The sequence below is a fragment of the Thalassophryne amazonica genome, chromosome 4 (genome assembly GCF_902500255.1).
Source record: "Thalassophryne amazonica chromosome 4, fThaAma1.1, whole genome shotgun sequence".
Classification (NCBI taxonomy): Eukaryota; Metazoa; Chordata; class Actinopteri; order Batrachoidiformes; family Batrachoididae; genus Thalassophryne; species Thalassophryne amazonica.
Genome location: NC_047106.1, coordinates 67,911,449 through 68,055,627, shown reverse-complemented (window position 1 = coordinate 68,055,627; position 144,179 = coordinate 67,911,449). Strand labels below are relative to the sequence as shown.

The window sequence follows — 144,179 nt, the reverse complement described above, 5'->3', positions numbered from 1 at the left end:
CAGCGTGGAAGCCGTACAGGAGGGCGTCTGGAAACACCAAAAGATCAACAAGCTCTAATATGGAAATTAGAGTTGGCCAGGTTACCTTGAGATGCTGCAGACAGCTCAGATTTCATTCTGAGATTTTGGCAAAGTCAAGGTCATGGATTGCTCATGGAGAGTCATGTGGTCAGATGAGACCAGAATAGAGCTTTTTGGAATCAACTCCACTTACCATGTTTAGAGGATGAGAACAACCCCAAGAAAACCATCCCAACCATGAAGCATGGGGGTGGAAACATCATACTCTGGGGGTGCTCTTCTGCAAAGGGGACAGGACGACTGCACCGTATTGAAGGGAGGATGGATGGGGTCGTGTATTGCGAGATTTTGGCAAACAACCTCCTTCCCTCAGTAAGAGCATTGAAGATGGGTCATGGCTGGGTCTTCCAGCATGACAATGACCCCAAACACACAGCCAGGGCAACTAAGGAGGGGCTCCATAAGAAGCATTTCAAGGTCCTGGAGTGGCCTGGTCAGTCTCCAGACCTGAACTCAATAGAAAATCTTTGGAGGGAGCTGAAACTCCAAACCTGAAAGATCTGGAGAAGATCTGTATGGAGGAGTGGACCAAAATCGCTGCTGCAGTGTGTGAAAACCTGGTGAAAAACTACAGGAAACGTTTGACCTCTGTAATTGCAAACAAAGGTTACTGTACCAAATATTAACATTGATTTTCACAGGTGTTCAAATACTTATTTGCAGTAGTAACATACAAATAAATTATTTAAAAAATCATACATTGTGATTTCCGGATTTTTTTTTTTTAGATTATGTCTCTCACAGTGGACACGCACCTAAGATGAAAATTTCAAACCCCTCCATGATTTCTAAGTGGGAGAACTTGCAAAACTGCAGGGTGTTCAAATACTTATTTTTCTCACTGTACATACATATATACATACTACATACACATATGCTGCAATAGTTACAGTGTGATTTGAACCTCCTACAAAAGAGCAGACTGTCGAGTGAACCCATGTTTTCCACTGCTGAGTGAGCAGATTTGTAAATTTTAACAACAGATCCTGAGTTTAGGCCCAACTGAGCATTCCAGGAGTGTGTTTGTGTAATTATCCACACCAAGCAGGCTGTGGCTTTTACTCATTTTTGCAGGATTACTCACATTTAATTATAACTTTCTTTAACGCTGTGAGGTGGCTGATGGTCCAAATGCAATTTAGTTCAGATCTGCACACGGTGCCAAATCTGGTGGATTATTGGACCTTTGCTGATGTGAAAACTCAGATGAGTGCTGCTTTATGTTTGTTAAGGAAAAAAATTGGCAGTGTTCCCAAAATTTGAACCCAAAATAATTAGAAGCACTCATGCAAGTAATTTTAGGTTTCTCCTATTCGCTTCTCATTTACCGCAGCTTTATGTCCGAAGCTTGACGTCAGTCGGTCAGCGGCAAGAAGTTCTGCTCAACAGCAAACTCGGGATGATCTGTCCATGATGAAGCAGTTTGAGATGTGCAGAAGTGTTAAATATCTTAACTGCATCAGAGGCGTGTGTGCACACAAAGAAGCAGCGAGCAGCAAGATCTTGACAAAGTGGACAAATGTTTGTTTAGCCAGGTTAACCCCCCACCTCCTCCTTCCATGTCTGCAGAAAGGCTGTTATTCACATAAGCTACATTTATATCTGACATCAGCAAGGCCTGGACCTGCTGCAGCGTCACAGGTCCAGAGGCAACGTCTGAAAACTGCAGCCTCCTCCGCTGCTATTGGTTGAATGACAGACATGCAGAGAATTACACAACTGAACTTAAACCAAGGAAACAAAATGTCAGCCTGTAAGTCGGGGTTGGCAGCTTTGAGCAGGACAGGGATTAATGCAAAGACTGCACAGGAATTTATTAGGTGGAAATAATTCCTGTAATGACTGCATTTTTAAAATCATGTGCCATGTTTATGAGTACACGTAAGGAACTGCAATGCACACAGTGAATGAGCATTACTGTAACATATCTCAGTTATAGAGACAGAGAGACTCACTCTGCTAAGAGGTCTGGGCTACAAGCCATTTGAGCAAAAGGGAAGCAGAAGGATTTAAACAAACAAATGGCCTGTGCTGTTGAACCCAAGGCTCCTGAACTCACCATAATGAACTGCTTATAATGTAGGCAAGTATCAGCATTTTTTTTTTTTTTTTTTGGGGGGGGGTCCTTGTGGATATTTGACAGAATTGGTGGTAAATGTGCATATTAAAATAAATACAAAATGCATCAGATGGCTGCTGTATACGCTGTGAGATTGGGTTGACTCTACACACCATAATAACATAAGATAAACTTTATTGATCACAGAGGAGAAATTCACATTTTACGTCAGCTCTTAAAAAACACACAAGATGGGTGCAAGTAGAGGAAAATGTTCATCAAACAGCGTGTGCAAGGATAAGCAATGATAATAATACTTGTAACAGTACTAAACATAAGAAAATTAGGTAGAAATAGAATATGTATATATATATATATATATATATATATATATATATATTCACACACATACACACATACATGCATACAGTAGTGTTCAGAATAATAGTAGTGCTGTGTGACTAAAAAGATCAATCCAGGTTTTGACTATATGTCTTATTGTTACATGGGAAACAAGGTACCAGCAGATTCAGTAGATTCTCACAAATCCAACAAGACCAAGCATTCATGATATGCACACTCTTAAGGCTATGAAATTGGGCTATTATTAAAAAAAAGTAGAAAAGGGGTGTTGTGGCATTCAGTCAGTGAGCTCGTCAATTTTGTGGAACAAACAGGTGTCTCAGGTGTCCCCTATTTAAGGATGAAGCCAGCACCTGTTGAACTTGCTTTTCTCTTTGAAAGCCTGAGGAAAATGGGACGTTTAAGACATTGTTCAGAAGAACAGCGTAGTTTGATTAAAAAGTTGATTGGGGAGGGGAAAACGTATACACAGGTGCAAAAAATTATAGGCTGTTCATCTACAATGATCTCCAATGCTTTAAAATGGACAAAAAAAACAGAGACGCATGGAAGAAAATGGAAAACAACTATCAAAATGGATAAAAGAATAACCAGAATGGCAAACCCATCGATCCGCTCCAGGATGATCAAAGACAGTCTGGAGTTACCTGTAAGTGCTGTGACAGTTAGAAGACGCCTGTGTGAAGCTAATTTATTTAAAAGAATCCCCCGCAAAGTCCCTCTGTTAAATAAAAGACATGTGCAGAAGAGGTTACAATTTGCCAAAGAACAAATCAACTGGCCTAAAAAGAAATGGAGGAATATTTTGTGATGAGAGTAAAATTGTTATTTTTGGGTCCAAGGGCCGCAGACAGTTTGTGAGACGACCCCCAAACTCTGAATTCAAGCCACAGTTCACAGTGAAGACAGTGAAGCATGGTGGTGCAAGCATCATGATATGGGCATGTTTCTCCTACTATGGTGTTGGGCCTATATATCGCATACCAGGTATCATGGATCAGTTTGGATATGTCAGAATAATTGAAGAAGTCATGTTGCCTTATGCTGAAGAGGACATGCCCTTGAAATGGGTGTTTCAACAAGACAAATACTAAATACTAGTTTAGTGATTCACAGGATTGCTAAAAAAAAAAGCAGTTTTTCAAAAAATAGTTTTGAGTTTGTAGCGTCAACAGCAGATGTTACTATTATTGTGAACACCCCCTCTTCTACTTTTTTTTTTACTAATAGCCAAATTTCATAGCCTTAAGAGTGTGCATATTATGAATGCTTGCTCTTGTTGGATTTGTGAGAATCTACTGAATCTACTGGTACCTTGTTTCCCATGTAACAATAAGAAATATACTCAAAACCTGGATTAATCTTTTTAGTCACATAGCACTTGTTGGGAAAGTGTAGTGACACGGACCCACAACAGGGGGCGCAAATGAACGGTCAATAGATGAGCCAAAATATAACAATTTAATGTTGTGAATGTGCACAACGAACATACAGACAATCTCAGAATATCATAACAGTCAGTACACAAAGGTGACGTGTGGGCAGGCTCGAGGATAGAAGACGTCTGTCCCAAGAAGAGCCGGAACCACACGATTTCCGCCGCCCCAGAACCTGGTGAATACTGGAGCCGCCAAGTCCCGAATTCCCAGGTGATCACCGTCCCCGACTGTCGGATCTGGTACTGCTGGCGAAGAATAAATACAGTCAAGTGTGGGTGTGTGTACACCCAGTAACAACAACGGTGGGAATGCCACCTCCACCTCTCACTCAGAATGCTGAGGTATTTACAGTGATCCCTCAGAGGAAAAGAGTGCCGTCCTGCACTCACTCAGCCTCCACAAGAAGAGGGACCAGTACTCCTGCAAACACTCACAATATACAGCTTATTAGAAACACAAATGGCTGAGGATATTACCTCCAATGAAGTATGATATCTCGGCAACGAGGTGGAGATGACGTCTGGTCTTTATGGAGTGAGATGATGTTGAGTAGATGGGCGACAGCTGTCACCCCCGGCTGTGTCCATGGCGGCAGCGCCCTCTCGTGCCTGAAGCCCGCACTTCAGGCAGGGCGCCCTCTGGTGGTGGGCCAGCAGTACCTCCTCTTCTGGCGGCCCACACAACAGCACTACTATTATTCTGAACACTACTGTATATATATATATATATATATATATATATATATATATATATATATATATATATATATAGAGAGAGAGAGAGAGAGAGAGAGAGAGAGAGAGAGAGAGAGAGAGAGAGAGAGAGAGACATACACGCATACACATATGCATATATATACTCAACAAAAATATAAACGCAACACTTTTGGTTTTGCTCCCATTTTGTATGAGATGAACTCAAAGATCTAAAACTTTTTCCACATACACAATATCACCATTTCCCTCAAATATTGTTCACAAACCAGTCTAAATCTGTGATAGTGAGTACTTCTCCTTTGCTGAGATAATCCATCCCACCTCACAGGTGTGCCATATCAAGATGTTGATTAGACACCATGATTAGTGCACAGGTGTGCCTTAGACTGCCCACAATAAAAGGCCACTCTGAAAGGTGCAGTTTTGTTTTATTGGGGGGGGGGATACCAGTCAGTATCTGGTGTGACCACCATTTGCCTCATGCAGTGCAACACATCTCCTTCGCATCATCCGTGAAGAGAACACCTCTCCAACGTGCCAAACGCCAGCAAATGTGAGCATTTGCTCACTCAAGTCGGTTACGACGACGAACTGGAGTCAGGTTGAGACCCCGATGAGGACGACGAGCATGCAGATGAGCTTCCCTGAGACGGTTTCTGACAGTTTGTGCAGAAATTCTTTGGTTATGCAAACCAATTGTTCCAGCAGCTGTCCGAGTGGCTGGTCTCAGACGATCTTGGAGGTGAACATGCTGGATGTGGAGGTCCTGGGCTGGTGTGGTTACACATGGTCTGCGGTTGTGAGGCTGGTTGGATGTACTGCCAAATTCTCTGAAACGACTTTGGAGACGGCTTATGGTAGAGACATGAACATTCAATACACGAGCAACAGCTCTGGTTGACATTCCTGCTGTCAGCATGCCAATTGCACGCTCCCTCAAATCTTGCGACATCTGTGGCATTGTGCTGTGTGATAAAACTGCACCTTTCAGAGTGGCCTTTTATTGTAGGCAGTCTAAGGCACACCTGTGCACTAATCATGGTGTCTAATCAGCATCTTGGTATGGCACACCTGTGAGGTGGGATGGATTATCTCAGCAAAGGAGAAGTGCTCACTATCACAGATTTAGACTGGTTTGTGAACAATATTTGAGGGAAATGATGATATTGTGTATGTGGAAAAAGATTTAGATCTTTGAGTTCATCTCATACAAAATGGGAGCAAAACCAAAAGTGTTGCATTTATATTTTTGTTGAGTTTAGATGTGATAAGATGACACTAGTGCAGGGATTTGTAAACGAGTTGTTATTGCACATGATTTGTGGACATATTATTCCATGTGGTTATTTCACAGTGTTATTGTACAGTCTGACAGGGACAGGGAGGAACGACCTGCGGTATCGTTCCTTCTTGCACTGAGGGTGCCTCAGTCTGTCATTGAATGAGCTGGTCAGCTCCACTACAGTCCGGTGCAGAGGGTGAGAGGAGTTGTTCATGATGGATTTGAACTTGGTTAATACCCTCCTCTCAGCCACCTCCTCCAGAGACTCCAGAGGACAGCCCAGGACAGAGCTGGACTTCCTGACCAGCTTATTCAGTCTCTTTCTCTCACGCTCTGTGCTGCCCAGGGCCCAACAGACAACAGCATAGAGGAGAGCTGAGGCTACAACAGAGTCGTAGAAGGTCTTAAGCAGAGGCCTGCTCACTCCAAAGGATCTCAGTCTCCTCAGGAGGCGGAGGCGACTCTGACCTTTTTTGTACAGGGCGTCAGTGTTGTGAGTCCAGTCCAGTTTACTGTTGAGGTGAACACCCAGGTATTTGAAACTGTCCACAGTCTCTATGTCCTCCCCCTGGATGTTCACCGGTGGATGAGGTGGTGGTTTCCTCCTGAAGTCGATCACCATCTCCTTAGTCTTACTGGTGTTGAGACACAAGTGGTTGCGCTCACACCAGTCCACGAAGTCTGTGATGACCGCCCGGTACTCCAGCTCGTTCCCCTCAGAGACGTGACCCACAATGACGGAGTCATCAGAGAACTTCTGGAGGTGGCAGCTGTCTGTGTTGTAGGTGAAGTCCGAGGTGTAGAAGGTGAAGAGGAAAGGCGAGAGCACAGTGCCCTAGGGGGCCCCGGTGCTGCACTACCATCTCAGACTGCCACGCAGCCGCACATACTGCGGGCGGTCAGTGAGGTCGTCGATGGTCCAGGCGGCGAGATGTCCATCCACACCTGCATCCTCCAGCTTCCCCCGCAGCAGCGCCGGTCTGATGGTGTTGAAAGTCGCAGGTCCACATATTGACAAGCAAACCCCTTCACATGCACCTACGGACATTTTAAAGTTTCCAACCCACCTAACCTGCATGTCTTTGGATGTGGGAGGAAGCTGGAGCACCCGGAGAGAACCTACACAAACATGGAGAGAATATGCAAACTCCACACAGAAAGGCCACAGTGGGAATTGATCCCATGACCTTCTTGCTGTGAGGCAAAAGTGCTAACCACTAAGCCACCATGCTGCCCCCAATTCAAAACATGGAAAAAAATTTTGAAATTTTTATCACTTTCCAGAAAGTGAAGAAAAATTTATATTATGCTATACCTGAATTTTTCTCTGCAAACTCAAACGCTTGTTGTATAAACTGAAAAATGCTTGGAAGATTTAGCTTTCCGGATTTAGTTGCATAACCACTGCTTCTGAGAATTGCTTCACATCATGTGTTGCATGGAGTCAACCAACTTCACCTGTGGCACCTGTGAACAGGTATTCCAGCCCAGGATGATTGGACTACAACATAGTCTAATTATCCTGGGCTGTAGTCACTAAATTCCTATTGTGGAATGTAGTGACTCTATTCCATTTCTGCATTTCTTGGTTTTGTCTCAAAAACAGCATTTTTAATGTCACCCCACAGGTTTTCTGCAGGATTAAGGTTCCGGGATTGGGCTGGAAAATCAATAACTTTAATCTTGTTGGTCTGGAACCAAAGTGCTGCTCGATTGCTGGTGTATTTGGGGTCACTGCCTTGTTGAAATTTCAAGGGCATTTCCTCTTCGGCATAAGGCAACATGACCTCTTCAAATATTTTGATGTATTCAGACTGATCCATGATGCTTGTTCCACCATGCTTCATTGTCTTCACAGTGGACTGTGGCTTGAATTTAATTTTTGGCGGGCGTCTGACAAACTGTCTGCCGTCTTGAGATCCTAAAAGAACAAGCTTGCTTTCATCAGTCCACAAAATGTTTTTCTTTAGGTCAGTCAATGTGTTGTTTGGCAAACTAATATTTATATGTCATGGACATGAACGAGCGAAGTTCTTCACCATCTCACCGTGCCATTTAAGTCCTTCAGACTTAATGTTTCAGGGGAGCATTAGCATGGCTAAAAACTTTCAGCGTCTGGTGGGAGAGCCTCTGTTGTAATGGGGGGGGGGGGGTCTGTAATTAGGGCTGTAATTACAGCCCTCTTAACCCCCTGCCACGTTGAGCATGTTTTTTTATGTAGATGTAAATCAATATCCAAATTTTTCAGCTAGTTGACAGAAGGTCTGCACAATATGGCCAAATTATCATATCTCAATATTGTCATACCAATATGATATGACTATGATCTGACACAAAGTGCAGCAACAGTGAAAATTAAACATTCTTTAAAAAAAAAAACAGTAATAATAGCACACTCATTTTGCACTCATCATAATGTTAGGATACTGTGCCCTCCAAAAGTATTGGAACACTTCGAATTTCACACATTTTAATTTGTTTATGCCATTTCAAATACAATAAATACAAAAAATATAAAGAATAAAAAATTCTAAAATTATCTTCCTCAAACTCAAACTGAAAGCAAATCTCTAAAACTTAATAAAACCTGTAAATAATAATCAGTTTTATTGCCAGTTTTCTTCAGACAAGTCAGGGGATGGAAACATGAACACATTTCCAAGTCACTGAATATGTGTTGGACTGTATTTACATCAATTATGAAGAAAAACAAAAGTTTCTTTGACCACAACATCAAATCTAGGCTTGCATCTCAGATGTACTTTCTGTCAAATTGTAGCTGAACTTTCGGGTCTTCTTTTTAAGAAAATCCTCCTCTACACCACTTGGTCAGGAAATTGGAATTTATATTTTAATTCATTTATATGAAGTTGTAGAGATTTGCTTTCATTTGTGTTTAAGGAAGATAACTTTAGAAAAAAAATTGCATTTGAAATGGAATAAACAAATTAAAATGTGTTAAATACCAAGTGTTCCAATACTTTTGAAGGCAACTGAGAAACACTGAGGAGCAGCATCTTACATCTCATATATAGTGCAGCAGCTAAGAGAATATTTAGAGTGGAATCCTGCAAATGGTGATAGAAGCATCAAATTCAGCACAAATAATCTATAGACATTAACTCTTTTGAAAAAACTGATTGGCCACTTGAATTTTCAATAGGCAGCCAAGTAGGGGTCAATTGAAGAATTACACAGGGGTCTAAATTAAAAGATGCTCCAATCATATAGAAAATGACACATTATTTGCCTGATCACAAAGATTCCAAAAACGTATAGTTTGGACTGTCTATGACTGAATGTTATGGAGTTATGAGGTAAAAGATTTCAAAATGCAGGTCTTTCAACCAGATGTGTGGTGCTGTGACATGCCAATCATCTGTGTCCAATCAGATTTCAGGGGAGTCCAGTGCAACCCTGGCCTCCGCTCTAGCTACACCCATGCCAGGAATTGTTCAACATGTGACATTTCCTGTTTCACTGTTGACTCAAAATTTGGCACTTCCTGTTTGGGCCACAGTGTACCATGAGTGAGCTTCGCGCTTCTGCGCAGCGCTTCACTCATATAAATAAATGATGTTCTCTAGATATGTGTCTGATGAAGAAAGATGACTTTTGTGCTTTATGTGTTGCTATATTGTAAATGTAAATTGTTTGGTAGCATTCGGATTGTGTCCTTTAAGTTGAAGTGGTTAAAGTGATTGAAAAATGGAGTAGGAATAAATAAGTTTTACTTCTCCCCACTCCTTTTCGGACTAGATTAAACTGGATGTATAATCCAGAAATATAAATTGTCACAGTATTGAGCTGTATATTGTTTGAATGCTGTAGGCTTATGGCAGATTGTATTTTTAAGTTGTGTGCATATTATGTTATCTTTTCTTCACTTTTTCTGTGGTCCAAATAAACCATTCATTCATTCATTCACTTCTGAAAATGTTTTTCTCATGTACACTTAACTTAAACAGACAAACAGCCCTTGACATATCCTTTAAAATAATATTTCAGACTCTATTTCAAACAATGACCACAAGCCCCCAATTTTGGGTTCTCGCTCCTGGACTCACAGCCGACAGGTTTTCTAAAAAGGTTTCAACTGAGATCCCAGTAGGACTGTTACTGTCCAGAGACCAACAGCTCAGAGGTGTGAGGAAACAATGAACTTTTTCTGTCAGAGGTGAAAGTCACCTTCTCTTTCCTCTTTTGTTAATTCGTGCACTTCATGTGAAAATGGATTTTCGATATAACAAAAAAGAGGGCATGCTTGGAATTAGGGTTCCAGATCATGTATTTTCTGCCATGGAATGATGTTTGCCGTGTTATAGCTTTCATGCTACAACATGTGTACTGCCACTGTGGAAATGTGCTGTCAGAAAAACATCAACGGTTCACATTTTCTAACCGCTAATGTATAAACGCAGTATAAATCACTTTCCCACTGACCGTGTGCACATGGTCAGTGGCCATGGGCGTGTCCCACATCAAGCAGACCAGCTCAGTGAGTGTGTCTGAGGAAGATGGTGTCCAGATATGGACTTCTGTGACATATGTCACAAAACGGTAAAACAAGCTGTGTCAGGGATGCATTTGTTGAAGAACTGGAGATGATGAGGATGTTTAGTATGAACCCCAACTTGATATAACTATAAAAGGCCAATGTGAACCACTTAAAGCTACACTGCGTAGAATTTAATGTCATCTGCTGTTACAGATTGTTCATGGTAAATGAACTGTATTCATATCGTGCTTTTCCATCTATATCAGAAGCTCCTTCACACACTCACACTGATGTCAGGGTGCTGTCATACAAGGCGCTTACTACACACTGGGAGCCACTTGGGGATTAACGACCTTGCCCAAGGGCCCTTGTGATTTTCCAGCCAACGGGGTTTGAACCGACCTCTGGTCTCAAATCGACTGTTTAATCATGAGACCAATAAGCCGCCACTCTTGATGTTTTCACTTCTTTGGTGACAGGGATTCATGCTCCTTTGCCTTCTCTTGTGGTAACCAATATGTATGCAGATACGAATGCCTCATTCTAAACTTATGAAAACACATTATTTCATGGTTGCAGGTAATTTATACACTAATGAACAGATGTTATGAATGCTATATCCCATTTATGCTAATAAACACGCTTAAATCCTACACACTGCAGTGTTAACAAAATAACATTAACCTCCCCAGAGGCTCATAGAACTTAACATAATTAAGTTTTGCTCTAAAGATCACTGAAAATGTTCCTGCTGAACGTGTTTCAGTTCACCTTACAGCCTGTTTGTCGACACATGGAACACCTGATCTCTTCTGTTTTGGCTCTCACTGGATTGCTCACACTTAAACAGAGAAGACTCAGGACAGTTTATGCGGCGGACACCCTCTCATGTCCTCTGTCCGCCTGGCACTGCCGGCTCTGACACACGGGGCCGCGGCTTTGCTTGAAAACAAAGTGCAGCAGTGGCTCCGGTTACGTGGCATGATCGATGCTCTGCAGGGTGTCGCGTTGCTCAGAGGGGGTTGAGAATCGACGCATGGCTGATTGCTATCATAATCACACTTCCCCCCTGTTATCGCTTACCTCCTGAATAAAACATCTGCCTTCCTGCCACTGGATCACTCACCCACCCAAATCTGGAGGGAAAGAGACTTTTGGAAATATCTTTCAGATGAGTGAAGTAACATGAGAAAAGTGCATTGTGATATCCAGCAACTCAGGTCCCCAAAGTTGTTTTTACCTCAGCGTTTTCGAAATAGACCTATTTAACAGCACTTCGTCTCATAAAAGCTTATGAGGTTTTGTTTCAGGGCTTCCCACATGGTCACCAGGCCCATCCTGAAGATGATGGAATAATTCTAGTGTTGCAAGAGCTTTTCCATTATTTTAAACTCAGAAACATTCCTTTCCTTTCCTTTGTGAATCACTCAGGTCGCTGATCACTGTAAAGCCACAAGGTTTACCAACCAACACCATACACCTCACACAACACCACCGACAGCAGCATAGAGGAATCTAAAAACGATCAAAAACTAGTATAATTACACAATGAAGGCATCCTTGGGCCAATGCTGAACAATCCTGGAAATGCTGAACTGGGATTATCAACATTATTTTATGTTATTACAGTGGCTTCACAAACATCATCTCTACTGCTTAATTGTACCAGATGTGGATCCTTATCTGGATTGCATGAAATGACTGACTAGCAAATTCAGTGTCTTCATTCTTCAGAAATTGGACTAAATGTGGAAAAATGTAAATCATAGGAAAATACATTACAAAAGACAGGCTCCTTTCCCTGGGCAGATCATTCGTCATGTTAAAAGATGCTCCTTGCAATAGATAGGTACCCTGCCTTTTGCCCAATGACCACTGGGATAGGCTCCAGCTCCTCTGTGACCCTTAAATGGAATAAGCAAGTTCAGAAAATTGATGGATGGGTGTTAAAAGGTGCCAACATGCTTCACATTAGGAGGCTCACTGGTGCTCACCTGTAGCTGTTTCCGAGGTGAATATGCTGTATTTTTTTTTTTTTACAAAGTTACTTATTGAAATTTTGCAGATCCACTATAGTTGACTCAACAACTCCATTAATCCTATGCATACCCTGGAATTTGCATCCAACATTTGGCATAAAGATCATGTGAAAAATTTTTGAAGTAAACATGTTTCCAGACAGAAAAACAAACACATACGTACAAAGACTGGAAACAGCACAATGCTTATGGTAGCGGTAATGAAACAAAATTACACGTCAACATTGGAGTCAACAACACAAGCAAACCCCCACAAAACCAGTTTTAAGCAAACATTACTCGACTTGCTGATCTGTGCGGAGCTGCATGTTAACCTCCCCCTTACCTCCAATACTTCGCTATTATCAATCTGAGCACCCGTGTTACCTTATCCTTACCCCTGCAAATCTTAGCATGATCACTGGTGTTAGCATATTCTCATAAGCCCGACTCCCTGCATTAACCCTTTACTGTGTTCTGCTGCTGGTCTAATCTTAAAACATGTTAAATAACTACATTCAAGAGAATGTAGGAGGTGGTAGAGCTGTGAGCTTAACATCTACATTGTGTATATTGTCTCCTTTGCTCCACTCTTGGGATGTGAACTTACAGGCTCCAGCACGGGAGTCGGGCACTCTAAGCAAGAGGCTAAAACCCATGGGCCCATGCTAAGGTTACAGATATGAAAATGGACGCTTGAGGTTCTGGTGATGTCATCGTTCCGAATGGCAGCCTAAGTTAAGAGCTCCCTCCGAAAACATAATAAATACTCCGCAAATAGCTCAATTTGAAGCATTTCTACCATAAATAAAACGAGCTTAAGTCGGAGTAACGATGGGGAAAAAGGACACAAAACAGAAGTCATTAAACAAAGGACGGGCAAATGAAGAAAGCCTGGCGACGCAACATGCGGATGGGGCTGAAGCTAATGCTAGCATGGTCCAGGAGGCAAGTTTAGCTACGGTGCTACAAGAAATACGGGACTTTCGGGCAGAAACAAACCAACAACTGAATGATATCAGGTCAGAGCTGACTACAACAAATAATAAAATACTTGAAGCAGAAGCTAGAATTAGCAAGGCTGAAGATCGGGTTCAGAATATAGAGCAAGTGTTGTGAAAATGATCAAAGTTATGAACCAACAAGAAAGTAAGCTACTGGACCAGGAAGCAAGATCGCGACGGGAGAATTTGAGGATTTATAATGTTCCGGAAGGTGCAGAGGGAACGTCAATGATTACTTTTATTGAGAAACTTCTTCATGACTCTCTGGGCATCCCCCAAGGCACAAACCTCGACACTGAGAGAGCACATCGAGCCCTAGCTTGGAACACGTCCGGAAATTTACAGGATAAACCAAGATTGATAGTGATTAAATTCTCACACTATACAACTAAAGAGGAAGTTCTGCGCAAAGCATGGGCTTTGAAAAAGGTCTTTCTGGATGGGAGACAAATATACTTTGATCAAGATTACCCCGCGGCTATATTAAAAGAACGCCGAGACTACGCTGAAGCTAAACGAGTGCTGAAACAACAGAATATCAGGTTTCAGACGCCATACCCTGCCAAACTCCGTGTATTCTATGAAGATGGGCCCCGGCTTTATGAAACAGCAAAGGAAGCAACTACAGACATGAACACCAGAGGGCTGTCAGTCACCCTGATAACCCCCAAAGAGAGCTTGGCGGAGCAGCTCTCCAAATCAGCGTGGAAAGTGGTGGGAACGAAGCGGGGGATGGCAGATGAACGGGAGAAAGGCATCAGAAAAAACTTCAGGTCTACAGACGACAAAGCCCCTCTAACCCAGAAGAGGCATGAGATTAACATGCACAGTTTTTAGGAAGGATAAGAAAAACATTTTATTGTGTCCTAATTCCAAATTTATGAGTAAAGACAATTAAGAGGGAGAAATTGTTTGTCGGATAGAGAACCAAGCCATAGGGGCCCTCCACTCATTCCAGAGAGAGGCTTTCCCCTACATTTTGACACTTTTCCACCATGTTACAGGGTCCTTGGTTACAAGAGACCCCAACCTTGGAATCACTCTGTTTTTGTTTTTGTTGTTAATAAGTTCTGTTATATTGTTGTTCAGTCGGGGTGTTGACCTAAGTTACTTTTTACCACTGCTGTTAGATTTGAGTAAGACAAATATTTTATATGGCTAACGTTAAGGTAAAAGTTATTTCTTTTAATGTAAACGGTTTAACAAATCCAATCAAGCGTAGTAGAATACTGACTAAAATGAAAAAAGAAAGAGCTCATATCGTGTATCTTCAAGAGACCCATTTAAACAAAAGTGAACATGAGAAGTTAAGACGAATGGGGTTCACAGAACTTTTTTTCTCCTCATATAAATCAGGACATAGAAGAGGAGTTGCTATCCTCATTTCAAATAGACTTAACTTTGAGAAAACAGAAGTGATAAAGGACAAGGATGGAAGATACATATTGGTACGGCGGAGTATAGATGGGAATTTAGTTACTCTGATGAATATATATATGTACCCCCAGGAAGTGATTTTAGTTTTTTCCAGAAAATTATTAATTTAATGGTTACTGAAACCAGAGGTTTATTAATAAGTGGAGGAGATTTAAATATATGTTTAAAACCAGAATTAGATAGAATTCGGACTCTAATACTCTACATAAAAAAGTTAATATGCTTTTTAATGAGGTCGGGTTGATTGGTATATGGAGAAAATTTATTCCCTACAAGAAGAGACTATACCCATTACTCTCCACCCCACCACCTCTACACAAAGATAGATTATTTCATAACTTTCGGGAAAGACAAGGATAAGATTCAGACATGTGAAATTGGGACAATAGATGTAAGTGACCATGCCCCTGTATATTTGTTGGTTGATCTAAATCTGCAACCCAAAATAACCACTTGGAAATTAAATTCAAGTCTACTAAAAGATGATAACATTAAGGAACAAATAAAAAAGGAACTCCAAGAGTTCTTAGAGATTAACGACAATGGGGAGGTATCTCCTCCTATACTCTGGGACACAATGAAGGCCGTGCTTAGAGGTAAGGTTATAGCAATAGCATCTTATAAAAAGAAAAAATGTATCCAAAAAAATGGAGAACTTACAAAAAAGGTTGAAGCAACTGGAAAATGAACATAAATTTAAATACTCACAAAAATTTTTGGAAGAAATTAAAAAAATTAGGGAACAGGTTAATGAATTGGAAACACAAGAAATAAAGAGAAAATTAATGTTTTTGAAACAAACGTATTATGAAAGTGGGTCAAAATCTATAAAATCTTAGCATGGAAACTTAAAAAGAAAATAGCTGAAAATACAATAACTAAAATTAGACACCCTCAAACGGGACAGATAAAAAATAAGTTACAGGAAATTCACGATGCCTTTGAGGAGTTCTATAAGAAATTATACGTCCCAGGAGGAAATGAAAATGAAATCGACATTTTTCTTGATTCACTGAATTTACCAGCTCTAAGCGCGGCCCAGAGCGAAAAGATGATAGCGGAAATCACTGAAACTGAACTTAAAAAAGCTATTAGCAGACTAAAAATAAATAAATCACCAGGTTCAGATGGATATACAGCGGAATGGTACAAAGAATTTAAAAGTGAACTGATTCCTATAATGCTAGTTACATTTAATTGGGTCCTTAAAAAAGCACAAACCCCACCTACTTGGAAAGAAGCAATAATATCTGCTATACCAAAAGAGGGTAAAGATAAAACTGACTGTGGTTCATTTAGACCTATATCTGTTTTGAATTTAGACTATAAGCTCTTCACCTGTATTATGGCCAGACGCTTGGAAGAATTTTTACCCATGTTAATACATAATGACCAAACAGGCTTTATTAGGCAACGTCAGACCCAAGATAATATTCGTAGAACTCTTCACATTATAAATCATATACAAAAAAATAAAACTAATGCAGTACTTATGAGTGTGGATGCTGAAAAGGCATTCGATGCCGTTAACTGGGATTTTCTTTACAAAATATTAATTAAATTTGGCTTCCATGATGTAATCATTGGGTCTATAAAAGCAATATACCACAAACCTACTGCGAGAATAAAGGTTAATGGAAGCTTATCAAATAGATTTATATTACAACGCGGAATGAGACAGGGCTGTGCATGGTCCCCTTTATTGTTCTCCCTATATCTGGAACCGCTAGCGCAGTCAATAAGACAAAATGGGGATATCAAGGGAATTACTATTAAAGGCCGAGAACATAAACTAGCCTGTTACGCAGATGATATATTGATATATTTAGATCAGCCAACAGACTCTTTATCAAAATTGATGCAGTTATTTGAACAGTATGGTAGACTTTCAGGATATAAGGTCAACATGACTAAAACTCAAGTACTAACATATAATTACAACCCCCCAAATGAAGTATTAATCAAGTATCCAATGATATGGCAAGCCAGATCACTCAAATATTTAGGTATTGACATACCGAAAGACTACACAAAACTCTTTGACTATAATTATATACCCTTAAGTAAAAGAATAATTGAGGATATAAATAGATGGAAATTAATACCTTACTTTTCTTTAAGTTCTAGAATTGACTCCATAAAAATGAATATCTTGCCTAGACTTCTCTATTTATTCCAGACATTACCAATAGAGATTGAACAAAGCAAATTTATAGAATGGGATAAAATGATATCAAGGTATATATGGCAAGGCAAAAAACCTAGAGTGTGTTTTAAAACTTTACAACTGGCCAAGGAAACGGGGGGGGGGGGGGGGGGCTACCATCTCTGAGGGAATATTATCAGGCAGCTCAGATTAAAGCAGTGATAAACTGGTGTGACAATTCATATACAGCACAGTGGAAGGACATTGAGGAAAGTATATTTCCTTTTCCAATACAATCTATTTTGGCTGATAATAATATTCAAAAATATATAGATGAGGCTAATAACCCATGGGTAGAATGTACTCTTAAGGTTTGGAAAACTGCGGTGATGGAATTTAAATTGGATAAAGACATTGTGGGTTTTAAGTGGTACGCCTACGATTCTGACTTTCATCCAAACAAAAATGATTCACGTTTTAAGTCATGGACATCAAAAGGACTAACAGTAATATTCAAATTCTTTAAGAATGATATTTTTGTTGAATTTGAAACACTACAAAAAGAGTATTCTCTGGAAAAGCAAGATTTCTATCGATACTTACAGTTAAGACACTATGTGGATACTAAAGTTAAGAATAAACCTGTAACTAATGTGAATTTTGTGGAAATGCTCAAGAAAGCATATAATGGTAATATTGGTAAGGGGATTATCTCACAGTTACACAAATGTTTAGTAAATGCTAAAACACATTCTACATTGTATGTGAAAGCTTTATGGGAAAAAGAGGGAGGTATATATATAACAGAGGAGGAATGGGCATCGATCTGGAAAGCACAATGGAAATGTACAAATTCACTAAGATGGAAAGAGTTTGGATGGAAGGTATTTTATTAATCCATGTCAGAAAACGCATTATGATGGGACCCCTCCGGACTGTTGGAGAAAATTTGGAAACCAGCGTGCAAACCATTTTCACATTATGTGGGATTGTCCTCTCATTAAACAATATTGGATGGACGTACATGTAGCTCTACGAGACATCTTTAATTATCCCCTTCCATTTGATTTCAAAACGGTTTACTTTGGATGTCTACCACATTTACAAGACTGGAAAAAAATGGACAAACGCTTGTTTATTATTTTATTAGCGGCTGATAAGAAGGCAGTGACTAAAAACTGTCTGTCGCAGAAGAAACCAACTTTGTCAACCTGGATGGATGTGACACTGGACATTTACAGACTGGAAAGACTAACAGCTGTAGTAAACCAAAAACTGGATTTGTTTGTTTCTTTTTGGGAAAAATGGGTTCAATATATAACCATTCAGAGGCCCAACATAGGGCTTTAATATATGACATGTAGATAACAGCTATTTTATTTAATGGTCACCCCCGACAGTTCTGTGTTCTATTTTTATTTTTATTTTAATTTATATTATTGTTTTTTTTTTGTTTGTTTGTTTTGCTCTTCACTGATGTGAAAGTTTAAAATATGTATTCACATGCTTGTAACCTCACATACTGTGTGTGTGTTTGTAATGCATCATGAGTGATGTTTTGTTAAAAAGCAAGAAATAAAGAATAAAAAAAAAAGAAAAAGAAAATGGACGCTCACCAAGCTCCTCAGGGTCACTATCACCACCCAAGGAGTTGTATATTTAATTTTGAAAAAAGCATTTAGTTATACTTACAGCTTTATTAACACAAAACTGTTAATGATAAACTATGCAGTCACTGAAGTGTGCATTGATAAACATAAATATTAAGGAAAACAGATCAATAATTTTAATCTTTAAAGTGAGGACATTTTACTTTAAGAGGAAATAAAAATAACAATACTTGTTTGCCTTCTACAGTTTGCCTTGTGCCCATTGCCACTAACGCTGTCAAGCCAGGGGTTCGACTCTTCCCACTCACATCTGTACATTTACAAACATTTTTTGCTTCTTTGGATGTGGTGGAGTTTCCTTGCTGTAGTACTCAACGGGAGGTACAGAGATGACATTGGCAGCCCTTAATATTTCCTGTGTTTTATTTTGTTCATTATACAGTTTTGATGAGTGTGTGAGTGAGATTTATGAAAATACGGAACAATTTACAATTAATACGGGAAACAACAATTAATTGTCAAATAAAGGACAATTCTGTATTTTAAGGGACAGGTGGCAACCCTAGCCCTTGCGTCTGTAGCCAGAGTGTTTTTGGCATTGGGGAGTAAGGTTTACTAACTACCATATGCACAGCAACTCCTGCTGGTCTCCATCACATTAGGAACCCTGCCAACCTTATGGATGGGTTGAAAAAAATGGCCATCATGCTCTCAAAAGTGTCTGTGCACACTTATTTTTCAAACTCTCTTAAGATGAGTAAACTGGAAAATTTATTCTAATTCTATTCAGTATTTTATGTTGTAACTTATCTTTGTCTGGGTGGAAATGTGAACAAGCAAACATGCATATGAAGGAAAACCATTCCAAAGTTGTAATTCCACACTTCTCAGCTTTCCTGGGAAAGCCTGTGCCAGGGTATGAGAAAGGAGACTTAGACCGTACCTCAGATTTAAGAGGGGCAGTGCAAGTTCAGTCCTGGTTGTGGAACTGTGGACCAGCTCTTTATCCTGACAAGGATATTCAAAGGGCCTTGGAAATATGACCAACCAGTCTACATGTGCTTTGTGGACTTGAAAAAGGCATACAACCAGCTCCCTGGAGGTGTCCTGTGATGGGTGCTGCAGGAGGATGGAGTACCCGAACCGGTGCAATGCACTATTCGGTCTCTGCTGACAAAAGTAGGAGCTGGATTTCTCTGCATCACATCAAACTTATTCCCAGTGGGTGTTGGACTCTGCCAGAATTATCCCTTGTCACCAATCATGTCCATGAAGCTCATGGACAGGATTGTAAGGCACAGTCTGGAACTGGAGAGTGTCCACTTCGGTGACCTTGGAATTGCATCTCTGTTTTTTTTGTTTTATGTGGTTTTGTTGGCTTCATCAGACAGTGACCTCCCATGAAACTAGGATGAGAATCAGCACCTCCAAATCTGAGACCATGAACCTCTGTTTGGAAAGGGTAGATTGTCCCCTCTGGGTCAGGGAAGAGTTACTCCCCCAACTGGAAGAGTTTAAGTATCTCAAGGTCTTGTTCACGAGTGGGATTGTAAATCAGACAGATTGGGGCTATGTCTCATGGTTTATAGATACTGGACCAGACCATCATGGTGAAGGAAGAGCTGAGCCAAAATGCAAGACTCAATTTATGTTCCTATCCTCAACAATGGTCATGGACCTGAAGTAATGACTGAAGAATAACGTCACAGATACAAGCAGCAGAAATGAGATTCCTCCTTTGGGCATCAAAGTTTACACTCAGGGACCGGGTGGGAAGTTCAAATATCCATGAGCAACCTGGAGTAGAGCCGTTGCTTCTTCGCATCAAAGAAGCCAGCTGAGGTGGTTTGGACATCTGGTTGTCGCCTTCTTCCCTCAGAAAGTGTTAACAGACTTGGCTGAGGATAGGAACGTATGGGATATGGAAATGGGACTTGGTCTATTGTCACCGCGACATGGATTCAGGCAAACTGCAGAAAATGAATGAATCTGGAGCAAGTGAAGCACTGTAACTGCCGCTCTATCATATACAGTAAGTGTGCAAACCAAATTTTTGTTTTTATTCTTCAATCCAAATTAGTGGTCTATACTGGTTCACAGTATTATCAAAGCACAGTACAAGATGTCCGGTATGCATACAGGCATTCCCACTCCTATATTTTACATATATCAGAGCTAGAAATAGAACCCCTGGCAATAATTATGGACTCACCAGCCTCGGAGGATGCTCATTCAGTTGTTTAATTTTGTAGAAAAAAAGCAGATCACAGACATGACACAAAACTAAAGTCATTTCAAATGGCAACTTTCTGGGTTTAAGAAACACTATAAGAAATCAAGAAAAAAAATTGTGGCAGTCAGTAATGGTTACTTTTTTAGACCAAGCAGAGGGAAAAAAATATGGACTCACTCAATTCTGAGGAATAAATTATGGAATCACCCTGTAAATTTTCATCCCCAAAACTAACACCTGCATCAAATCAGATCTGCTCGTTAGTCTGCATCTAAAAAGGAGTGAACACACCTTGGAGAGCTGTTGTACCAAGTGGACTGACATGAATCATGGCTCCAACACGAGAGATGTCAATTGAAACAAAGGAGAGGATTATCAAACTCTTAAGAGAAGGTAAATCATCATGCAATGTTGCAAAAGATGTTGGTTGTTCACAGTCAGCTGTGTCTAAACTCTGGACCAAATACAAACAACATGGGAAGGTTGTTAAAGGCAAACATACTGGTAGACCAAGGAAGACATCAAAGCGTCAAGACAGAAAACGTAAAGCAATATGTCTCAAAAATCGAAAATGCACAACAAAACAAATGAGGAACGAATGGAAGGAAACTGGAGTCAACGTCTGTGACCGAACTGTAAGAAACCGCCTAAAGGAAATGGGATTTACATACAGAAAAGCTAAACAAAAGCCATCATTAACACCTAAACAGAAAAAACAAGGTTACAATGGGCTAAAGAAAAGCAATCGTGGACTGTGGATGACTGGATGAAAGTCATATTCAGTGATGAATCTCGAATCTGCATTGGGCAAGGTGATGATGCTGGAACTTTTGTTTGGTGCCGTTCCAATGAGATTTATAAAGATGACTGCCTGAAGAGAACATGTAAATTTCCACAGTCATTGATGATATGGGGCTGCATGTCAGGTAAAGGCACTGGGGAGATGGCTGTCATTACATCATCAATAAATGCACAAGTTTACGTTGATATTTTGGACACTTTTTTTATCCCATCAATTGAAAGGATGTTTGGGGATGATGAAATCATTTTTCAAGATGATAATGCATCTTGCCATAGAGCAAAAACTGTGAAAACATTCGTTGCAAAAACACACATAGGGTTAATGTCATGGCCTGCAAATAGTCTGGATCTTAATCCAATTGAAAATCTTTGGTGGAAGTTGAAGAAAATGGTCCATGACAAGGCTCCAACCTGCAAAGCTGATCTGGCAACAGCAATCAGAGAACATTGGAGCCAGATTGATGAAGAGTACTGTTTGTCACTCATTAAGTCCATGCCTCAGAGACTGCAAGCTGTTATAAAAGCCAGAGGTGGTGCAACAAAATACTAGTGATGTGTTGGAGCGTTCTTTTGTTTTTCATGATTCCATCATTTTTTCCTCAGAATTGAGTGATTCCATATTTTTTTCCCTCTGCTTGGTCTAAAAAAGTAACTGTTACTGACTGCCACAATTTTTTTTTTCCTGATTTCTTATAGTTTTTCTTAAAGCCAGAACGTTGCCATTTGAAATGACTTTAGTTTTGTGTCATGTCTGTGATCTGCTTTTTTTCTACAAAATTAAACAACTGAATGAACATCCTCCGAGGCCGGTGATTCCATAATTATTGCCAGGGGTTGTAGCAAGCACTTAGTCCACTATTTTGTGCAGTAACTTTGAGCACTTTAACGCAGTTCACACCGGCTACCTGTCTGTCACAGTATGGTGGCAACACAACAAACAAGAACAGCACACCCCCGGTGAGTTTTAGAACCATATTTAATCTTTGTTTTTATTTCAGTATCTGAGAGTGTCATCTGGCTGTATTAGTGCAGAGCCCACAGCAGCTAAAACAGCAACAGCACACCTGTGGCGAGTAAAAATAAAGTACTGTAATGGTGTGCCCCCCACCAAAAAAAAAAAAAAAAAAAAAAAAAAAAAATGCAGTCTCTGAGGATGTCATGAGATAAAAAACAGGTAAAACGTTACCTGTCAATAATGTAGCACTTCCTCTATAGATAGGAGTTCCCCATTCTTCCCCCTCAGACTGTGATGGGTAAACCAGGGGTGCAGCCAGACAGACTGGAATTCCCCCCACCAGTAAAGGTCAACTTTTGACTTTTTTTTTTTTTTTGCATATACTACCACTACTACTATTACTACTACTAATGATGTTTTTTGAACAACTTAAATGTTTATCAATATCACTATGTGCTTATGTTTTTGACAGCTCTGCATTAAAAGGGATTGATGAACCATAGCAATATAGGTTTTGATTTCGTTTGACATCTAGGAATGTCAACCAGAGCTGTTGCTCGTGTATTGAATGTTCATGTCTCTACCATAAGCCGTCTCCAAAGGCGTTTCAGAGAATTTGGCAGTACATCCAACCAGCCTCATAACCGCAGACCACGTGTAACCACACCAGCCCAGGACCTCCACATCCAGCATGTTCACCTCCAAGATCGTCTGAGACCAGCCACTCAGACAGCTGCTGAAACAATCAGTTTGCATAACCAAAGAATTTCTGCACAAACTGTCAGAAACCATCTGAGTGTAATTATGTTTGTGTGTAATTGTTTGTAGTTGTATTGTTGCCTTTGTTTGTATATTTTGTTATGTATGTACTGTTGTATGTGTGACACAGAAATGTGTGATTGTTTCTTTGAAAATTGTGAAAGGGAGTGAGGTTTTGTGAGAAATTTGGCTTTAGTGTAGTTCCACATTTTGCCAGCAGGGGGACAGCCTCCTGGTGAGACAGCTCAGTGTGTTCAAAAGCCCCCGTCTTCAGAACGGCAGAAGCGAGGGAAGGAGACACACTTTCTCTGCTTGTCTCATTATTTTCCTGTTATTTACCGGTTAGTATGTGTCACTAAGCACACCTTTTGTAGTTAAATTAAAGCAGCATCCTAACGTGCTATACCAGGAAGTGTATTTTGTTTACTTAAGAGTCCGTGAAATACTTTTGGTTGTGATGCTAATTAGTGTTGGCTTAGCTCATGTGAGTAGTGGAAGATACTAAAAGTCCACCATAGATAGTTCTTAAACTCCCTTTATCTATTGGTTAACTGTAAAAGGCTCCTGTACATCCCTTACAACAGTCAGAAGTTGTGAGAAGCTGTTATTCACATGTGTGTTTATACCGGTTAAAAAAGTAGAAATGCTAACTCCGCTAGCTAAGCCGTTTTTCCATTGGTTTCCTCTTTAATTAAGCTAACAATGCTAAGCGAGGATTAGCATCCTCTTTGCCAGGTTAACTGGAAGTCTGTAAAGGGCTTACATGCAGCAAATAAGAGCATTTAAGTTTGCCCAGAAATGCATATATTTTATTGAGCCTGTGTCATGGAAAAAGAAGACAGTTTTGGACCGCATTGGTATGCATTTTTATTTGTTTTCAAATTAATTTACATATGTTTTGGCAAGTGGATAATTTTGTATTTTTTTAAGGCAAACGTTACAAACCGTGAACACGTAGCTGGAATACAGTTTATTGTATAAAGAAAATACATTTGATTGTATAAAGAAAATAAAGAACGGCAGAAGCGAGGGAAGGAGACACACTTTCTCTACTTGTCTCATTATTTTCCTGTTATTTACAGGACAATTAATCTGGCAACAGTCCTCTCGAATGGGGCCTGTTACAGATTCTTGGTGGCCCGTACGGGGATTGGCTGTTCATATTTATTAAGGGCTGATCCCAAAAATCCTGCGATATCTGCGATGAGGAGGAATTGTCGGCACAATGTCTGATGGGAGACGGTGAGCTGGTGGCAGGAGACGGTGAGCCGGTGGCATGATCCAGGGGAGTTGTGACCCACTACGAGCAAACGGGTGGCTGAGAGGGACCAGTGTTCGGAGGACTGGAGAATCATTGCCATGGCGGACGGTGAACGGAAGAGCCTGGTGTGGGACATCAGGAAAGGCCTGTTTTCTCTCTCTGCGAGCAATCTTCTCCAGGTAGCAGTTGACAATGGCCCCATCACGGGCAAAGATTCAGCAGAGCTGTAGAGTGACGACGCCGAGGGGTGTTTCGAGTACATCAACGCCTATATGTGCAGTAAGGAGCTTCTAGAGGCTGAGGACAGTGGGATGGGAAAATTATTGTACCTGAAGGATGTTGTTGATGGCTTTGTGAAGGCCCAAAATAGCGTTACAATAACTACTGATGCTGGTGACAGTACAGACAGCGCCACAGTGATTGCACCATCACCTGGTGCAGCCAGTGTAAACCGGACTGCCCCAGATAACCCGCAGTTAGTTACTTTGACAACGGGTGATGTTACCTTGGACCACGATGGTGTTTTACCAGACGATGTACGAAAAATGATCTGAGTATGAAGAATTAGGAAGGAGGTTACGCGCCTATGCAAGCATTCCTACCTCACGAGTAAATACACAGCCCAGGTTAACACAACTTACTCATGTTGAGCAGCGCCCTCAGCCAGACGCTGTTATACAGCCCAAACCTGAACAAGTAGTGACCCTGATAGAACCTTCCCTACATTCAGCGTCATGAGTTTAAAAGTTCATGGGGGCCAAATTGGAGATCAGTCATCGGACATCACCTATAACAGCGTGTGCAGGCAGATTGAGGAGGGGATAAAAGACACTTTTACTGATTCTGAGATTGTGAGAGGTGTGTTGAGAATCATAAAACCAGGAATTTTCAAAGACATGTTAGTAAATAAGGAAGACATGACTGTAGTTGAGTTGAAGGGGTTCCTCCAGTCACACTTAGGGGAGAGAAATAGCACAGAACTATTTCAAGAGCTAATGTGCGCAAAGCAGAATGAGCATGAAACACCCCAACAATTTCTCTATCGTGCCATTGGTCTGAAGCAATGACTCTTTTTTGGTTTGAAACAGTCAGGCAATGGAATCAAATATAGCCCAGACACAGTACAGGATGTGTTCTTGCACACAGTGTATCAGGGAATTGGACACAAACACAATGACATTCGCAGAGAACTGAAGCCCCTACTCTCAGACCGTACAGTTACTGATGAAACAATTCTGAAGCATGTCATGAGAGTAATGAATGATGAGAATGAGCGACAGCGTAGGCTAGGGTCAGCTCATCGCCCAAAGTATACTACCGCACGTGGTGCACAAGTTGAAGGAAGTAAAGACTGTAAAGCAGCCAAACATGGGGAGATGTTTGAACAGAAAGCTAAGACAGATACAGTACAGCAGCTTTCAGAGAAAATAGATGTTCTCACTAAGTTAGTCGCCTCATTAACAGACACAGTACAAAAGGGACACGCATGCCACTGTCCCGCTGACAGACCCAAAGTAATGACAAAAGAGAAAATTTATGGTTGCCCAAAGTGTGTGCAGGACGGTGTAAGAGACTGCAAACACTGCTTTTTTTGTGGTGAGCAAGGCCACAGAGCTATAGGTTGTCAAAAACATCCGAAACAGCAGGGAAATGAGAACCGGTTGCTGTCGGGGGACAAGCAGTAACCGATGCCCTTTCCAAGTCCCACCAAGCAGAGGCGCAAGCTATATTAAGCAGTGGCCGCACCACTAGTGAGACTAACAGGCTGGGGACAGCCTATGAAACGAGTAATGGCAACAAAAGATGCGGACATGAGAAAACTGCTGTCAACTTGGTGCGTAATGTCACACCAACTACCAACGATCCTCTCACTAAACTGATAGGCAGGAAAGCTTTAGCTAAGTGTATCCTCAATGGCCTTTCCGTAAATGCTCTTGTGGACACTGGCGCTCAAGTCAGCATGATAGGCAGGTCCTGGAAAGATGAGTATCTACCTGACCTAAACATTCACCCCCTGTCTGAACTTGATGAGCTCATGGGAGACAAAGAGAAGTTAGAAGTGTTTGCAGTTAATGGGGAGCTTATTTCCTTCGATGGTTGGGTAGTCATAACTGTAAACTTACCAGGAAACGAGGACCCAAACTTATCGATTAATGCACCTTTCCTTGTGAGTTCTGCACCTCTGGAAATGCCTCTCATAGGGTTTAACGTCATTGAAGTAGTGATACAAGGAAAGCCAGAAAGACTGGCGCCCACTTTAATTCAACTGTTGAGTGGAGCCATGTCCATCTCTAGTGACACAGCAGATAACATTGTACACTTTGTCCAGACCAAGCAGACTGTTTCAGCTCAGGGACGTTTGAGGATAGGTCAGAAGGACAAAATTATCCCTGCAGGCAGTGTAACTTGGGTAAAGTGTAGGGTACCTCCCCAGCTGGACCCCTCTGACCCATTGGTGTTGTTGAGCCTGAGGAAGGGTGTGTACAGCTACAACAGCTTGATGTGGGTGAGGGATTACTTGAAATTCAAGCAGGTAAAGTTCCTCTGGTAGCTGTCCCCTTAGGTAACCATACAAAGCATGACATTACCTTGCCTCAAAGATCTGCCATCGGTAGCATTCAGCCAATCAAAAAGATTGTCAAGACTGATATACCTACTGACAGAGACATTAAGGTTCAGAGTGCCAGCACCCCCTCAGTTGCCCCAAATTGTTCTTCACAGTGGTACCCACCAGTTGATGTGAGTCACCTTAAGGAAGACCAACAAGAGATTGTGGAAAAAAAAGCTGTTTGAGGAGTCATCCGCTTTTGCAAGAGATGCTAATGATATTGGTTGCGTTCCAACTTTGCAGATGTCACTGAATCTCAAAGATGACATCCCAGTGCAGAAAGCCTACTCCTCTGTACCAAAACCATTAGTTGCAGAGGTGAAGGAGTACATCCAAGATCTTTTAGCTAAAGGTTGGATCATCAAGTCGAAGTCTCCTTATGCAGCCCCTGTTGTATGTGTCCGCAAAAAGGATGGCTCGCTACGCCTTTGTATTGATTATAGATTACTGAACCAGAAAACCATCCCTGACAGGCACCCATTGCCCCGGATCCAAGATCTGACCGATATGCTGGGAGGGCATACATGGTTCAGTGTCCTTGATCAAGGAAAAGCGTACCATCAAGGGTTCATGGCGGCTGTATGAGTGGGTGAGAATACCTTTTGGTCTCTCAAATGCATCTGCAGCCTTCCAACGGAGCATAGAAGAGATATTGAGCTCGCTCAGAGATGATTGCTGTATCCCCTATTTGGATGACATTCTTTGCTATGCGAAGACGTTCGAGGAACATGTTGAGGGTGTTCGCAAAGTCCTGAGAGCACTCCAACAGCATGGGGTAAAGTTGAGACCTGAAAAATGCGAGTTGTTTCAAAGACAAGTGAGGTATGTGGGTCGCCTTGTCTCTGCAGAGGGTGTGCACATTGACCCAAGTGACATAGAGGCAGTACAATCCCTCAAGGTCAAAACACCCCAGACTGTTGGTGATGTGCGGCGGTTGTTAGGCTTCCTCAGCTACTACCGCAGCTACGTACAAGACTTTGCACGCATTGCAAAGCCAGTGTATGAGCTTCTCCAAGTCAAACCAGGCATGTTACCAGTCCAGACAAACAAAGCAAAACCAAAGGGCCCTCAGTTGCCCTCCAAAACCCTTGTCGAGTGGACCAGTGAACACCAGGGGGCGGTGAACCAACTCATTGACATGCTCACGAAACCCCCAGTCCTCGCATACCCAGACTTTAACTTACCGTTTGTGTTACACACAGACGCCTCTGAGCGTGGCATTGGCGCTGTACTCTATCAGAAACAAGAGGGTAAGCTTAGAGTCATAGGGTATGGTTCCAGAACACTGACCCCAGCTGAGAAAAACTATCGTTTGCACAGCGGGAAATTAGAGTTTTTGGCATTGAAATGGGCTGTGTGTGAGAAGTTTAGAGATTATCTCTATTACGCTCCACACTTTACCATCTGTACTGATAACAATCCCCTCACTTACGTCATGAGCACTGCCAAGCTCAGTGCTGTGGGGCATCGTTGGGTTGGGGAGTTATCTGATTTCCGGTTCGATGTGAAATACAGACCTGGCAAGGCCAATGTAGATGCCGACACCCTGTCTCGTATGCCTCTTGATATCAACCGGTATGTGGCAGAGTGCACTGAAGAGCTGTCACGAGAGATCGTGGAAGCTACTTGGAATGGGACTAAAGCAGCTCGGGAAAAGGATGTGGCTTGGGTCGCTGCCCTCATTCTTGCCACAGCTACCGACCGAGATCCCCCGGCGCCCCTTCCGACCATCAGCAGGGGAGAATTGGTCAAGGCCCAAAGGGAGGATCAAGCAGTGGGTGAGATCCTTAAGCTAAAGCAGACAAATGCAGTAATGACCAGTGACATAAGGTGAACAGTTGGTAGAGCGGCGAGAAGACTTCTCCATGAGTGGAGTAAATTGCATATTGATACTGGGCTATTGTACACAGGCAGGTGAAAGACAACAACTTGTTCTACCAGGCAGATACAAACCCACAGTATTAAAGCACCTCCATGATGATATGGGGCATATTGGCACTGATAAAGTACTGTCTCTGGCTAGGGAGAGGTTTTATTGGCCATATATGAAGCAAGAAATTGAAGAGTATGTCACCAGGAGATGTCCCTGCATAAAACATAAAAAACCCACCGAGCATGTCCGTGCCCCGATGGGTACTATCACCTCAAACTCACCCTTGGACCTGATATGTATAGATTATCTTCACCTCGAGCCCAGCCGGAGTGGATATGAATACATTTTGGTCATCGTGGATCATTTCACAAGATTCGCTCAGGCATATCCAACCAAAAACAAATCTGGCAGGACAGCAGCTGAATGCATCTTTGGTGAATTCATTCAGCGCTTTGGTTACCCTGGCAGATTACATCACGACCAAGGTCGTGAGTTTGAGAACGACCTTTTCAGGACGTTGCGGGAAAAATCTGGCGTTGGGCACTCGAGAACCACACCATATCATCCCCAAGGCAATCCTGCCGAGAGGTTCAACAGGACCCTCTTGCAGATGCTTAGGACACTCTGTGAAAAAGAGAAGGAACGCTGGAAAGACCATCTCCAAGAAACTGTGCATGCCTATAATTGTACGCATCATGAGTCAACAGGGTACTCCCCCTACTTTCTGCTTTATGGGCACCCCCCCTCGCCTTCCTATAGACTTATTGTTTGGTCTGATTGGTGAGAAAACCAAAGTGTCACACAGCCACTATGCAGAAAAATGGGCAGAAAGAATGACAGAGGCGTACAAAATAGCAAGTGAAAACAGTAAACGATCAAGCGCACGGGGAAAATCCTATTATGACCAGAAACTCCGAGGTGTAGTGTTACATCCTGGGGATAGGGTCCTTGTGAGGAATTTCAGTGAACGGGGTGGTCCAGGGAAACTCAGGTCTTATTGGGAGAGGAGCATCTATGTAGTCAAGGAGCAGGTAGCAGACAACCCTGTGTATGTAGTTTATCGTGAGACAGGGGACAGACAAAAGACAAGAGTCCTCCACCGTAACTTGCTACTGCTTGTCAATGACCTGCCAGTTGAAGCTCCACCCCCAAAACCTGAACTCGCACCAAAGAGACAATCTAAACAAACCAGCAATCGTGACAGAAACAAAAGACACCAAAGTGAAACAAGTGATTCTGATTCTGAAGGGAGCACTGTAGGATATTGGTTGAGGGTCCCTACAACAGGAGGAGAGCCCATGCGTGCAAGTCCATGCTGTGAGGCATCAACCTCAGGACAAATGAATCTGGCCCCTAAACAAGTGAGCAGCCAGATCGGAGCACCAATAAGAGGAGAAGGGTGTGAAGAACAGGACCAAACATTTGCTCAGCTGGTAACTCGGTTGTCATCTGACTTAAATCTACCTGAAACCAGCAGTGAGGATGACAAAAGCCTAGATCCTAGGGAAGAAAGGGTTTCATGCACTCATGAAGCAGACACATCAAGCGAGGTTAGAAGGTCACTCAGAGACAGGAAGCCAAGACAGATGTTCACATATCCAAGATTAGGTGAGCCATCATTTCAGCCACAGCACACAGTAGCTACACTCGCCTCACCCTCCATATGTGCATGTATGGCTGCTCATTACATTCCACCACAAGCAAGCTTTGTGCCGTACATCCCATACACACACGCCTTACACATACACCACACCCCTGTTGTATTAAGTGTTCTTTCATGTATAGAAGCCTCTGTAAGAAGTTGGAGTTGCAAATGTCAGGAGCCATTTTATCTTGTCTGGGAGCGTGTGACACACAGAAATGTGTGATCACATTTTTGGATTGTTTCTTCGAAAATTGTGAAAGGGAGTGAGGTTTTGTGAGAAATTTGGCTTTAGTGTAGTTCCACATTTTGCCAGCAGGGGGACAGCCTCCTGGTGAGACAGCTCAGTGTGTTCAAAAGCCCCCGTCTTCAGAACGGCAGAAGCGAGGGAAGGAGACACACTTTCTCTGCTTGTCTCATTATTTTCCTGTTATTTACCGGTTAGTATGTGTCACTAAGCACACCTTTTGTAGTTAAATTAAAGCAGCATCCTAACGTGCTATACCAGGAAGTGTATTTTGTTTGCTTAAGAGTCCGTGAAATACTTTTGGTTGTGATGCTAATTAGTGTTAGCTTAGCTCATGTGAGTAGTGGAAGACACTAAAAGTCCACCATAGATGGTTCTTAAACTCCCTTTATCTATTGGTTAACTGTAAAAGGCTCCTGTACATCCCTTACAACAGTCCGAAGTTGTGAGAAGCTGTTATTCACATGTTGTGTGTTTATACCGGTTAAAAAAGTAGAATGCTAACTCCGCTAGCTAAGCCGTTTTTCCATTGGTTTCCTCTTTAAGCTAACATAATGCTAAGCGAGGATTAGCATCCTCTTTGCCAGGTTAACTGGAAGTCTATAAAGGGCTTACATGCAGCAAATAAGAGCATTTAAGTTTGTCTAGAAATGCATATATTTTATTGAGCCTGTGTCATGGAAAAAGAAGACAGGACTGTTTTATTTATAGTTTTGGACAGCATTGGTATGCATTTTTATTTGTTTTCAAATTAATTTGCATATGTTTTGGCAAGTGGATAATTTTGTATTTTTTTTTAAGGCAAACGTTACAAACAGTGAACACGTAGCTGGAATACAGTTTATTGTATAAAGAAAATACATTTGATTGTATAAAGAAAATAAAGAACGGCAGAAGCGAGGGAAGGAGACACACTTTCTCTACTTGTCTCATTATTTTCCTGTTATTTACAGGACAATCTGGCAACAGTCCTCTAGAACGGGGCCTGTTACACGTCTTGCCCATTGGATGTCTTGTTATTATTAAGGACCCCCTTGAAAATTAGATAAATCTCAAGGGGTTTATCCTTTCAAGCTAAATAAATAAATAAAATAGGTATGTTTACTTAATTTTATCCTTTCAAGTTAAATAAATAAATAAAATAGGTATGTTTATTTAATTTAACTTAATTCCTAAATAACTAAATTCAGACATGAATATCTTAGTTTTTTAAAGCAATGTCTAAGCTTTTGCAGAACTGGGTCTGTATGGGGTTCTAGCTTTATCATCAGGTCAGTTAAGGTTAGGGAAGCCATGAATATGTATTTTATGCTTTTTTTTGCAAAGAGTGCAGCCACCCTTCAAGAGAGACAAGTGCACTTTAGGCTAGTGTAGACCTGGGTAAAGGGATGACTCCAGCAAATTTTATACAATCCACTAAGTTCCATTCTCTTTATTTTAATTGTTGGTTGGGTTCTTAAAACATATGCTTGAAAATGTTGAACTGTGTGTGTACAATGTACAACACTGACAAGACTTTCATCGCTGTGAACCTGCTGGAGCCTGAGATCGATGAGCATGTCAGAGCCCTGGGGACAATTTGGCCCTGCATTTCTCAACATTTGTGACAAAAATAAATAAAGGATACTGCACAACTGACACTTTTAACCTGACAATACACAAAGTGTGTACTATAAAAAAGGCAAAAAAAGAAAAATGGAGTAAACAATTACATGTACTTAACAAAAAAAAAAGCAAACAAAAGGGCTAAACAAAGTCAAATGAATATCCCAAAATGGATCCCCCCTTCCAAAAGACTACAGTAAAAATGTGCATAACACTGAACTAAAACAGAAGAAAAATGTACAAAAAAGGACTAAAAGAAATGTGCAGACAAAAAAGGGACTAAACAATCAAACAAAAATATGTGCATACAAAAGGGATAAAGTAAAATGAGTATCCCCCCCCCCCCCCCCCCCCCAAAAAAAGAAAAATGTGCATAACAAAAGTGGACCAAAACAAAATAAGGCATATGAAAAACATGGCAGTGGTGGGGGAGAATCTGAGGACTCTTGAAGCAACCTGGAAACTGCAGGGCACTAAGTACCTGTTTGGATTACTCAGGCACCCATGCAAAAGCTTGGTAGTTTTTCCTGCTCCTGTAACATGACCCGCCTTAAAAACTCTGAGCAGAAGTCAAAGTTAGCCTGAAACTGGAAACAAATATCAATTTAGTGAGAAAAGTCCTAGAAGGAAACCTTGAGTTTTAAACTCTCTGGCCAGACTGATTGAGCCGCCTTCCAAGCTGGCAGGCTTCAGCTGAGGGTCCGAGATGCCCACAGACTCACCACAGCATCATCGGGTTCTACATGTTAACAACAGCCCCATGTTTAAAAAAAGTCCAGCCAGGCACAAAATAAATTATCATTACAGGGTAGCAGATCTGGTCAAGAGCCAGTGCCACAGAGAAGGTACGACTAGGTGTTAATATGACAATGAACAAAGTGGTCAGGAGGGGCCCGAGCAGCAGAGGAACAGGAGAGGGAGAGAGAGAGAGTGTGAAGTGACAGTCAGCACATCTGCTCTCATCAATAATGCAGGAAGCCTTTAAACGGCAGTTTGTTGCATATTGAGCGATGCTGACTGAAATCAAATCTGACACCCAAGATCCCGTCAGGGGAGGGGGGAGGAGGAGAGGGGCTCATAAGAATCCCTTGGTGGTGGTGGTGGGAGATTAAAATGAACATTTCACTGAGGCATTTCTTCTCCACACAGCATGTGATGTGCTGTGCACGAGGTGAAGAGAGAAAAATCACTGGTAAAGTCTACAAAGAATTATTTAATGATTTATCAGATGCTCTGTACTGAGTGACATGTCAAGGCTGAGTGAGGTGATAATTTTTTAATAACCATACCCATTGTTTGGCATGGTAAATCTTTTTTTAAAGTTCTGGTACATGATTCCTTTGTTGTCTTATTTCATTTTACTGAAGCTTTTCTTTTCAACCGCATTATGTTTAGTTTTATTTCTTTGAACATCATTCTGCGTAAGATTAATAAACATAATTTTAGGGCACGCACTCAAAAAAGACTGAATCATTACTGCATACGAGACAGATCTCATCTGTCCTCAGTACGTGCAAAGTCGCCATATTGGCTCTGGGGCCCATTGGTGGATTACGTAGCATGATGTGGATGAATCTCCCTGGACTGAACACTGGTCCATCACAGGTTACTTCTCCAAACATGGCTTGTTCTCATTTGCAGCTAGATGGACCGAGGCCATGTAAATCCAAATGTTACTACATTGGACTTAGGCCATGGGTTAAAGTAATAAATTCTCATCTGACTGAAATTTTTTCCTGGCAAAAATCAATGCCAGCAATTCCCTAAAATGTGGCGCAGTGGGGGCACACACTTTTTTCCTCAATAAATACAATAAACACATTATACAGCATACAAATCTATTCTAAATAGCCTCTAAGGAGAGACAGACAAAGCATAGAAAGAATACAAAACTTGAACATAAAGGTACGTAAAAGGGTGGTGAGGTTGGGGTGCAGTCTTGATTCTGGGGGTGCTCCCCCAGAATTTTTTTTAAATGAGCAAGTCAAATTTTGTATATTCTGGTGAATTTTAATGAGTATGAAGCCCACTGAAACAAAAGTCACTTCAATCTGTGAAGTAAAAACACAGTATTGATTATGGGGGGTCTGGGGGTGCTCCCCCAAAATTTTTTTAAAGTCAAATTTTGTATATTCTAGTGAATTTTAATGGGTATTAAGTCCTCCGAAACAGAAAACTCACTTCAAACTGTCAAGTAAAAATTCTTTGTCTTCTGTAGTATTTTGATCAGTTCTAATCTGGTGAATGCACCAAATAGGTGCTGTGTCGCTGACTGTGCAGTCAATAAAATACAAAATTAGAGCCTAAAGCAACTGATGTTGTTCTGCTGTGCACAAAGTAACACTGTCACCAGTTTTGAAAACGCATGCGCACTGAGAAACTCAAAACCGGCTTATTCACATTTAATCTGTAAAATGCTCTCAATCGTAAAACAAACTTGGGCTGCAACTAACGATTATTTTAGTAATCGATTAATCTTTTTTTGTTGTTTTTTTACTTACATGTGAGTTTTGCCATTATTTCTTTGAGTTATTATTAAAGGCCTTTATCACGCAACATCGTTTGAGCTTGTAATAAACTTGTTATATTCTTGTCAAAAACATACCTTGAATGTTTTGTTTTATTTTGCACATACATACATCACACACACACCAGAGATTTCCATCAGGTTTTACCCGATTATGAGCATTTTTAGATGCCTACAGCAACTATCTCAACAACATATTACAGCAAGAGTCCACAAAAGTATTTTAAAGGCCTGACTAAAGTGTAATATGTGATCTTTAATAAGATATTTTCATGAAAAAAGACAAATGTGCAGTTTACTGCATTTTATTTTTTTCTTGTGTAAAAACACAGATTTGGTATGACAAACAAATTGTCATTAAACAAACAGTTGCATATAATTCTCGTTTTACATTGCTTAGTCCACATTTCATTTTACCTTTTATTAGTTGTGCATATACTCTGAATAATTTACCGTTAAATTTCATTATCTTTTATTTGGCTAAAAATTACTCACACCACAGAAAGCACCTTTTTGGAGTTGCACTCAAATCTTGTAACGCAAATTACAATGACAATAAAGGCAATTCTGATTATTATTAATATATATAAATAAAAATAAATAAATTACAATTCGTAATACATTTGACTTTTACAAACACTAAGCTATTAATTATTTATTATACAGAAAACATGCAAACTGCTGAGATGCGAACAGCTTAATGCTAACTTTAATATTGAAAACGCCATAGACATGCTAAAGCGTTAGCATCGGCCCCGTTTTTAAGTTATAAAATACATCTATCAACTGTTTTAGAAGACCATAACAGGTCGGTTTAATATAAAAAAAAAGGTAAATATTACTCACAGACATATGCTCTTTAGGGTTTTCGCGGGGGAAAATTAAGATAAAGCGACAAGCCATCGAAGCTGAGTCAGATCATTGCTTCAAAGCAAAGCCACACCCCGCTCTACTTGGGGAGTGTCTGCCAATGTTCCCACAAAGACAGGGAGAAGAAAGACCATGGCTCATGGCAAGCAGTAAACAGAGCAGAGAGGAAGGAAACAGTCCCTTCCTCCGCAGTCCACGCTGACATTGCTGCTGCTTTGATTTGCGCAGAACGGGATGTTGCTTTGACAGTGAGAGGATCATATTTCAGCCCCAAAACACGCATGACACCACGTGCGCACGCGTATGTGGGGTTAAATTTTCCAAATGACGGAAATCCGTTGTGGTGACCGAGAACTTTAACCCATTATTTAGGCCTTTTTCCACAAATTACCCTTGATCTCATACATGGGACCTCTGGCAACGTTGACAAGTCAAATTTGATTAAACAGATCGTGCCATCAAATACCTAAATTATTTTTGCAACACATTTGTGTTTGAGAGGAACTTTCACCAGAACACACCATTATTGTATCCAACTATCCTGAAGTCACAGCAAAAGACCAAAGCAAAAGTAAATACCATCACACAACTTGAATCTATTCATCCTTTTTATTACTAAACTGAAAAAGATTTCTTGGGACAAAGCAAGCATCCAGACATCTATAGACCTGTTCCACTAGTACAGTAATCCAACAAGAAGTAAAACAACCAGGTTTCCAATAATCATAGTTCACTGCCCCAGAAAAACAAAGCAAGCAGTTCATTTTCCTGTGATCAAAGGATTTCTGAGCACAACGATGACTGAATCTCCTCTGAGGAACATCTTAGAAATGTATCGATCCTTATTCACTGGCTTAGACTTCTTCTTTCCCTTCCCACTCTTGGGAACTTCGGTCCACATCTCCTTGACATTCTCCAACACCATGTTACAATGCCTGAAACGACAGTGAAGCACCACCAGATGTCACTCGGGGAAAAACGACAGGTCATTTTTTAAAATTAATTTATCAATGTGGAGAGCATAGTGTTTGTCAACTTCAGGTAGCAAACAAGAACTAACAGCCACGTCACATTGATACCAGTTACACTGTGAAATAACACAATGATATGAACAAGAGCCTCAGTCTTTAAAAAAAAAAAAAAAAAAAAAAAATCCATATTGGAACTTATTTATCCCCACTGTGATGACAAACAGGCAGTTTGACACATAAAACCAAAACTGAAATGTATAATCCTGTTCAGAATCACTAGCATCCCTGAATTATAAAGTACAGAATTTAAAATATGGTAAGAAATAAATACAAATGAACCAATTTTGTATAACCATAATATTTAATAAAATGATCAAAATTACCAAATAGCACCAGAAACACCAAATATTTACAGTAAATTAAAAATAAAATAAATTCTGCTTACATTGTACCACCGGGGGCACAGCTCCATGGTGGAGTAACACACAAGGATTTTAATGTGGGAAAACAAACTCTCCCAAGTGCCTTTTGGCAACCCTGAGCTGAAATCTGACATCTTTTAAAGTAAATCCTTCTCTGTGCCACCCCACCATGAAGCTGGTTGTACAACTATTGATTGCATGATGCAGTTTCTGTTATCACAGCTACAAAAAGAAAAGTGGCTGTAAAAGTGATGATTTACTGTAAACTCAACAGGCATCAAATGTGTTGTATGTGTACACATCGTTTTATTTCACAATGTGAAATTATTTTCCATATTTTATCAAATATTCTGATTACACAAAACGAGTTAATTTGCTTTTATTAATGTAGTTTTAAAAATGTACCAAATTCAAGGGTATAAATAATTCTGATCAGAATTCTATTACCAAAAAATAAAAGGAAAAATGAATTAAGGCTTAAGTCTCTGGATGGGGGAACCCCTGATAATTTTCATGATTTTCTTTTATAAATCAATGGTTGTCGGGATCAGAAATTTCAGTTGAATGAATCATATAGCAGACGAACACACTGATATTTGAAAAGTGAAATGAAGTTTCTAGTATTTACAGAAAGTGTGCAATAATTATCTATCCATCCATCCATCTTCTTCCACTTCATCCGAGGTCGGGTCGTGGGGGCAGGAACTCAAACAAAGCCGCCCAGACCTCCCGATCCACACACACCTCCCCCAGTGGAGCCCAGAGGTGTTCCCAAGCCAGCTGCGAGACATAGTCCCTCCAGCGTGTCCTGGGTCTTCCCCGGGGCCTCCTCCCGATGGTACGTGCCCGGAACACCTCTCCAGCGAGGCATCCAGGGGGCATCCGACAAAGATGCCCGTGCCACCTCAGCTGGCTCCTTTCGACGTGGAGGAGCAGCAGCTTGACCCCGAGCTCCTGACCCTATCTCTAAGGGAGCGCCCAGCCACCCTGCAGAGGAAACCCACGTCGGCCGCTTGTACTCGTGATCTTGTTCTTTCGGTCATGAGCCAAATCTCATGACCATAGGTGAGGGTCGGAACATAGATCAATTGGTAAATCGAGAGCTTTGCCCCCCCTCAGCTCTCTCTTCACCACGACGGTCCAATACAGCGACCGCATCACTGCAGATTCTGCACCGATCCGTCTGTCGATCTCACACTCCATCCGCCCCTCTCTCCTGAACAAGACCTTGATAGTCCTCCACTTGAGGCAAGGACACTCCAAACGACCTGAAGATAGCAAAGCACCTTTGTCCGGTCGAGAACCATGGCCTCGGATTTGGAGGTGCTGATTTTCATCCCGGACGCTTCACTCTCAGCTGCAAATCGCTCCAGTGCACGCTGAAGGTCCTGATTTGACAAAGCCAACAGAACCACATTGTCCGCAAACAGCAGATACAAGATTCTGTGGTTCCCAAACCGGCCCTCTCTCCACCCTGACTGCGCCTAGAAATTCTGTCCATCAAGGTAATTAACAGAACCGGTGATAAAGGGCAGCCCTGGCGGAGGCCAACGTGCCCTGGAAACAGGCTTGACTTACTACTGGCAATGTGAACCAAGCTCCTGCTGTAGTCATACAGGGACCGGATAGCCCTTAAAGGACCCCGGACTCCCGGAGCACCCCCCACAGGGCGCCTCAAGAGACACGGTCGAACGCCTTCTCCAGATCCACAAAACACATGTGGACTGATTGGGCGAACTCCCATGAACCCTCAAGCACCCGATGGAGGGTGTAGAGCTGGTCCAGTGTGCTGAGACCAGGACGAAAACCACACTGCTCTTCCTGAATCCGAGGTTCGACTATCGGTCGAATTCTCCTCTCCAGTACTCTGGAATAGACCTTACCGGGGAGGCTAAAAAGTGTGACCCCCTGTAGTTGCAACACACCCTCCGGTCCCCCTTCTTAAACAGAGGGACCACCACCATCGGGGACAGTGCCTCTGCCAATCCAGAGGCACTGTCCCCGACCGCCACGTGATGTTGCAGAGGCGTGTCACCCAAGACAGTCCCACAACATCCAGAGACTTAAGGTACCCCGGACAGATTTCATCCACCCCAGGAGCCTTGCCACCGAGGAGCTTTCTGACCACCTTGGTGACTTCGGCCTGGGTAATGGATGAGTCCGCCTCTGAGTCCCCAGTTTCTGCTTCCTCTTCGGAAGACGTGACGATGGGATCCTCCAAGAACTCCTTCCACCGCCCGACAACATCTCCAGTCAGGGTCAACAGCTCCCCACCCGCACTGTAGACAGTGTTGGTGGAGAGCTGCTTCCGCCTCCGGAGGCGTCGGATGGTTTGCCAGAATTTCTATGAGGCCGACCGATAGTCCTCCTCCATGGCCTCCCCGAACTCCTCCCAGACCTGAGTTTTTGCCTCTGCGACTGCACAGGCTGCAGCACACTTGGCCTGCTAGTACCTGTCAGCTGCCTCCGTAGTCCCACCTGCCAACAAAGACAAGTAGGACTCCTTCTTCAGCTTCAGAAGGAGTGCAATTATTTAAACAAAAATTAGGTAGGTGCACACATTTGGGCACATTGTCATTTTATTGATGTGAATATATTTAGCACTAATTATTGGAACACAAAATTGGTTTGTAAGCTCATTGACCCTTGACCTCCTTACACAGGTGAATCCAATCATGAGAAAGGGTATTTAAGGGGGCATTTGCAAATGTTTCCCCCTCTTTGCATCTCTTCTAATGAGTGGCAACACAGGAGCCTCTAAACACCTCTCAAATGACCTGAAAACAAAGATTGTTCAACATCATGGTTTAGGGGAAGGATACAAAAAGCTACCTCAGAGATTTCAGCATCAGTTTCCACTGTAAGGAACATAGTGAGGAAACGGAAGACTGCAGGCACAGTACTAGTTAAGGCCTGAAGTGGCAGGCCAAGAAAAATCTCAGATAAACTGAAGCGAAGGATGGTGACAACAGTCATAGTCAACCCACAGACCTGCAACATGATCTTGCTGCAGATAGTGTCTCTGTGCATCATTCAGCTATACAGTGTACTTTGCACAATGAGATGCTGTAATGCAGAGGAAGACTTTTCTGCGTACATCCATAAAACAGAGTCCCTTGAGGTATGCTAAAGCACATTTGGACAAGCCAGCTTCATTTTGGAATAAGGTGCTGTGGACTGATAAAACTAAATGAGTTATTTGGACATAACAAGGGGTGGTATGTATGGCTGAAAAAGAACACAGTATTCCAAGAAAAACACTTGCTACCTATAGTAAAATCTGGAGGTGGTTCCATCATGCAGAAACTTGTTAAAATTGAGGGCCACATGCATTCCAGTCAATATCAGCAGATTCTTGAGAACAATGTTCATGAATCAGTGACAAAGTTGAAGTTGCGTCGGGCTGGATCTTTCAACAAGACAACGATCCTAAACAATGCTCAAAATCTACTGAGGCATTCATGCAGAGGAACAAGTACAATGTTCTGGAATGACCATCTCAGTCCCCAGACCTGAATATTATTGAAAATCTGGAGGGGGGGTTTTAAGCAGGCTGTCCATGCTCCAAAACCAACAAACCTGAGATGTTGTGTTTAGAAGATTGGTCCAAAATACCTTCAACCAGAATCCAGACTCTCATTGGAAGCTATAGGAAGTATTTAGAAGCTGTTATTTCTGCAAAAGGAGGCTCTACTAAATATTGATGTATTTTTTTTCTGGTGGGGTGCCCAAATTTATGCACCTGCCTAATTTTGTTTAAAGAATTATTGCACTTTCTTGAATTACCATGATGTTCAATATACATTTTTATAATGCACTCAAACCTGTCAAAAGCCTTGACTCTCCCGAGCAGCTTCTTGTTGTTGCGGCAGTTTATGAGGACCTGTGTGTTGTTCTTCACTGACTGAGTGAGCACAGACAGGGGCCCAGTGTTGAACTCCTCCTCCTCACGTTTCTGGAGCTCTTCAGGGGTCATCTCTGACTTGGGCTTTGTTAACAAACTCCTGAAACGTTTCACACCAGTAAAATGTTAATATCAGAATGTGGGCTGTCACAAGAAACTACGCCATCATTTCACCACTCCTTTGTTCAGTGTTTATCTTAAAGGAGACCTGCATTGAAAAAAATGCAGTCAGATTTTTTTGAACAAAAAATGACTTACATTTACACATAAGATCCTTCTGAATGTAGTAAAGTAAATCTGCAAGCCCAGATCGGTCATTCAACGGAGAAATCTTCATTTGAAAACGACAAATTTACAGCTAACATTTAGCCCTCCGCAAATTGTCCCTCTCATCATGGACGCTGCCGAGACGTCACGGACAAGACCCTCTCCCAGCATGCATTGTGCCAATTGTAATTAGTGGATTTATGTCACTTTGCATCGCTTACCTTTTTGTCTTATACAAAAGGATAGATGTTTTTTTAAAACTTCATATTGTCGTGCGGTACGTTTGGTGAGTATACATTTATTTTTATTTTTGCCTGAAAATTATTTTGGGGGACTTTTTCATACGCCTGTTTGATTGAGTGGTGTTGCAATGAAAATCTGTCTTTCGCCTCCGGTACCATCGCGGGATATGGAGGCGAGACCCGCAAAGAATCCCAGTCATTAAAAATATATAAACCTCTCTCAGTGTCCATGGAGCTCTGGGGCTCCGATTGCCGAGACGTGCGGTGCTGTGGATTTTGCCGCAAGAAGTCTGTCCTTGCAGCAACAGGTGTACCGGCCGCTTTGCATTAAAACAGTGAGCGTAATCGCAGGACTTGTGCCAAGTGTGCTGCAGCTCCATTCAGTAGACAGAGAGGTGATGCCGGTGTTGTGCGCTGACTCTGGCACAACACCGGCTGCAAAGCAGACACGGGCGGTGTAAGTGGCCCGCGTCGGCGGTTAACGAGCTCGTTAACGAGCCCGCAGACTTAATAATCGCAGCGGAGGCAGAGAGCGGGAGAGGAAGAATGGCGCCCGCTGTCGATGTCGTTGCTGATCTGAGCACACAGATCTGTATCTCACATTCATTGCAGCTTACTTTTGGATGGGCGGGAGCGCATCGTCTTGTCCCTGACGTCATGGAAATGATATGGCTGTACAAACTGTTTTCACAGAGGGCTAAATTTTAGCTACAAATTTGTCATTTTTAAACGAAGATTTCTCTGCTGAATTACAAATTTGGGCTTACAGATTTACTTTACTGCATTCACAAGGGTCTTATAAATACATAGCTATTTCTTTCTGAAATCTGACCACATTTATTTCAATGCAGGTCTACTTTAAAGATGCCGTCTGAAAGCAGAGGTGGTGGAAAAGCGGTTAGTGTGCTTGTTTCCAGAGTGAAAGATTTCTAGTTCAAGACCACCCCCACCCACTCTTCTTATAATATGGAGTAGCGGCAAGATGGGCATCAGGTGTAAAACTTGCGTCAAATCAACATGCAGAAAAAAGGGAGAAACCAAAGGAACTTATTATCGTAAAGTTGTCATCCTATGTATATAAACTTGGGTAACAGTACATATTATAACAGCACTTAGGTTTATTTGCCTTACTCAGTGATGAAAGTGAGCTATGGGAAAAAAAAAACCAAAAAAAAAAAAAAACTGAAATTGTTGGCAAGGGCCAAAGGCTGGCAGGGGTCTCTCAGATCTTTTTACACAACTTGTATTGTGCTACCAGCCTTTAATAAAAAAAAAAAAAAAAAAAAAAAAAAAAAAAAAAAAAAAAAAACATACATTGCAGTTCAGAAAAGTACACAGTAAATGACAATTCAAAGAACTCACTTATAATAATTCTCAGTATCAATTCAAATAGATCAATTAGAGTATTTCTGATGTATTAAAGCATCAATTTGTTCAACCTTCACTCGCTTCTCAGTTTTCGTAGTTTTGCCAGAAACTTCGGAGCCATTGATCTTTTTCAAATTCTTGGCCACCTTAAAATCCCTGTGTTTTTACTTCAAAATGATTGTGATTACTGTACATTTTTAAGTTAAAAACAAAAAACAAAAAAACTTTTCTTACATTAGAAAACTTGTAATTAAAATAGTTTTAATAACAATAAAAAAGATTCTTTAGAAATATTTTATGTTCACGTGTAAATTAAAACAATTTATCTGTTGTTGAGAATTTCTTTATTAACATAATGGGCATTCATTTTTAGACAAAAACAGCATGAAATATGTACATTAAATAAAAAGAGATATGAAACTGCACTGTGCTATTCTCTTTGATTATTTGATAGTTAACCCCCCCCAAAAAAGTTATTTAATGTTGAGACTTCTTGCAGTTATGGCCAACAATTAAAAAGCTGTGTAGCTTTATGTGGTAAAAATAAAAATAGGTCAAACAATTTACAAATACACGTTCACTTCCTGCAGCTAAAAGGCTAATGTTAGCTGATGAACTTCATCAGAACACCAACATCACGGATTATTTTCAATTACTCATTTACCTCTGACAATTTTTTTGTCCGTTGATCAAACTCATTCATCTTGTGGTTTTGACTCGCATCAGAGTTAAACTCTTGTCTAAATGCTAACAGCTGGAAGCTTCGCCCGTTAGGTTCACTTAATGCATCATTACTGGAAGAAATATGCAGCTTCTAACTTTTAATCTCCACAACAAAGTAAACCGTTAGGAGAATCACTGCGCAGAACAAAGTAAAGTGGCTTGCAAACCAACACGGCGCATTACTGCCACCAACTGTTTGGGCGTGGAACTGAATGAATGGATTCTGATGTGTTACCCAAAATAACCCGGAAACGTTCACCATGTGAGTAAAAACCCAGATTTCCGGTCATTTCCAGAAAACTTTCATCACTGCTTACTAAAGCGTGTAAATTAACCTTTATGCTTAGAATTGCCCAACACTTCCCATATGCAGCTCAGAATTTTCATTGTCATTTACAACCTTTTTACTAGAACCGCAAAACAATCACTTTTATTTAATTGAGATTTGTTTTTGCTGATTATATTTAGTTTGTAACAATCCCAGAAACTGTGAAACTACCATTATAATGTCAGTGGAAAATTAAGCTGTTTTGGTTCAAAGGCTACTCTGAACCCGAATATTAAAAAAATGAAAACAAAACAACCGAGACGCTCTTCCATTTTTAAAGCTGAGAATTTTAACATTTTTACCTGATAAATGATTTACCTGAATGATCCAATCAATACATAAATACATTCATTTTGGACAAACTGAATAACAAGTCACTACAGCACTACTGGGACCTGAGATGTGACAAAGAAGAAAGTTTGTGTGCGTGCGTGCGGGTGTCAGAAAGAATACAAAAGGTGTTTATGTGAGCTTTTTTTTTGGGTTGAGATTCTGTAGCCGCTGCTTTCTGTAGCCGCCAATCAATTCCTGTTGAGGTTTCAAATCCCGCAAGATCTCAGAGAGGTGGCTTTCACTGTGAGATATGTATATTATAAACGGTTTCACAACTACGAAGAACTGCCCTCCGAAGCCATAATCACTTCATTTTTGTTTTTTTGGCAACTCAATAAAATTTGTTTTGGTCACGGCAACACTACTCCAAATTCTGGTAGTATTGTAGATTTATTTCAAAATCTAGTGACTTAATTTACCTGCTTTCATTTACACATTACTGTTTGGCTTCTTTTTTTTTTTTTTTTTTAACTATTCTCCAACTCCAAAACAGTCAAATTTCATCCTTCTTTTCCCAGCTTTAAAAATGAAAACAATACATTTCAGCAAATAAATATTGTACATACAAGACAGCCAACATTTTGAACTGACGTTGTAAAGATATAATTTTGTTTGACAAGTGTAATTTATATCCACAAGGTTTTATATTCAGCTGTTCCTATATAAAGATTTTCCCAGCCTCCTTGTCAGTATTTCAGCTGCTTTTCTTGAGTTTGGCTTTGCGGTTGTGTTAACTGCCGACCAACAGCTTGCCATTAAAATTGGCCATCACTTATCAAAATAACATAACTTCTCAATGCCAGGGATCCTCAAAGTCTGGAGACTAGTCACAGCGCAGCAAACGAGGTAAAAGCTGGCTGAGGCTGAGTCAGGTTTGACAACAGCCGCGGAGGATTGTAGATATCCCTCCGCTCAGGGCTTTGCAGCAGCAGAGGAGGTGAGGAGACCCGCTGCCGCTCGGAGAGAAAGGAGACTAGAGCTGAGTTGCCAGACACCAGAAAAGTCTCAAGTGACGCCAGTAAAAGTAGCTAGATTTGTCACTAGTCGCTTTTGAGAAAATAAGTCAAAAGGGTATGGAATGTTGCCAGATTTAGCGAGAAAGTCGATAAGTTGGCGACACTCGTCACAAAGCAAATCATTACGGAATTGCTCTAAATGACTGAATCGGTGGTAATCACAGTACATGTAAACCCGCACAGCAAACGTATCACTTTATGGCACGTTCATGTAAATAGTGGTCTGCAATGCCATCTTTGCTGGTCGGCAATTAGCACGACCCGGCCTGTGGCTGTTCAGCTAACAACGTCTTTGTTTTATGCTCCGTGGTAATAGCTTGGGGTGAAAATATTTATAAAATATACACAAGCATATTACATTAAAACCGCGAAATGAATATTAGTAACATATCTGAATTATTTCTGTCCACCCATATCGCCATTTTGACAAAGCGTAGTCTCTTAGCATGTAGCTTACCGCCAACATACGAGTAAGAATATTTAATATAGCTGTACTATAGCTACCACAGCATGAATTAAAATAAATAACAGTAAAAGTCGATTCTAAAAGGTTCTAAAACGAGCCCGCTCTGGTGCCCGCCAGTGCTATGCTAGCTAGCCATCTGCCTAAATTGCTATGCATGTTAGCACTGTAACTAAGCGCCTGTATATTATTACTCACGTTTACAGTTCACATATTGTAAAGTACACATCAACCCACAGAAAAAGATCACTGAAGATACTTACATGGCTTCAGGTTCGGGGAAAAGATTATTTCAAATGCTTTTGTCGGAGCGTTCGTTTACGCTACGATTCACCAAGCTCACGTGGATCACAACGATTTCCGGGTCAACACATACGTGCGCGCTTCAAAATAAATAACGACCGGGTCAACAGAAAATCTGAGCGATTTCAAAACTCCATTTACGCTGTATTTAATCGCTTTTCTGTCTCTCAAGCTGCCCCGCTCATCACGCTCTCTATGCTTATGAAGCAAGAACACAAATAGTTAAAATTACTTATGGTAAAACAATCATAAATAAACATTTCGAATGAATACTGATAACACGTAATTCAACTTTTTTTTTAATGTATCCCATACAAGAGCACTGATCACTTCAAGATTCATATATTATTATCCGTTTGTTGCCTTTGTGAAATCATACATTGTTGGGCTGTGAACCCAAAAATATTTAAGGTTTTATTCTTCTGAAAATGTACGTTATTTTCTTTAACTTTATCTGTCATTTTTTTTAACGGGGGAAACTTCCAATTTGCTCCTTTACTGACATACTGATGAAGCCAAAAACAACACATTTATTCAGGGGTGTATAAATGTCTTGCACAGTAATTTGTTTATATACACAGTATATATAAGAACTTTTATTTAAAGTTATATTTGATTTTGTGTCAGTAAATTTGTATAATGTATATTATATATTAACTGCATTTTTACAGAGCCTGCTCTGGTTATGTGTATATAAATTTACATTATATTTTGCATATTTCCCCTCACATTATAGTGGATGATGCTAATTAAGAATTTCCTGACACTACAAAAGCCTATACATTTGTAAATGATTTGCTTGAGATATATATATATATATATATATATATATATATATATATATATATATATATATATATATATATAATATATATATATATATATATATATATATATATATATATATATATATTCGTTCACTGTTGCTTTTCCAGGTCCAGGTTGCAGTGGCAGCAGATTAAGCAGCTCATCCCACACTTCCCTGTTCTGTGCCAAGTCCTGTAACTCTCCCTAGGGGTTCCCCAGGCATTCCCAAACCATCTGGCCACTTTATTAGGTACACCCGTTCAACTGCTTGTTAATACAAATAGCTAATCAGCCAGTCACATGGCAGCAACGCAATACATTTAGGCATCTACATGTGGTGAAGCCGACTTGCTGAAGTTCAAACTGTTCATCAAAGTGGAGAATAAAGGGGATTTAAGTGACTTTGAACATGGCATGGTTGTTGGTGCCAGACCGGCTGGCCTGAATATTTCAAAAAATGCTGATTGACTGGGATTTTCACACACAGCCATCTCCAGGGTTTACAGAGAATGGCCCTAAAATGAGAACATATCCAGTGAGTGGCAGTTGTGTGGACAAAAATGCCTTGTTGATGTCAGAGGAGAATAGGCAGACTGGTTGAATGGGTGACTGCATAATGCTGTCATATCAGTATGGACCAACATCTCAGAGGACTGTTTCCAAGACCTTGTTGAATCTATGCCACAAAGAAGTAAGGCAGTTCTGAAGATAAAAGGGGCCCTGTACTGGAAAGGTGTACCTAATAAAGTGGCCGATGAGTGTAGATAGATAGATGATATAGTACACCAATATCCATTTTATCCATAAAATGCTAAGATTTATCTATAAACCAAACATAGTTGTACCTATAATTCTCACCTGTGCTTTTATTAATGTAATGTATTATACAACCCCAGTTCCAATGAAATTGGGACATTGTGTAAAATGTAAATATAAACAGAATACAATGATTTGCAAATCCTCTTCAACCTGTATTCAATTGAATACACCACAAAGACACGATATTTAATGTTCAAACAGATAAACTTTATTGTTTTGTGCAAATATTTGCTTATTTTGAAATGGATGCCTGCAACACGTTTCAAAAAAGTTGGGATGGGGCAACAAAAGACTGGAAAAGTTGATGAATACTTAAAGAACACCTGTTTGGAACATTCCACAGGTGAACAGGTTAATTGGAAACAGGTGAGTGTCATGACTGGGTATAAAAGGAGCATCCCCAAAAGGCTCGGCCCTTCACAAGCAAAGATGAGGCGAGGATCACCACTTTGTGAACAACCGCGTGAAAAAAATAGTCCAACAGTTTGAGAACAATTTGTCTCAACGTCCAATTGCAAGGAATTTAGGGATTCCATCATCTACAGTCCATAATATAATCAGAAGATTCAGAGAATCTGGAGAACTTTCTACACATAAGCGGCAAGGCTGAAAACCAACAATGAATGCCCGTGACCTTCGATCCCTCAGGCGGCACTGCATTAAAAACCGACATCATTGTGTAAAGGATCTTACCGCGTGGGCTCAGGAACACTTCAGAAAACCATTGTCAGTTAACACAGTTTGTCGCTACATCTACAAGTGCAAGTTAAAACTCTACCACGCAAAGCGAAAGCCATACATCAACAACATCCAGAAACGCCGCCGCCTTCTCTGGGCCTGAGCTCATTTGAAATGGACAGAAGCAAAGTGGAAAGGTGTGCTGTGGTCTGATGAGTCCACATTTCAAATTGTTTTTGGAAATCATGGACATCGTGTCCTCCGGACAAAAGAGGAAAAAGATCATCCATATTGTTACCAGCGCAAAGTTCAAAAGCTAGCATCTGTGATGTTATGGGGGTGTGTTAGTGTCCATGGCATGAGCAACTTACACATCTGTGATGGCACCATCAATGCTGAAAAGTACATCCAGGTTTTGGAGCAACACATGCTGCCATCCAAGCAACGTCTTTTTCAGGGACGTCCCTGCTTATTTCAGCAAGACAATGCCAAGCCACATTCTGCACGTTACAACAGCGTGGCTTCATAGTAAAAGAGTGCAGGTACTAGACTGGCCTGCCTGTAGTCCAGACCTGTCACTCACTGAAAATGTGTGGCGCATTATGAAGCACAAAATACGACTGTTAAACAACTGAAGTCATACATCAAGCAAGAATGGGAAAGAATTCCACCTAAAAAGCTTTAACAATTAGTGTCCTCAGTTCCCAAATGCTTATTGAGTGTTGTTAGAACGAAAGGTGATGGTAAACATACCAATGTCCCAGCTTTTTTGAAACGTGTTACAGGCATCCATTTCAAAATGAGCAAATATTTGTACAAAAACAATAAAATTTATCAGTTTGAACATTAAATATCTTGTCTTTGTAGTGTATTCAATTGAATATACGTAGGTTGAAGAGGATTTGGAAATCATTGTATTCTGTTTTTATTTACATTTCACATAACGTCCCAACTTCATTGGAATTGGGGTTGTATAGTAAAGATGTTGCTATTGGTAGTAGCAGTCGGCACAACACTAGCTGTTTTGAATAAGCACAGGGGGAACAAGGAAGACAAAAACCTAACTGATACCACAGACCCAAACAGATAAGTCTTTGTTTTGTTCTTTAACACAACAAGGTGTGTGTGTGTGTGTGTGTTACATTACCTGCACAGCAGACATTGAGAGATTGGCTTTCTGGCAAGAGACATAAAGACGCCAGCGGGTGCACAACCCACCCACCTTATTTCAAAGGACACAGATCTACCTGTGGAAGTCACTTGTTTCAGATAATAGCAGCCTGTGTGCCGTTGACATCGGTGAGTGTGTGGGATTGATTTTCAGAGATTTAGTATGTCTTTATGGAACACAGGTAAATCAGTCAAAAGACTTCCATCTTTAGGTCAGCAGCAGTGTGTCTGTAAAAAGAGCTCGGTGTGTTGGTCCTGACACTGTGTTACATGGGATAGGAGCAGCTTAATGTCAAAACACACAAACAGTGAGATTATCGTACAACAACTACAAATACTTTCCAGTAACCCGGCAAGGTTACTTAATTTGTTTTACTCATCATATTTTCATATTTTCTGATACTGTAATGCTGATTTAACAGATCTTATTCATCATATTTATAATAATAATGAGAATAATACTGCAAAGGCAATTTAACTGATTTTAATCATCATATTTGGAAAAAAATACTGAAAAGGTGAGATCTTGATATCATTAAAATTTTTAAATAACACTGTAAAGTTAAAATTTACAGTGTTATACTGATTTTACTCATATTATCTTAAAAAAGAAAATAAAACACATGAAAGTTTTGTGAACCCTAGAACATATGAATGAGAAACATAACTAAATTAGTACCTGTTGGATAGAACACAAACTAAGACCATGTTCTTCTCATTTTCAGGAATACTGATTTTGTGGTTTCAGTATTTGAGCTGCAGTCATTTAAATTTGACTATTGCATTAAAACAATTTAGGATTTTAAGAACATACTAATTTGTTGTTTTTGAATACACATTTAACACACTTAAGTTCTGATTTACTTGAATTTAAACTAACACAAATAATGTATTAAGCAAATTATAATGTACTTCTATATTATATCCACAAAGCAAAACAATAAGTCAGTTTGAACTGCATTAAACAGCTGATTAACAGATACATTGAAGTGCAATAGTAGTGTGTATGTACTGTTATGTAGGATTGCTTTTTCATTATGATGTTGTCATATGTATGTATAGATCGAAATGTGACTATATGAACCTGTGCAGGTTGCACTTATTTATGGACAGAAAAAGTTTTATCATTTTAACTGCACCAAGCACACTTTAATGACCTCTGCTAAGGAGGTCAACCATCCCTGGTTCTCAAGACCAGGCACCTAAGTGGCTCTACTCTACTCTTTTCTACTCTTCTATTTTACTCTTCCTTTTAGATATTTAAATATACCTTAGTATACTAGCATAGTTCCACCTTAGAATTGGAATATAATATATAAGATATACCTTACAGAATTTTCATGTTTTCATTATGGTGCGTCAGTTTGTTTATTCATCTGTCAGAAGGACTTACACAGGCTGATTTTCAGGAAGCTTGGTGAAGGGAAGTATTTTTGCACATTCAGCCAATCACCACTGTGCTACCCTACAGTAACTTTTGCTCCGAGTCTGTTTTGGTGAAGCTCCAGCCTGCATTTTGTTACCATATGTGCCTGTACATTGTGTTAATGACAATAAAATAGAACTGAATCATAAGAAATTTCATTAAATATTAGAGTGGAGCCAAATCAAGTAAGTGTGTTTTTTAAACTTTCATTAACATTGTGAGATAGGGATTTTTTTTTAAAGCATTTTCATTATGTTCTCAGAAAATATTACACATATCTTTATGAAAAATTCTGGCATATTCACAGTGATGAATGTGTAGGGTTTGTACAAACATTTCTTTGAGTCCCCTTATAGTTTTATGTGCATTTTAGTTGCAAAATACTAATCAAAACTAGAAAGACATTTCATAGAAACCATATTAATTTCAGCACATGATCAGACAGTGATCAAGTTCATCTGTGTGCAGCTATCTACAGGACATCAGCAGTGAATTGTTGAAAAAGAGAGATAATGACATCTACTATAAACAGAATAAAGTAATTTATAATCAATGAAGAATTTTTTTAAATTGCTGTCACGCCTTCTTTCTTCTGCCTAAGGTATTTGCAAACCTGTTGAGTCATGTCATCCTGCACTATAAGCCTAATTACATGACATTAAAGAAAAAACAAATGATCTTCTTATCTATCGACAGGCTGTTTGCCAGCATTGTTGAAGTTACCTGATCCTGCTTTGCAAAGGTGACAGACTGAGTACTTTTTTTTCCCTTCGTTTTGGTTTGTGAATAAAAGACTTGTGTTTGAAGCAGGCAGTAGTCCAAGTATTTTCCATATTCCACGTGATCATATTTATTTTTTAAATGAATGTAAACCTCTGATGGTGAAGGAGAGCTCAATGTGGCAAAACAGGAGACACACTAATAAGTGCAACAAGACTAAAAATGTTTCATCTGATTTCAAAAACACGATTATTTATTTGCAAATTAAAATGATTATTCGGAGAAAAAATAAAAAATTGGCATCTTGTCTGTGATTTCATAATTCAGTTTATAGAGGGGCATGTTTGTCCTATGTGGCCTCAATTCTCCAGAGTGAAAAATTTAATATCACAACCAAATGAGGACAATCACTTAGTATAGGCTTTAATTAAATAAAATTATTAAAAAAACATAAATAAAATACATTATTCATGCTTTTAATGCGTATGGTCTAATTAAAATAGGAATGCAATATTTTCATTTGCAAAATTAATGTAATGTTAAAAAGTGCCGCAAAAGACTTTAATTAAAATTAAAAAAAAAATTAAATATTCGTGAAATAAAAAATAAAATAAAATCTTTTAGATTTATCTGCCCTGTGCGCCGATCCGCTCTGTTTCAATTAAACCACAACTTCAGTATCTTTTAAATGTGTTTTTAAGGTGTTTGTCATCCCGACAGATAAAATGAGTCACTTGAGGCAATGCGAGTTTATTCATTAATTTTTGCTAAATATTTTATTCTGGGACATTTTACAATAGCACAGTTTCAGATGATATGCGTAAAACGTGCTCATGCGCGCAAACATCCAGGACAGGCCTATACTGACATACAAGTGCATAAAAGTATTAGAAACGATAAAAGCAAAGAAAGCCACAAAGCAGTCTCCAGTCAGAAGATGCAGATACATTCATTACATTTTAACGTTATTAGACATTTGATGCTGATTATAGTATGTTAATCCAAATACAGTACGCAGATAAGCACATTTTTGAAAAGATGTCACATGGTAAGTTGTTCACACGCCGATTTGTTTACATGAACTGACCTTGTTTTTACGCGTCAATCATGCTTTTATGTTAATTTGACACCAGGTTTGTAACTATAGAGCAAAACCAATGCCTTTCCATCGACAAAACAGAAACTACAAGACACTTTTAATTTGCAGAAGTGTTTTTTTTTTAAGAGATTTACTATTTGAACACAGCCTCTTGTTAGAGGAGGATCAGAGGTGGTTTAACTTCTAAGCATTGTAAATCTTATAATTTAAATTATTTTTCCACGTGCCAAGAAGAAGTGGGGCTTGACGTGACTTGAGGACAATTTGGAAAGTCACTACAGCATCCTCCGAGGTCCGAGTGCCCGCTCTTGGATACAAAATGTCCCAGAGACGTCTTGGACCTTGCGCACTCCTCCTGGCACGGGCTGTACGTGGCGGCACACGGTATTTGATGTGCGTAAAAGTAACTGGCTTGTCCAGATATCATCTTGAAAGAGCACGGATCTGACAGCGGTAGCGTGCACGCAGGAATGGACGCGGAGAAAGCGGCGCCGACGTGGTGGCGACGGGATTGCGCGCAGCTAACTCCAAAGTAGGACATCTCCTGGTGTGTCTGCACGAACCGGTCGGCATCAGCGGCACTTGTTGCGCTCAGTCGGGACCGCTGGGAGACAACAGACGTGGAGTGGTTGGAAAAACGGGATGGAGCGCTTATGTAAGATCCCGCGCCGAGCTGGGCGCGCACCGGCGTTTGGAGAGGCAGAAACGGCGGAACCGGCCAGTAAAACGAACCCGCTGCGGCTAAGGTGACGCTGGCCGCGGATCCGGAGGACATAAGGCGAGTTCCTCCTCTTTTCAGTGTAAGTTTGCTCCTGGAGCCGGCAGGGGTTCTGCGCCGGAGTTTCCCTGACGTGTTCCCGATGAAGACGTCCTCGCTGCAGGGGTCCAGCATCCAGTAGTTCCCTTTACCCGGGTCATCGTAGTGGCGCGGTACTTTGACGAAACACTTATTGAGGCTGAGGTTGTGCCGGATGGAGTTTTGCCAGCCCTGTCGGTTCTGTCGGTAGTACGGAAAGTTGTTCATGATAAACTCATAGATGCCGTTGAGCGTGAGCCGTCGGTCCGGGCTTTGGCGGATCGCCATCATGATGAGCGCGTTGTAACTGAAAGGAGGCTTCTCGGGTTTGACACTTCCCTCTCCTCCACCGCTTTTCTTTAATTCTCCCTTGCCCGCTCCTCCTTCCTTCACCGGTATACTTTCTTTTTTCGGGTTGTCGCAGTTTGTGTCACTCTCTTGATGAGATGCGTCCGGCTGCGCCTGCGACGCGGCACCAGACGTGTCGTTCACCATCTCCTCTCGTCTCCACAGCAAGCTGCTGATGCTGAATGAGGACTTGTGGAAAAGTCCGTCTGAAGTTTTGAAATCTGTCATCGTTAAGGTTCGAATCACTTGTAAAATCTTCAAAAGGTGTCCCGCGATCAGAGGACAGCGTGACTGAAGCCACAGAGCGAAGACGCGCTGCTCCAAAGTGCCGAGGAGCCAATTACGCACAACGTGGACACAGTTACGCACGATCACCAGCGCCGGGCGCGTCACCCGGGTAGTTATTCCAAGTACATCTCATTTTAAAAATGTTTGAAATATGACTGGAATTCTATTCCATAAAATAACGGCATTGGATTTTAAAACAAACCCCCAAATCAGCCAAAACAATTCAGCAAATACACGCATCATTCATACCACGAGACACCTTTTAAAGACCGGATAAAGGAGAGCAAAACAAAACGACTTAAACCTGTCACGTGTGTAAATTTGTTAACGCATAACTGCAAAATTTCCATTAAAAGAATGGACACAGAAGACAGATTAAAAGAATAAAATAAATAACACATCTAAAACCAAAAAGATTACAGACAACAATCATGTCACTTTCAATCAGAAGTTCTCAGTTTTCTATTTATTGCCACGAGCCTCTGGCCTACACTTTGTGTGGGCCCCTAAATCCACAAAAAACAAAATGTAGGCAAATAGCACCAGATTTAAGGGGATCCAGACATTTTCAAACTGAGAATATATTAAGATGTTTTTGGAGGGGTCATCTATTTCACTTGCAACAAAAAATTATTCAATACAATGCAAACACCTTCATAATGCAGATGAGGGCCTGTGTACGAGGCCCTCATCTGCATTGGACTTGGACTTGTAATGTCTTAGTGGACAACAGCACCAGGGTGACCTGCATTCCAGGGTGGTGATAAGGGGCTAACTATATCAGTCATTTTTAAATAAAGTTTATTTAGATCTCATACAATGAGCACTAAGTTGTGTGGGCATTCTAAAATTTTGCAGATTAGGCTAGTGAACATTTTGTGGGTGATTTACAAAGATTGTTTTGACAGTGTTGGCTGTCAGTTACAGTCATGACCTGGTGACACGTCTTACCTTACTTATAACCTCGTAACAGTAAAAGATATCCTCTGAAAATGTTACTTATTCAACACTTACCAAATCACAAATGAATGTGCCTTGAAAACAGTTTGTTTGCTATTTGATGGGAGGTGTGCGGTACCCCCCCAGGGGCGTACAGATGAAAAATCTAGACTCAACTTTTTTTAAACTGAGGACCACAATAGAAACAAATTTTGTACTTTTTGTGTTATCCTTGAAGATTTACATGTACTTGTGTAATGTGTTGTGTTTTTACATTTTGCATTCATGTTATATTTCCAAATAAGTCAAAGATGTTTTTGATTTTATTTAAGTTACCCTGTTGTGAATAGACTCACTATCCATTCCTTGTTTCTGTGTACTATGGCAAGCTTGGATTTTCTGAAGAAATATTTATTATTATTATTACTAAACTGTCAGTTTAAGGTGATGATCTTGGAGATGGTTTTCACAGCACGGGTGCTGAGACTGGTGTTAAATTTAATTTATTCAGCTCACATTCCCATAGCTGGAGTGAAGTATCAAAAAAAGAAAATCATATAGATTTTGTATACGTTTATGTATATAGGTTGAACTGTTTCAGCTGCCATGTGTGGCACTGGACAGACACGCAGATTGCAGGGACCCCCCTGTGTAGGCAAAAAGGGTGAATGATAAAGTGATAAAGACATGATGAATGTCACATTTAATTCTTAAGGCAGTGAATGTTGAATTCCCCTTTGTTATAAATTGGACACATTATATTTATGTTTAATCACAGTGTTATATGTGTTAAGGAAGATTATTCCATGAAAATAAAGAAACACATACCTCAAACAGCTCATGGGAAATGACTGAATCAAATGATTCCCACAACATGATTAGCACACTGCTTTCTCTCACTGCGGTATTGTATCACTTCCTGTTCCGGAGCACAGCGGTGTTTTGCTGTATCTGTTAGCTGTTTAATCTGCGTAGTTAGATTGATCTAGATAACTAGATAACGATTTGTTTCACAGTGTAATCTTCAGGTGCCTTAACTAAAGCACTCCCTCTGCTGAATCACCTCTAAATTATTTACACATTATTCACTTTGTGTGTTTTTAGGAATTCGCTAGCTTAGCACAGCTACTAGCTCTTAGCCGGTTTAGCATGGCGGCTTCTCCTGTCTCTCCCGCACTTTTCTGATCTGGGTGTGAAATGTTTAGTTATTCCTCGGCCTCCTTTAGCAGTAATGGTACTTGTAATAAGTGTAGCTTATTCGTAGCTTTGGAGGCCAGGCTGGGCGAATTGGAGACTCGGCTCCGCACCTTGGAAAATCCTACAGCTAGCCAGGCCCCTGGAGTTGGTGCGGACCAAGGTAGCTTAGCCGCCGTTAGCTGTCCCCCAGCAGATCCTGAGCAGCCGGGAAAGCAGGCCGGCTGGGTGACTGTGAGGAGGAAGCGTAGTCCTAAACAGAAGCCCCGTGTACACCACCAAGCTGTTCACATCTCTAACCGTTTTTCCCCACTCGGACGACACACCCGCCGAGGATCAAACTCTGGTTACTGGCGACTCTGTTTTGAGAAATGTGAAGTTAGCGACACCAGCAACCATAGTCAAATGTCTTCCGGGGGCCAGAGCAGGCAACACTGAAGGAAATTTGAAACTGCTGGCTAAGGCTAAGCGTAAATTTGATAAGATTGTAATTCACGTCGGCAGTAATGACACCCGGTTACGCCAATTGGAGGTCACTAAAATTAAGATTGAATCGGTGTGTAACTTTGCAAAAACAATGTGAAAGGTGAAACAAAGCAACCTTTACACAAAAGGCTATACCAGCACCGCAGAGAGGATGCCAGTGGACCTCAGTCTGCGGTTCATCTCCACCTTAAAGATACTAACCACACGTTTGAGGACAAGGAAGTTAAAATATTAGCCAGAGAGAAGAAATGGTTTGAGAGAGGGGTCAAGGAGGCATTCTTTGTGAAACGTTTGAAACCCAGCCTTAACCGGGGAGGGGGTCTGAGACACACTTTATCCCCTGTTTACAATGGGGTACTCAGGTCAAAGCAGTTTCAGTCTTTTATTCATGGTAATGAGTCATTCATGTCATCAAGGGAGCCATCACAAAGGCATCCATCCCATCATTAGAGGGAAAGCTGTCCTGTCATTAGGTGTGCTAACTAGAGCACAATAGTTGCTAATTAGAGCTATTGTTTAGTCACTAGCCTATAGCAGTCTGCCTCTCAGTAGGAGGGGTCTGGTTAGGTTTAAAACTCCAGCTTTTGTTGGCTTCTGTTTTATTCTTCTCTACAAGAGTCAGACAGAAGTCAGACTTCCAGAGCAAGAATTTTAGCTGAGGAAGCTTCTGCGATTTGAAGCGAAACATCCTCACGTCAAGCAACCCAGTCCAGTCGAAGATTCAACCTTCTCTACTATGGAAACCACCTAGACAACTGAAAGCCTACACAGAGACTTAGTGCTTAGCTCAGATAAGATAATTATAGTGGGCAATTTTAACATCCACCTAGATGCTGAGAATGACAGCCTCAACACTGCATTTAATCTATTATTAGACTCAATTGGCTTCGCTCAAAATGTAAATGAGTCCACTCACCACTTTAACCATACTTTAGATCTTGTTCTGACTTATGGTATGGAAATTGAAGACTTAACAGTATTCCCTGAATACCCCCTTCTGTCTGATCATTTCTTAATAACATTTACATTTACTCTGAAGGACTACCCAGCAGTGGGGAATAAGTTTCATTACACTAGAAGTCTTTCAGAAAGCGCTGTAACTAGGTTTAAGGATATGATTCCTTCTTTATGTTCTCTAATGCCATATACCAACACAGTGCAGAGTAGCTACCTAAACTCTGTAAGTGAGATAGAGTATCTCGTCAATAGTTTTACATCCTCATTGAAGACAACTTTGGATGCTGCAGGTCCTCTGAAAAAGAGAGCTTTAAATCAGACATACCTGACTCCGTGGTATAACTCACAAACTCGCAGCTTAAAGCAGATAACCCATAAGTTGGAGAGGAAATGGCGTCTCACTAATTTAGAAGATCTTCACTTAGCCTGGAAAAAGAGTCTGTTGCTCTATAAAAAAGCCCTTCGTAAAGCTAGGACATCTTACTATTCATCACTAATTGAAGAAAATAAGAAGAGTCAGAGCTCTATTGAGCCGAGTATTCCTTTAACTAGTAATGACTTCATGACTTTCTTTGCTAATAAAATTTTAACTATTAGAGAAAAAATTACTCATAACCATCCCAAAGACATATCGTTATCTTTGGCTGCTTTCAGTAATGCTGGTATTTGGTTAGACTCTTTCTCTCAGATTGTTCTGTCTGAGTTATTTTCATTAGTTACTTCCTCCAAACCATCAACATGTCTATTAGACCCCATTCCTACCAGGCTGCTCAAGGAAGCCCTACCATTAATTAATGCTTCGATCTTAAATATGATCAATCTATCTTTATTAGTTGGCTATGTGCCACAGGCTTTTAAGATGGCAGTAATTAAACCATTACTTAAAAAGCCATCACTTGACCCAGCTATCTTAGCTAATTATAGGCCAATCTCCAACCTTCCTTTTCTCTCAAAAATTCTTGAAAGGGTAGTTGTAAAACAGCTAACTGATCATCTGCAGAGGAATGGTCTATTTGAAGAGTTTCAGTCAGGTTTTAGAATTCATCATAGTACAGAAACAGCATTAGTGAAGGTTACAAATGATCTTCTTATGCCCTCAGACAGTGGACTCATCTCTGTCCTTGTCCTGTTAGACCTCAGTGCTGCTTTTGATACTGTTGACCATAAAATTTTATTACAGAGATTAGAGCATGCCATAGGTATTAAAGGCACTGCGCTGCGGTGGTTTGAATCATATTTATCTAATAGATTACAATTTGTTCATGTAAATGGGGAGTCTTCTTCACAGACTAAGGTTAATTATGGAGTTCCACAAGGTTCTGTGCTAGGACCAATTTTATTCACTTTATACATGCTTCCTTTAGGCAGTATTATTAGAAAGCATTGCTTAAATTTTCATTGTTACACAGATGATACCCAGCTTTATCTATCCATGAAGCCAGAGGACACACACCAATTAGTTAAACTGCAGGAATGTCTTACAGACATAAAGACATGGATGACGTCTAATTTCCTGCTTTTAAACTCAGATAAAACTGAAGTTATTGTACTTGGCCCCACAAATCTTAGAAACATGGTGTCTAACCAGATCCTTACTCTGGATGGCATTACCCTGACCTCCAGTAATACTGTGAGAAATCTTGGAGTCATTTTTGATCAGGATATGTCCTTCAATGCGCATATTAAGCAATTATGTAGGACGGCTTTTTTGCATTTGCGCAATATCTCTAAAATTAGAAAGGTCTTGTCTCAGAGTGATGCTGAAAAACTAATTCATGCATTTATTTCCTTTAGGCTGGACTATTGTAATTCATTATTATCAGGTTGTCCTAAAAGTTCCCTGAAAAGCCTTCAGTTAATTCAAAATGCTGCAGCTAGAGTACTGACAGGGACAGAAGGAGAGAGCATATTTCACCCATATTGGCCTCTCTTCATTGGCTTCCTGTTAATTCTACAATAGAATTTAAAATTCTTCTTCTTACTTATAAGGTTTTGAATAATCAGGTCCCATCTTATCTTAGGGACCTCATAGTACCATACGAGGTCTGTCAATAAAGCAACGGTCCTTTTTATTTTTTTCAAAAACTATATGGATTTCATTCATATGGTTTTACATCAGACATGCTTGAACCCTCGTGCGCATGCGTGAGTTTTTCCACGCCTGTCGGTGATGTCATTGGCCTGTGAGCACTCCTTGTGGGAGGAGTCGTCCAGCCCCTCGTCGGAATTCCTTTGTCTGAGAAGTTGCTGAGAGACTGGCGCTTTGTTTGATCAAAATTTTTTCTAAACCTGTGAGACACATCGAAGTGGACACGGTTTGAAAAATTAAGCTGGTTTTCAGTGAAAATTTTAACGGCTGATGAGAGATTTTGAGGTGATACTGTCGCTTTAAGGACTTCCCACGGTGCGAGACGTCGCTCAGCGCTCTCAGCCGCCGTCGTCAGCCTGTTCAAGCTGAAAACCTCCACATTTCAGGCTCTATTGATCCAGGACGTCGTGAGAGAACAGAGAAGTTTCAGAAGAAGTCGGTTTCAGCATTTTATCCGGATATTCCACTGTTAAAGGAGATTTTTTTAATGAAAGACGTGCGGACGGATCCGTGCGGACGGATCCGCGCGTCGGGACGCAGCCGACGCGGTGCGGCGGCACAGGAAAAACACCTCCGTGTTGATAACCATTTGTGTTTTGTGTTGTAAATCCAGACGGCTTTTGATGGCTTTCAGTGGAGTGAGTATATGAGAAATTGTTTAACAGCAGGACATGTTCCAACTTGTCCTTAAGGCTTTCAACAGAGGTGTTTTTCCTGTGGCGGAGCGTCGCGTGCCGACGCGCGGACCCGTCCGCACGTCTTTCATTAAAAAAATCTCCTTTAACAGTGGAATATCCGGATAAAATGCTGAAACCGACTTCTTCTGAAACTTCTCTGTTCTCTCACGACGTCCTGGATCAATAGAGCCTGAAATGTGGAGGTTTTCAGCTTGAACAGGCTGACGACGGCGGCTGAGAGCGCTGAGCGACGTCTCGCACCGTGGGAAGTCCTTAAAGCGACAGAATCACCTCAAAATCTCTCATCAGCCGTTAAAATTTTCAATGAAAACCAGCTTAATTTTTCAAACCGTGTCCACTTCGATGTGTCTCACATGTTTAGAAAAAATTTTGATCAAACAACGCGCCAGTCTCTCAGCAACTTCTCAGACAAAGGAATTCCGACGAGGGGCTGGACGACTCCTCCCACAAGGAGTGCTCACAGGCGAATGACGTCACAGACAGGCGTGGAAAAACTCACGCATGCACACGAGGGTTCAAGCATGTCTGACGTAAAAACATATGAATGAAATCCATATAGTTTTTGAAAAAAATAAAAAGGACCGTTACTTTATTGACAGCCCTCATATCACCCCAATAGAGCGCTTCGCTCTCAGACTGCAGGCTTACTTGTAATTCCTAGGGTTTTTAAGAGTAGAATGGGAGGCAGAGCCTTCAGCTTTCAGGCTCCTCTCCTGTGGAACCAGCTCCCAATTCAGATCAGGGAGACAGACACCCTCTCTACTTTTAAGATTAGGCTTAAAACTTTCCTTTTTGCTAAAGCTTATAGTTAGGGCTGGATCAGGTGACCCTGAACCATCCTTCAGTTACGCTGCTATCGACTTAGACTGCTGGGGGTTTCCCATGATGCACTGAGTGTTTCTTTCTCTTTTTGCTCTGTATGCACCACTCTGCATTTAATCATTAGTGATTGATCTCTGGTCTCTTCCACAGCATGTCTTTTTCCTGATTCTCTCCCCTCAGCCCCAACCAGTCCCAGCAGAAGACTGCCCCTCCCTGAGCCTGGTTCTGCTGGAGGTTTCTTCCTGTTAAAAGGGAGTTTTTCCTTTCCACTGTCGCCAAGTGCTTGCTCACAGGGGGTCGTTTTGACCGTTGGGGTTTTTCTGTATTTATTGTATGGCTTTTGCCTTACAATATAAAGTGCCTTGGGGCAACTGTTTGTTGTGATTTGGCGCTATGTAAATAAAATTGATTTGATTTGATTCAATTGTGCAAAATCCAGATGCAATTATTAGCTGCTTTAATTTCTTTTGGGCTCGTTTTATCACATTGTGTGTGCTAAATTTAATGATTGACCTGTTCTGATCCCAGTATTTTGCACAATTGATTACAAACACCTCAGATTACATATTCATGAGGCAAATATATTAAATGGACAATTGTATCAGTCCTACAGAACCAACAGAGATGATTGAACAAATTAAATCCATTTTCCTAAGTCAAGTCCTGGGATGCGCAAAAGTCAAATGAGAAATGGCTCCTGACTCAAACTCCCCAGAGAGAGTGAAATCAGGTGTGAGTGAGCATGTCCTGCCACTCTACATGTACAAATCAAAGGATATTTGTAAATCAACCTTTGTGCATTTACAAGTATTAATGAGACAAATTTAACTCCATAAGTGTCACCCACTGAACAGAAACCATATCATCATTTACAACTGGTCCTATAGCGTAACATTTGTGTGTCTGTAATCTGAAATTCAAAATCCTTTGGAAAAGCCTCGAAATGTGTGATGTAAAGTTATGTTGCTCATGAGTGAAATGTTGCTTGCATACTTTATGATACGTTTCATGTTTATTGTATTTATTGACCAAGTCATGATGACGACCACAAAACCTTTTGAATGATTTGAGGAGATGGTTTGTGGAATAGTCTTGTTAAGCTAATTTATTCACTAGCCAAGATCCTCTTTGAATATTTTTTTTGTGATCAGTTTTTTTATTGAAAAATGTACAATATACATATACATGCCCCCCCCCCCCCCCCCACACACACACACACACTTTTTTCCCCCCACAGTGACTGCAAATAGGAACAAAGTCATCTGTGCATTTGCAGAGAAGTAACAATATTAGAACCACTATACCCCTCACCCCCTCCCTGAGGTGACTGCCTGTGAACCCCCCCAGGATCTCTTCCCCCAATAAAAATATAACAGAAAACTCAACAGACCAGGCAACAGACCACTCCATCAGGACAGTTTAAGGGCCTCCAGTGTAGTTCTGGGCTTTCTCAGAATCATCTTTACCCCACGAGGCAAGGTCTTGCATGAAGCCCCAGACCGGGGAAGATTGATAGTCATCTTTTGTTTCTTCAATTTTCTAATAATTACATTAACACTTGTTGTCTTCTACCAAGCTGCTTGCCTGTTGTCCTGTAGCCCATCCCAGCCTTGTGCAGGTCTACAATTTTGTCCCTGGTGTCCTTTGACAGCTCTTTGGTCTTAGCCATGGTGGATAGATTGGAGTGTGATTGACTGAGTGTGTGGACAGGTGTCTTTTATACAGGTAACAAGTTCAAACAGGTGCAATTAATACAGGTAAAGAGTGCAGAATAAGAAGGCTTCTTAAAGAAAAATTAACAGGTCTGTGAGTGCCAGAATTCTTTCCGATTGGTAGATGATCATGTACTTATTTCATGCAATAAAATGCAAATTAATTATTTTAAAAACATACAGTGTGTTTATCTAGCAGCCGATCTGCTCTGTGTCAGCCTGATCCCATCAGATCTCAGAAGCTAAGCAGTGCAGGACCTGGTTAGTACTTGGATGGGGGACCTCTTTGGAACACCAGCGGCTGCGTGTGTTTCTCCTGGTAAAACGGGAGTTGCATCAGGAAGGGCATCCAGCGTAAAACTTGTGCCAACTACCAATGCGGATCTGATTGTACCCGCTGTGGTGACCCCGAACACAAAACGGGAGCATCCGAATGGACAACAACAACGACAATGTGTTTATCTGATTTTTTTTTTTTCAGATTCTGTCTTTACCAGTTAAACATTACAGACCTCTTCATTCTTTGTAGGTGGGAAAATGTGCAAAATGACAGTGGATCGAATACTTATTTGCATCACTGTAGCCTTGTGGACAGCTTAAACTCAGCGCTCATGAGCACATTGGACATGATCGCTCCACCTACACTAAAAGCATGCCCCCCCACCAAAAAAAAACATACGCTGCTTGGCTCAATGATCATTTGCATGACCTCAAGCATAAGTCTAGAGGTCTAGAGTGAAAATGGCCTAGCTCAAAACTAGAAGTGCTCCCCCTTGCGTGATGCGATGTTATTCTAGACTATAAGCATGCACTATAGAGGCTACAAAAATGGGCCTGCTACTCTGATTTGATCAACAATAAACAAGTATAATTCAAAGTTCTTGTTCAACATGGTGGGATCACTTATTCAAGGACAACCGCCTGTAAGTTGCTCTCCATTTACTGCTCAAGATTTCTTAGATTACTTCGAAAAAAAAAACATAGATGACATTAGGTCTAATATATCCCAGCATGCCATAGTCCAGGGGTGGGCAATTAATTTTTACAAGGGGCCACATAGGGAACCTGAATTATGTCCCAGGGCCACACCATCGATAACTCAGCTGTCTCCCATTACAAATTTGACAAAAAATTACCTATTTAATAGCTGTTATAGGTCATTTTTATTATTGTAATAATATGTAAATATTTAAATATACCAAAATAAACCTCTCTAATGATTTGCAACACACAAGCTTGACATTTTTAATATATGTAATAATAATCACAGACCTCATGAGGGCCGGACAGAGACATGCAAAGGGCCGCATGTGGCCCCCGGGCCGCGGTTTGCCCAGGTCTGCCGTAGTCCCATCACTGCACCCTGTTACTGATGTGGGTGCCCTCGCTGACACCTCACATAGATTTACTGAATTTGATATTATCTCACAGGGTGCGCTGATGAAACTTGTAATTTTTGCTAAATGCACGTCTTTTTGACCCTATACCAATGAAACTGTTTAAGGACCTGTGGCTTACACTTGGGCCTACTGTTTTTGGAAATTATTCACCTGTCACTAACCTCAGGATCTGTTTTTAAATGCTTTAAATCCACATGGAGTAAACCAATACTTAAAAAAAATCGAGCCATGACCCTGGTCTCCTGAAAAATTATAGGACGATATTATTACCTATCATTTTGTTCTAAAATCCTTGAAACAGTACCACCTTACTGAGAGTAACCTCTTTCAGCCACAGCAGTCTGCATTTAGAACACACCATTCCACAGAGACAGCTCTTATGTATTTGGACAACACTATGGTTCTGCTACTGTTAGATCTTAGCACTGTCTTTGATATGGTGGATCATACTCGATAGGTTGGAGATCACTTGCTGTGAATGTCCTTGTACGGTTGACATTTTGCCTAATCAGCCGCTCACACTGTGTCCTGTACAATAATGTCACCTCAAACCTTGTTCTGATTAAATTTGGGGTTCCACAGGGATCTATCTTAGGCCCCCTGCTTTTCTTCCTTTATATAGCACCCCTTGGGCATATACTGTGACATTATGGGATTACTTTTCACTGCTATGCTGATGATACTCAGTTGTACATGCTGATAACTCCTGGTAATCTCATACACATCCAGACTTAAAAGAATTGCCTTACTTCAGTGAAAAGCTGGATGTCTAGGAATTTTTTACTTTTAAATTTAGAGAAGGCTGAAATGTTGGTCCTTGGTCCACAGAAACACCGACATCAGTTTGACCAGCTAACGCTTAACTTAGACTTGTGCATCATACATCACTCTGACAAAGTGAGGAACCTTGGGCTGATTTTTAATCCCATGTTGTATTTTTGACCTACACTTCAGAGAACTCACAAGGACTGCTTTCTTCCACTTTCGTAACATAGCAAAGATTCGTCCCATCTTGTCTATGGTGGATGCAAAGACTCTGATCCATGCATTTGTCTCTTCTAGACTGGACTATTGCAATGTTCTATTCTCTGGTTAACCACAGTCCAGCATTAAGGGTCTCCAATTGGTTCAAAATGCTGTTGTGAGAATTTTGACTAGAAGCAGAAGGTTTGACCACATTACACCCATTTTGGCCTCCCTTCATTGGCTTCCTGTCTCTGAGGTCTGATTTTAAGGTTCTGTTATTAACTTATGAAATTATTAGTGCCTCCCTATCTAGCTGATCTAATTACACCCTATGTACTGGCCAGTGCTCTGTGTTCTGGGTGCAGGACTACTTTGTGTTCCTAGGTTAAAAAAATTAGTGGGCCACAGAGCCTTCACTTATCATGCACCTGCCTCGTGGAATGATCTCCATGTAGAGATAAAACAGTCAGATTCCACAGAGACATTCAAGTGCAGACTAAAGACACATCTATACTCTTGCACGTATGGCTAGCATACCGGTATAGTATGGAAGTATGCTTCCTCTCCTTTTAAGAACCAGCAAAAATCTATTTAAGCATAAAAATTCAAAAAGAAAAAAATAATACAGCACCTTCAACTGCACCACAGACTAAAACAGTTAAATGTGGTCTATTAAACATTAGGTTTCTCTCTTCTAAGTCCCTGTTAGTAAATGATATAATAATTGATCAACATATTGATTTATTCTGCCTTACAGAAACCTGGTTACAGCAGGATGAATATGTTAGTTTAAATGAGTCACCCCCGAGTCACACTAACTGTCAGAATGCTCGTAGCACGGGCCGAGGCGGAGGATTAGCAGCAATCTTCCATTCCAGCTTATTAATTAATCAAAAACCCAGACAGAGCTTTAATTCATTTGAAAGCTTGACTCTTAGTCTTGTCCATCCAAATTGGAAGTCCCAAAAACCAGTTTTATTTGTTATTATCTATCGTCCACCTGGTCGTTACTGTGAGTTTCTCTGTGAATTTTCAGACCTTTTGTCTGACTTAGTGCTTAGCTCAGATAAGATAATTATAGTGGGCGATTTTAACATCCACACAGATGCTGAGAATGACAGCCTCAACACTGCATTTAATCTATTATTAGACTCAATTGGCTTTGCTCAAAATGTAAATGAGTCCACCCACCACTTTAATCATATCTTAGATGTTGTTCTGACTTATGGTATGGAAATTGAAGACTTAACAGTATTCCCTGAAAACTCCCTTCTGTCTGATCATTTCTTAATAACATTTACATTTACTCTGATGGACTACCCAGCAGTGGGGAATAAGTTTCATTACACTAGAAGTCTTTCAGAAAGCGCTGTAACTAGGTTTAAGGATATGATTCCTTCTTTATGTTCTCTAATGCCATATACCAACACAGTGCAGAGTAGCTACCTAAACTCTGTAAGTGAGATAGAGTATCTCGTCAATAGTTTTACATCCTCATTGAAGACAACTTTGGATGCTGCAGGTCCTCTGAAAAAGAGAGCTTTAAATCAGACGTGCCTGACTCCGTGGTATAACTCACAAACTCGCAGCTTAAAGCAGATAACCCATAAGTTGGAGAGGAAATGGCGTCTCACTAATTTAGAAGATCTTCACTTAGCCTGGAAAAAGAGTCTGTTGCTCTATAAAAAGCCCTCCGTAAAGCTAGGACATCTTACTACTCATCACTAATTGAAGAAAATAAGAACAACCCCAGGTTTCTTTTCAGCACTGTAGCCAGGCTGACAAAGAGTCAGAGCTCTATTGAGCCGAGTATTCCTTTAACTTTAACTAGTAATGACTTCATGACTTTCTTTGCTAATAAAATTTTAACTATTAGAGAAAAAATTACTCATAACCATCCCAAAGACGTATCGTTATCTTTGGCTGCTTTCAGTGATGCCGGTATTTGGTTAGACTCTTTCTCTCAGATTGTTCTGTCTGAGTTATTTTCATTAGTTACTTCATCCAAACCATCAACATGTCTATTAGACCCCATTCCTACCAGGCTGCGCAAGGAAGCCCTACCATTATTTAATGCTTCGATCTTAAATATGATCAATCTATCTTTATTAGTTGGCTATGTACCACAGGCTTTTAAGGTGGCAGTAATTAAACCATTACTTAAAAAGCCATCACTTGACCCAGCTAGCTTAGCTAATTATAGGCCAATCTCCAACCTTCCTTTTCTCTCAAAAATTCTTGAAAGGGTAGTTGTAAAACAGCTAACTGATCATCTGCAGAGGAATGGTCTATTTGAAGAGTTTCAGTCAGGTTTTAGAATTCATCATAGTACAGAAACAGCATTAGTGAAGGTTACAAATGATCTTCTTATGGCCTCAGACAGTGGACTCATCTCTGTGCTTGTTCTGTTAGAGCTCAGTGCTGCTTTTGATACTGTTGACCATAAAATTTTATTACAGAGATTAGAGCATGCCATAGGTATTAAAGGCACTGCGCTGCGGTGGTTTGAATCATATTTATCTAATAGATTACAATTTGTTCATGTAAATGGGGAATCTTCTTCACAGACTAAGGTTAATTATGGAGTTCCACAAGGTTCTGTGCTAGGACCAATTTTATTCACTTTATATATGCTTCCCTTAGGCAGTATTATTAGACGGCATTGCTTAAATTTTCATTGTTACGCAGATGATACCCAGCTTTATCTATCCATGAAGCCAGAGGACACACACCAATTAGGTAAACTGCAGGAATGTCTTTCAGACATAAAGACATGGATGACCTCTAATTTCCTGCTTTTAAACTCAGATAAAACTGAAGTTATTGTACTTGGCCCCACAAATCTTAGAAACATGGTGTCTAACCAGATCCTTACTCTGGATGGCATTACCCTGACCTCTAGTAATACTGTGAGAAATCTTGGAGTCATTTTTGATCAGGATATGTCATTCAAAGCGCATATTAAACAAATATGTAGGACTGCTTTTTTGCATTTATGCAATATCTCTAAAATTAGAAAGGTCTTGTCTCAGAGTGATGCTGAAAAACTAATTCATGCATTTATTTCCTCTAGGCTGGACTATTGTAATTCATTATTATCAGGTTGTCCTAAAAGTTCCCTGAAAAGCCTTCAGTTAATTCAAAATGCTGCAGCTAGAGTACTAACGGGGACTAGAAGGAGAGAGCATATCTCACCCATATTGGCCTCTCTTCATTGGCTTCCTGTTAATTCTAGAATAGAATTTAAAATTCTTCTTCTTACTTATAAGGTTTTGAATAATCAGGTCCCATCTTATCTTAGGGACCTCATAGTACCATATCACCCCAATAGAGCGCTTCGCTCTCAGACTGCAGGCTTACTTGTAGTTCCTAGGGTTTGTAAGAGTAGAATGGGAGGCAGAGCCTTCAGCTTTCAGGCTCCTCTCCTGTGGAACCAGCTCCCAATTCAGATCAGGGAGACAGACACCCTCTCTACTTTTAAGATTAGGCTTAAAACTTTCCTTTTTGCTAAAGCTTATAGTTAGGGCTGGATCAGGTGACCCTGAACCATCCCTTAGTTATGCTGCTATAGACTTAGACTGCTGGGGGGTTCCCATGATGCACTGAGTGTTTCTTTCTCTTTTTGCTCTGTATGCACCACTCTGCATTTAATCATTAGTGATTGATCTCTGCTCCCCTCCACAGCATGTCTTTTTCCTGGTTCTCTCCCTCAGCCCCAACCAGTCCCAGCAGAAGACTGCTCCTCCCTGAGCCTGGTTCTGCTGGAGGTTTCTTCCTGTTAAAAGGGAGTTTTTCCTTCCCACTGTCGCCAAGTGCTTGCTCACAGGGGGTCGTTTTGACCGTTGGGGTTTTTACGTAATTATTGTATGGCCTTGCCTTACAATATAAAGCGCCTTGGGGCAACTGTTTGTTGTGATTTGGCGCTATATAAATAAAATTGATTGATTGATTGATTGAATTTATATTATTAGCAACAGAACAGGTCTCTGCCTCACTACATCTAAATTCTTGGTCTGTTAGTGAAGCACGGGGCTAGCTGCTGGCGATCACCTTGGCAATCTCTTTGCTTCACTTTTGATTTACTGCTGGTGAATTAATGCCTTATGTGCAGTTATTTCCTGCCGACTCATTCTGCTCTTTTTTTCTCTGTCTGAGGCAGTGACAACACCAATGACTACTCTTGGCCCTGCATCCCAGGGTGCCAGACTGACCTCGGTACACCACGCCTGTTGCACCACTGACTGGAAGTCCTGCCCTGCAGCCTACCAATGCTGGACATGGATGCCTATGTATTAGAGGCTCAAGATGGACTTTATTTTCAATTAAGGACTCTGTTGTTGTTGCTCTTCTGTTTGTAAAGAAACTCTTGTAAAATCTGTAAAAACCTTGTATCTGTTAGAGTGGCCTAATTAGTGGGTCACCCCTCTGGGTCTGGTCTGCTTGAGGTTTCTTCCTCATCATCACCAGAGGGAGTTTTTCCTTACCACTTTTGCCTGTGTGCTTGCTCAGGGGGTTCGGTAAGGTTAGACCTTACTCATGTGAAGCACCTTGAGGCAACTTTATTGTGATGTGGACCCAAGTCTAACTTTCGGAGTTTCTTTTTCCTTACACCCCAACCAGAGCCTTAAGGTCTTCTGACCAACTGTTACTCGAGGTGCCTAAAACCAGATAAAAGATGAGAGGTGACGGAGCCTTTTCAGCGGCTGCGCCCAGGCTCTGGAATAGTCTCCCCTTTAATATTAGACCATCCCTGTCCCTAGAGACTTTTAAAGCCTCTTTAAAAACCTATTTCTTTTCTCTGGCATTTCCTAAATGAGTGATTGTATCTCTGTTTCACCTTAGTATTCCTTCTGTTTTTTTTTCTGTTGCTTAATACTGACAAATTTTACCTTATTTGTAGCCTTTCAGTAGCATGGCCCAAGCAGAGGGTCACCCCTTTGAGTCTGGTCTACTTGAGGTTTCTTCCTCAATATCTTTGGAGGGAGTTTTTCCTTACCACTGTTGCCTGTGTGCTTGCTCTGGGGGTTGGTAAGGTTAGACTTTACTTATGCGTTTCACCTGAGGCAGTGTTATGATTTGGCGCCATGTAAATAAAATAAAATAAAATAATTTCCTACTATTTTTTAATCTTTATTTTACTTTGTCTTTCTTTCTTTTTTTTTTTTTGTTTTTTTTTTTGCCTGTTGTAATTTTATTGTTAGTTTTAATTCATTTATTTATGATTCGGGGTAACTTGGTGCCCATTTTTACAACTTTGGACATTAAAAAACATTTTGATTAAACAAAATTGCTTTGTCTGCATTTATTTCTGATGATATTAAAATGTGTACATAAAATATAGGAGTACCAACAATTTTATCCATGTGTGTATGTGGATTCTCGCTCCACAGTGTTCTTGGGCCAGAAATAGGTTTTTTTTTTTAGCTTGTAAATTACATTTTTGGATGAAGTTATGGAGGTCTTGGTGAACCCCATCCTGACCAGGTCTGCATAGTCACAGGTACACCGAAATCAAAAGTCTCTAACTGCTTTATTATATGGTAAACAAGAAAATTGGGATTTTGTCAAACATACTAAAACTGAAAAATCAATCTCAAGTTTCAACTCTTTATTATTACTGTCATACTGCACCAACTGACATCCCATCGATCGACTGGAGATGCCTGTTAAGTCCGTGACGAAGAGTCATCAGGCTTGTTTTCTTATAAAGTTTGCCATTCGCCTGTCTAGCTTCCACGTAAAATCGACCAAGTACTCCGTCAAGCATCCGTGTGTCATAAGTTTCAAAGCTGGGCGCACGTCCCTTTTCAGTGACGTACTTGCGAAATAGGTTGGCTGCTGACTGTATTTCTGCGGGTGTTCTTCGCATCTTTTTCGTGTAAAATTCATTTTAAGTCAGTGTTGCTAACAGACGCAAACCTGTCTTCTGCCATCTTGTCAACAAACTGACACCCAAAGTAGGCGTTGTGTCACCTTATCTGATTGGTTGTTATCGATAGAAGGCGTCACCCGATTAGCTAGCACTACGCTGTATGTGCGGTATACTTGTTTTGCACACGCGGTCTACTCAGCTCCTCCAGCGGTCAACTCTTCATGTGGTACAGCTCAGAAAGTGGCGAATGGGCCAATCAGAATTTGGCAAAATCCCATACCATATAATAATGGACCAGAGGTGTAAAACTCCGGCTTCAGAAAGTAAAAGTCCAGCCACATATTTGTTCCATCTTCCTAATCAGCTGATTGTAATTCGTTCAGCTCTTCAGGCAGGTGGATGAGCTAATTATTGAGATCACCTGTTTTAGGTGCACAGGTAGAAGCAACACATGGGAGGGTTTTTACTTTCTGAAGCTGGAGTTTTAGACCTCTGCTTTGAACTGTCTGTGACTGAATGTTATGGATTTATGTGGTAAAAGCAGCGCAAATGGTGACAAAGGTCAATTTCAGTTTGTACAGGGTGAAAAGTTAAAGTTGCTCCAGTTTTGCTAAAAAGTGATGCTAGCTATTGGTTGAGCTAATAGGGTTCTAAAAAGGAATAGTCTGCACCACTTTTTTATGTATACAACCCCTGGCAAAAATTATGGAATCACCGGCCTCGGAGGATGTTCATTCAGTTGTTTAATTTTGTAGAAAAAAGCAGATCACAGACATGACACAAAACTAAAGTCATTTCAAATGGCAACTTTCTGGCTTTAATAAACACTATAAGAAATCAGGAAAACAAATTGTGGCAGTCAGTAACGGTTACTTTTTTAGACCAAGCAGAGGGGAAAAAATATGGAATCACTCAATTCTGAGGAAAAATTTATGGAATCATGAAAAACAAAAGAACGCTCCAACACATCACTAGTATTTTGTTGCACCACCTCTGGCTTTTATAACAGCTTGCAGTCTCTGAGGCATGGACTTAATGAGTGACAAACAGTACTCTTCATCAATCTGGCTCCAACTTTCTCTGATTGCTGTTGCCAGATCAGCTTTGCAGGTTGGAGCCTTGTCATGGACCATTTTCTTCAACTTCCACCAAAGATTTTCAATTGGATTAAGAGCCGGACTATTTGCAGGCCATGACATTGACCCTATGTGTCTTTTTGCAAGGAATGTTTTCACAGTTTTTGCTCTATGGCAAGATGCATTATCATCTTGAAAAATGATTTCATCATCCCCAAACATCCTTTCAATTGATGGGATAAGAAAAGTGTCCAAAATATCAGCGTAAACTTGTGCATTTATTGATGATGTAATGACAGCCATCTCCCCAGTGCCTTTACCTGACATGCAGCCCCATATCATCAATGACTGTGGAAATTTACATGTTTTCTTCAGGCAGTCATCTTTATAAATCTCATTGGAACTGCACCAAACAAAAGTTCCAGCATCATCACCTTGCCCAATGCAGATTCGAGATTCATCACTGAATATGACTTTCATCCAGTCATCCACAGTCCACGATTGCTTTTCCTTAGCGCATTGTAACCTTGTTTTTTCTGTTTAGGTGTTAATGATGGCTTTCGTTTAGCTTTTCTGTATGTAAATCCTATTTCCTTTAGGCGGTTTCTTACAGTTCGGTCACAGACGTTGACTCCAGTTTCCTCCCATTCGTTCCTCATTTGTTTTGTTGTGCATTTTCGATTTTTGAGACATATTGCTTTAAGTTTTCTGTCTTGACGCTTTGATGTCTTCCTTGGTCTACCAGTATGTTTGCCTTTAACAACCTTCCCATGTTTGTATTTGGTCCAGAGTTTAGACACAGCTGACTGTGAACAACCAACATCTTTTGCAACATTGCGTGATGATTTACCCTCTTTTAAGAGTTTGATAATCCTCTCCTTTGTTTCAATTGACATCTCTCGTGTTGGAGCCATGATTCATGTCAGTCCACTTGGTGCAACAGCTCTCCAATGTGTGATCACTCCTTTTTAGATGCAAACTAACGAGCAGATCTGATTTGATGCAGGTGTTAGTTCTGGGGATGAAAATTTACAGGGTGATTCCATAATTTATTCCTCAGAATTGAGTGAGTCCATATTTTTTTTTCCCTCTGCTTGGTCTAAAAAAGTAACCGTTACTGACTGCCACAATTTTTTTTTCCTTGATTTCTTATAGTGTTTCTTAAAGCCAGAAAGTTGCCATTTGAAATGACTTTAGTTTTGTGTCATGTCTGTGATCTGCTTTTTTTCTACAAAATTAACTGAATGAACATCCTCCGAGGCAGGTGATTCTTATTGCCAGGGGTTGTAGTTAACATGTTAGGGGGACCATACATAACCCAGTCTCACGGCAGTTCGTGGCGGCATTATACGAAAAGTGCATTAATCTATGGGTTTGTAACAGGGGCACAAAAATGGGCCGCTTTTCGTGACGGGGCGGGGGAGGTGGGGTCTGGGGGAGTTATGGTTAGGGGAGGGTAGACACTTACGCTAACCCTCCAAAACAGTTGTTTGTGGGGGTTATAATAAACATGATATATGAAAAATACTTCTGAGTCACACAAAACCACAGATATGAAAGATACAGGCTTAACAATTCTGGGCTGTCAACTATTGAGTCATAACATTTCATTTATGGATTTACCGCCTGGAGAAATTAAAATGAGTAATCAAGAGAAACGCAAATTAAAGCAACAACACTTAAGAACATTTTAGAGCAGTGCATCTCAATTATTTTCTGTTAAGCCCCCCAGGAAGAAGAAAACATTTTGCACTCTCTGCTGTGACTATAAATAGTATAATTTGTCCATAAAATTGTTATAAGTACACCTCTGCATAACACTGTATCCTTATTAACATTAAAGAAAACAAAAACAAAGAAATTTAAATAAACATACAACAAAGAATAACTTTATTAACATTGTTTTTCAGCCTGTAACAGAAATGTTTTTAAAGTGCATCACTTTGCTTGAAATAAAAAAATTGAATCATTAAAGTGTAAACATTTTTGACCGATTGCCATTTGATACTGAAAAACAAAAATAAAATCAATAAATAATAATAAATTGAAATTGATCAGAACACTAACTCACGAGGACAATATATATATATATAAAACACTTTAACAGACAAAACAAAATGAATAAAACACTTTGTGCTGATGTTTGATTTTTTTATGATTATTGTTTGTGATTTTTTTAAGTTTTTATTTTTGCAGCACTTGCGTGATCCAGCATGACAGAGACCATGTCTACTGCCACGCTGCTCAGAGTGCCACTCTTGTTGGAGCAACAGCACACGGAATGTGTCTCTTCCCAGATAGATTCTTGTTCTGATTTTAACACAAAGTTAACACCCAAGTCTTTCATCACCAACTGTAAATGGTAATCAAACCATTCCAATCTTATCTTTCTGAACTCTTCCACATCAAACTCCATCGTGTCAAAGCTCATAAACTTTTAAGTTTCTTAATATTTATTATGGCCACTCTTAAAACTTCAGTTCTCTTCATAACTTCAAAGAAGTTCGGTCAAAACGAGAGCGTCCACTTTTAGCTTGTCGTAAACTAAGCTAGTGGCACTTGTGAGAGTGTGGTCTACTGCTGCTCAACTCCTGTGCTAAGGTGCTATGATGCTAAGTACACCTCTGCATAACACTGTATCCTTATTAACATTAAAGAAAACAAAAACAAAGAAATTTAAATAAACATACAACAAAGAATAACTTTATTAACATTGTTTTTCAGCCTGTAACAGAAATGTTTTTAAAGTGCATCACTTTGCTTGAAATAAAAAAATTGAATCATTAAAGTGTAAACATTTTGACCGATTGCCATTTGATACTGAAAAACAAAAATAAAATCAATAAATAATAATAAATTGAAATTGATCAGAACACTAACTCACGAGGACAATATATATATATATAAAACACTTTAACAGACAAAACAAAATGAATAAAACACTTTGTGCTGATGTTTGATTTTTTTATGATTATTGTTTGTGATTTTTTTAAGTTTTTATTTTTGCAGCACTTGCGTGATCCAGCATGACAGAGACCATGTCTACTGCCACGCTGCTCAGAGTGCCACTCTTGTTGGAGCAACAGCACACGGAATGTGTCTCTTCCCAGATAGATTCTTGTTCTGATTTTAACACAAAGTTAACACCCAAGTCTTTCATCACCAACTGTAAATGGTAATCAAACCATTCCAATCTTATCTTTCTGAACTCTTCCACATCAAACTCCATCGTGTCAAAGCTCATAAACTTTTAAGTTTCTTAATATTTATTATGGCCACTCTTAAAACTTCAGTTCTCTTCATAACTTCAAAGAAGTTCGGTCAAAACGAGAGCGTCCACTTTTAGCTTGTCGTAAACTAAGCTAGTGGCACTTGTGAGAGTGTGGTCTACTGCTGCTCAACTCCTGTGCTAAGGTGCTATGATGCTAACGGTGCTCACTGGTTTACTGAAACAGCATTCACAAAGCGGGATTATTGCTGCTAATATTCGGCACGTTTATGATGAAAAAACTCAAGCAGCTTATCTATGTGATTGGGGTGTAATGTCTTTAAGTGACGCCTTAACTTATTTGGCTTCATGCTGTCCGCTGCCAACATTTTAAGACACACCGATTGTAAGAGTGTTCCATGATGCATAAAACAAAATGGCTGACACACATCCAAAATGTCCTTGTATTTTGCAAAACTATCAGATCCTTTTACGGCTGTCTAATTGATAAAACCATCTGATCTTTTTATATATGTTTAATTGACAAAACCAAAGTATTCATGTCCATTTGGAAAAAGAATCAACATGATGGAACACTCTGTTTTTATTGCGTGAAACTACACTACATACATAAACACACACTATAAGATTTTTACATAACAACCATGAACACACCGCGAAGACACCGCCCATACTGATTCAAGCCAAGTTCAGGACCACTCATATGGGGGTGGCCTAGGCTGATTATAAAAGTTAGAGAACAAAGAAAGTCTGGGTTCTTTGTTCCTGGTGTTTTCATGCGGCCAGGTCAAGATCCCAGTGCTGAGATAACTCTGTACCGGTGCAACAATTCTTTTCAATACAACATCTAAACTTTGAAGTCTGTTTCCTGTCCAATTCCTTTTGGAGGTCTCACCGTGACAAAAGAACCTAACACCGATCTTTCCTCGTCTCCCACCGTAGTCACAGTGACACCAAACGCTTCATCATATTTAATCGTCTTAGCTTTCGAGTGCGAAAAAAACTTAAATAAAGCTGCATTCCATTATACTACATGCTGACAATGAGAGCGCCACTGCCACCTACTGTAGTGGATGTACAATTACACTAATCAGAACAATTACACCCCCCCCCCCCCCGCATCACACCGCCCCCCCCACCCCCCCAAGGGGAGCACACCCCACTATTTGAGAAGGACTGTTTTAGAGCTGCAGTAATTTACTTTCAAATGCATTGCAGCTGTCAACTGTCTTGTGGAACAGGACCATAGAGATGTACATCTCCATGAACAGAACCTATCTCAGGAAACAACAGAAAGTTATTCAGTAGTCCATGATTGGCTTTCCCAGAAAGCTGATGGAGGTCAGTGTGCATGGGACCAGAATCTTGCGAGAGCAAATCCATTAAATCTGCAGTGTGTCTCATGTTCTTTCTTCACCTTATAGTTGGTAGTAAAGCATAAAGTTTTTCTCCAGGACATTCTGTTTTTCCCACATCTCTGTGTCCTAGCAGTTCAAACTCTGGGTGTAAAAAGGCCTGGGAAACTCCAAACAGCAGCAATTGTCTGACTGCCAATATCGCCTCAGCAGCTGGTGTGTCATCTGGAATCAAACCACAGTCATTGTACAGTAATATTATGAAAACAGAGAACAGATTTTCTTTTTTTTTTCAAAAATTGACATTTACTAGTAGTCCATGCATTTGTGTTTTTTTGTTTTAGAGTGGATTACTACTTGACAACAGGCTGCCCTAATAATTACCTAAAATTCTGCAGCTGATTCAAAATGCAGTTGCTGACAGAAAGGAAATCACTTCTCCTCTAGAACACCTAGAATATCATTTAAGATCCTACATCTTGGACATGATCTGTTTTTCTGCATTAAAAACATTTCTGTGTGTAGTAAGTGTACTTACTGTTAAAATTGCCCATGAAGGCAACACCCAAGGAGTCGTCATTGTGACCTTTGGTATGTGCTCCAACCACACCCCAGCCTCGACCTTCATACACTGTACCGTCTCCTCCAACAAGAAAACTGCAACAACACACAAGTGTGCTGAAATCTGGCTCAATGTGACAAACATAAAAAACACAACTTTGCACCACAAAGTAAATACGAGCAGCAGTGAAGGCAACAGTATGACTCACTTATATCCAATGTCATCAAAGCCTCTTTCATTCATGTGCAGCGTCTGTATTTTGGCAAGCTGGTCCACACAGTTTCTTCGGTCATTACAGTTTGTGAATGCAGTGTGGTGCATGATGACTCTGCAGGAAGGACATTTCAAAAGGACCCTGCTTCGAGGTTCCACCGCTCCCCAAAGCTGCCGGGAAACTACAGTCACTGAAAAGCATGTTACACACAATTAAACAATGGCATATAGACGTGAACTAAACAAGCAGCAAGTCAGTTTCAAATTAAAAGTGCAAAAAGTCAAATGCCTCGGTTTCATACCTCTGTGATCCATCACAGCCTGTAGGTCTGAAGACTATGAGCTGTTTCAGCTGCTGGGTAAAGAATTTATCAGAGAACCTGTGTACTTCCGGAGGTGTGCGCAGATACATTTAATTCAAATCACCACAACAGTTAATCTACAGATAGTCATGCTGGGCAACAGTTGTCAAACATGTTTGGAAAATACGCTTCCAAAAGAGGAAGTTAAAGTGGCACCGTCAACATTCCACATGGTGTCACATTCTCTCTCACAGACAACTTTGAAATTATGTAAGAGGTCATGGGAGTTTTACAGCAAGTCTGGACTTACACGTTTTGCAAGATCAAGTGCACTAAGTGCAATATAATTAGAGAGAAACAGAGTGTACAGAAATGACCGTTATACCCTGATGTTTATGTATCATCATGAGAATGACTGTCACAGTAATTTGGGGATTTTAATGATTTCTTTGAACTGTTCTTTTGTAAAGGTGGAATGATTGTACAGCATACATCATTAATGACTCCAAAAAAACAAGAACTGGGTGCCCAAGTTGGAAATTATTTGGGATATTCTCTAATCCACAGAGTCAAAATTATAAACACAGGCTCAATCACATACTGTACATAATATCTGACTGAATGTCCCTTAGCAAGACAATTCAACCAGATACTTTTGGTAGCAACCAGAAAGCTTCTGGCATAAATCTTGCTGGATGTTTCACCACTCTTCTTGGCAGAATTGGTACAGTGCAAATTAAATTTGTTGTTGTAGCACGACTGGAGAGAGACCCACAGGTGGCTTGCACCAGTGGTTCGTAGGAGCAGTTACTAAGGAAGATGTATAGCTAAAGAATAAATCAGACCACAGGCTGAAAGAATATTGAACTGCCAGCAACTTTATATTTGAAAAGAAAAAGAAGAAAAACATATACAGTACTTACAATTAGCTAGTAACCATTTGCTGGCTCCAACCAAGATGTTCCTGAGTGCAGCTCACCGCTGCATAGATCGTTCAGAGGATTGGGTTCATCCTACTTTAGTTTAAATCTAGGTTTCTTTTATCAATTTATCAAGGGTTTCAAATAGTCTAAGTGTTTTTTTTATCTGGAGTAATTTAAGTAAACTTAGTCCACTGTTAGTTCTCAGTTTAGTCAAAGTCAACTTTATAGTTAAATATACTATACATGCTCGACATACAGCACAGATTAATTTTCAGTCCTCTCAGACCCATGGTGCAAAATATAAAATAAAAACTACTACTAAGCTAAGTAAAAAATAACTACCTTAATACTACTGATTTACAAAATAAAAATAACATTATAAAACAGTATAAACAGTGTACGTATAACAGTATGATACTGTAGTGCAAGTGGCAATATACTAATGTAAACAGTATAACATTAAATACAATAGTGCAATAGCAGTATGCTAATGTAACCAGTATAACAGTATAATACAGTAGTGCAAGTGGCAGTATGCTGATGTAAACAGTATAACATTAAATACAATAGTGCAATGGGTATATACTAATGTACCAGTATAGGCAGTCCTTATGTGGACACAATAGTGCAATGGGGGAATAAAGTGAAGTGTGCAGTCCTGAGGTTGGTGAGTGCGTGGGCGGGCAGAGTCAGTGGTGGAGGGTCACGGGGGAGCGAGTGGCAGCAGAGCACTGTGGGAATTGATCATCCTGACTGCCTGTTGGAAGAAACCGTCTTTGAGGCTGCTGGTTTTAGCCCGGAGACTCTGTAGTCTCCTTCCCGATGGCAGCAGGCTGAAAAGAATGTGAGTTGGGTGGATGGGGTCACCTACGATCCTGGTGGCTTTGCAGGTGAGACGGGTGTGGTAGATGTCCAGCAGAGAGGGGAGAGGGACACCGATGATCTTCCCAGCTGCTTTCACAGTGTGCTGCAGAGTCTTGCGGCAGGATACTGTGCCGGCACCACACCACACAGTGATGCTGCTAGTCAGGATGCTCTCAATGGTATCCCTATAAAAGGAGTACATGATGGGGGTTGAGGCTCTTGCTTTCCTCAGTTTCTGCAGAAAGTAGAGTCGCCGTTGGGCTTTTTTGGCCAGAGATGTGTTGTTGATGTTTCAGGACAGGTCTTGGGAGATGTGTACACCCAGGAACTTTGTGCTGCTCACCCGCTCCACTTCAGCGCAATTGATGGTTAGTGGAGCGTGCTGAGTGGGCTCTCTCTCCTGAAGTCCACGACAATCTCCTTCATCTTCTCCACGTTCAGGTGGAGATTGTTGTCCGTGCACCACATGGCCAGGCGGCTCATCTCACTTCTGTAGCTTGTCTCATCGTTGTTGTTGATGAGACCAACCACAGTCATCTGCAAACTTGATGAAGAGGCTGGAGCTGGATGTAGGTGTGCAGTCATGGCAGGCCTGGCGCCAGAAAAAAAATATTAAGGGGGCGATGAGTTTATCACAGGGGGCGGGGTCGCCCACCCCCCAAAAAAAGTGTGCACCGGAGGGGACGTGCCTCTGAGCGTGCATAATAAATTGGGTGCGCTCCTGGAAAGCTCATGTATTTAGGCTACACTGCTGTAAGAGACTGACTAAGAGTAAAAGAGTGATGACAGTATTTTTTAAATTATTATTTGAATGTATAGACCCTCAGTCAAGTGATCTCCTGTATACCACAAAACCAAACCAACAACTGATCTGAGAAAGGACACGAGACAGTAGATTAACCGCACATACAGCCCTCCATCACAAGCGCAAACACAGCGCAATTGGGCATGACAGTCACCCAACGGGTCAAAGATAAACCTTTTATGTAGATATACAGTGGTCCCTCGTTTATCGAGGGAGTTACGTTCTAAAAATAGCCCGTAATAGGCGAAATCTGCGAAGTAGACAGCGTTATTTTTTACAATTATTATAAACGTTTTAAGGCTGTAAAACTCCTCACTACACACTTTATACACGTTTCTCAAACAGGCATTAACATTTTCTCACTTTTCTCTCGTGTGTAAACACTCTCAAAGTTCAAACCTTAGTAGAAAAATAAGACAAACATTTGTTTGAGAAATAAAAATAGAACGTTTTCCTATAAATAATTATGATGGCTTTTAGAACTAACGAATTTAATTTTAACGATCAACCTATGAGGTTGGACACAAGAAATTATTACTACTACTATTATTATTATTAATACTAGTATTTCACAGTTCCTCTGATCGCGCCTCTGCGTCGTGGCGCCACTTCGCTGAAGGCCTCGCTGCAGGTGTCTTTTTCTGAGTGAAGAACACAGTTATGGGTAGTTGTTGGCGCTCTTTTTTCTTCTGGGTGAGAAGATTCTTATAAACAGGGAACACAATCCGCGTACTCTCCCTTCGTGGTGCGTCATCTCGACAGAACACCGGCCTGCTTGATGAGGACGCAGAGCACAATGCGCTGTAAAAAAAAAAAAAAAAGTATGCAAAATTGGACTAAAAATATCCGTGAAACTGCGAGGCGCTATATTTTCCAGTATTTCTTTTTCTTTCTTTTTTATTTTTATTTTTGATAACGCTCACATCTGAGGGGGCGAGGTTGATGACGTGAGGGGGCGTCGCCCCCAAACGCCCCCTCGTGGCGCCGGGTCCGAGTCATGGGTCAGCAGAGTGAAGAGGAGGGGGCTCAGCGCACATCCTTGGGGGGCCCCTGTGTTCAGCGTGATGGTGCTGGAGGTGTTACTGCCGACCCGAACTGCCTGTGGTCTCCCCATCAGAAAGAGCAGCAGCCAGTTGCATAGGGAGGTGTTAAGTCCCAGCTGGACTAGTTTGAGGATGAGCTGCTGGGAGATGATTGTGTTGAATGCTGAGCTGAAGTCGATGAACAGTGCGAGTCCTTGGTCTCCAGGTGAGTGAGGACTGAGTGGAGGGCAGTGGAGACAGCATCATCGGTTGAGCGGGACCGCTCAACCGAACTGGTAGGGGTCCAGTGCGGGGGGGAGGGCAGATTTGATGTGGTCCATGACTAGCCACTCGAAGCACTTCATAATGATGGGAATGAGTGTGACTGGGCGGTAGTCATTGTAGCAGGAGGGAGACAACTTCTTCGGGACCGGGATGATGGTGGTGGCTTTGAGGCACGTTGGGACAACAGCTTGTCTCAGCAAGATGTTGAAGATGTCCGTGAAGACATCAATGAGGTCGTCAGCACAGTCTCTCAGGACCCGACCAGGAATATCGTCGGGACCGGGGGCTTTCCGAGCGTTGATCCTTCTGAGCGTTCACCTCACGCTATCCAAAAATAGTGACAGCACCTGGTCGTCAGAAGGTGGAGGGATCTTCTGTGCTGGAGTGTTGTTGTCTGCCTCAAAGCAAGCGAAGAAGTTGTTCAGCTGATTCAGCAGAGAGGGGGTGTTGTCGCAGGTCTGCAGGGTGGGCTTATAGTCCGTTTTGGTCTGAATAAAAATGGACTGCATTTATATAGCGCTTTTCCTTCTGCATCAGACGCTCAAAGCGCTTTACAATTATGCCTCACATTCACCTCAATGTGTGCCATACAAGGTGCTCACTACACACCGGGAGCAATAGGGGATTAAAGGCCTTGCCCAAGGGCCCTTAGTGATTTTCCAGTCAGACGGGGATTTGAACCCATGATCTTCTGGACTCAAGCCCAACACCTTAACCACTAGACCATCACCTCCCCCAAATGAATACCCCGCCATAGGTTCCTGGAGTGTCTGCTGCCCTTGAAGCAGTATGCGATCCCCCTGGAGTACTGTCTCTTAGCCTCTCTGATCCCCCGTGACAGGTTGGCCCTGGCTGTCCTTAGGCCCACCTCGTCCCCAGCTCTGAAGGCGGCATTTTGAGCCTTCAGGAGCCTGTGGACTTCCCCTGTCAGCCAAGGTTTCTGATTGGCCCGAATGGAGATGGTTCTGGAGACCGTGACGTCATCTATGCACTTGCTCATGTAGGCAGTGACAGTCTCTGTGTACACCTGGAGGTCTGTGGTGTTATTGTAGGTGGCTGCCTGTCTGAACATGCTCTGGTCAGTAGTGGAAAAGCAGTCTTGGAGCGCTTCTGATGCCCCCTCTGGCCACACCCGGATCTCCTTTTTGGGTGGTTTTGTAACCTTAACCAACAGTCTGTATGCAGGCATCGGGATAACAGTGGAGTCAGGCCTAGTTAAATTTTTACTTCCATTGCTTAGTTGGTTAATCAATATCTCATTTTTTGCCTGGATTATTTCAGTAGTACACTTGGGTTTTCATTATGTATCCTACACCAACCCAACAAAAGTCACTTAATCAAGATCAAAACAGTTCTATTTATCCAAGTTACAGTAAATCTAGATTAAAAGTTCCATGTATCCACATTAAATAAAAGGAAAATCCCTTTCACACGCAGTGTACCACCAGTCCAAAGTTCCAGGAGCCTCATGTACAAAGACTTGCACGGATTTCATATTGAAACATGGCGTAGGCTAAAATTCATAAACTGTCGCATGCTCAAAAAAAAAAAAAAAAAAAATCAGATCTATAAAAGTGTGCATATGCATGGATCCAAGCATGATCCTTTTGTACATCCCAGTTGATGTGAAATTGAGCACACATACATAAGTACCAAAGTTCCCCCTGTCTATGCCCCTCTTTGAATATGCAAATTTATTTAAATAGGCCCTAGGACCTGTCATTCCCCTCTGTCCAATCATTCAACACGAACAAAGGAAAGAAACTTTACAGAGTCTGAGCTGGAGATGAAGTGGAGACATGGAGGGATAGTGTATTTGGTACCCTGTCAACTGGGATAAATATTGTAGTGATCGCCAGCCTGGTTGCTAAGACTGTAAATTGTTGTGCTGCAATGCACCATGGGAGCTTGGGCCTTTAAGTGTCGTTATCATGGTTCATGTTGATTTAGCAGTGTTGTTAGTGCTGCTGATTTGTTGTGTTTTGTAGTTCATTTGTTCAATTGATTTAGTCAGTTTGGTTGTGTCATGTTGCAGTTACCATAAGTGTGAAGTGTTGTGTGTTTGATGACTTCTGCCATTGTCTCTGCGTTGTGTATAAAAATAAAAGCACTTGCTTGAGGCAGAATGCAGAAAAGACTGAAGCTCTGGCTCGGTCTACGTTCTCCCACACAGCTTGCCATAATGTGAAATGAAAAAGTAGTGAGTGCTGGTGTGTGAGGGTGTAAATGCTGAGGCTAAGTGCAGTGCAGGCATACTGGGAAAAAATAAAAAAAGGTCAGATGGAGGATTTCTGTCCACTGCTGAAGCTTGACCACAACAGGTGTGGAGACAGAATGTGTGCTTCCTCTAGGGGCAGGGGTATTAAACTTGTTCCAGAAAGGGCAGAGAGGGTGCAGGTTTTCTTTGCAACCACAACCTCCACCAGGTGATTTCACTGATTAACATCACTTTGAGCAGATGGAATCAGTTTATCAGTAAAATCACCTGGTGGAGTGGGTGGTTGTGAAGGAAACCTTCACCCTCTTGGTCCTTTCTGGAACGGGTTGAACACCCCTGCTCTAGGGGTCGGTAATGTTAGAGTCTAATCAAATCAGCTAGAATGTAGCTGTTGATTTGAGGTAACAAATTTGGGGGTACAACCCCTGGCAAAAATTATGGAATCACCGGCCTCGGAGGATGTTCATTCAGTTGTTTAATTTTGTAGAAAAAAAGCAGATCACAGACATGACACAAAACTAAAGTCATTTCAAATGGCAACTTTCTGGCTTTAAGAAACACTATAAGAAATCAGGAAAAAAAAACTATGGCAGTCAGTAACGGTTACTTTTTTAGACCAAGCAGAGGGGAAAAAAAAAAAAATGGAATCACTCAATTCTGAGGAAAAAATTATGGAATCATGAAAAACAAAAGAACGCTCCAACACATCACTAGTATTTTGTTGCACCACCTCTGGCTTTTATAACAGCTTGCAGTCTCTGAGGCATGGACTTAATGAGTGACAAACAGTACTCTTCATCAATCTGGCTCCAACTTTCTCTGATTGCTGTTGCCAGATCAGCTTTGCAGGTTGGAGCCTTGTCATGGACCATTTTCTTCAACTTCCACCAAAGATTTTCAATTGGATTAAGATCCAGACTATTTGCAGGCCATGACATTGACCCTATGTGTCTTTTTGCAAGGAATGTTTTCACAGTTTTTGCTCTATGACAAGATGCATTATCATCTAGAAAAATGATTTCATCATCCTTTCAATTGATGGGATAAGAAAAGTGTCCAAAATAGCAACGTAAACTTGTGCATTTATTGATGATGTAATGACAGCCATCGCCCCAGTGCCTTTACCTGACATGCAGCCCCATATCATCAATGACTCTGGAAATTTACATGTTCTCTTCAGGCAGTCATCTTTATAAATCTTATTGGAATGGCACCAAACAAAAGTTCCAGCATCATCACCTTGCCCAATACAGATTCGAGATTCATCACTGAATATGACTTTCATCCAGTCATCCACAGTCCACGATTGCTTTACCTTAGCCCATTGTAACCTTGTTTTTTCTGTTTAGGTGTTAATGATGGCTTTCGTTTAGGTTTTCTGTATGTAAATCCCATTTCCTTTAGGCGGTTTCTTACAGTTCGGTCACAGACGTTGACTCCAGCTTCCTCCCATTCGTTCCTCATTTGTTTTGTTGTGCATTTTCGATTTTTGAGACATATTGCTTTAAGTTTTCTGTCTTGAAGCTTTGATGTCTTCCTTGGTCTACCAGTATGTTTGCCTTTAACAACCTTTCCATGTTGTTTGTATTTGGTCCAGAGTTTAGACACAGCTGACTGTGAACAACCAACATCTTTTGCAACATTGTGTGATGATTTACCCTTTTAAGAGTTTGTTAATCCTCTCCTTTGTTTCAATTGACATCTCTCGTGTTGGAGCCATGATTCATGTCAGTCCACTTGGTGCAACAGCTCTCCAAGGTGATCACTCCTTTTTAGATGCAGACTAACGAGCAGATCTGATTTGATGCAGGTGTTAGTTTTGGGGATGAAAATTTACAGGGTGATGCCATAATTTATCCTCACAATTGAGTGATTCCATATTTTTTTCCCTCTGCTTGGTCTAAAAAAGTAACCGTTACTGACTGCCACAATTTTTTTTTCTTGATTTCTTATAGTGTTTCTTAAAGCCAGAAAGTTGCCATTTGAAATTACTTTAGTTTTGTGTCATGTCTGTGATCTGCTTTTTTTCTACAAAATTAAACAACTGAATGAACATCATCCGAGGCCGGTGATTCCATAATTTTTGCCAGGGGTTGTAGTCCTTCGTTGCTCCATTACCTTTGTGCAGTGCACCAATACCACTGGCATACCCCAGAGCATAATGCCATCCACCACCTTGCTTCAGAATGGATGCAGTGTTTAAACATCTCACCTGTGCTCCTCCAAACATACCGCTTGTTATTGTGGCAAAATAGCTCAGTCTTTGTCTGTTCTCCAAAAGGCATTTGGATTGTCCATGTGGGCAGCTACAAATTTCAGTCTTGCTTGATGGTCAGTTTTGGAGCAGGTGCTTCTTTCTTGGTCCTCTCTCAGTCCATGGCAGTATGAGACTCGCATCTCTGGACAACGACGCTGGTGTTCCAGCAATTTCTTGGTGGTTCTTGAGTTCTTCTTGAACATCCCAAACAATTTCTTCTCATCTGAGGGTGACAGTTTGGGTCTTCTACCAGATGCTGACAAAGTCATGACACATCTCACTAACTTTACTTAAATACAATTGTTTCCACTGATATTGTTGGAATCTGCAATTGTTTAGAAATGGCTCCAAAGAGACCTTCCCAAACTTGTGTAAATTTATAATTCTCCTTCTTAGATCTTCAAGTTCTTTGGACTTTCCCACTGTTCTGTGTATTGTTCCATCCAGTGAGTGCTGACAGGCATCCTTTTTATGCAGCCAAAGAGAAACTACCAGGTGTAGTTAATCCTGATCATGAATAAGATGTTAACAGGCCTGGTCACATTAAAAGACACTGTAGAACCTTCAGCACCACTTATTAAAACACTTAAGTGAATGTATGTATATAGTGGCGCCTGTGTGAATAATTTTGACTCTGTGTACATTAGAGTAAAACTTGCACACCCAATTCTTGTGAGTTTTTTAAAGTAATTAATGATGTATGCTGTACAGTCATCCCATCCTGACAAAAAAGTTAAAAGACATCACTAAAAGCTCAAAATTACAATGACATCCATACCAATGATGAGTGTACGTATGTAAACCTCTGGCCTCAGCTGTTGATACGATTAATTCCAAAAAATCAAACAAACTGCTAGTAAGGTATTTGTGTAAACATTAAAAATGCTCTAATGTTAACAATTTCAAAATTACAAAACTTCAACAAATGCTTAAGACATATGTAATAACTGAATTGTTTAATCTTTTTTTTTAAAAACTGAAAAGTACATTCAAAAAAATTACATATTCACAAGTTGGTGTCTGACAATCTTGACAGTTATTAAATACTGATAATTAAGTGGTTAGCAGAGCTACTAAATCAAAACAAAATGCATAAATGAATACCTACAATTCACAGTGTGGGTTTACATTTAAAGATGTCTAAGCTGTAACTTGGAGCATTTTATTTGGGTACACTGCAGATGTTTCACAATTATTCTGTCCAACGATGTCCACAGTGAGGTGCTGTGCAGACATAGTACAGCCTCATAGCATCCTGAGGAGGAGGAAGAAGGAAATGCTGAATACAACTAATCTACATTAATACAGTTACACTCTTGAATCATAACCAAAAATGTCTGCAGCACAAAACCAGGGCAGGGCGGTTCGGATTCCAGTTTTTGCATTGTTCAGGTTTGAATCAACAGCAGCTATTGGACAAGTTTTGCTGACTGTTTTTTTCTCTATGAATAATTAAGCACCATCATTTTCTGTTTTAATTAATAGATAAAATATTGAATGTTGCTGACCTCAGAACATGATTAACAATATACAAATTATACTGAGAACTAATGAAAACTATTTTTTTTTTAATTACCTCAGCATTCATACTGTGAGACTGGAAGAACACTGCCTCTTTGTGGCCACATCTGTGAAGAGAGAGTGTTCAGTTCTCAGAAAAAGTATCACAATCACTATGACTCAAAGTCACATTATCTTATTTTGGTCACAGACTGTAACAGTTATGCCAGTCGCCAGTGCATCAGGCAGGGGTGGTGGACAAGTGGTTTGTGCACTTGGTTTCAGTACGTAAGGTTTCCGGTTCAAACCCCACCCCTGCCACATTTCTCCATGTAATGTGGAGTTGCATCACAAAGAGGATCCAACATAAAACGTGTGCCAAATCACACTGTGGTGACACCAAGTGAAATAACAAGGAAGCAGTTGAAGGGACTTGTTGTTGTCCAAAAGTATTCACAACACTTCTCTTCATCCACTTTTTTAAACTGTAAAGCTTTAAAGTTTTACATGCAATACCCCATAATGACAATTTTTTTTTTGCAAATATATGAAAACAAAACAAAACTAAGAAAACAAATGTACATAAGTAATCACAGCCTTTGCATGAAGTTCCAAATAGAATAGAATAGAATAGAATAATTCTTTATTGTCCACCGATACAAACACAAGAATAAAACAAAGATAAGATACATAAAATACACAGAAGTAAAGGAAGAAGTAGAATAAGACCTAGTAAGATAAATAAAATGTAAAATAAGATCTAATAAAATCAAATAAGACAGAAGTAAAGCAGTTCAGTTTTTTTTTGTGGAGTGGTCACTTTTTTGAGTTCATTATGGTGACGGCATTTGGTATAAAAGAATTTTTAAAAGAACCTTTGGCCAGAGGAGCTCTGTAGCGCCTCCCAGACTTTAAGAGCTCAAACTGACAGGACAGAGGATGAGAGCCGTCTGCCAGGACTCTGAGCTTTCCTCCTCATCCTGTCAGTGTAAATGTGGGCCAGAGGCTTCTGGGGTTTTCCCACAATTTTCCCCACCATTTTTACAATTCTATTTAATTTGTCATTACATTTACAACTCAAGCGACCAAACCAAACACAAAGATGAAATGTTAAAATATTCTCAATATGTGCAGAATACACAAGCTCTAAAATCTGCGGATTAAGACCAAGACAACTCAGTCTTTTAAGAAGACTGAGTCACTGTGAGCATTTCTTAAAGATAAAATCAGTGTTTTCAGAGAAGCTCAAGTGACCGTCGAGAACTGTACCAAGATATTTAAAAGTTTCCACCGTTTCAACAAGCTGGCCATCGAGTGAAACTGGCTGTACTGTCAGTTCTTGCGTTGTGTAAAAAACAAGCTCCTTTTTCTTAGACACACTGATTTCCAGCTGGCTGTCGAGACACCAAGCTTCAAGAGCCTTAGTGTGAGCGAGATAGGAGGCTTCGCCAGAGGAGTCACATTTCTGTAGCAGGCCGACTAGGGTCATGTCATCCGCGTATTTAATCAGTTTAAAGTTTGTGTCATTCACTGGAAATTTGTTTGTAAAAAGAGAGAAGAGTAGAGGTGAAAGAATGCTACCCTGTGGGCAGCCAGTGCTTATGATGAGCTCTCCTGACAGAATGTTGTTAGCACAAACCCTTTGAGGGCAACAAGACAGAAAGTCTCTGATCCAAAGCATCAGGCCCTTTTCAACATTTAAATCAGCCAGCCTTTTCAGAAGAATATGTAATTTCATAGAGTTAAAAGCTGCACTCAATTCTACAAACAAAACCCGAGCATATGCTTTAGCAAGTGAAAGCTGCTTTAAGATCATGTCCAGCAAGATCAATACAGCATCATCAGTACCTCTGTCCCTCTTATAGGCAAACTGCAGAGGGTCTAGTTCACCGACCACTGTGGTGGTCAGGACGTCAACTAAAACTCTCTCCATAGTTTTACATAATATGGAGGTTATGGCAATGGGCTGAAAATCTTCAGGTTTGCTTGCCCCTGGCTTTTTTGGTATAGGCCTTATTATGGAGCATTTCCAGGATTTGGGCACTCCAGTGACAAGGAGAGAATTAAACAATCTGGAGAGGACTCCTTTTAATTGAGGAGCACAGTCTTTGAGTAGACGGGCTTTCAGGCCATCTGGGCCAGTGGCCTCGTTTGGATTCAGTTTAGAAAGACTTTTAGCCACGGCATCCTCAGTGATGGCTGTGGGGGCTCCTGCAGGAAGATTTTTACAAATCTCATCACATTCCTGTTTATCATCCACTTTATCAAATCTACAGAAGAAATGGTTTAACTCATCAACAAAACATTGATTGATGTGTGAAAGGGCATCACATTTCTTACTGGTTTTGCCCATCAGTGTATTTAGACCTTCCCAGGCTTGTTTTATATTGCCACTGAAACATTTACTTTCTACTTTATTCTTGTACTCAATTTTTGCCTTAAATATATTCCCTCTCAGCAGTTTCCTTTTTTCCTGCATTAACTGCACATTACCAGAGCAGAAAGCTGCCTTCTTTTCATTAAGACAGATTTTCAATTGTTTGGACACCCAGGGTTTGTTATTTGGGAATATTTTCACAGTTTTAGTCTCTGACACATTATCCTCACAGAACCTAATATAACATGTGATGGTGTCAGTGAGTTCATCTCCATCCTGACAGGATTCAAAGAAAATGTCCCAGTTTGTTTCATCAAAACAGTGTCTGAGTTGCTTTTTGCTTTCCTCTGACCACACCTGTACCTGCTTATTAACTGTTTTAATTCTTTTGACCACAGCTTTGAAAATAGGCAAAAGATGAATCACATTGTGGTCAGATTTTCCAAGAGGCGGTCTGCATACCGCTTTATAAGCCTCTGGGATGTTGCCATAGCAACGGTCAAGCGTCCAATGTAGACGTGTAGGACAGTCTACATATTGCTGTAGAGTGGGCAAGTGGTCAGACAGACTGCAGGAGTTAAAGTCACCCAGAACGAAAACGGGCTGGTCAGCAGAGCGGGTGAGTGCATTATTATAGCTCTCTGCTATTCTCTCTCCTGCTGCATCCTCATTTGGACCGGGCACGTATATGAGAATGACAGTGATCTGTCCGAACTCCCACGGAAGATAAAAGGGTCTAAAAGATACAGTCAGTATCTCATAGTCAGGTGTGCATACTTGCTCTCGTATGCTGTATTGAGTGGCTCAGCTGTTATCCACAAACAAACACAGACCCCCTCCGATGGATTTGTGCGCAGTGCACGCGTCCCTGTCCACTCTGACAGCGGTGTAGCCTGACAGGCTCGGTGTGTCTTGATAATCTTTAAGCCATGTTTCCGTCAAACACACAAGATTACTCTGTCTAAATTCACTCTCATGCTCGGCTCTTAGCACAAGTTCATCAAGTTTGTTGCTTACCGAGCGGATGTTAGACAGAGTGATGACAGGCAGCGGGAATCTGCTGCGGCGTCTCCAGAGTCAGTGCCTCACGCCTCCCCTGGAGCCACGCTTTTTCCTCTTCCCCAGACATTTAAGAGGCCATCAGATTTCCTGACAGTCTGCAGGTAGACAGACTAAAGGAACCCCACCAGGTGAGCGAAGTGACAAAAGATGTTCTCTGGTGTAGGTAAGGAAGCTTTGCCGGCTTGTGAGGCAGCTCCCATACGCAAATGCTGATAGGCAGAAAATGATCCACAGCAGTGCGATTTTCATTGCGACGATAAGGTCCAAAGTGCAAAGTGCAGTGAAGTTCTGATAGGTCACATCCACATTAAACCAATGAACTGCTTAAAAATATACGTTAAAACAAGTTTAAAAATGCTAACAGACAAACAGTGAAACAAACAGTGAGCGCAGGGTCAGCAGCAGGCCGCGCCCCATTGTTGTTGCAGATCAGGTGCATCCTGTTTCTACTGATCATCCTTGAGATGTTTCTACAGCTTAAATGGAGTCCACCTGGGGTAAATTCAGCTGATTGGACATGATTTGGAAAGGCACACACCTGTCTACATATAAGGTTCCACAGTTGACAGTGCATGTTGGAACACAAACCAAACATGAAATCAGTGAAGTTGTCTGTAGACCTCTGAGACAGGATTGTCTCAAGGTACAAATCTGGGGAAGGGTACAGAAACATTTCTGCTGCTCTGAAGGTCCTAATGACCAGAGTGGCCTCCATCATCTGTAAATGGAAGAAGGCAGGATCCACTCGGCCTCTTCATAGAGCTGGCCGCACATCTAAACCGATTGATCAGGGGAGAAGGGCCTTATTCAGGGAGGTGACCAACTACTCGGCAGTCACTCTGTCAGAGCTCCAGCATTCCTCTGTGGAGAGAAAAGAACCTTCCAGGAAGATAGCCATCTCTGCAGCAATCCAACAACCAGGCCTGTATGGTAGAGTGACCAGACAGAAGCCACTCCTTAGTAAAATGCACATTGCAGCCCACCTGGAGTTTGTCAAAAGGCACCTTAAGGACTCAGATCATGAGAAACAAAATTCTCTGGTCTGATGAGACAAAGATTGATCTCTTTGGCATGAATGCCAGGTGTGATGTTTGGAGGAAACCAGGCACCATCCCTACAGTGAAGCATGGTGGTGGCAGCATCATACTGTGGGGATGTTTTTCAGCTGCAACAACTGGGAGACTAGTCAGGATTGAGGGAAAGATGAATACAGCAATGTACAGTGATTTCTTATTTATTTATTTATTTTTGTTAATTTTTAATAAATTAAAAAAAAAAAATCCAAACTAAAACACACAATAAAACTTTTCATATTGTTATTATGGGGTGTTTTTGAGGGAAAACACACATTTACTCCATTTTGGAATAGGGCTTTAACATAACAAAATGTGGAAAAAGTAAATACTTTCTGGATGCACTGTAGATCAAAAGGACTTCTTGTTGGTTTTCAAGATATTTCACAACCAAGTGGCTTCTTCAGTTTTGAAAGGATAGATGATGTGGTACACTCCCAGAGCATTGCTGGGTATACTCTCCCTGTCCGATGCATAAATTACATATTGGTAGTCAGCCGATCTTCCAGCCACTTTCAGGTGGTGAAGAATATTCTTATTTACAAAATAAAATTTTGAATTAAAAAACCCACACAAACTCAATCAACAGTGGTTGTAGAATGTGAAACCTGCCACCAACAACTCTGGGCCTCAAGTCTTGCAGGGACAGGCTCTGCTTGTGCTCACATAGATACTTCAGAGAAGGACACAGAACTGTTGACGAGCACCCCAGACTCGCCGTGAAATCGAGCCTTGTGCCAGTTGTTCCCAGTCTCTCGTCAACGCTGTTTGCTTCATCTGTGATTTCCATTTCACTCCTCTTGAATCAAAGTTGTTTGGTTCATCAGATGCAGTTCCATCTTCATTTAACAGTTCTGCATCAGAATATCTTGAGCAGTAACACAAATTTACAGTAAGCTAAGATTTGTCCGTATGGCACAGCAGCTTTTTCCAGGTATTGTGCTTCATTTGGGAACTTATCCCTTTCATCCTTGAGTATTTCATGGGATTTTTTCCTCTCTGAATCATGCGACCAGCATGTCAGCCTCACAGAAGAAAGCCATGCTGCTAATCTGCAAAAAAATTAACCACAGTGGCTTAGTGGTTAGCACTGATGCCTCACAGCAAGAAGGTCCTGGAATCACTTCCCTCCTGGTCCTTTCTGTGTGGAGTTTGCATGTTCTCTCCATGCCTGCGTGGGTTTCCTCAGGGCACTCCGGTTTCCTCCCACAGTCAAAAACATGCTTATTTAGGGTCTGCTATTTTCTCTGCCCCTGACCAAGGCAGTGTCTCTACATCTGGAGTTGGTCCCCGGGTGCCGGACTGTGGCTGCCCAACTGCTCCTAGTGGTTGGATTGTGTCTAACTATAATGTAGAGGATATATAATGTATAAAGTAGGACAAATTTTGGTGTATGTATGTACAATGACAATAAACCCCCTTCTTCTAAATTCTGTCAGGTGCATCACAAAAATTAATTAACATTGCATGTGGACATTTTAACACCTGCTTTCGACCCACTATGTTACAATTCAATAGTTATAATGTAGACTGACGCAGAGGTACATCTGACTGCAAATCTCAGTAATGTAAGGCAATAATAATACAGGGATGAGATTGGGCAAAGAAAAAAAAACCTCTGAAAATCAGCGGAGGCCCGGGGGTCACCATACACCCCCCGCAGGGTCCAGGGGCACAGCCCTTGGCGGGGCCCACAGGTTTTGAGCATTTTAGAGGTATTTCATGAATTTCCATTTTATATTTTTTGTATGTTGGGCTATGTGGAAACCTGACTGTGGACACAGGCAGATTAGTCTGTTTAATATTAATATGATGACGTTTCATTGTCTTGCAGTGTTATTCCAAGGTTTTGTGGATGAAATCCAAACATAGCGCGGCTTTACTGGGGAGCTCAGCCTTGTGACAAATTCACAGAGACCTTTGTCCACGTCCACCTCCCACTCCAAACATGTCCACTTAAACCTCTTTTTTTTTACACCACTATCAATGTCTTTAACATGGTCTTCAACCTCTCTCTCAATGTTAAAGACGCAGCTTGACAGACCAAACTTGCAGAAATTCAAAATGTCCACGTCCGGATACTTTCAGTGACTTTCGATATTACAGAGATTCTGATTGGCTAAAAGTTTGCTGTTGTAGAAAAAGTAGCTAATGATGTTGCATGTTTTAGCTTGCAGTTTCTACAGCGTTATTATGGTTCCCATGCATATGAGGAAAGATTTACTGCACCACCCACTCAAAATTTTTCTCAGTGGATTTACACTGATCTCAGAAATGGCCAAGAAACACAGAAAAACTCTGAAATCCACAGATCCGTGGAAAATTCTCATCCCCTGATAATAATAGTGTGCCCTCTACATTAGTTCATAGGTAACTAAATGTCATATGGGCAATTACTCATCCATCCATTTTGAATCCACTTATTCCATTTAAGGGTCACAGGGGGCTGGAGTCTTTCCCAGCAATCACAGGGTGTGAGGCTGGGTACAAATAGGTAGGGGAAAGTGCTGAATTAGGAAGAATTAATGAGGTCAAAAACAGTTAACTCACTTGGGACAAGGGTGGTCCTCTGTCCTGGGCAGTGTTGGATCCTGAGATACATCAGCAATGATTTGGGTCAATTCACTGCAGAACAGAATGTGGACATAAGATGCTGGATTGGAGACTACATTTTGAAAGTCTTACGTCACACATGTTGATATGCAATGTACTCATATGCTACTGTACACATTAATATTTACCAACACGGAGGAGGGCAGAGGTTATTTAATTATCATCATCTATCGAAACACAACAGATGAAGCATGATTCAATTCTCCTTGATTAAACCCGGGTGGAAAACCGATCAGTCTCTAAATTCTTCCATTCAAGTCTAACACTGCGTGACAGGTTTTCCTTTAATCTCTTGAACCACATTCCATGATGTCATGAACATCTACAGACATTCTGCCGATTGCTCTCCTTTGTTGAATGACAGCGCCTACATTTCTTTGTTGGTGAAAGAGATATTCATGTGTGACGAGAGCATTTTTGTTCAGTTGGCTTTATGAATCAAGCATAGATCACACACAAAGTGCCTGGTCTGAATGAGCACAGACAACAAAAAAGGGGTTATGTTAAATTTTGAAACTGCTCACACATCTGCAGGACCCATGGAATGCTCTCTGGGTAAAAAATATTCTATTATCTTAAAATGTATTACTGTTCGTACAATAAGGTAATGCCCAAAATTGATAAATGCAAATGAAACATGTCAGTTCTCAGTATTATGCAGCACTGTTGGTTTTATACTTACTCAACTTCATGGGTGATTTTATTGACATAGATGCAGCTGTTGTCAGCTTCTTGCTGGTAGTCACAATTCCTGCACTGTGGTTTGATATCATTTTAAAGTTCAATTAAAGAGAAATGGGGAGAGAAATAGAAAAAAACGTATTAAAAGAGTGGCCTAGAACTAGGCATGTTCAGAGTATTTTCCTACATTTTCCTCCTAAAAGGGAGGACAACAACCTCCAGGAGGACAGTGTTTAACCGGCAGGCATCTGCATGTTTGGAAACATCTGATAAGGCATTTCTTCTGCCCAACCACTTTTATACTTATCGGAAACATAACGTCTTTGTTTGGTTGTTCAGAAGCAAGTACTTTTTTTAAACACAAAATTACAAATAAAAACTACACAGACAGATCACCAAGGGCAATACAATACTAGCTCATGTTTCAACAGAAGTTAGCTTTATGTAAAGGGTTACAAATTCAGTAGTCCCAGGAGGGAAGATAGGCATACAAAAACAACACCATTGTTTCAAGTAAAGATCACATCAAATCCATACCAGTATGGCTGTTGCTACTGATACAATACCATGAATTACTATTAGTATGGCACCCATTATTATTTAAACTACCACATCAGGGTTCATGTATAAGATCAGCCCTATATTTTGAGCTTGAAATTTATAAACTGCCTCCTGTACAGCTAAGATGTCAAAATGTCCCTCTTTATCTCATAATGATGGCCGTTTATTACTGAACGCTGAATAAGTGCTGCGGTTTGCAAATGGATGCTGTACAAAGTGGTAGAATACGGAACCATATCAACAACCACAGGTCAGATTAGATTAGACAGAACTTTATTAATCCCTGGTATCAGTATTAGTCCCTCCAGTCCTCAAAGGAAATGAAGACAGCTCTTCCTTTTTGCATTTATCCAGTACACATACAAACCCAATACAAACCTATTAAGCTAACAAATCACAAAACAGAAACTGGAAAAAAATAAATGTGACAATGCCATTAAATCACAAATTATGTGAGGAATGCAGAACAAAATATAATGCAATGATAAAATACCGTCAGACGTATGAGCATAAAAATAGGAAACAGTGTGACCCATTGACCTCTCAAAATAAACCAAGTTCAGCCATCTTTGAACTTGTCCAAGGTCTGTGTCTCATGAATGATCCCTGTGAATTAGAAGACCCTGGCAGTAACAGGACTGGACTTACGCTGAGCACAGACAGACAGACGGACAGACACAAGGTCTTCGCAACACTCGATGGCCATAATTTGGCCTCGGGTAATAAATCACAGCAAGTAAATAAATAAATAAATGTAAAAGAAAGATATGATGAATACTGGAACACTAAATAATACATTTAATGAAAAAGAAACAAATAGAAAATGGACTCCAATAATAATTTCCACAACGTGAGCAAAATCTTAATTTTAAATAAATTTTGTTGTGTTGAATCATATGGTTTTTAATCTTAACATTTAATTCATTTGGTTTTGCTTCTGAAGTTACACAGGCTTTTTTTAAGGACCACAATGGGTTTTATCCTCGTGTTATACACATTATACTATTGTGTTATACACTGCATAGTTATTTCGTACATCTATTTTATTGCCAAATAAATCAAATCAACTAAGAATCAAATGAACAGAAGCCTTACACAAAGTACTTACCGCATATAGCAGAATGCGGTTCTCCTTGTCTTCTTTAGGGTATAACATGTTGTTACTGTAAAACAAAGTCTACTTGTTAAATTTTCTTTCTCAGGTATGACAACATGTTAGCACGCTGTTAGCTCAGCGTTAGCAGGCTGTTTAAACGCTGCTATTATTCCACCACAAACTCACCATTCTTGACAAAAGCGGATTCCGACAAATCCTGGTTCATACGTTCCACCGTCTATATCCATTAGGAGAAATAAACGCCCAAAAACAAAGCGAATTAAATGATAAACACGCTGTAATCTAACAGAGAGCTGACAGACTCGCGCATGCGCGCCTACCATAAGCAAAACAACTATGACCAGACGATAGCGCCCCCGTTGGACAAGGAAGACCTTTAAAACTGAATAATTCACTTTTTTTTTCTTTTTTTTTTTTTTTTGCACAACAGTTTAGAAATTATTTAATAAAATTTATTGTTTGATGAGAGCAAAAGTGTAACTGATTCACAAAGCACATACATGATATTTATTTTAGTGAATTGAAAATATCAGTTATTAAATGCCATCTTTATTTTATTTAACCTTTTAGTCCCATTGGGATCGAGATCTCTTTTGCAAGGGAGACCTGGACAGTTATAAAGTTTTCAATTCACCTAACCTGTATGTCTTTAAATGTGGGAGGAAATTGGAGCACCTGGAGAAAACCCACACAAACACGGGGAGAACATGCAAACTCCACACAGAAAGGCCGCAGGTGGGAATCGAACCCATGACCTTCTTTCTGTGAGGCAACAGTGCTAACCACTAAATCACCGTGCTTATCATGCTGAAAAGGACATAAAATGTTGTTTATCTTAACCATAAATACCCTCAAATTAAACCTAAAATGCCACGAGGTGACCTTATTTTTTTGAACAGCCAAACAAAAAACCTTTGTTAATATCCCAATATTTATGGACAGAATATCTATCTATCTATCTATCTATCTATCTATCTATCTATCTATCTATCTATCTATCTATCTATCTATCTATCTATCTATCTATCTATCTATCTATCTATCTATCTATCTATCTATCTATCTATCTATCTATCTATCTATCTATCTATCTATCTATCTATCTATCTATCTATCTATCTATCTATCTATCTATCTATCTATCTATCTATCTATCTATCTATCTATCTATCTATCTATCTATCTATCTATCTATCTATCTATCTATCTATCCCTTGACCCTTGGCCTAATTCTAGGAATAGTCCAAACCTAAATCCACTGATTAAGTGACAGCATACAGAGTTGGAAACTGAGGGAGCGAGAGGGAGAATAGGGCAGAGGGCCAGATAGCAAAATAGACAGGACGAGGAGCGAGAGACATGTTCTCATCGTAGTCCACCATTTCTCTGTGAGATTTAGTTCAGCTCCTTCTGACTCATTTTATCTTTCAGGTTCATGTACCATCTGTATCCTTTTCTATTACAGATGCACCAGTGGCTCAGTGTGCCAACTCATCAGACATGACAGTCAAGGCTGTCTGACATCACCCATCCGCCCTCTATAATTGAAAGAGACACTAATCCTGCTCCTCTCCAAAGCCTGGCTCGGGGTGGGGTGGGGGAGGGATTTTGAGAGAAATAGGAGGAAGGATGTTGGATATAGGAGTCAAGGGAGTGCCTACAAGCTTTGGACAGACAGAAACCCACGGGCTCAGCACGGACTAGTACCAGAGAGAGAGGAGCTGTCCAAACTAACATAGGATACCTGACACACTTCCATATACTGACTGTCGGGACCCTACGTATAGGTTTCGCCCTGGAGGCCAAAAGCCTCATGGAGGGCTCTGCAGAGGGGGAGAGCACTCCTCTCGCACCCCCTGCTGTGACTGTTGCACCCACTGAGGAGGAGCCAAGCAGCTTCATCACTGTGGAGCTATGTCACGATGGAGAGGACATTTGCCCGGCTGTTGCTGAGGGGTAAGAGCCTACCGCTGTTTGTGTGTGAATCAGGCACCAGTGTCAGTCACACGAGCAAGAACTTTAGTTTGTGTGAAGATCTCAACACACCCCAAAACACTGAAATCCAAACAGGATTTGGTTTAGGAAAACCCAGCATTATTTGAAAGGTATTGTCCCAATTACATCCTTCTTTAGATTGAAGAAGCCATTTTGGCGAAACAGCCTAAAAACTCAACAAGATGTACAGTAGCCTTTTACGAAATGTCTAGTTATCATGCTGAGTTAAGTCAAACAGCAGTTTGAGGTTAGTTTAGTTCAGTCAATCAATTCTCATGGGAGGCAGAAAGACTGAGATAAAACTCAACATAGTTTGATTTAGAAGCTGTCAGACATACTGCACACTGTAGGTTGAACGCAGTGGCGAATACGAGGTCTGTCCATAAAGTATAGGTCCTTTTTATTTTTTTTCAAAAACTATATGGATTTCATTCATATGTTTTTACGTCAGACATGCTTGAACCCTCGTGCGCATGCGTGAGTTTTTCCACGCCTGTCGGTGACGTCATTCGCCCGTGAGCACTCCTTGTGGGAGGAGTCGTCCAGCCCCTCGTCGGAATTCCTTTGTCTGAGAAGTTGCTGAGAAACTGGCGCTTTGTTTGATCAAAGACGTGCGGACGGGTCCGCACGTCTTTCATTAAAAAAATCTCCTTTAACAGTGGAATATCCGGATAAAATGCTGAAACCGACTTCTTCTGAAACTTCTCTGTTCTCTCACGACGTCCTGGATCAATAGAGCCTGAAATGTGGAGGTTTTCAGCTTGAAACAGGCTGACGACGGCGCCTGAGAGCGCTGAGCGACGTCTCGCACCGTGGGAAGTCCTTAAAGCGACAGTATCACCTCAAAATCTCTCATCAGCCGTTAAAATTTTCACTGAAAACCAGCTTAATTTTTAGAACCGTGTCCACTTCGATGTGTCTCACAGGTTTAGAAAAAAATTTGATCAAACAAAGCGCCAGTCTCTCAGCAACTTCTCAGACAAAGGAATTCCGACGAGGGGCTGGACGACTCCTCCCACAATGAGTGCTCACAGGCGAATGACGTCACCGACAGGCGTGGAAAAACTCACGCATGCGCACGAGGGTTCAAGCATGTCTGACGTAAAAACATATGAATGAAATCCATATAGTTTTTGAAAAAAATAAAAAGGACCTATACTTTATTGACAGCCCTCGTAATTAATGAAATGCAGAATTCATGGTTCCACAGACTGATGATATTGATTTTTATCACATTTTCTTACACAGTTTTTAGCTAAATATTTGCTCTTTATTTAATTAATTCCAATTTGTTTTTCAGCATCATTAAGTAGGACAGATACCTCAGTGGAATAAGAACTTGGCTCCCAATATATAGATCCAGGTTCAATTCCTGGTCACCCTACCAGTCCATGTCCTCATACAAGAACTTCTTTTGCATTGCTTCATGTCTGATATAGGGTTTTCAGCACACTATTGTTAGGTCAACTCTGGGAGAATGGACTGGTGCTTTATGTTACCGCATCCACTACAGGACGCACTTTGGTCTTGGAAGACAGACAGACAACTGGTTCATCCTACCACCACAAAAGTAATAATAATATAATAAGGGCCTTTATTGTCATTGTACAGTCATACAATGAAATTTGTCCTCTAACCATCTATCTGCTGTAGCAGAAGAAACACGAGTGTCCCCTTGGCCTTTTTCAGCCACTGGGGTCCTCAACACTGAGGCACCTGCATTCTGGATGATACCCATAGAAACACACAACATAGCCAAAATGTCGTAGCTGATGCAAGAGATACTCCTTCCTAAGTGCCCTGTCACACTTAGTACGAATGAGCAAGAGCTGAATCAGGCGGAATGTAAAAAAACAAAAAACAAAAACAAAATTCGTTCCACATCTGGGAGGGAGAAGGACAGTCATCTGAATACCCAGACTGCGCTCTGACCTGCCCCGAGTATTTGGAACACAGTACGAATAGCAAGAATGCTGTACGACTGCAGTTCGAATGCCTCCAGAAGTCTGGGTGGAAGACAATTAAGGGGAGGGGCATGGCAGAGCAAGTGCTGTGATCAGCTATCTTTTGGAGACCTGCGGTGTGCTTTTGCTGGATGTTGAATGACATCCAACCTATGAAAGGATGACATGTAAACTAGGGTCCACTGACTATCATATTACTATTGTGCTTGTACACCCATGTGATCAGACTACTGTGGCCATCAGATCACAGACGTGCACACGCGTCATTACCAGTGCGGCAGTGATAGCCCCCAGCATGCAATGCATCATAGTACACCCACAAACAGGACAACTTGGACTACATGTATTGGATATCACATGTAATACTGAGAAGTGTGAAGGCAGGTGCTGATATGAAAGCATCACACAGTGGCCAGCTGCCCCTGTGTTGCTTGCACTCTCTCTCTCTCTCTCTCTCTCTCTCTCTCTCTCTCTCTCTCTCTCTCTCTCTCTCTCTCTCTCTCTCTCTCTCTCTCACAATGTCATGCACACCCTCACACTACCTCTCACAGCGTTCCTCACCCAAGATATAGCTCTATGACCTGATCACACCATTGACAACGCATGTGTGGCTGCATGTCAGACAATGCTGCACATGGCAGGCTCTCTGAACCATACGATCAGGTGTGATGAGCCCTGATGCGCCAGGACCGTCCCACCGCTGCGAGCAGAGATGGGGCGTATGGTCCTGTGACGAAGATCCCTGATGAATCAGTGTTTTTGAATATGAGTCTTGAGATCCCTACTGTTGGTCCAGATGAGGCTGGAATTTATACACGCACCCGCCACACATGTGGGTCAAATAAGTATTTGACCCCCTACCAACCAGCAAGAATTTTGGCTCACACAGACCTGTTAATTTTTCTTTAAGAAGCCCTCTTATTCTGCACTCTTTACCTGTATTAATTGCACCTGTTTGAACTTGTTACCTGTATAAAAGACACCTGTTCACACACTCAATCAATCACACGCCAACCTGTCCACCATAGGCAAGTCCAAAGAGCTGTCTAAGGACACCAGGGACAAAACTGTAGACCTGCACAAGGCTGGGATGGACTACAGGACAACAGGCAAGCAGCTTGGTAGAAGACAACAACTGTTATGATTATTTATTAGAAAGTGTAAGAAACACAAGATGACTGTCAATCTCCCTCGGTCTGGGATTCCATGCAAGATCTCACTTTGTGGGGTAAGGATGATTCTGAGAAAGCTCAGAACTACACAGGAGGACCTGGTCAATGACCTGAAGAGAGCTGGGACCACAGTCACAAAGATTACATTAGTAACACATGATGCTGTCATGGTTTAAAATCCTGCAGGGCAGCAAGGTCCCCCTGCTCAAGCCAGTACATGTCCAGGCCCATTTGAAGTTCACCAGTGACCATCTGGATGATCCAGAGGAGGCATGGGAGAAGGTCATGTGGTCAGATGAGACCAGAATAGAGCTTTTAGGAATCAACTCCACTTACCATGTTTAGAGGATGAGAACAACCCCAAGAAAACCATCCCAACCGTGAAGCATGGGGGTGGAAACATCATACTCTGGGGGTGCTCTTCTGCAAAGGGAATAGGACGACTGCACCGTATTGAAGGGAGGATGGATGGGGTCATGTATTGCGAGATTCTGGCAAACAACCTCCTTCCTTCAGTAAGAGCATTGAAGATGGGTCATGGCTGGGTCTTCCAGCATGACAATGACCCCAAACACACAGCCAAGGCAACTAAGGAGGGGCTCCATAAGAAGCATTTCAAGGTCCTGGAGTGGCCTGGCCAGTCTCCAGACCTGAACTCAATAGAAAATCTTTGGAGGGAGCTGAAACTCCAAACCTGAAAGATCTAGAGATCTGTATGGAGGAGTGGACCAAAATCCCTGCTGCAGTGTGTGCAAACCTGGTGAAAAACTACAGGAAACGTTTGACCTCTGTAATTGCAAACAAAGATTACTGTACCAAATATTAACATTGATTTTCACAGGCGTTCAAATACTTATTTGCAGCAGTAACATACAAATAAATTATTTAAAAAAATCATACATTGTGATTTCCGGATTTTTTTTTTTTAGATTATGTCTCTCACAGTGGACATGCACCTAAAATGAAAATTTCAGACCCCTCCATGATTTCTAAGTGGGAGAACTTGCAAAACCGCAAGGTGTTCAAATACTTATTTTCCTTACTGTATATGGATATTTAAATGGATTTGTATATGTATGTACGAGTATTCACTGCTGAATTGTGACATACAACCTCACTTGTTTGTCATGTTTCAGCTGTGATGTAGCTGACAAACAGGAAAACCTCAGGTCAGCTGCAAGAAGTGTCCAAAGTTTCTTCAGCATTGTCTTCATTGCATAAAGAGAAATGTTGCAAGGAAATGTTTGAAAAACCATTGCATGAAGTACCTCTGCTAAAATACAAGCCAAGGGAACAGTGAAAGATGTTGGGTGAAAAAAAAAACTCTTAGTAAATTCATTTTGGGCAGCAAAGCTTGAACTCAGCTCAGATCATTTTAAAAAAATGATATTAAACTATTAGTGCTGCATCAAGTATTTCATTGTGGATTGAATGATTTCCTTTATGATAAAAAGTTTAGTCTTTAAAGTAAGGGGCCAACAAACCACTTCCTGAAGATCACCTATGTTCTCCTACTCTCCCTGCTGCACCCACTGCTCATCACTGAAGTGAAATGTGCTCAAGAGTGAGAAACCACCAGATCTGACTAATCAGCTGTGATCGATTGCAGCAGGCACACATGGAATACGAGCAGCGCAGGTCATCCTGCAGGGACAGGGGTGATCAGCCTGTCTTTAAAACATCTAAGATCATTATTTTGTCTTTCCAAAGGTCAAAACCCACAAATAGATTCAACTTACATGATAAGAATGAATGAATGAATTTATTTGGCACACACAGACTCAAATTAGCAAAGAAACTCATAAAGAAAAAAATTTAACAACGTAACCCATGTGTCCGACAGGATGTAGGCAGAAGAAAGCTTATAAATGCTTCCCCTTTCACCAAAAAAAAGCATACATATGTAAATAAAAATATACATATACTCAGGATAACAAATACAAAATATAAATTAATCACTGAACTAAAATTTCAAAACACAAACCTGCAAACAGCACTGCACCATGCACAATCCCAAAAACAAAACAAAAATAATAAACCTAATTCATCATGCAAGTAATTAAATAATTTCTATAGAGCCTTTTAAACCCAACCAAGTTACCAAATGATTTAATGTGATCAGGACTTCCAAATATTAACGCCTTTAACAGAAACACAGTTACTTTTTAAAGTAGTTTGGCTCTTTGATTTCTCAAATAATAATGTTCCTTGCAAATTATAACTGGAGTCCCTCATTTTAAACAGGTCCTGAACACACTGAGGAAAAAGTTTATATTTTACTTTAAACATAATTTGTATTATGGTATAATCAATCAAGTCCCAAAATTTTAAAATGTGTAAACAGACAAATAATGGATTTGTTGGCTCACGATATGGTTTATTAGTAATAATTCTTATGGCTTTCTTTTGTAGTAAAAATATTGGATTTGTATTTGTTTTATAGGTGGTTCCCCAAACTTCAATATAATAGGTCATATATGGAACAAGTAATGAATAATATAAAGTAGTTAATGAGTGTTGGGAGAGGAAGTCTTGTGTTTTATATAAAATTGCAATGGCTTTTGACAGTTTAGAGTTAACATAATTCATATGTGTTTTCCAACTTAATTCATCGTCAATAAAAACCCCAAGAAATTTAGTTTCATTTTCAAGTTCAATTTCAGTATCGTGTACTAACAGATTTTTGCATAAATACAAAAATCTGCAAATCCTTGTATTTGACAAACCCATTTAGTGACAAAGTATGAAAAGCAATAACCACTCACTCATCACTCATCTTCAACCACTTAGTCTAATTAAGGGTCATGGGGGGGCTGGAGCCTATCCCAGCAGTCATAGAGCATGAGGCGGGGTACACCCTGGACAGGATGCCGGTCTGTCGCAGGGCCACATATAGACACACACATTCACACCCGCACACACAGATAATTTAAAGTTTCCAATCCACCTAACCTGCAAGTCTTTCGATGTGGGAGAGAACACACACAAACACGGGGAGAACACGGAAACTCCACACAGAAAGGCCACAGGTGGGAATCGATCCCATGACCTTCTTGCTGTGAGGCAACAATGCTAACTACTATGCTGGATTATGCTGTTCATTATAATAATTTCCTCTGCCTTCTCTCTTTATGTTTGGGGTCACCACAGCAGAGCTGACATGGATCTACATGTTGATTTGGCACTTTTTTTTAAATGTTCACTTACTTTGTGTGCTTCTTACCCTGTGTGCTGCTATACAATGCTGCTGGAACCTCAATTTACCTGTGGGAGTCTTCCCAAGGGATTATTAAGGTTCTATCTAATCTAATTTTATGCTGGATGCCCTTCCTGATGCAACTCCACATTATAATGAGAATGGGCACAGGTGGTCTTGGACTTACAACCTGCTATTTTGAAAGCAAGTGCACGATTGATTAAAAAATAATTAATGAATGAATTCATTCATTGATTTTCTGCCGCTTATCTGGGTCCGGGTCATGGTGCAGCAGACCCAGCAGCTCTCCCACACTTCCCTAACCTTGGCCAAGTCCTAGTAACTCTTCCTGGGGGATCCCAAGGTGTTCCCAAGCCATCTGAGAGATATAATCCCTCCAGCATGTCCTGGGTCTTCCCTGTGGCCTCCTCCCAGTTGGATGAGCTCATTGTACAACTGAGCTACAGATGGTTGGTTGATGCCCATGATTTTACTGGCTACATTAATAAATGTGCTGTATGATCCTAAGGAAAAATATCCTCTGCTGCAATTTCTTAGATTTATTTAGAGCGCATTCTGTGAAAGACAGCTTATTGTCAATTTCAACACCCAAATATTTATAAGATGGGACTTGCTCTACTAGTTCACCATTGAGCACTCTAAGAAATGAAACACAGGGGTTTTAAAAGTAATTCATACTATTATTTTCAATATACTTGCAACTGTTAATTTTAGGGATTTAAGTAATAATGTTTCATTTGATTTAATTAATTTCAACTACAATATTGTTTTGCACTTAATTGACAATGTTATGTGGAAAAAGTTACCTTAACTTTATTAATTAAATTCAATGTTTTATTTCTTAGAGCAGGGGTGGCCAAGTTCGGTCCTCGAGAGCCACCTTCCTGACACTCTTAGTTGTCTCCCTGCTCCAACACACCTGGATTCAGGTGTGTTGGAGCAGGGAGACAACTAAGAGTGTCAGGAATGTGGCTCTCGAGGACGGAACTTGGCCACCCCTGTCTTAGAGTGTAGATTGGGACACTATTGTACCTTTCTTTCTGAAATAAATCACCATCTCTTTAGTTTTCTTGACATTGACAATGAGATAATTATCAGAGCACCATTGAATAAAACCTTGTACCTCCCTTTCAAAACCTTCCACAGATGGAAGGTCAGACTGTAAAAAACCCACCAGGGCTGTATCATCTGCATACTTAAAGAATATGTGGGCTGGAGATGTAGACTGACAGCCATTTTTGTATAAGGTATAAAGTATTGGTGACAGAACACACCCCTGTGGTGCTCCTGTGTTAGTGATTTGTACAGATGAAATGCATGAGTTAAAACAGACTTGCTGACTACAATTGGTCAAAAAGTCAAGTATCCATAAAATAAGTCTGGGATTAACTCCAAGATTTAACAGTTTCTTCCCCATTAAATTGGGTTGAATTGTATTGAAGGTACTGCTAAAGTCAATAAACAAAATTTTCACCAGGCTTTTTGACTGTTCAAGGTGTTCATAGACATTGTATGTCAAGGTCAGCAATGCATCTTCTACCCCCCTCCCAGCACGGTAGGCAAATTAATGTGGGTCTAAAAGAGGTGAGACTTCAGAAAGAAGCTTTTTTAAAACAATCTTCTCAAAGCATTTCATAACTACAGATGTGAGGGCGACTGGGCGTAAATCATTAAGCACTTTAGGTTTATTATTATTATTATTATTATTATTATTATTATTAGAGATTTTTTCCACAGATTAGGAACCACCCCAGTGTCCAATGACAGCTGAAACAGTCTGTGGAAGGGCTGTGCTAACTGATATGTGCACATCTTGAGTGTCCTGCTGCAGATACCATCAGGCCCATAGACTTTCTGGGGTTTTATACGTCTAAAATAAGACTTGACATCTTCAACAGAAATGTCAGTATTCACACCATCCCTGCCTTTTATTTCCATGTTAATCTGAGACTGTTCTGCTCTAAAATCATGTGTGTCAAATCTACAATAAAAATTGTTTAACTTATTTGCCATGTCAAGTTCATTATCTACAATCACTGGATGCTTTTTAGGCTTATATCCTATGATAGTTTGAACACCCTGCCATGTTTTCCTTGCATCAGTTTTAAAATCATTTTCAAGTTTACCTTTGTATGCAGCTTTACAGTCCATGACCATGATTTTGATCTTTTTCTGCACAATTTTTTTCTCCTCTATACTTCCTCCTGCTTTAAATATGCATTTTTTTTCTGGTTGAGAAGTTGCTTTAACTCAGGAGTCACCCAAGGTTTATTATTAGGAAACATTTTAATCATCTTCTTGGGTATGATTGCATCCTCACAAAACTGTGTGTAACCTGACATGGAAAACACCGCGTCATTGACATCACTAGTCCCATCCGTCACTACATTCCAGTCCCTGCACTCCAGACAATCCCGGAGTGCCTCAGTGGCGGCTGCCGTCCAGCATTTAACCTCAAGCTTCTTTGCTTTCTCACACCGGAGCCGTGGTACATAGGTAGGCACTAGTTTGATCTTGTTGTGATTCGAATTCCCCAAACCAGGCAAGGCTTTGGAGTCGAAGGCATCTTGAATATTTCCATAACAGTGATCAAGGCAAGCTTTATTGCGCATGGGACAAGTGACATATTGTCCATACGAAGGTAGATGCTCTTTAAGGCTACCCATAATTAGCCTACATCAGTTCTCAAAGTCCATGCAAGAAGTTTTTTTGACCAGTGTAATAATAACAATAATAATATATGATAACAAGAACATAAACAATTCATTAATACATTAAGACAGCAAATTAACTTTGAAAAATTGCATAACTAACAGGAAGTAAAAGGGCTGAGTTCCTTTTCTAAAAATTGTTGAGGTCTAAGCTTCTAAAAACATTCTGGACTCATACACCATTCCAACTCATTATAGAAACTTTGCTTTTATTTATATATATATATATATATATATATATATATATATATATATATATATATGTGTGTGTGTGTGTGTGTGTGTGTGTGTGTGCGTGTGTATGTACAGTGAGGAAAATAAGTATTTGAACACCCTGCGATTTTGCAAGTTCTCCCACTTAGAAATCATGGAGGGGTCTGAAATTTTCATCTTAGGTGCATGTCCACTGTGAGAGACATAATCTAAAAAAAAAGTAAAAAAATCCGGAAATCACAATGTATGATTTTTTAATAATTTATTTGTATGTTACTGCTGCAAATAAGTATTTCAACACCTGTCAATCAGCAGAAATTCTGGCCCTCAAAGACCTGTTAGTCCGCCTCTAAAAGGTCCACCTCGACTCCACTTATTATTCCAAATTAGAAGTACCTATTTGAGGTCGTTAGCTGCATAAAGACACCTGTCCACCCCACACAATCAGTAAGACTCCAACTACTAACATGGCTAAAACCAAAGAGCTGTCCAAAGACACCAGAGACAAAATTGTAGATCTCCACAAGGCTGGAAAGGGCTACGGGGCAATTGCCAAGCAGCTTGGTGAAAAAAGATCAACTGTTGGACCAATTATTAGAAAATGGAAGAAGCTAAACATGACTGTCAATCTCCCTCAGACTGGGGCTCCATGCAAGATCCCACCTCGTGGCGTATCAATGATCCTAAGAAAGGTGAGGAATCAGCCCAGAACTGCATGGGAGTAGCTGGTCAATGACCTGAAGAGAGCTGGCACCACTGTTTCCAAGGTTACTGTGGGTATAAGACGTCATGGGTTAAAATCATACATGGCATGGAAGGTTCCCCTGCTTAAATCAGCACACGTCCAGGCCCGTCTTAAGTTTGCCCATGACCATTTGGATGATCTGAAGGAGTCATGGGAGAAAGTTATGTGGTCAGATGAGACCAAAGTAGAACTTTCTGGTCTTAATTCCACTCGCCGTGTTTGGAGGAAGAAGAATGCTGAGTACCATCCCAAAAACACTGTCCCTACTGTGAAGCATGGGGGTGGAAGCATCATGCTTTGGGGGTGTTTTTCTGCACATGGGACAGGGCAACTGCTCTGTATTAAGGAGAGGATGACCGGGCACGCATGGCTTTTCGGTCCATTATTTCTTTATTTTGTCCCACCCGCTATGTTGGTCCCCAACGATTTGTTACCAGTAAGGGGTCTGGTTTTTCTGGGGGTTTGACTCCTGCTTCTCCCTTTGGGCCTCCCCCTATCCCTGCCTTGGCTTCCAATCATCTTGCCTAACCATTTCCCCAAGGAATTAGGAACCTTTGGGTTTCATGGTCGCCCTTCAGAGGCTGGTGTAGGTCTGTCTCTTGGCTGACCCCCCGGTTGTGGTTCTGCCCTTTGACTGTCGCCTCCTGGGCGTGTTTTCTGTTTTTGTCCTTTTGGCCACTGGTATCGGTATCCCTTGCATATAGCCCTTCCATATGGTCACACGGAATTCAGTGATTTCAATGTACTTTGCATTGTATTGATGATCAGATGATAATTTAGTTCATTATACTGTGTCATGCAAAATTAGTTGTACAAATAAAGACTGGTGACTGAGCTGAAACGCGCAGGTGTTCAGAATGTCTGTATGTGAAAGGGATTACATCAAGGTTAAGCTTTTTCATCATAATAGCTGCTGAAAGCTTCCATCGCAGGTGGCGGAACATAGCTTAGTGTGACACAGTCGTTTACTGATTACTGATTAATTACCACTGATTAATAATATCACTTTGAGCAGATGGAACCAGTTAATCAGTGAAATCACCTGGTGGAGTCAGTGGCTGCAAAGAAAACCTGCACCCTTTTGGCCCTTTCTGGAACAAGTTGCCCACCTCTGCTCAAGATCATCCAACCAGGAGTTTTGGTTGTTATGTGGAGGTATACAAAAAATGTGTTTTCACTCCATGCTTACGTTGACCTTTGATCTTTGTTCAAACTATTCCAAAATGTAATCACCCCCAGATGTCTATCCAAGTAATGTTCCCATTTTGAAGGACATCCGTCCAACCGCTTTTGATTTAGCTTGTCCACAGACACAGATACACACAGTTAAAATAATACCCTGCTTCACCTCCTTCACTGAAGCACAAGGTTAAAAAACGACTAATATTCACAAAGACAAGAAGGACAAAGGCAAGCACCAAGAAAAAGAGGAAGCAGTAAGACACAGGGATAAAGAGAGGATTCAGACAGATCCTTAATCCCCAGATGCTTTCTGGAGACTGTAAACATTCTGACAATCTCATACATGTTTGGTAACTGCTGACGACTTGAAGTGTCATTTTCCTTACAGTGAACTGTATCAGATAACGGTCATAGCGTGATATTGAAAAGGAAACAAGTAAAACTGTCACATTTTCACAGATTAGATCTTGCTTAACTTTACAAAAATTGAGAGTGTGTATATGCAGGCAGGCAGGCATACACTGTGAAATATTCAACTAATCTTATGTTGTTACAGTATTACTGCAAATCTCTTTTCAGATATGCCAAATGAACACTATTTGCATCATATTGTTACACTGACTATATTTTGTTGTATTGAAATCATTGTACATACATATGGCAAAATTTGTCCTTTGCATTTAATCCATCCTAATTTCATTTAGACACCATCCAACCACTAAGAGCAGTGGGCAGCCACAGTCCAGCGCCCAGGGACCAACTCCAGATTTAGAGATGCTGCCTTGGTCACTGTTTTCTGTGTAAAGATGGGGTGTGGTAATGGTGCTTTGCACAGAGAATGAAGCAACATTCCCTCTCTGTTGTAATCCAAGTACACAGTATATGTTGCAGAGTAAAATTTACTCTGCTGGGATAACATTTGGTCCCAGTCCAAATACAGTTAAATATACAGTTGTATGCAAAGGTTTGGGCACCCCTGATAATTTTCATGATTTTCCTTTAGAAATCATTGGTTGTCTGGATCAGAAATTTCAGTTAAGTATGTCATATATAGCAGACGAACACACTGATATTTGAAAAGTGAAATGAAGATTGTAGTATTTACAGAAAGTGTGCAATAATTAATTAAACAAAACTGGGCAGGTGCATACATTTTGGCACCCTTGTCATTTTATTGATTTGAATACATTTAGCACTAATTATTGGAACACATGAAGTAAGCTCAAAATTTGTGCTGACGGATGTGCACGATCCCGGTGCAAGGGTTCGTGCATACGACAGTGTCTTTCGAGCAGGAACACAGTGCGAGGTGCACCACATTGTGCCACTGATGTGGAATCAATTTCAATTTCAATTCAATTTCAGTTTATTTTCATTTATCATGAGAAAGGGTATTTAAGGTGGCCATTTGCAAATGTTTCCCCTCTTTGCATCCCTTCTAATGAGTGGCAACATGGGAGCCTCTAAACAACTCTCAAATGACCTGGAAACAAAGACTGTTCAACATCATGGTTTAGGGGAAGGATACAAAAAGCTATCTCAGAGATTTCAGCTGTCAGTTTCCACTGTGAGGAACATAGTGAGGAAATGGAAGACTGCAGGCACAGTACTAGTTAAGGCCTGAAGTGGCAGGCCAAGAAAAATCTCAGATAAACTGAAGCGAAGGATGATGAGAACAGTCATAGTCAACCCACAGACCTGTTCCAAAGACTTACAACATGATCTTGCTCCAGATAGTGTCTCTGTGCATCGTTCAACTGTACAGCGCACTTTGCACAAAGAGATGCTGTATGATGCTGTAATGCAGAGGAAGTCTTTTCTGCGTACACGCCACAGAGTCGCTTGAGGTATGCTAAAGCACATTTGGACAAGCCAGTTGCATTTTGGAATCAGGTGCTGTGGACTGATGAAACTAAAATTGAGTTATCTGGACATAACAAGGGGTTGTATGCATGGCTGAAAAAGAACATAGCATGCCAAGAAAAACATTTGCTACTTACAGTAAACTTTGGAGGTGGTTCCATCATGCTGTGTGGCTGTGTGGCCAGTGCAGGTACTGGGAATCTTGTTAAGTAGTACACAAGTACAGCATTCACAAGTACAGCATTCTGGAATGGCCATCTCAGTCCCCAGACCTGAATATTAGTGAAAATCTGTGGTGTGATTTTAAGCGGGATGTCCATGCTCGGAAACCAACAAACCTGAGATGTTTTGTAAAGAAGAATTGTCCAAAATACCTTCAACCAGAATCCAGACTCTCATTGGAAGCTATAGGAAGTGTTTAGAGGCTGTAAATCCTATAAACTTCATTTCACTTCTCAAATATCACTGTGTTTGTCTGCTATATGATATATTTAACTGAAATTTATGATCCAAACAACCAATGATTTATAAAGGAAAATCATGGAAATCATCAGGGGTGCCCAAACTTTTGCATACAACTGTACTCTATCACAGTGCTCAAACAACTCCATCACAGTGTAAAATCAACTCATATTGGAGTAGAGACACTTGATTTGACAAGATGATAGAGCTGATTTCACTCTATAATAGAGTGTATTTTATTCTATTTGGACTGGGACCAAATGTAAAGGCCCCTTCACACATCGTGCGAAGTTTGGTCGAATATGGCGAAACAGCACAAAAGAGCTGTAAATTTGTGCACCACAAAACATCGTGCTGACGGATGTGCACAATCCCGGTTCATGCATGCGACAGTGTCTTTCGAGCAGGAACACACTGCGAGGTGCACCACATTGTGCCACTGATGTGGAATCAATTTCAATTTCAATTCAATTTCAGTTTATTTTCATTTATATCGCATCAAATGACAACAAGGTTGCCTCAAGGCGCTTCACACAAGTTGTATTTACTTTCACAGGTAAGTAAGTCCCTTCAGCTGCTCCCTTGTTTGCACTTGGGGTCGCCACAGCAAATCCAAGGTGGATCTGCATGTTGAAATGGCACAGGTTTTACGCCGGATGCCCTTCCTGACGCAACTCCACATTACATGGAGATGCAGGGGTGGGATTTGAACCCGGAACATGCAGGGGTAGGATCTGAACCCGGAACCTTCTGCACTGAAACCAAGCGCATTAACCACTTGGCCACCACGCCTGCTTCACAGGTAAGTAAGTAATAAATAAAAAATAAAAACCAGCTGGTACATGTGGAACCACATCATGCTGCTGATGTGGAATAAATAAAAAATAAAAACCAGCTGATACCTGTGGAACCACATCGTACTGCTGATGTGAATCTACAGTATATATATATATATATATAAATAAAACCATACACCATAAAAAACAGCATTTTATACTGAATCCCTCTTATCAAGCGGGCAATACAATTATGATCCGTCTGTTCCTCTGTAGATGACCCATGGTCACCAGACATACAGTCATGAAATCACATGAATGAGAAGCAGTATGCTCTGATCATGTCCACATCTGCTGGCGCATGTTCAGCTGGCCCGCGAGCGTGTCTTGACCGACACGCATGTCTTGTGGATGGCGCACCGCAGGACTGACGCCGCGTCATATGGAACAGAGCTCATGTGGGTGACATGAAAGTCAGATTGCCCACTGCGTTCTGATCTGACGGTCCGTTTCAGCCTGGGGCAGCCTGTCAGTGGGCTGCAGTAAGGGAGCAAACACGCTGCAGCCCACAGCATATATCGCCACAGCGATATATGTTTTTATTTATGTCCACGTGATGACAGCAAACAGACACACGCATGTCACAGTGGGCAGTTGTTAGTCCATGTCCGTCCAAACACAGTACGTGTTGTTCAGGTGGGATGTCCAGAATGACAGATCTCCACAGCTGCATCAGTGGGCGGACACACCTCATGCCAGTTCAGCACACACACCAAAGCCACACCCGTGGGGAACTTAGACAAATTTCATTGCCAGCATGAGAGTGATTGTCTGCAGACTGTTGTCATGCTAAGAGTGTGAATGGCCACACATTTTCTAAGTGCCAAACAAGCGGTGTTAGATGTTTGTGTGTGTCAGCTGGAATTTGGCCAACACCTGCCACAAGAGGGTTTAATGGGCTTACACAGCGCACACTCTGTCTTTCAGCCGCTGGTGTGTGCATATAGTTGTAGCAACAGGCGTACGAGGGGTTGGAGACAGGGACAATTTTACATGTTTTGCACATGATTCCTGTTTCATGGTCACTGCATGTGCACTTCTACCAAACTTCACACTATGTGTGAAGGGGCCCTTATCCTGGCAGAGTATATTTTACTCAGCAAAATTTACTTTGTGTTTCTGTTCCTTATGTTCATATCCAGATCAGCTGCATTTGTGTGTTTGGTGCACGTGAGTCTCACTCTGTGAAACTGTTGTCTCACTCTACATTTATAAGGAAACGGCAGTGAGTGACCGGCCACATGACACTGCGCATACAAGGTGGCAGAGAATAGTGACTTTCCAGAAATTCCTCTCCCCGGTGAAACCATGTCCATGGGCTGAAAAGAACTCTGATCAAGAATGTGGTCACGAGAGGATTAACAAAGATATACCTTTTCCTAGACTGAGAGCCCTGTGAGCTCCAACTTGAGTCATACATGGTGGTCCTTCTAAATGCTAAGTTTCAGGGGTCGGGGGGGGGGGGGGGGTAGTGCTAAGGGAAGCTGGTGCTTTGGTCTGAGATGCTGGTGCTATAGTGCAACATCTTGTGGCACAAAATAATTTATAGGACCTTTAATTTTTTTTTTGTTTTGTTTTTGCTGCCCTTTGTTGCACAAGGTCACCAAAGTGGATCTGGTAGAGATCTCTACGTACTGGATTTGACAAACATTTTACAATAGATGCTCTCGACATGGAGAAACATGGGCACAAGTCCTCATGTTCCGAAGCGGTCTCCCAGCCAAGAGCTGATCAGAACCTTCTCTTCTTCAAATCTGAGATCTGACAGGATCAGATTTGCCCTCGAGTGTCATCTTCTGTCATTCACTTCACCATTTTATCATGTTGTAAGTTTTTGCATATTTTGTCTTCTTGTTTCTTTCCAATTTTGTTATATCTGTAGAGGGATGGAGGACATGAGCAATCAAGATCCAAACACAGAACAAATACAAAGAAAGGACAGCAAATTGTTCCAGGTAAGTCCTTCTACTCCACTTATGATACAAGTAGAAGAAAGAAGTAAGGCCTACACAGTGCCCTCCAAAAGTATTGGAACACTTGGTATTTCACACATTTTAATTTGTTTATGCCATTTCAAATAAAAAAGACCAAAAAAAAAAAGAAAATTATTTTCCTTAAAATCAAATTGAAAGCAATTCTCTACAACTTCATATAAAGTAATTAAAAATATAAAGGCCAAGATGATGGGTTGCATAAGTAATGGAAAACTTTGGTATAATTCCTATAAATAGTCAATTTTATTGCCAGTTTTCTTCAGACAAGTCAGGAGGTGAAACATACAAATGAAATATATCAAATCCTGAGACATATTATAAAACTCCTGATCCAGTTGTTGGATAAAGTTTAGATGTGAGAGAGAACAAAACACAGCCTAAAGGTGGAGGAGCATAAGTCACTATCGGTGTGGAACATCTGTCTGGAATGTACAGATTCTACAATCACTGAACTGTTTCATCGCAAACTGTTGACCTTTCTTCTCAGTCAACTTCTGCTGCCTTTTCCTCTAGATCTTCCCTGACCCCATTGAGTTTCTCCTGGGTCCAGAAAGCTCTCTGAATAGCCTGGGCCAAGACCACGAGAAGGAATGTCTACCTTCTATTGTTGTGGAACCCACAGAGGTGAACGAGGTAGAGAGTGGAGAGTTACGCTGGCCACCGGAGAACATGGACATGGAGGATGAGGAGGAAGATCTCTTCTTGGAACAGTGCATACCTCCAGCCAACATTGCAGACTGGGGAGACGAGGAAGAAGAAGATGAAGAGGAAGAAGAGACGTCAGTTATTCTGAACCAGCAGCAAAACATGCCACTCATTGGTAAGTTGGACACGGCGTAATTTTGGAGTTGGGCAGGGCGTAATTCAAGGCTGGTGATTATAAACAAAATTCTGCTTGTTGCCTGCACTGTAATATGGTGTTAGGTTTCACACATATCCTTGGTTGTGACGAACCAAACAGCTTTAGATCAGATCAGGAGCCTGACATGCACCTGCTAAATGACGGACACTACCAAGGGCTGTGATTTCTCACTTTTCTGGTTTCACTCCTTCCTCTCTCATAAAATTTTAATAGTTTTTGCAGTGTGCCCGCCAATTACATTTAGATCATGGATCAAATATGTTTGGCAGAAATGTCTGCAAATATGACCAACTTCACAACACAGAGTCGGAAAAAAAAAATTCTCAGATGACCTGCAATTCATGGAGAGAGAAATTATTCATACCATGTTGTTGATTTGGAGGTTGATGATTGTTTTCGAGGGACAAATTAATTTAGAAAAAACTACTGTTCCTGCAGCAAATTGCATGAAGACGTGACGGAGAACTTTAAAGGGTCACATACATGGCCATGTCATCGCATACACAGAGTTACGTAGTTGCAGAAGCATATATTAGGCTTTAGGATTTTTAGGTACCACTCCACATTGGACTAAAAAAGAGTGACTCAACCAATTGTAATCTTTTTAATGCACATAGTGTCCTTCACTTATTTAAGGCAGGTATTTATTTTTGTCAGATGAAGTTTTGACCTGGTCATTAAATGAGGCAGGTCCCGATTCAAGGTCAGGCTTTCAATCAAGGAAATACGTAAACCTAATTGGAGCTGGGGGCTCCCTGTAGATCGTTTGGTGCCTACTACTAACGGACAAAACTCACTAGTCCACCTGAACCCATTATATGTGAGTTTTACTGTAGTATCCCACTGGGCTGCGACAGCCCAGCATCCATGAGGAATTTTGCACAGTGTGGTGCAAGAATCACAGCCATTCACCATCCCCTCGCCTCAGTCATGGGGTGGCGCCCACACGTCACTTGATTTTTAAACAAACCAAAATATTCCCAGGAATGATCTCCTTAACCAGATCATCAGACGGGCACCTCGTACCATGTTGTGTGTGTGTGACTCAGAACGTTACACACACTTTTCCTTTTATATGATCGGAGAGGAACAGTACTTCTGGAAGTGACTGAACACTCCAACAGCCTCCAGTCACCCCACTCTGCATCCGGCTGTCACTCACCCACCGTGCACATGTGTGAGCGAGCTGGACACATCCTGTCCAGCCACAGATGAGCTGCTGCATGGACCAGATTTATTGTCTTTACCTCTGTTTATTTATTTGTGTGAGGAGAGAAGTGTATTTAAATTTTATGCACCTGGACAGTGCACACCCAATGTGCACGTGTGCTAGGCTGGATGCACAAGCTGCACAAACCAGATTCATTGTGCTTATTTATATATTTATTTTTTTGAGGAAAGAAGTGTAAATTAAGTTTAATGCTCCTGCTCAGTGCACACTCCACGTGCACATGCGCTGGGCTGGATGCATGAGCTACAGGAACCAAATTCATTGTGTTGATTGATTGATTAGTGCATTTATTTATTTATTTTTCTGAGGACAGAAGTTGAAATTAAGTTTTATGCTGCTGGCCGGCAGCCACCCACTGTGCATGCGTGCACAGCATGCTGGACAGCTGATGTCAGCACTGTGGCTTCATTCTTTTATTTTTTATTGGAGAGATTCCAAAGGATCACCATGCCTGTGTATCCTGTTCTGCAGCCGATGAGCCGCGCCATCTGATGGAACTCAGTTTTATGTGTGGCCCGGCCCGGATGTGTCGATCATGCCCGACCACAGAGCAGTGCATGAACCAGATTTTCTCTGATTTATTTATTTATTTATTTACAGTAGTATGTAAAAGTTTGGTCACCCCTGATGATTTCCATCAAGCACCCCAACAGAAAAAATACATCAATATTTAATAGATCCTGCTTTTGCAAAAATAACAGTCTCTAAATGCTTCTTATAACTTCCAATGAGAGTCTGGTTTTGGTTTAAGGTATTTTGGACCAGTCTTCTGTACAAAACATCTCAGGTTTGTTGGTTTCCGAGCATGGACAGCCCACTTAAAATCACACCACAGATTTTCAATAATATTCAGGTCAGTGTACTGAGATGGGCATTCCAAAACATTGTACTTGTTCCTCTCATGCATGCCTTAGTAGATTTTTAGCAGTGTTTAGGGTCGTCTCGTTGAAAGATCCAGCCCCGGACGCAACTTCAACTTTTTCACTGATTCAAGAACATTGTTCTCAAGAATCTGCTGATATTGACTTGAATCCATGTGACCCTCAACTTTAACAAGATTTCCAGTACCTGCACTGGTCACACAGCCCCACAGAATGATGGAACCACCTCCAAATTTTACTATAGGTAGCAAGTGTTTTTCTTGGAATGCTGTGTTCTTTTTCAGCCATGCATACCGCCCCTTCTTATGTCCAAATAACTCAATTTTAGTTTCATCAGTCCATAGCACCTTATTCCAAAATGAAGCTGTACGCAGAAAAGGCTTCCTCTGCATTACTCTCTCATCCAACATCTCCTTGTGCAAAGTGCGCCGTATAGTTGAATGATGCACAGTCTGACACTCTGCAGCAAGATCATGTTGTAGGTCATTGGAGAAGGTCTGTGGGTTAACTACGACTGTTCTCACCATCCTTCACATCAGTTTATCTGAGATTTTTCTTGGCCTGTCACTTCGGGACATAACTTGTACTGTGCCTGCGGTCTTCCATTTCCTCACTATGTTCCTCACAGTGGAAACTGACAGCTGAAATCTCAGATAGCTTTTTGTATCCTTCCCCTAAACCATGATGTTGAACAGTCTTTGTTTTCAGTTCATTTGAGAGGTGTTTAGAGGCTCCCATGTTGCCACTCATTAGAAGAGATGCAAAGAGGGGAAACATTTGCAAATGGCCACCTTAAATACTCTTTCTCATGATTGGACTCACCTGTGTAAGGATGTCAAGGGTCAATGAGCTTACCAAACCAATTTTGTGTTCCAATAATTAGTGCTAAATGTATTCAAATCAATAAAATGACAAGGGTGCCCAAATTTATGCACCTGCCTAATTTTGATTATTGTACACTTTCTGTAAATACTAGAAACTTCATTTCACTTCTCAAATATCAGTGTGTTCGTCTGCTATATGATATATTTAACTGAAATTTCGGATCCAGACAACCAATGATTTATAAAGAAAAATCATGAAGATTATCAGGGGTGCCCAAACCTTTGCATACAACTGTATCTGAGGACTGCAGCCTCATGCTGCCGGCTGGCGCAGGGACAGTGGACTTCACCTGTGTGGAGAACGTGGACTAAGCATTCTACATTTGTTTTTATTTTCATTGCCTGAGTGGACATCAATGTAACTTGAGAGACACAGGTCAGTCAGTATCATTCTATAAGTACATGAGTGGTTGGTCATGTTTTTCTTTTGTTTTTTTTTTGTTTTTAAACAATTAATTAATTAATTAATTAATTAATTAATTTTTTCAGTGCTTTTTCTGCCTAAAGTCAGACAAATTTTTACAGCCTCTTTCACACAATAACAATGTAATAGTCCACATCCATCCTGAGCACTGTGTGCACAAATGTGCTGTCAGCCACCCTAGTAGAACTGAACATCCGTGAGAGTGTCGCATGGTAGTCACGCGCAAATCCTTGTGCCTGCAAAGACCACGCCATTGCTGCTTGACTGTCCCATGTGCACTGAGCGCCATGTCAGAGGTTCGCACGTGGAATGTGTGTGGACTTAAAACTTTCCTTTTTGCTAAAGCTTATAGTTAGGGCTGGATCAGGTGACCCTGAACCATCCCTTAGTTATGCTGCTATAGACGTAGACTGCTGGGGGGTTCCCATGATGCACTGTTTCTTTCTCTTTTTGCTCTGTATGCACCACTCTGCATTTAATCATTAGTGATTGATCTCTGCTCCCCTCCACAGCATGTCTTTTTCCTGGTTCTCTCCCTCAGCCCCAACCAGTCCCAGCAGAGGACTGCCCCTCCCTGAGCCTGGTTCTGCTGGAGGTTTCTTCCTGTTAAAAGGGAGTTTTTCCTTCCCACTGTAGCCAAGTGCTTGCTCACAGGGGGTCGTTTTGACCGTTGGGGTTTTACATAATTATTGTATGGCCTTGCCTTACAATATAAAGCGCCTTGGGGCAACTGTTTGTTGTGATTTGGCGCTATATAAAAAAAATTGATTGATTGATTGATTGACTGCTCGAGATTCATGGCCATAGTTTTCACTACCACTCCAGATGGCATTCAGCAGAGAGTCGGCTATCATGCACACGGGTTTGGAGGACCAATTCAGTGAGATTCCAAATGAGAAAGTTATTGCCATTTCACCTGTTTTCACATGATTTTGTGTATCCGCCTGCACCAGTCATGTGTCAGTGAGATGCTAGCTTCATTATTACTGTCTTCTGACTGATGTATCTGTTGTCATTCAATTTATTTTCAATTTCAATTTTTTTTCATTTATATAGCACCAAATCACAACAGAGTTGCCTCAAGGCGCTTCACACAAGTAAGGTCTAACCTTACTAACCCCCAGAGCAACAGTGGTAAGGAAAAACTCCCTCTGAGGAAGAAACCTCAAGCAGACCAGACTCAAAGGGGTGACCCTCTGCTTGTGTCATGCTACGGATATAAATTACAGAACAATTCACAAAACGAATATACAGGAAATGCTGTTGGTGCACAGGACAGGAGGGTCTCCAGCACAAATACAACTCCCATCTCTGGATGGAGCTGCACCTTAAACAGAGAGAAAAACAGAATCAGGCATCAGAAAGACAAGAAATACTGTATAATTTGCCAGCATTAAACAACACGAAAAACAGAAGAAATACTAAGGTGATCGCCGGCCACTAGCCCAAAGCTTCACTAAAAGACACAGAATTTAGGTAAAGTTGAGGCCGTGGCACACTCTGTTTCCTAATAAAATGAATTAAAAGAGTAAAAAGCATAAAACAAAACTATACCAGTATGCTAGCCATACGAAAGGGAAAATAAGTGCGTCTTAAGTCTGGACGTGAAAGTCTCCACAGAATCTAACTGTTTGGCTGTGTCATGTTTGGCTTCTTATCATGTTATGTGGAATAAATACTGGTGAGTAATTTTAGCTCCTCGTAACATAGATACGAGGCAGCAGTAAGCAACGCTGGACTTGGGGGTGGTCTTTCAGGCAGGGGTAACACTTGGTTCTTGTGGTGTTGGGGCTAGCCCATGCTGTTGTGAATGGTGGTGAGGGACTTAAATAGGAGTGGGCGTACTTCTGTGGTCTGTGCCTTGGCTGCTCTGGCTGTAGCAGAGCAGCTCACTTCTTCAATTCAATTTTTTTTTTTTACAGAAACACCAAATTTTAGGTAAATGTCAGTCAGGTTTTCTCAAAATGCACTCAACAGAAACTACATTACTTAGGGTTTCAAGCCACATTATCATGAACATAGACTCTGGACAATACACAGTTGTGGTTTTATTGGATCTCTTGGATGCTTTTGACACTGATGATTAACAAACTGAGATGTGGTTGAGCATTCAGGAGTGGTTTAGGAATGGTTCTCCTCCTACTTCTTTGACTGAAGTTTTAGTGTTTTTATAAATCAATTTCTGTCTGAATCGAGACAGCTTACCTGTGGGGTACCTCAGGGTTCTGTATTGGGCCCAGTACTGTTTCATTTATATTTGCTTCCTTTAAGACAGATAATTACCAATTACAGTCTTGCCAACTTTATGCTGACAATATCCAGCTGTACTTTTCTTTCAAGTCCACTGAGTTCCACAAATTATCTTCCTTGACTAAGTGCTTGTCTAACATCAACCACTGGTTAAGTGGTTCAGGAATGGTTAAAGTTGTTAAAGTGTTGGGCTTGTGGCCAGAGGCTCCTCGGTTCAAATCCCAGCCTGATTGAAAAATCACAAAGGGCCCTGGAAAGGCTCATTAAAAGTCTGCTAACGAGTCTTTCATTGGATTCAGGTGTGTTGGAGCAGGGAGACAACTAAGTGTGTCAGGAAGGTGGCTCTCGAGGACCGAACTTGGCCACCTGCCCTAGTTGCTCCCCATGTGTAATGTATGGCAGCACCCTCACATCAGGGTAAATGTGAGGCAATAGTGTGTAAAGCGCTTTGAGCGTCTGATGCAGATGGTAAAGCGCTATATAAATGCAGTCCATTTAGTTAAGTGACAATTATCTACAACTGAACTCTGATGAAACAGAAACTCTAATTGTTGCCCCTGAAAGAGTCATTCCTCCAATAAATCAGCACTTAGGTCCTTTAGCTTCTTCTCTCCAGCCCTATGTGTGGAACCTATGTGCTGTTTTTGACTCAGCAATGTCATTGGAGCATCATTCCAGTTCATAAAAAACCTTTTCTTCCTCTCTGCAATATTTCTAAATTGAAACCCCTTATGTCCAAGGTTGAATTGGAGAAGATTATTCATGCTTTTATATCCTCACGTCTGGACTACAGTAACAGTCTTTTTACCTGTTTAAATAAGAAGGAACTTGACCACATTCAGGTCATCCAGATCTCTGCTGCAAGGCTTTTAAATGGAACACACTAATGGGCTCATATCATGACTGTCTTAGTCGGCCTTCACTGGTTACCTGTGAACTTGTCATGATTCTCAGGAGAGAATCACAGCAGGAGGCAGGAGGCACAACGCAGACTCACAAGCAGGTGGCAGGATATAAAGGCTTTATCGAAAATACTGGCAGAAGGTCTGGTACACAAAAAGGCAGTCAGTGAGGCGTAGGTACAGGCAGGTTTTAAGCAAGGATGTCGTCAAAAAATACAGGCTGAGGTCAGAGCACAACAAACAGAGTTTGCGAGGTCGAGAAAAACAGGCACGGTTGGCAACAAGGAACTATGGCTAGGAACAAAGAACTATGGTACGTGAGCTGGAACGGAGATAGGAACATCAACAAACATGCAAGTGAAAAGAAAAGTAGCAGGGCTTAAATACACAGTGGTTTTATAAGGATGTGATTTGAAGCAGGTAGGAGGAGGGCTTGGACTAACAAAGATGAGAAGCAACTATGTGAGACAAGAGAGTGCTGTGACAGGTGGGTGCACACTGTCACGTGCGCCACTAGCTTAGCTTATGGCAAACTAAAAGTGCACACTCTCATTTTGGCCAAACAACTGTCCAGTTTCTGGGTATTCTGTGTTAGTATACGCTAAAGGCCGATGTGGTTGATGAATTCCTGCGCGGAAAGTAGTTCCCAGATAATTGTGATATATTCCTGTGAGATAATGTGTATATCTCAGCTAAATCAATTGTAAAATTTACCAGTAATAAAAAAATAAAGATAACTGAAGTTTTACGAGTGGCTGTAATAAATATTTAAGAAACTTAAAGTTTATGAGCAACTTCACCTGTTATTGCTCAAGCACATTGTAAACATTGAAACAATGGAGTTTGATGCGGAAGAGTTCAGAAAGATACGATTAGAATGTTTTGATTACCATTTACGGTTGGCGATGAAAGAGTTGGGTGTTAAAGTCAGAACAAGAAGCTGCACTGAAAGAGATCTATCTGGGAAGAGACACATTCTGTGTGTTGTCGCTCCAGCGAGAGGGGCATGCTGAGCAGGGTGGCGCAAGTAGTCCGGCAAAAATAAAAAATAGCAGAGATAACGGTCCAATGAGAGCGGCACTCTGAGTAGGGTGAGTTGGATGAGGAGCTCAAATCAAATCAATTTTATTTATATAGCGCCAAACACAACAAACAGTTGCCCCCGTTTTATATTGTAAGGCAAAAGCCATACAATAATTACAGAAAAACCCCAATGGTCAAAACGACCCCCTATGAGCAAGCACTTGGCGACAGTGGGAAGGAAAACTCCCTTTTAACAGGAAAAAACCTCCAGCAGAACCAGGCTCAGGGAGGGGCAGTCTTCTGCTGGGACTGGTTCGCGCTGAGGGGAGAGAATCAGGAAAAAGACATGCTGTGGAAGAGAGCAGAGATCAATCACCAATGATTAAATGCAGAGTGGTGCATACAGAGCAAAAAGAGGTGAATAAAAAGAAACACTCAGTGCATCATGGGAACCCCCCAGCAGTCTAAGTCTATAGCAGCATAACTAAGGGATGGTTCAGGGTCACCTGATCCAGCCCTAACTATAAGCTTTTTCAAAAAGAAAAGTTTTAAGCCTAATCTTAAAAGTAGAGAGGGTGTCTGTCTCCCTAATCCGAATTGGGAGCTGGTTCCACAGGAGAGGAGCCTGAAAGCTGAAGGCTCTGCCTCTCATTCTACTCTTACAAACCCTAGGAACTACAAGTAAGCCTGCAGTCTGAGAGCGAAGCGCTCTATTGGGGTGATATGGTATTATGAGGCCCCTAAGATAAGATGGGACCTGATTATTCAAAACCTTATAAGTAAGAAGAAGAATTTTAAATTCTATTCTAGAATTAACAGGAAGCCAATGAAGAGAGGCCAATATGGGTGAGATATGCTCTCTCCTTCTAGTCCCTGTCAGTACTCTAGCTGCAGCATTTTGAATTAACTGAAGGCTTTTCAGGGAACTTTTAGGACAACCTGATAATAATGAATTACAATAGTCCAGCCTAGAAGAAATAAATGCATGAATTAGCTTTTCAGCATCACTCTGAGACAAGACCTTTCTAATTTTAGAGATATTGCGCAAATGCAAAAAAGCAGTCCTACATATTTGCTTAATATGCGCATTGAATGACATATCCTGATCAAAAATGACTCCAACATTTCTCACAGTATTACTAGAGGTCAGGGTAATGCCATCCAGAGTAAGGATCTGGTTAGACACCATGTTTCTAAGATTTGTGGGGCCAAGTACAATAACTTCAGTTTTATCTGAATTTAAAAGCAGGAAATTAGAGATCATCCATGTCTTTATGTCTGAAAGACATTCCTGCAGTTTAACTAATTGGTGTGTGTCCTCTGGCTTCATGGATAGATAAACCAATCAATCAATCAATTTTTTTTTATATAGCGCCAAATCACAACAAACAGTTGCCCCAAGGCGCTTTATATTGTAAGGCAAGGCCATACAATAATGATGTAAAACCCCAACGGTCAAAACGACCCCCTGTGAGCAAGCACTTGGCTACAGTGGGAAGGAAAAACTCCCTTTTAACAGGAAGAAACCTCCAGCAGAACCAGGCTCAGGGAGGGGCAGTCTTCTGCTGGGACTGGTTGGGGCTGAGGGAGAGAACCAGGAAAAAGACATGCTGTGGAGGGGAGCAGAGATCGATCACTAATGATTAAATGCAGAGTGGTGCATACAGAGCAAAAAGAGAAAGAAACAGTGCATCATGGGAACCCCCCAGCAGTCTACGTCTATAGCAGCATAACTAAGGGATGGTTCAGGGTCACCTGATCCAGCCCTAACTATAAGCTTTAGCAAAAAGGAAAGTTTTAAGCCTAATCTTAAAAGTAGAGAGGGTGTCTGTCTCCCTGATCTGAATTGGGAGCTGGTTCCACAGGAGAGGAGCCTGAAAGCTGAAGGCTCTGCCTCCCATTCTACTCTTACAAACCCTAGGAACTACAAGTAAGCCTGCAGTCTGAGAGCGAAGCGCTCTATTGGGGTGATATAGTACTACGAGGTCCCTAAGATAAGATGGGACCTGATTATTCAAAACCTTATAAGTAAGAAGAAGAATTTTAAATTCTATTCTAGAATTAACAGGAAGCCAATGAAGAGAGATATGCTCTCTCCTTCTAGTCCCCGTCAGCACTCTAGCTGCAGCATTTTGAATTAACTGAAGGCTTTTTAGGGAACTTTTAGGACAACCTGATAATAATGAATTACAATAGTCCAGCCTAGAGGAAATAAATGCATGAATTAGTTTTTCAGCATCACTCTGAGACAAGACCTTTCTGATTTTAGAGATATTGCGTAAATGCAAAAAAGCAGTCCTACATATTTGTTTAATATGCGCTTTGAATGACATATCCTGATCAAAAATGACTCCAAGATTTCTCACAGTATTACTAGAGGTCAGGGTAATGCCATCCAGAGTAAGGATCTGGTTAGACACCATGTTTCTAAGATTTGTGGGGCCAAGAACAATAACTTCAGTTTTATCTGAGTTTAAAAGCAGGAAATTAGAGGTCATCCATGTCTTTATGTCTGTAAGACAATCCTGCAGTTTAGCTAATTGGTGTGTGTCCTCTGGCTTCATGGATAGATAAAGCTGGGTATCATCTGCGTAACAATGAAAATTTAAGCAATACCGTCTAATAATACTGCCTAAGGGAAGCATATATAAAGTGAATAAAATTGGTCCTAGCACAGAACCTTGTGGAACTCCATAATTAACTTTAGTCTGTGAAGAAGATTCCCCATTTACATGAACAAATTGTAATCTATTAGACAAATATGATTCAAACCACCGCAGCGCAGTGCCTTTAATACCTATGGCATGCTCTAATCTCTGTAATAAAATTTTATGGTCAACAGTATCAAAAGCAGCACTGAGGTCTAACAGAACAAGCACAGAGATGAGTCCACTGTCCGAGGCCATAAGAAGATCATTTGTAACCTTCACTAATGCTGTTTCTGTACTATGATGAATTCTAAAACCTGACTGAAACTCTTCAAATAGACCATTCCTCTGCAGATGATCAGTTAGCTGTTTTACAACTACCCTTTCAAGAATTTTTGAGAGAAAAGGAAGGTTGGAGATTGGCCTATAATTAGCTAAGATAGCTGGGTCAAGTGATGGCTTTTTAAGTAATGGTTTAATTACTGCCACCTTAAAAGCCTGTGGTACATAGCCAACTAACAAAGATAGATTGATCATATTTAAGATCGAAGCATTAAATAATGGTAGGGCTTCCTTGAGCAGCCTGGTAGGAATGGGGTCTAATAAACATGTTGATGGTTTGGATGAAGTAACTAATGAAAATAACTCAGACAGAACAATCGGAGAGAAAGAGTCTAACCAAATACCGGCATCACTGAAAGCAGCCAAAGATAACGATACGTCTTTGGGATGGTTATGAGTAATTTTTTCTCTAATAGTTAAAATTTTGTTAGCAAAGAAAGTCATGAACTCATTACTAGTTAAAGATAATGGAATACTCAGCTCAATAGAGCTCTGACTCTTTGTCAGCCTGGCTACAGTGCTGAAAAGAAACCTGGGGTTGTTCTTATTTTCTTCAATTAGTGATGAGTAGAAAGATGTCCTAGCTTTACGGAGGGCTTTTTTATAGAGCAACAGACTCTTTTTCCAGGCTAAGTGAAGATCTTCTAAATTAGTGAGACGCCATTTCCTCTCCAACTTACGGGTTATCTGCTTTAAGCTACGAGTTTGAGAGTTATACCATGGAGTCAGACACTTCTGATTTAAAGCTCTCTTTTTCAGAGGAGCTACAGCATCCAAAGTTGTCTTCAATGAGGATGTAAAACTATTGACGAGATACTCTATCTCCCTTACAGAGTTTAGGTAGCTACTCTGCACTGTGTTGTTATATGGCATTAGAGAACATGAAGAAGGAATCATATCCTTAAACCTAGTTACAGCGCTTTCTGAAAGACTTCTAGTGTAATGAAACTTATTCCCTACTGCTGGGTAGTCCATCAGAGTAAATGTAAATGTTATTAAAAAATGATCAGACAGAAGGGAGTTTTCAGGGAATACTGTTAAGTCTTCTATTTCCATACCATAAGTCAGAACAAGATCTAAGATATGATTAAAGTGGTGGGTGGACTCATTTACTTTTTGAGCAAAGCCAATAGAGTCTAATAATAGATTAAATGCAGTGTTGAGGCTGTCATTCTCAGCATCTGTGTGGATGTTAAAATCGCCCACTATAATTATCTTATCTGAGCTAAGCACTAAGTCAGACAAAAGGTCTGAAAATTCACAGAGAAACTCACAGTAACGACCAGGTGGACGATAGATAATAACAAATAAAACTGGTTTTTGGGACTTCCAATTTGGATGGACAAGACTAAGAGACAAGCTTTCAAATGAATTAAAGCTCTGTCTGGGTTTTTGATTAATTAATAAGCTGGAATGGAAGATTGCTGCTAATCCACCGCCCCGGCCCGTGCTACGAGCATTCTGACAGTTAGTGTGACTCGGGGGTGTTGACTCATTTAAACTAACATATTCATCCTGCTGTAACCAGGTTTCTGTTAGGCAGAATAAATCAATATGTTGATCAATTATTATATCATTTACCAACAGGGACTTAGAAGAGAGAGACCTAATGTTTAATAGACCACATTTAACTGTTTTAGTCTGTGGTGCAGTAGAAGGTGCTATATTATTTTTTATTTTTGAATTTTTATGCTTAAATAGATTTTTGCTGGTTATTGGTGGTCTGGGAGCAGGCACCGTCTCTACGGGGATGGGGTAATGAGGGGATGGCAGGGGGAGAGAAGCTGCAGAGAGGTGTGTAAGACTACAACTCTGCTTCCTGGTCCCAACCCTGGATAGTCACGGTTTGGAGGATTTAAGAAAATTAGCCAGATTTCTAGAAATGAGAGCTGCTCCATCCAAAGTGGGATGGATGCCGTCTCTCCTAACAAGACCAGGTTTTCCCCAGAAGCTTTGCCAATTATCTATGAAGCCCACCTCATTTTTTGGACACCACTCAGACAGCCAGCAATTCAAGGAGAACATGCGGCTAAACATGTCACTCCCGGTCTGATTGGGGAGGGGCCCAGAGAAAACTACAGAGTCCGACATTGTTTTTGCAAAGTTACACACCGATTTAATGTTAATTTTAGTGACCTCCGATTGGCGTAACCGGGTGTCATTACTGCCGACGTGAATTACAATCTTACCAAATTTACGCTTAGCCTTAACCAGCAGTTTCAAATTTCCTTCAATGTCGCCTGCTCTGGCCCCCGGAAGACAATTGACTATGGTTGCTGGTGTCGCTAACTTCACATTTCTCAAAACAGAGTCGCCAATAACCAGAGTTTGATCCTCGGCGGGTGTGTCGTCGAGTGGGGAAAAACGGTTAGAAATGTGAACGGGTTGACGGTGTACACGGGGCTTCTGTTTAGGGCTACGCTTCCTCCTCACAGTCACCCAGTCGGCCTGCTTTCCCAGCTGCTCGGGATCTGCCAGAGGGGAACTAACGGCGGCTAAGCTACCTTGGTCCGCACCGACTACAGGGGCCTGGCTAGCTGTAGAATTTTCCACGGTGCGGAGCCGAGTCGCCAATTCGCCCAGCCTGGCCTCCAAAGCTACGAATAAGCTACACTTATTACAAGTACCATTACTGCTAAAGGAGGCCGAGGAATAACTAAACATTTCACACCCAGAGCAGAAAAGTGCGGGAGAGACAGGAGAAGCCGCCATGCTAAATCGGCTAAGAGCTAGTAGCTACGCTAAGCTAGCGGATTCCTAAAAACACGCAAAGTGAATAATGTGTAAATAATTTAGAGGTGATTCAGCAGAATGAGTGCTTTAGTTAAGGCACGTAAAGATTACACTGGGAAACAAATCGTAATCTAGATAACTAGATCAATCTAACTGCGCAGATTAAACAGCTAACAGATACAGAAAAACACCGCTGTGCTCCGGAACAGGAAGTGATACAATACCGCAGTGAGAGCTGGGTATGATCTGCGTAACAATGAAAATTTAAGCAATGCCGTCTAATAATACTGCCTAAGGGAAGCATGTATAAAGTGAATAAAATCGGTCCTAGCACAGAACCTTGTGGAACTCCATAATTAACCTTAGTCCATGAAGAAGACTCCCCATTTACATGAACAAATTGTAATCTATTAGATCACGGGTGGCCAAGTTCGGTCCTGGAGAGCCACATTCCTGACACTCTTAGTTGTCTCCCTGCTCCAACACACCTGAATCCAATGAAAGGCTCATTAAAAGTCTGCTCACGAGTCTTTCATTGGATTCAGGTGTGTTGGAACAGGGAGACAACTAAGAGTGTCAGGAATGTGGCTCTCGAGGACTGAATTTGGCCACCCCTGTATTAGATAAATATGATTCAAACCACTGCAGCGCAGTGCCTTTAATACCTACGGCATGCTCTAATCTCTGTAATAAAATTTTATGGTCAACAGTATCAAAAGCAGCACTGAGGTCTAACAGGACAAGTACAGAGATGAGTCCACTGTCTGAGGCCATAAGAAGATCATTTGTAACCTTCACTAATGCTGTTTCTGTACTATGATGAATTCTAAAACCTGACTGAAACTCTTCAAATAGACCATTCCTCTGCAGATGATCAGTTAGCTGTTTTACAACTACCCTTTCAAGAATTTTTGAGAGAAAAGGAAGGTTGGAGATTGGCCTATAATTAGCTAAGATAGCTGGGTCAAGTGATGGCTTTTTAAGTAATGGTTTAGTTACTGCCACCTTAAAAGCCTGTGGTACTGCTGGGAAAGTGTAGGTACACGGACCCACAACAGGGGGCGCAAATGAACGGACAATGGAGGAAGTCAAATAACAACACTTTACTGTTGTGAATGGGCACAACAAATACAACAGATAACAACAATGGACAAAAAGCCAAATCACAAAAGGTGTCGTGTGGGCAGGCTCGAAGATAGGAGACGTCTGTCCAAAGCAGAACCGGAACCACACGATTTCCTCCGCCACCAGACCCCGGGAATACTGGAGCCGCCAAGTCCCGAATTCCCAGGTGGCCACTGCCTCCGCGTGTCGGACCTGGTACTGCTGGTGAGGAACAAAGAAACAATTAAATGTGGGCGCGTTTGCACCCAGCAATCCGCACGGCAGGAAAACTACCTCCACCTCTTGTTGGAAAAGGAGTCTGTTATACAACGCACAAAAGTCACAAAAGGTTACTGTCACACAGTTAGCTGAGAATGTTACGTTCCAGGTAGAACGATATCTCGGCAAAGAGGTGGAGACGTCGTCCTGCTGATGTACCCCTGCTGATCAGATGATTGGTAACAGCTGTTGCAGGTGATGCCTGACAGCTGTCACCCTGGCTGCTCCTGTGAGGCGGCTGCGCCCTCTGGTGCCTGGAGCCCACACTCCAGACAGGGCGCCCTCTGATGGTGGGCCAGCAGTACCTCCTCTTCTGGCGGCCCACACAACAGGACCCCCCCCTCAACGGGCGCCTCCTGGCGCCCGACCAGTCTTGTCCGGGTGGCGGCGGTAGAAATCGGCCAGGAGGGCCGGGTCCAGGATGAAGCTCCTCTTCACCCAGGAGCGTTCTTCGGGACCGTACCCCTCCCAGTCCACCAAATACTGGAAGCCCCGGCCCATCCTACGGACATCCAAAAGCCGGCGTACAGTCCAAGCCGGCTCGCCATCGATTATCCGGGCAGGAGGCGGCACCGGACCCGGAGTACAGAGGGGTGAGGTGTGATGTGGTTTAACCCGGGACACATGAAACACAGGATGAATCCGCAGTGAGGCCGGAAGCTGAAGCCTCACTGCGGCTGTACTGATGACCTTAAGGATCTTGAATGGGCCGATGTATCGGTCCTGTAGCTTGGGGGAGTCCACTTTGAGGGGAATGTCCTTTGTGGATAACCACACCTCCTGCCCTGGCCGATACGCAGGGGCCGGGGTCCGCCGACGGTCTGCATGGGCTTTTGCCCTCGTCCGGGCCTTTAGCAAAGCAGAACGGGCGGCACGCCACACCCGACGGCACTTCCGTAGGTGGGCCTGGACCGAGGGCACACCGACCTCTCCCTCAACCACCGGAAACAACGGGGGCTGATACCCCAGACATACCTCAAAAGGGGAGAGGCCGGTGGCTGAAGACACCTGGCTGTTATGGGCATACTCGATCCAGGCCAAATGGGTACTCCAGGCCGCCGGGTGCGCGGCAGTCACGCAGCGCAAGGCCTGTTCCACCTCCTGGTTTACCCGTTCTGCTTGCCCGTTGGTCTGAGGGTGGTACCCGGACGAGAGACTCACCGTGGCCCCCAGTTCCCGGCAGAAGCTCCTCCAGACTTGCGAGGAGAACTGGGGACCGTGATCGGAGACGATGTCTGTTGGAATCCCATGCAGCCGGACGACGTGGTGGACCAGGAGGTCCGCTGTCTCCTGGGCTGTTGGGAGCTTCGGGAGGGCCACGAAGTGGGCCGCCTTGGAGAATCGGTCCACTATCGTGAGGATGGTGGTGTTACCCTGGGACGGCGGGAGGCCCGTGACAAAATCCAGGCCGATGTGGGACCAGGGGCGATGAGGCACAGGCAGCGGCTGGAGTAAACCTGATGCCCTGCGATGGTCAGCCTTGCCCCTGGCGCAGGTGGTGCAGGCCTGGATATAATCCCGGACGTCGGCTTCTAGGGACGCCCACCAGAAGCGCTGCCGGACAACTGCCACGGTTCTTCGCACCCCTGGATGACAGGAGAGCTTGGAGCCGTGACAGAATCCAGGACTGCAGCCCTAGCTTCTGGTGGGACGTATAGTTTGTTCTTCGGCCCAGTTCCGGGGTCCGGGCTTCGTGCCAGGGCCTCCTGGACGGTTCTCTCTACGTCCCAGGTGAGGGTGGCCACGATAGTGGACTCCGGGATGATGGGTTCCGGTGGATCCGACAACTCCGCTTTGACTTCATCTTCATGTACCCGGGACAAGGCATCCGATCTCTGGTTCTTGGTCCCGGGATGGTAGGTGATCCGGAAGTCAAAACGGCCAAAGAACAGTGACCAGCGGGCTTGCCTGGGGTTCAGCCGCTTGGCAGTCCTGATATACTCCAGGTTCCGGTGGTCAGTGAAAACCGTGAATGGCACGGACGTTCCCTCCAACAGATGTCTCCACTCTTCAAGAGCCTCTTTCACCGCAAGGAGTTCTCGATTGCCGACGTCATAGTTCCGTTCGGCCGGGGTCAACCTGCGGGAAAAATAGGCACACGGGTGAAGGACCTTATCGGTCTTCCCACTCTGGGAAAGCACAGCTCCTATCCCTGAGTCCGAGGTGTCCACTTCAACCACTAACTGGCGACTAGGATCGGGCTGCACCAGAACGGGTGCAGACGAGAAGCGCCGTTTCAACTCCTTGAACGCGGCATCGCAACGATCCGACCAGGTGAAGGGGACTTTTGGTGAGGTCAGGGCTGTCAGGGGGCTAACTACCTGACTGTAGCCCTTAATGAACCTCCTGTAGAAATTTGCAAAGCCGAGGAACTGTTGCAGCTTCCTACGGCTAGTGGGTTGGGGCCAGTCTCTCACCGCCGCAACCTTGGCCGGATCAGGAGCGACGGAGTTGGGGGAGATGATAAACCCCAGGAAGGACAAAGATGTGCGGTGAAACTCACACTTCTCGCCCTTCACAAACAGCCGGTTCTCCAACAACCGCTGCAGGACCTGACGTACATGCCGGACATGAGTCTCAGGATCCGGAGAAAAGATGAGTATATCGTCTAGATATACGAAGACGAATCGGTGCAGGAAATCCCGCAAGACATCATTAACTAATGCTTGGAACGTCGCGGGGGCGTTTGTGAGACCGAACGGCATGACCAGGTACTCAAAGTGACCTAAGGGGGTGTTAAATGCTGTCTTCCACTCGTCTCCCTTCCGGATCCGAACCAGGTGATACGCATTTCTAAGATCTAGCTTAGTGAATATTTGGGCTCCATGCAGGGGCGTGAACACTGAATCCAACAAGGGCAACGGGTATCGATTACGAACCGTGATTTCGTTCAGCCCCCTATAATCAATGCATGGACGAAGTCCGCCGTCTTTTTTACCCACAAAAAAGAAACCTGCACCCATCGGGGAGGTGGAATTCCGGATCAACCCGGCGGCTAAAGAGTCCCGGATGTAGGTCTCCATTGATTCGCGCTCAGGTCGTGAGAGGTTCTACAGCCTGCTGGACGGGAACTCAACGCCTGGAACCAAATCAATGGCGCAATCGTACGGACGGTGGGGGGGAAGGGTGAGCGCCAGATCCTTACTGAACACATCCACCAGGTCATGGTACTCCACCGGCACCGTCCCTAGATTGGGCGGGACTCTGACCTCCTCCTTAGCCTGGGAACCGGGAGGAACCGAGGAACCTAAACATACCCGATGGCAGGTCTCGCTCCACTGAACCACTACCCCGGACGGCCAATCGATCCGGGGATTGTGTTTTAACATCCAAGGGAAACCGAGAATCACACGGGAGGTGGCAGGAGTCACAAAAAACTCGATCTCCTCCCGGTGATTTCCTGACACCACCAGAGTTACTGGTGGTGTCTTATGTGTGATTAAAGGGAGTAGGGAGCCATCTAGTGCCCGCACCTGCTCAGGCGAGGTAAGCGCCACCAGAGGGAGCGCTACCTCCCTGGCCCATCTGCTGTCTAACAGATTCCCTTGAGAGCCCGTGTCCACCAGTGCTGGGGCCTTCAGGGTTAAATCCTCATAAAGGATTGTAACTGGGAGTCGTGTGGCAATATGGGTATGTCCCACGTGAATGTTTTGACCCACCCCTAACCCAGTTTCTAGGGGCGGGCGTTGGTGTTTTAACCGCTCGGGGCAGTCCCTCACTTGATGCTCTATTGAGCCACAAACAAAGCACGCTCCGCGGGCCAGCCTCCTCTGTCTATCTGGTGCCCTAAATGTGGCCCTGCTCGTGTCCATAGCTTCATCAGCAGGGGGAGCTGTAACCACACGGAGCGTAGAGGCCGTGGAGCGTGGGGAGGGCGGAACTCGGTCGGAACCGGAAGGGAGAGGGACGGCGCATGCCCGGCCACGCCCTTCGTCTCGTTCCCGACGGCGTTCTTCTAACCGATTGTCTAATCGTATAACGAGATCAATAAGCCCGTCTAAATCCCGCGGTTCGTCCTTGGCCACCAGGAGCTCCTTCAGGACCAACGACAGTCCGTTTACGAAGGCGGCACGGAGGGCAGTGTTATTCCAGCTGGACCTCGCAGCCGCGATGCGGAAGTCGACTGCATAAACAGCTGCGCTCCGGCACCCCTGTCTCATTGACAGCAGCACGGCTGAAGCGGTCTCTCCTCTATTTGGGTGATCGAACACTGTTCTGAACTCCCTCACAAACCCATCATATATCAGAAGGAGCCGTGAATTTTGCTCCCAAAGCGCTGTAGCCCAAGCGCGTGCCTTGCCGCGAAGCAGATTAATTACATAAGCTATCTTACTAGCATCAGTCGCGTACATGACGGGACATTGTGCGAAGACGAGCGAACACTGCATAAGAAAGTCCGCGCATGTCTCCACACAACCCCCGTACGGCTCTGGAGGGCTTATGTATGCTTCAGGGGAAGGTGGGAGGGGTCGTTGAACGACCTGTGGAACGTCACTGTTGCGCACAGGATCGACAGGAGGGGGAGCCGCAGCAGCGCCCTGAGGGCGCGCTTCCACCTGCGCGGCGAGAGCCTCCACCCTGCGGTTAAGGAGGACGTTCTGCTCGGTCATCAGATCCAGCCGAGCCGTAAAAGCGGTGAGGATTCGCTGCAACTCACCGATCATTCCTCCTGCAGACGCCTGTGCGTCCTGCTCTTCCATTGGCCGTTCAACAGCCGGTTGACGCCCACGGGGTCCATGACGTTGGCCGAGATATCCTGTTGGGAAAGTGTAGGTACACGGACCCACAACAGGGGGCGCAAATGAACGGACAATGGAGGAAGTCAAATAACAACACTTTACTGTTGTGAATGGGCACAACAAATACAACAGATAACAACAATGGACAAAAAGCCAAATCACAAAAGGTGTCGTGTGGGCAGGCTCGAAGATAGGAGACGTCTGTCCAAAGCAGAACCGGAACCACACGATTTCCTCCGCCGCCAGACCCCGGGAATACTGGAGCCGCCAAGTCCCGAATTCCCAGGTGGCCACTGCCTCCGCGTGTCGGACCTGGTACTGCTGGCGAGGAACAAAGAAACAATTAAATGTGGGCGCGTTTGCACTCAGCAATCCGCACGGCAGGAAAACTACCTCCACCTCTTGTTGGAAAAGGAGTCTGTTATACAACGCACAAAAGTCACAAAAGGTTACTGTCACACAGTTAGCTGAGAATGTTACCTTCCAGGTAGAACGATATCTCGGCAAAGAGGTGGAGACGTCGTCCTGCTGATGTACCCCTGCTGATCAGATGATTGGTAACAGCTGTTGCAGGTGATGCGTGACAGCTGTCACCCTGGCTGCTCCTGTGAGGCGGCTGCGCCCTCTGGTGCCTGGAGCCCGCACTCCAGACAGGGCGCCCTCTGGTGGTGGGCCAGCAGTACCTCCTCTTCTGGCGGCCCACACAACAGGTACATAGCCAACTAATAAAGATAGATTGGTCATATTTAAGATCGAAGCATTAATTAATGGTAGGGCTTCCTTGAGCAGCCTGGTAGGAATGGGGTCTAATAGACATGTTGATGGTTTGGAGGAAGTAACTAATGAAAATAACTCAGACAGAACAATTGGAGAGAAAGAGTCTAACGAAATACCGGCATCACTGAAAGCAGCCAAAGATAACGATATGTCTTTGGGATGGTTATGAATAATTTTTTCTCTAATAGTTAAAATTTTATTAGCAAAAAAAGTCATGAAGTCATTACTAGTTAAAGTTAAAGGAATACTCGGCTCAATAGAGCTCAATAGAGAGATGACAAACAAAACGGGGTGTGGCCAACGGAGATGAGGATTTACTGGTGAAAGGCAAGAGAGTGCAGCGATCAAAGGGTGTGAATGTGAAACAAATGAGACTGGGTGTGAACACATGAGAAACAAGATGAAAAGACAGACACGGGAGCACAGTGACAGCATGGACATGACTAGAAACCAAATCAAACAATACTACACTATAGCAAGACAGAGAAAGAACAACTCGAAACAAAGTCTGCATGGAATATCCACAAGAACAGATTAATCCTTGACAATAAATAGAAAAGAAAGCAACAAGAAAATCAAAAGCTGAAACGAGAATGGAACTGATATGTGGCGAGGTGTAAAACACAAAATATAACCAATGGCTGCAATGAACAATGTGACAAATAAAACCTGACAAAAAGCAATCATGATCAAAAATCAAAGACCGTGGATCAAAGATTAAACTAAACAAGAATGGATCTCAACATGTGGCTGAAGTATGATGAACAAAAAACAACAAGCTGTGACAAAAGCAATGATGAACAAAAATCAAAGACAGTGGATCAATGACTAAACAAAACCAGAATGGAACTCAAGATGTGGCTGAAGTGTGACGAACAGAAGACAAGCAGCTGTGACAAAAGCAAAATAAACAGGTAATCAAAAAAGCAGACAAAATAACTCAATAAAGACAGAAAACATAACTGTCGAGGACTGAGCAGGGGCAAGTCATGACAAAATTTTAGAGACTTGCATGGTCGGGCTCCTCCTTAATCTCTGACCTGCTACAACTTCACACCCCGACCCGCAGTCTGCGGTCAGCAGGCCAGATATTACTTGTGGTCCCAACAACCCATTTCAATATGCAAGGTGATCGTTCCTTTGAAGCACAAGCACCTCGGCTGTGAAATGCTCTACCTCTTTCCCTTTGCTGCCTAGATGCTGTTGATGTATTTCAAAAGCAGTTAAAGACTTTTCTTTTTAAACAGACTTTTAGTTAGACAAGGCTTTTCATTGTTTTGTTCTTTTTAATATATTTTTCCTGTTTTTAAAACCTATGTTTTTAATTTACCCTGTCTGTATTTTTATATATTTTACTTGTATTGCTTTGTGAAGCACTTTGTGATTCCATATCTGTGAAAGGTGCTATATAAATATAATTTACTTACTTACTGGGAGGTATTCTTAATCAGCTGTCGCACTATGGGTATGTGGTGGTGCTGGGGGGTGGATCTGACCTTGGGTAGGGACACGGTCCGCTGCAATGCATGGCAGTCTGTGTTGAATTTGTGTAGTTTTCTGGCTGTGTGGTGATGATCCATGCTGGTTTGCGTGGTGGTGTGGGGGTGGGGGTGTTTAGTGTCCTGGCTGGCATTTTATGCTGCATCTCCTCTCTGATCCCTCACTGGGTGCCCTTTGTGTCCCATAGGGTATACGGTTGTGCAGTTAAGCCGAGGGCAGTCAAATGGCTAGTAACGGGTCTGGATACAAATTTTCCATAAATGTTAAAATCGGGAGATCCTTAAATTGGAGATCAAAACAGATGGTGACTGACCAAGACAGCTAATGAGCACTTTGACAAAAGTACACCAAAATTACCATGACATTGTGTTCTTGTGGGCATGTCTCCATATGGCTGAATATGTGTGAGTATGTACATATGCTTTCAGGGAAAAGGGGGAAGGTAAAGCAAAAAATAACGCATGGATTTTTTTTTCACAGCCCTTCAGGGGGACACATTTGGAGATGACAGCCCTACACTTCCACCAGTCCTAAACTGACTTAACCTCAGCATCACTGATAACCCAGCCAGGAAACATCCTTATGCCAGACACTGAACGTCCTGTTCTGGATGTTAAACACAACTACACACAAAGACATTATGTGCAACTCCGAAGCGATGCATGCACATGCTTAAATGTACAAAAATGCACAATTACACAAAGAGTATCATGCACATAAATGAGGGTGAAAACACTGGTAAAAATCAGTCTACAAGGGTCGGCTGAAAGGTTCTGCCTCCGACACAGGTTATGTCAATAACAAGCAAGATATTGAAAAACGATGTAAAACGGGTACGAGAGTAGTCCTTTAGTTATCAACACCAAACAGTTTTCATGTCCAATTTCAGGCATACACAGAATCACATTCCACATAACATATCTGCACAGCAGTTGGTAAAAATGGACAACGTACATGGATGTGCGTTTGAAACAACGTGCTGTTATTGAATTCCTCACGGTGGAGGGCTGTGCACCTGTGTACATTGACTGATGAATGAGTATTGTCTTTGGTAAATGGTAAATGGACTGTATTTATATAGCGCTTTTCCCTCTGCATCAAATGCTCAAAGCACTTTACACATCAGTGCCTCACATTCACCCCTATGTCAGGCTGCTGCCATACAAGGTGCCCACTACACACCAGGAGCACCTAGGGGATTAAGGACCTTGCCCAAGAGCGCTTAGTGATTTTCCAGTCAGGGTGGGATTTGAACCAAGGATCCTCTGGTCTCAAGCCCAACGCTTTAATCACTACACCATCACCTCCCTGACTTTGGTGACTCCTGTGTGGATGTCAGTACAGTCAGGAGGTGGGCAAGGAGTTTAAGGGGTAAAAATCCAGTCATGATGAGTCTGCATGACACAAATACAGCATCAACTGCAGGTACGATGGTATAGTTCTGGAATTTTTGGAACATTGCAAAACTGTCAGCTTTGACTGATATATGGACACTCTGGAAAAACTGCATGAAAATTTGGTGCATGTTCTTCCTAGAAAGATACAATTCTTCAGCATGACAATACTCGTCCACATAAGTTGACAAACATGGGATGCAATGCCGTGGCATACATCTTACTACACTTGCCATGCAGTGCGAGTCTTGCACCCTCTGAATTTTTACTTTTTCCCAAGCTGAAAGAACAATAGAAGGGACACTGTTGCACAAAAGTTGAGGAGGTGCAAGCAGCTGTGCATCACTCATGCTGAGAAGACGCCGGATTTCTCCACTGATGGGATGCAAAACCTTGTCCAACGTTGGTGAAAGTGTGTGTAAAGGGAAGGTGACAGCATGAAAAAGTACTGACACTGCCTGATGGAGAACATACCAAGCTTTATGCAAATGTGCGATTCATGGAAGTACGGCGCATCCAGAAAGTATTCACAGTGCTTCACTTTTTCAACATTTTGTTGTGTTACAGCCTTATTTCAAATTGGATGAAACTAAGAAGTCACATGTACATAAGTATTCACAGCCTTTGCCATGAAACTCAAAATTGAGCTCAGGTGCATCTTGTTACTACTACCACTGATCATCCTTGAGATGTTTCTGCAGCTTAATTAGAGTCCACCTGGGGTAAATTCAGTTGCTTGGACATGATTTGGAAAAGCACACACCTGTCTACATATAAGGTCCCACAGTTGGCAGTGCATGTCAGAGCACAAACCAAGCATGAAGTCAAAGGAATTGTCTGTAGACCTCCAAGACAGGGTTGTCTCGAGGAACAAATCTGGGGAAGGGTACTGAAACATTTCTGCTGCTTTGAAGGTCCCAATGAGCTCCATCATCCATAAATGGAAGAAGTTTGGATCCATCAGGACTCTTCCTAATGCTGACTGCTTGTCTAAACTCAGGGATCTGGGGAGAAAGGCCTAGTCACTGGGGTTTCCATAAAACCAGATGGTCACTTTGTGAGAGCTCCAGCGTTCCTCTTTGGAGAGAGGAGAACCTTCCATAAGGAAAACCATCTCTGCAGCAATCCACTAATCAGGCCTGTATGGTAAAGTGGTCAGACAGAAGCCACTCCTTAGTAAAAGGCACATGGCAGCCCACCTGGAGTTTGCCAAAAGGCACCTGAAGGACTCTTAGACCATTAGGAAACAAAATTCTCTAGTCTGATGAGACAAAGATTGAAGTCTTTGGCGTGAATGCCAGTTGTCAAACCAGGAACCATCCCTACAGTGCAGCATGGTGGTGGCAGCATCATGCTGTGGAGATGTTTTTCAGTGGTAGCAACTGGGAGAGTCAGGATTGAGGGAAAGATGAATGCAGCAATGTACAGAGACATCCTGGATGAAAACCTGCTCCAGAACATTCTTGACCTCAGACTTCAGCAACGGTTCATCTTTCAGCAGGACAATGACCCTAAGCACACAGCTAAGATATCAAAGGAGTGTCTTCAGGACAACTCTGTGAATGTCCTTAAGTGGCCCAGCCAGAGCCCAAACCTGAATCTGATTGAACATCTCTGAAAAGATCTGAAAATGGCTGTACAATGACACTCCCCATCCAACCTGATGGAGCTTGAGAGGTGCTGCAAAGAGGAATGGGCAAAACTGCCCAAAGATAGGTGCACCAAGCTTGTGGCATCATATTCAAGAAGACTTGAGGCTATAATTGCTACCAAAGGTGCATCAACAAAGTATTGAGCAAAAGGTGTGAATATTTATGTCCATGTGATTTGTTAGTTTTTTATTTTTAATAAATGTGCAAACATTTCAAAAATACTTTTTTCATGTTGTCATTATGGGGTGTTGTGAGTAGAATTTTGAAAATGAATTTACTCAATTTTGGAATAAGGCTGTAACATAAAAAAAAAGTGGAAGAAGTGAAGTGCTGTGACTAATTTATGGATGCACTGTAATTTGTTTGCTGTTGGACTAATGGAGGCAGAACTTTCAGTGGACCATCTCATCTTTTATTGGTTTTGTTTTGCTGATGTGATGGTTTCATTTCCATTAATAATGTCCTAATTTAAGGGCTCACTCATGTCATAGGGTTAAAAGAAAACTTCCATCCATATTAAATATCTTCCTCTTTTGGATCCAGTTGCAGCTTGAGGACATTTCCCTGAAATACAAATAAAATTAATTATTATTATTTGAATCATTAATCTGCTGGTTGCTTTATCTGACACTTGAAACTTTGAACATACCTGAGATTTTCTCATGGACATCAGTGATAACAATGTTTTATGACATATGTGTGCTATCACAAGTCACATGACTCATTTGTGTGCAGTGGAAGTGACAAATGCTGAGGAATAAAAAAGATCAACATTTTCCATAAGGCTATAAATAGAAATTCTCAGAAATGTGTTTCTTTGTGAACTGTAATGATTTGTAAGCAAATGTCAAAGAAGTCAAGCGTAGCTTCTGTTTCACAGTAGATGGCACAGAGAATTGTGGTGTAAACAGAAAAATAATGTTAAGATCCAATTTGTATAAAAGATGCATATGGACATGTGACTGTTGCAAAGTGACTATTATATGAATTTATCAATAAAATGTTGTCACCCATTATCTCAGGTAAGAGAATTTTTGGTGATTACACACACACACACACACACACACACGCACACGCATGCACGCATGTAGCATGGTGGGAAACGTTTGCGCACAGCATATGTCATTTAAATTTTTTGAAAAGTAAGGAAGAGTTATGAAATATCTCATGTATAAATTAATATAAACCAGTAAAATGTGTCAACTTTTTTCCTGTAAAAATACATGTCAGGTCCAGAAGTATTTGGACAGTGAAGCTCCTTTTGTATTTTTGTCTCTGAATAGAAATGGATTAGAAATAAAAGAAACAATGTGCTTGTGGTGTACGTAGATTTTCTTATATATTCAATGGGTTTAACAAAAATGGAATTATTAGATAGAATTACAGCCATTTGTACACACAGTGCTTCCATTTTCTGTGCCTGTAAATAATTGGACTAAGTGCATATTAGGATTATTTTTTAAACACAAATAATCACTTTTACAGTCTGTGTTCTTTATACAATCACTACATACATGAACATTTCCAACTCACTAAACTTGGACTTCATTTCCATCAATAATTTTCAAAATCTGCTTATTCCAGTTAATGGCTATGGGTGAGCTGGAGCCTATTCTGTTGGTCATGTGGTGAGAGGCGAGATACACCTATCACAGGGCCACATATAGAGAGACTAATGCATTCACACCTACGGTCAATTTAAAGTTTCCAGTTCGGCAAACCTGCATGTCTTTGGAAGTGGGAGAAAGCTGGAGCACACCGAGGGAACTCACATGCGAACACGAGGACAACATGCAGACTCCACACAGAAAGGAGCAGTTGGGAAGTGGAGCCCAGTACCATACTGAATTGTGAAGGCTGTGCTGGTGGTGTTGTCTCCCTGATGGTCATGTGAGAATTCATCCCTGTAGTTCTTCTGTCTGTCTCTATGGGGTGTGTGTGTGTGTGTGTGTGTGTGTGTGTGTGTGTGTGTGTGTGTGTGTGTGTGTGTGTGTGTGTGTGTGTGTGTGTGTGTGTGTGTGTGTGTGCGTGCGCGTGTGCGTGTTAGGGCTGCACCAAGCAGTTATTTTTTTTTATTGATTAATCTACTGATTATTTTTTTCAATTAGTCTATTACTTTTATTACTTGAGTAATATAACAATGAATTTACCAAAATTACATTTTAAAAGGTTGTCATTTATATCACAGTATTTTAGTCAATTCAGTATTTTAGTATTCAGGATTTTACTTAATTGTCTTATCTTTAAAACAAAAAATATGGTACAGTATGCACAGCTGGACATTCTTCTTCTTCTTTCAGCTGTTCCAATTAGGGGTCCCCAGAGCAGATCAATCGTTTCTATCTCACCCTGTCCACTGTATCTTCCTCTGTCACACCAACCACCTGCATGTCCTCCCTCAGCACACCCATAAACCTCCTCTTTGGCCTCCCTCTTCTTCTCCTG

The 144,179-nt window shown here is 41.6% G+C and overlaps 5 protein-coding genes across 6 annotated transcripts; 1 reads left to right on the top strand and 4 right to left on the bottom strand.

Moving 5' to 3' along the window:
• Window positions 1-36,624: 36,624 nt before the first annotated feature.
• On the bottom strand, window positions 36,625-46,480 carry snrpd2 (small nuclear ribonucleoprotein D2 polypeptide). 2 transcript variants are annotated; one of them, XM_034168051.1, is made up of 3 exons: window positions 46,335-46,480; window positions 41,252-41,431; window positions 36,625-36,969 (listed from the first exon to the last, which is right to left on the bottom strand). In XM_034168051.1, coding segments are annotated over exons 1-3 (357 nt in total). In that variant the 5' UTR covers window positions 46,337-46,480; the 3' UTR covers window positions 36,625-36,794. The 2 variants fall into 2 exon arrangements, with proteins under 2 accessions (XP_034023942.1, XP_034023943.1); XM_034168052.1 differs by lacking the exon at window positions 46,335-46,480 and having other exon boundaries at window positions 41,252-41,453.
• A 6,824-nt stretch (window positions 46,481-53,304) lies between these two features.
• On the bottom strand, window positions 53,305-54,573 carry foxg1c (forkhead box G1c). The gene has a single exon (XM_034168932.1). It carries the CDS (start codon window positions 54,463-54,465, stop codon window positions 53,305-53,307), a length of 1,161 nt encoding a protein of 386 aa, XP_034024823.1. The 5' UTR covers window positions 54,466-54,573.
• Window positions 54,574-77,180: 22,607 nt separating this feature from the next.
• pglyrp5 (peptidoglycan recognition protein 5) lies at window positions 77,181-78,494 on the bottom strand. Its single transcript, XM_034168931.1, has 4 exons — window positions 78,398-78,494; window positions 78,091-78,286; window positions 77,859-77,977; window positions 77,181-77,545 (listed from the first exon to the last, which is right to left on the bottom strand). The coding sequence occupies exons 1-4, from the start codon at window positions 78,408-78,410 to the stop codon at window positions 77,379-77,381; spliced, it is 495 nt and encodes a 164-aa protein (XP_034024822.1). The 5' UTR covers window positions 78,411-78,494; the 3' UTR covers window positions 77,181-77,378.
• A 9,218-nt stretch (window positions 78,495-87,712) lies between these two features.
• polr2i (polymerase (RNA) II (DNA directed) polypeptide I) lies at window positions 87,713-98,081 on the bottom strand. The gene is made up of 6 exons (XM_034168050.1): window positions 97,921-98,081; window positions 97,747-97,801; window positions 96,079-96,152; window positions 95,334-95,408; window positions 88,348-88,399; window positions 87,713-88,026 (listed from the first exon to the last, which is right to left on the bottom strand). Exons 1-6 carry the CDS (start codon window positions 98,076-98,078, stop codon window positions 87,964-87,966), a joined length of 477 nt encoding a protein of 158 aa, XP_034023941.1. The 5' UTR covers window positions 98,079-98,081; the 3' UTR covers window positions 87,713-87,963.
• A 1,365-nt stretch (window positions 98,082-99,446) lies between these two features.
• lbhl (LBH regulator of WNT signaling pathway, like) lies at window positions 99,447-139,499 on the top strand. Its single transcript, XM_034168930.1, has 4 exons — window positions 99,447-99,711; window positions 115,998-116,070; window positions 116,623-116,929; window positions 139,169-139,499. The coding sequence occupies exons 1-4, from the start codon at window positions 99,569-99,571 to the stop codon at window positions 139,225-139,227; spliced, it is 582 nt and encodes a 193-aa protein (XP_034024821.1). The 5' UTR covers window positions 99,447-99,568; the 3' UTR covers window positions 139,228-139,499.
• The last annotated feature ends 4,680 nt before the right edge of the window (window positions 139,500-144,179 follow it).

Bases quoted from the DNA above. Each gene is read 5' to 3' on its own strand.
- snrpd2 (XM_034168051.1), bottom strand. The intron at 36,970-41,251 runs GTTTGAGTGCAT...CTGTCGTTTCAG, and splicing joins AGAGTCAAGGCTTTTGACAG to GCATTGTAACATGGTGTTGG.
- foxg1c (XM_034168932.1), bottom strand. From the start codon at position 54,465: ATGACAGATTTCAAAACTTCAGACGGACTTTTCCACAAGTCCTCATTC.
- pglyrp5 (XM_034168931.1), bottom strand. The intron at 77,978-78,090 runs GTGAGTCATACT...GTGTTGTTGCAG, and splicing joins TTTGATGACATTGGATATAA to TTTTCTTGTTGGAGGAGACG. The intron at 77,546-77,858 runs GTAAGTACACTT...GTTTGATTCCAG, and splicing joins CTTCATGGGCAATTTTAACA to ATGACACACCAGCTGCTGAG.
- polr2i (XM_034168050.1), bottom strand. From the start codon at position 98,078: ATGGTAGGCGCGCATGCGCGAGTCTGTCAGCTCTCTGTTAGATTACAG. The intron at 97,802-97,920 runs GTGAGTTTGTGG...TTTGTTTTACAG, and splicing joins ATCCGCTTTTGTCAAGAATG to TAACAACATGTTATACCCTA. The intron at 95,409-96,078 runs GTAAGTATAAAA...TCTGTTCTGCAG, and splicing joins AAAATCACCCATGAAGTTGA to TGAATTGACCCAAATCATTG.
- lbhl (XM_034168930.1), top strand. From the start codon at position 99,569: ATGGAGGGCTCTGCAGAGGGGGAGAGCACTCCTCTCGCACCCCCTGCT. The intron at 99,712-115,997 runs GTAAGAGCCTAC...TTATATCTGTAG, and splicing joins TGCCCGGCTGTTGCTGAGGG to AGGGATGGAGGACATGAGCA. The intron at 116,930-139,168 runs GTAAGTTGGACA...TTTTTTTCACAG, and splicing joins GCAAAACATGCCACTCATTG to CCCTTCAGGGGGACACATTT.